The sequence below is a fragment of a genome, unplaced genomic scaffold (assembly GCF_019419815.1).
Source record: "Pyrus x bretschneideri cultivar Hongxiangsu unplaced genomic scaffold, Pyrus_bretschneideri_v1 Contig12, whole genome shotgun sequence".
Classification (NCBI taxonomy): Eukaryota; Viridiplantae; Streptophyta; class Magnoliopsida; order Rosales; family Rosaceae; genus Pyrus; species Pyrus x bretschneideri.
The window spans coordinates 5,634,263-5,771,870 of NW_025999413.1; the positions used below are offsets into that span (position 1 = coordinate 5,634,263).

At 35.3% G+C, this 137,608-nt stretch overlaps 11 protein-coding genes, 1 non-coding gene and 1 pseudogene across 18 annotated transcripts; 5 read left to right on the plus strand and 8 right to left on the minus strand.

The window, feature by feature from the left end:
• The first annotated feature begins 6,716 nt into the window (after positions 1-6,716).
• LOC103944520 (isocitrate lyase) lies at positions 6,717-9,854 on the plus strand. Its single transcript, XM_009354987.3, has 3 exons — positions 6,717-6,746; positions 7,466-9,068; positions 9,359-9,854. The coding sequence occupies exons 1-3, from the start codon at positions 6,717-6,719 to the stop codon at positions 9,451-9,453; spliced, it is 1,728 nt and encodes a 575-aa protein (XP_009353262.3). The 3' UTR covers positions 9,454-9,854.
• A 2,464-nt stretch (positions 9,855-12,318) lies between these two features.
• Positions 12,319-16,219, minus strand: LOC103944519 (syntaxin-132). Its single transcript, XM_009354985.3, has 13 exons — positions 15,917-16,219; positions 14,909-15,022; positions 14,583-14,639; positions 14,345-14,393; positions 13,963-14,051; positions 13,791-13,864; positions 13,650-13,692; positions 13,506-13,566; positions 13,358-13,383; positions 13,189-13,266; positions 13,007-13,087; positions 12,866-12,931; positions 12,319-12,754 (listed from the first exon to the last, which is right to left on the minus strand). The coding sequence occupies exons 1-13, from the start codon at positions 15,932-15,934 to the stop codon at positions 12,590-12,592; spliced, it is 921 nt and encodes a 306-aa protein (XP_009353260.2). The 5' UTR covers positions 15,935-16,219; the 3' UTR covers positions 12,319-12,589.
• Positions 16,220-26,147: 9,928 nt separating this feature from the next.
• LOC125474132 (vascular-related unknown protein 1) lies at positions 26,148-27,485 on the minus strand. Its single transcript, XM_048577578.1, is given in 4 exon segments — positions 26,148-26,432; positions 26,532-26,603; positions 26,729-27,021; positions 27,024-27,485. Coding segments are annotated over 4 exon segments (600 nt in total). The 5' UTR covers positions 27,121-27,485; the 3' UTR covers positions 26,148-26,294.
• Positions 27,486-48,070: 20,585 nt separating this feature from the next.
• On the plus strand, positions 48,071-54,081 carry LOC103944524 (homeobox-leucine zipper protein HDG2). 4 transcript variants are annotated; one of them, XM_048578132.1, is made up of 13 exons: positions 48,071-48,449; positions 48,887-49,021; positions 49,850-50,067; positions 50,181-50,298; positions 50,433-50,621; positions 50,786-51,229; positions 51,384-51,485; positions 51,599-51,802; positions 51,967-52,141; positions 52,403-52,674; positions 53,075-53,170; positions 53,301-53,679; positions 53,770-54,081. In XM_048578132.1, exons 2-12 carry the CDS (start codon positions 48,932-48,934, stop codon positions 53,652-53,654), a joined length of 2,262 nt encoding a protein of 753 aa, XP_048434089.1. In that variant the 5' UTR covers positions 48,071-48,449; positions 48,887-48,931; the 3' UTR covers positions 53,655-53,679; positions 53,770-54,081. The 4 variants fall into 4 exon arrangements, with proteins under 4 accessions (XP_048434089.1, XP_048434090.1, XP_048434093.1 ...); XM_048578133.1 differs by having other exon boundaries at positions 53,780-54,081; XM_048578136.1 differs by having other exon boundaries at positions 53,075-53,164.
• A 6,755-nt stretch (positions 54,082-60,836) lies between these two features.
• On the plus strand, positions 60,837-60,909 carry TRNAA-AGC. Its single transcript has one exon. It is a non-coding gene; the product is annotated as a tRNA-Ala (tRNA).
• Positions 60,910-63,861: 2,952 nt separating this feature from the next.
• Positions 63,862-65,358, minus strand: LOC103944619 (sigma intracellular receptor 2). Its single transcript, XM_009355093.3, has 2 exons — positions 64,978-65,358; positions 63,862-64,215 (listed from the first exon to the last, which is right to left on the minus strand). Exons 1-2 carry the CDS (start codon positions 65,299-65,301, stop codon positions 64,027-64,029), a joined length of 513 nt encoding a protein of 170 aa, XP_009353368.2. The 5' UTR covers positions 65,302-65,358; the 3' UTR covers positions 63,862-64,026.
• A 911-nt stretch (positions 65,359-66,269) lies between these two features.
• On the minus strand, positions 66,270-67,043 carry LOC103944525 (sigma intracellular receptor 2-like). Its single transcript, XM_009354990.3, has 2 exons — positions 66,720-67,043; positions 66,270-66,520 (listed from the first exon to the last, which is right to left on the minus strand). Exons 1-2 carry the CDS (start codon positions 67,041-67,043, stop codon positions 66,338-66,340), a joined length of 507 nt encoding a protein of 168 aa, XP_009353265.2. The 3' UTR covers positions 66,270-66,337.
• Positions 67,044-68,586: 1,543 nt separating this feature from the next.
• Positions 68,587-70,628, plus strand: LOC125467854. 2 transcript variants are annotated; one of them, XM_048578138.1, is made up of 3 exons: positions 68,587-68,835; positions 69,799-69,878; positions 70,344-70,628. In XM_048578138.1, the coding sequence occupies exons 1-3, from the start codon at positions 68,704-68,706 to the stop codon at positions 70,411-70,413; spliced, it is 282 nt and encodes a 93-aa protein (XP_048434095.1). In that variant the 5' UTR covers positions 68,587-68,703; the 3' UTR covers positions 70,414-70,628. The 2 variants fall into 2 exon arrangements, with proteins under 2 accessions (XP_048434095.1, XP_048434096.1); XM_048578139.1 differs by having other exon boundaries at positions 68,595-68,817.
• A 174-nt stretch (positions 70,629-70,802) lies between these two features.
• Positions 70,803-74,160, minus strand: LOC103944527 (septum-promoting GTP-binding protein 1). Of its 2 annotated transcripts, none has more exons than XM_009354993.3 (6): positions 73,409-74,144; positions 73,035-73,161; positions 72,838-72,934; positions 72,704-72,743; positions 72,532-72,615; positions 70,803-71,253 (listed from the first exon to the last, which is right to left on the minus strand). In XM_009354993.3, the coding sequence occupies exons 1-6, from the start codon at positions 73,736-73,738 to the stop codon at positions 71,089-71,091; spliced, it is 843 nt and encodes a 280-aa protein (XP_009353268.2). In that variant the 5' UTR covers positions 73,739-74,144; the 3' UTR covers positions 70,803-71,088. The 2 variants fall into 2 exon arrangements, with proteins under 2 accessions (XP_009353268.2, XP_048434094.1); XM_048578137.1 differs by lacking the exon at positions 70,803-71,253 and adding an exon at positions 71,288-72,165 and having other exon boundaries at positions 73,409-74,160.
• A 6,225-nt stretch (positions 74,161-80,385) lies between these two features.
• On the minus strand, positions 80,386-85,431 carry LOC103944528 (glutamate receptor 3.4-like). 2 transcript variants are annotated; one of them, XM_048578141.1, is made up of 8 exons: positions 85,274-85,431; positions 84,802-84,941; positions 84,324-84,724; positions 82,337-83,673; positions 81,945-82,222; positions 81,834-81,865; positions 81,333-81,742; positions 80,386-81,149 (listed from the first exon to the last, which is right to left on the minus strand). In XM_048578141.1, exons 3-8 carry the CDS (start codon positions 84,637-84,639, stop codon positions 80,664-80,666), a joined length of 2,859 nt encoding a protein of 952 aa, XP_048434098.1. In that variant the 5' UTR covers positions 84,640-84,724; positions 84,802-84,941; positions 85,274-85,431; the 3' UTR covers positions 80,386-80,663. The 2 variants fall into 2 exon arrangements, with proteins under 2 accessions (XP_048434098.1, XP_048434097.1); XM_048578140.1 differs by lacking the exon at positions 84,802-84,941.
• Positions 85,432-95,617: 10,186 nt separating this feature from the next.
• Positions 95,618-100,471, minus strand: LOC103944534 (glutamate receptor 3.7). The gene is given in 7 exon segments (XM_009355002.3): positions 95,618-96,149; positions 96,319-96,725; positions 96,982-97,013; positions 97,173-97,450; positions 97,673-98,484; positions 98,487-99,017; positions 99,754-100,471. Coding segments are annotated over 7 exon segments (2,730 nt in total). The 5' UTR covers positions 100,010-100,471; the 3' UTR covers positions 95,618-95,735.
• A 733-nt stretch (positions 100,472-101,204) lies between these two features.
• Positions 101,205-109,451, plus strand: LOC103944533 (annotated as a pseudogene).
• Positions 109,452-115,426: 5,975 nt separating this feature from the next.
• LOC103944531 (glutamate receptor 3.4) lies at positions 115,427-120,444 on the minus strand. The gene is made up of 7 exons (XM_018646790.2): positions 120,166-120,444; positions 119,181-119,581; positions 117,479-118,815; positions 117,114-117,391; positions 117,003-117,034; positions 116,502-116,911; positions 115,427-116,261 (listed from the first exon to the last, which is right to left on the minus strand). Exons 2-7 carry the CDS (start codon positions 119,494-119,496, stop codon positions 115,671-115,673), a joined length of 2,964 nt encoding a protein of 987 aa, XP_018502306.2. The 5' UTR covers positions 119,497-119,581; positions 120,166-120,444; the 3' UTR covers positions 115,427-115,670.
• Between the last annotated feature and the right edge of the window lie 17,164 nt (positions 120,445-137,608).

The window sequence follows — 137,608 nt, forward strand, 5'->3', positions numbered from 1 at the left end:
AAGACATAGAGCTATGTTTCCCATATATTTTTAGAACTTTCAAAAGGTGGAATGACCTCAAAATTGGAGTACAAGTCATATGACATGTTCTCCAGGCCAAGAAGGATTCTTTTCTAGTCCGTGTCATCAATTGTTTAGGAATTTGTTTTGCTTGTATTTGAATATATTGACTACGATTGAATCGTGTGCTTGCGAGTTGTTTAAATTAATCCATTATTTAGGTTAGTTTAAACACACATCCGTTAAGGCCTTTCTTCTTCGGCTCACTGTGTCTTGAGTTCAGACTTTCTTTTATTCTTTAGTGTAGATTGTGTAGAATATCACATGTAAATAAAATAAAATATTTTTACGTAGGTGTCCTCAATGAAAGTTGTATGGAAACCACATTAGTAGATAAGCACGTCAATTTTCAAGACGTTACATTATTAAAAGAAAGACATCTAATTTCTATCGAGTGTATGTAACATTAAATCATTGTCTCAAACAACTTTGTAGAAATATTTTAGTCATCTTAATTTTTTTTTAATAAGTGCATATTTTTGGACTTATTGACAACTAATTATTACCATGCAGAGACTAAAGAAAGTTGAAGCTCTACCATAAAATCAATTGGCAATATACGTTCATAACACATATTGGATGATGTGAAGCACGTGTACCGTTGGACTCACATGTGTATCAACCTACTCTGATACCGTGATAAAAGTTAAGATTCCACCATAAAATAAAAAATAATGCTAAGGAGACCATCTATTTAAACCATATTTTTAAAAGGGTAAATTACACTTTACCATCTCAGGTTTGGGGTTGATTTCAATTCCTTACAACATCTTTAAAACATTTCACTTTCATACCTCAAATACTATTTTATTTCAATATAATACATCTGTTACATTTTCTATCCATTGATCCGTTAAGTGCTGACGTGGCGGCCACATTTGTGTCACGTGGTGAATTTTTTTTTATCCATTTAAAATATTATAATAATTTACACTAAAATAAAAATAAAAAAAAACACACACGCACACACACTGAAACCCACCTCCCCGCAACCCCTTCACCCCCCGCAAACAAACCCAAAAACCTTTCCTTCCCCCCCCAACCTCTTCGGAGAAGACGCATCAGCAACAGCTGCAGTGGGTCCCTCTCTGCTCCCTCTTTGCCACGATCTCCTCTCTACCGAGCCTTCCCTCTTTGCCACGATATCCTCTCCACCGATCCTTCCAGCTCCCACCTCCTCCTCCTTGTCGGCGATTGCCAAGGCCGCATCACCCTCCTTGACCTCCGCCTGAAATCATGATCCTTTGGTTGCTAGGTTTTAAAGCTTGAAGCTTGCAGATGTGGGTTTTTTTTTATATCTGATTTGTGCTCAAATTTTGGGGTTCTGGTTGTTAAATTTGTTCTTTCGAGGGTTCTGTGAACCGGGTAGCAGACATTGGATTTTGCCTGGAAATTTTGAATTAGGGTTTTCTGACATTTGATTTGGGATTGTATTTTTGCAATGTAATGGTAGCGGGGGAGGTGGGGGTGGGGTGGGGGTGGGGGTGGGGGCTGCGGGAATGTGGGTTTCTGTTTGTTTGCTTTTTTTTTTTTTTTTTTAGGGTAAATTATTATAATATTTTAAATGAATAAATTTTTTTTCTTACCACGTGGCACAAATTTGGCAGCCACGTGGCACAAATATGGCCGCCACATCAACACTTATCGGATCAATGGATGGAAAATGTAACGGATGTATTATATTAAAATAAAATAGTACTTGAGGTATGAAAGTGAAATGTTTTAAAAATGTTGTAAGGAATTGAAATAGACCCCAAACCTAAGGTGGTAAAATGTAATTTACCCTTTTTAAAACCATATGACTTAGTTGTTCATGATTAGATTACTACTTAAGTGTTGATTAACATGTTGATTTCCTAATATTATTCACTTATAGACCCTTGTAAAGTTCCCTTGTAAGGTTTTTCTTTTCACTAATGTGAATACTCCTTAACCTTTACATCCTAGAAATAAATTTTTTATTCTAAAGAAATTATAATTTATTGTAATGTGAAATAAGGATCGAATTTGTATGACCACATAAAAATTATTCTTTTATGCAGTATCAGGATAAAACTATTTGCACCATTTTTTTCACTATTCAAGTTGTAATTCGATTGATCAATATCGAAACAAATATAACCTCTCAAAGAAAATATTATTGAATTGGTGCAACTATTGGAAAAGGAAGAGGGAACGAGGGATTCCAATGATATGTGAGATAAGAAGGTTCTTTGTTTCACCTCGAAGTGCTAAAAATCCAAAACATGGCGCCTGCAAGGATTAGCAGCAGCAGCTATCGAGGACCACCGGAAATAAGTTGATGAGTTGAGTCCCGTCTCGATCTCTATCTTACCTCATCGTGACAATTATAATTTTTTTTTCTTTGCCAAATCCCAATTCCCAAAGGAGCCTTTCTTCCTCACAATATATGTTTATCTCAGTTCAATATCCTGATCTGGTGCTTCGTCACTCGGACGGTGCAAATATATCCCCTCCATATCCATGACGTATATGCGTGCACACATGTTATCGTCCCAATCTTACTTTTCTATCGCACATCACCAAACTAACCATCATATAATTGCCAACTTGCCACCCCATGGACCACTAGTAATGTTATATATTAGGACCTTGATGATGTTTTTATATAAGACCAATATGTGTAATAATGCATGTGCAGGGCATGACGTTTGTAGAGTTAAAAAATGAGAACTTTAACGAAAAATTTATGGTACTATTTACTTTAACAAAAAATTATATTTTTATATTAAAAAGTCAATCCTGATACTATTCACTTTATCCTTTATTTTGTTTATATCGTTAAAACTCAAATTTTTCAAATTAATTTCATTAATTTTTTTTTTAAATCTACTCCTTTCACATTTTTTATGCTATATTTGTTATATCTCTAATAAAATAGGACCTACATATATTGATAGACTTACTTCTATTGTGGTATAAATATAGTATAAAAATTATGCCATGTGTAGCATTACTCAACAAAGTTTTCCAACTTGTTCATCAGTGATCCGGCCTTCCAATTTTGAGCAAATTATGCGGAGAAATGTTGTTTTACCAAATAGATAGTCAACATTGGATATTGACTTTCGTCGTTAATAAAATTTAGATAAAAAAGCTGACAATATAAGTCTGTCAAAAGAATATTGAGATATATAACTATGTGTTTTTAGACATGTAAACTCATATATTTTGGTGCCATTTTATAATTATTTCATTTTCAGTTTTTATTTTTTTGAATATTGCAAAATTTATTTGGTAACTACTTTCAGTTTCAAAAAAATGAACTCAAAATAAAAAATTGAAAGCCTAATTATAAAAATTCAAGAAATTAGTTTTCACATTCTGATTTTCGATTTTCAAAAAAATTAAATACAAAAGCTGAAAACTAAAAACGAAATAGTTATCAAATATATAGACCCTGAGGTCATTAGCTATACTCCTTGTATCTAGTTTTACATATGGCTTTATGTGAATTTCACTTTCATAACCTATTCGTGCAACATGGTAATAATGTAAAGGAAAATTTTATTTGAATCCACCATACTTTCTTTCTACCCTTAGCTTACTCTCTACACTTACTATGTTTAATAAACTATCAACCTCTCTTTAAACTCAAATTAACTACCTAAACTACCCACACAAGTACCCAATTCAACATTCGATTTTTTTTATACCCACCCAAAAAATAAAAAAGCATGTATATCATTGAACTTTTAAAGTCATTAGTTTGACAATATATAATTGTCAGCAAAGATTCATCTCCCCAATGGTTTAAAAGAACAAAATCAGAAACTATGAGAAATTTTATGTCAAGAGTGAACAATTTTATTAAAATTAAAAAAAAAATAAAAAAAGAAGAAGAGAGAGCTAATTATAGCCTTGGGTATAAATTCATAATGATTCAAGATTTGTAAGCTAAGCTCTCATTCTTTTCTTCCTTCAATTATGCAAAGTTAAAGATGGAAAAACATATTTTCCAAAAACATATGCACATAGGAAAGCATTTAACACAAGTTTACCATCTTTGTAGGAAATCTCCCATTTACAAGGCTCTTCTGAGTTTTTTAAAACATGCATCTGTAGAAACAAAAAGGAATAAAATAGAATTTTGGATTCCCAATTATTCGTCATATAATTGAATATTCATAACTCTTTGTTTACAAGGATATATTCTATAGTAAAATAGTTTGGGTTAAGCAGTTCTACTGCTACCCAATTGTTCGAAATTATCGATTTTATTTACCATGCATTGATAAACAAATTATCGTAAAACAAAAAATATCGTCTTTGCAACAAAAATCAAAACTTTTACTCAAGAAAACAAAAGACATCGTGGAAGATCGCATGGCTTCCTTACAAAAAAGCACGCATGCAGTTCATCTTCATGATAAATCGCATATAGCTGCAATCTTAGACTCCTAAACTCTAAAAAACTTGAAATCAAATGAAAGAAAAAAACGTGATTGGCATAAATCCCTTTCTCTTTTTTTGCTGCGCATAAATACAATGGGCTAACGAAGTCTTTTTGTGCAGGCAGTACACTCTTAAACCCTAAAAATTGAAATCAAACGGAGAACGAGTCATACCTTAGTTGGAGGATTTAAAACTTCAAAATCACCATGCATCACAAAAAAAAAAAAAAAAAAAAAAACTTATTTTTCTCTATCAAAGCGTATTAAGACTTTAGCTAGAATGAAGGCATGATATAGATTGCATTTTAGTTTTACAAAAATGCTACTCCTCGCACATTTTTGTACCATTATTTGTAATATTTCTCTAATAGAGATGGACCCATATGCATTTGGGGGCCCTACTATATTAAAGAGATGATACAAATAAGTGATAGTTGTATAGTTGTAGCATTAATCTGAGTTTTATTGTTATTGTATCGTGCATTTAACAAAAAATGTAACTCACACCATTTACTTGTACCACCATTTGTATCATATTTCTAATAGAGATTGGACCCACATATTGGCGGGCTCTATCTCTATTAGAGAAATGATACAAATAATGGCACAACCAAGTGGCAAATGTAACATTACTCTGCATTTAATTGTAATTATGCAATGGGTTGAAAAACACAATCTATATTTAAAGTTTAAATGAGTGTAGAGAAAGGTTATGAGTTCAAATATTTTTTTTTTCAAGTGTAAAACGAAAGGAGAAGGTAAATAATAATATGATCCATGGAAGAAACAAGTTTGAATCTAAAAGTATAGTCGTGGCGCGTCCAATATGAATAAGAATAACCAGGATAAGATTGCCAACTAGTTAAGGAGATAGGGTTATCCACTTTCACCTAGCTCCTTGGAAGTGGAAACCCTAAATCTTAAGTACCCTTCTTTTATAATCATCACCACCAATCTAACAAACACTTGCAACCCATTTTACCCAATCTTTTTAATCCCCAAGAACCCTTTTAAGCCAGTCAAAGAGGTAAGGTATTAAACATAATTATTGATTAATTCCAAAGAACTGAAGAATACAAGAGAAAGTTCAACCTAATATTACAGAAGACAAATAGTTTTCTCTTCTGACACATGTATGTAATGTTACAAGCGCCGTGTATATTTTTTCTACATCTGTCACCTCTTTGTGACTGTGTCACACGTTGGTTGACACTTGGAGAGAAAGAAGTGAAAAATGAATTACCAACAAAGAAGTGAAAAATGATTATCCAACTCTGTATTTCTTGAAAATTATGATACAATTTTAAACAATTAAACAAGTTTCCAAACCAATAAAGAATAGCATTTAAGTAAATAAATCATGTATCTTATCAATTTCATGTTGTATAAATTACTAACAAAGAAGTGAAGAATGATTATCCAACTCCGTATTCCTTAAAAATTATGATACCATTTTAAACAATTACTTATTAAGAACAAGTTTACAAGCTAATAATTTATAACACGATAAACGATAAACAACTGTCATAATCATTGTGTGGTTTTGTATATTTGAAAATTATGATTACCCCTAGTGCTAGCTTCTTAAGTTGTTTATCATAAATGGATAAATCCCATATTACCATATATAGTGGCTAGTGCCTGATGCCGTAGTCTACATTGAGCATATTACACAACCAGAAACACACAGGATATTAGACAAACAATGACTAGCTCGCTAACAATATAGTTCATCTGTAGAAACCAGAAAGCAAACTGAAGATTAATTAAGAGTGGCCTAGGCACGTCTGAGAGACTGTTGAATAACAAAACAATAATAATATAATAACAGAAAAACAGAATCAGTTATTTCTAATTTTAAGTAATGAAAAATAGTGACATCATTTCCTAATTAGAAGAACAAGACAATTAAGCATGGTGACACCGGATAGTTAGAGAAGTGCATGCCATCACCCTACGTGCCTGCAAATGCAGCTCCCGTGGGACAAGTTTCTCTTTTTTTCTGCAAGATAACAACGAAATATATTTATTACATTATAAAAATTAGAAATTAATTTTGAGAAAGCACAGTGGAAATTTCTTGATTTTTGTTTCTTTCTTATCCGCAAGGGTAGAGTTCTATCAATGTCACAAGAATTCTTACCTCCCCACTGGTGTTATAAATAGAGGGGACTTTGGAGGAGGTTCCTCAACTTCTCCTAGTTGTTTAACAAAGCTCATATACCAAAACAAGTTCTAGCCATGGCCGCATCTTACTCAGTGCCTTCAATGGTAGACCATCAACAACCTTTATCCCATTTCATTTCCTCCAATTTTCTAATAGTTGTCTTTGCTTGTGAGTCTCTACTAGGAATTTTCTAAGTTTGTGCTATTTCTATAGTACATTATAATGGTGTTAAGGCACTTATTCGTGTTCATGTCCTTGGTTTTGCCTAGTTTTTATTTGTTGGTTCATAGTTTTATACGTAGGTTATGTATCCCTCGTCACCTAAACAAACTTCTATGTTGACGAGCTCTCGCAGTAGCAGAGTCTAGGTGTTAGACCTATTATTGTTCGTAGGTCTCACTCCCTTTCCACTGCGCCGAGAGCTATACCATTTAATCAGGGTCAATGTTATGTTTAAAAAGGAGAGAAACTTAAATTGAAACACTCGAGTTCACAAGGCATAGTTGCCATTTGAGTGAAAGATACAGGGGTTAATTTGGTTAAAGAGGAACTTAGCACTCTTAAAAGTTGATGAATTTGCTTATAAGTAAAAAGTATAGCCTTCTTTTATGGAAGATTATGTACCTAAATTTACATTTCTCTATATGATGATTATGTATGCAGTTGATGTTGTTTTGAAGAACCGCTGGATAAAATTTTGGTCGGCACTTTAAGTCTAGATATTGGAACACAAATGAATGAATTTACAATTAGAATGAGCTAAAAAGTTCGGAATGCAAATTGGTTTCCACATGTTCGTAACTGGTGAGACTTGTGTATACAGATAATGGAAGAAGAAGGAAGGTTTGAGGCAGAAGTCGCAGAGGTGCAGGCATGGTGGGGCTCAGAGAGGTTCAAGCTCACAAAACGACCATACTCAGCTAGAGACGTTGTGGCACTAAGGGGCACCCTAAGACAAAGCTATGGCTCAAATGAAATGGCCAAAAAGCTGTGGAGAACTCTCAAAAATCACCAAGCCAATGGCACATCCTCAAGAACTTTCGGTGCCCTAGACCCCGTCCAGGTCACCATGATGGCCAAGCACTTGGACACAATTTACGTCTCCGGTTGGCAATGCTCGTCCACACACACCAGCACCAATGAGCCTGGTCCCGACCTTGCTGACTACCCTTATGACACCGTCCCAAACAAGGTGGAGCATTTGTTTTTCGCTCAACAATACCACGACCGCAAGCAAAAGGAGGCGAGGATGAGCATGAGCCGGGAGGAGAGGGCTAGAACCCCTTATGTTGATTACTTGAAGCCAATCATTGCTGATGGTGACACCGGTTTTGGTGGCACCACGGCAACTGTTAAGCTTTGCAAGCTTTTCGTGGAGCGAGGCGCGGCTGGTGTTCACATTGAGGACCAGTCATCTGTGACAAAAAAATGTGGTCACATGGCTGGGAAAGTGCTTGTTGCTGTTAGTGAACATATTAACAGACTTGTGGCTGCAAGGCTACAATTTGATGTTATGGGAACTGAGACTGTATTGGTGGCTAGAACCGATGCGGTTGCAGCTACATTGATCCAGACCAATGTGGACACTAGGGATCATCAGTTCATATTGGGGGCTTCTAACCCGAATCTTAGAGGGAAGAGCTTGGCAACCCTTTTGGCTGAAGCAATGGCTGCTGGCAAAACAGGAGCTGAGCTGCAGGCCATTGAGGACAACTGGACTTCAATGGCACAGCTGAAGACATTTTCTGAATGTGTCACTGATGCAATCAAGGCCATGAACCTTGGCGAACACGAAAATAGGAGGAGATTGAGTGAATGGATGAGCTATTCTAGTCCTGAAAAGTGTTTGTCAAATGAGCAAACGCGAGAAATTGCTGAGAAGTTGGGGCTTAAGAACCTTTTCTGGGACTGGGACTTGCCTCGAACAAGAGAAGGGTTCTACAGGTTCAAAGGGTCTCTGATGGCAGCGGTCGTGCGTGGCTGGGCTTTTGCTGATCACGCTGACATTATTTGGATGGAGACTTCGAGCCCTGATATGGTTGAGTGCACCCAATTTGCTGAGGGGGTGAAGAATAGGCAGCCTGAAGTCATGTTGGCTTATAATCTTTCACCATCTTTCAACTGGGATGCATCTGGGATGAATGATCAGCAAATGGTGGACTTTATTCCTAGGATCGCCAAGCTTGGCTACTGCTGGCAGTTTATCACGCTGGCAGGTTTCCACGCTGATGCGCTTGTGACCGACACTTTTGCGAGGGACTACGCGAGGAGGGGAATGCTGGCTTATGTTGAGAGGATCCAGAGGGAGGAGAGGAACAATGGAGTTGACACACTTGCTCATCAGAAATGGTCCGGTGCTAATTTCTATGATAGGTACCTCAAGACTGTCCAGGGAGGCATTTCTTCCACTGCTGCTATGGGCAAAGGCAAGTCATTATAATTTCTAGTTTTCTTTTTGACAAGTCGAATTTATATACTATCCTAAATCATGAGAAGAGGGATTCGAACTACAATGCATGGGATGTACACATGCCCTACCCGGAAATGCAAATTCAAATTCCACTGTGGTGAGACATATACATTTAATCTAGTCGGACATACTACCCTAACCAACTGACCTAACCTAAATCTGTCCTATAATCGGATTCTCTTAGTACATTGAAAATGTTATTGGTAACTTATACTTGACCAAAATTGTTTCATTTTACATTTTCAGGAGTGACTGAAGAGCAATTCAAAGAATCATGGACCAGGCCAGGAACAACTGATCTGAGTGAAGGCAATGTTGTGATTGCCAAGGCAAGACTGTAAGAGAGAGAGAGAGAGAGAGAGAGAGAGAGAGAGAGAGAGACTTGAATGGAGTGTCTTGAGTACTTTGGGACATTATCGAGCTATTGTGGGGACTGGTGTAGAATAATGTGCTGCAATAACATATAATGCAGGTGATTGGCATTTCTGGGTATATTTTTTGTTTTTGCTACGAGTGCATTCTAGTGTATTTCTTTTATTGGTCTCAAATGTGAGGACCGAACTTGTTCTTGTGTAATGTATTATGGGATATTCTTCCCTGTGTTTGAAATATATCATTCCATTCCTATTAATCCTATGTTTCTTCATTTTCTTTGTCCAAGTTTTTGCATAAACCATAAACCCTAATTCCCCAAAAGAATCAGCTATGATCAATAAACGGCTTCTGAGATATACTGGGTAAAAGAAAAATGATGAATCTTATGTTCTTATTTCTCATAATTTACTTATAATTGTCTGTCGTTCTTTATGTTGCATGGACACTTCAATTTTATAGGATATTAGGTGTTCAACACAGACATAGACACGATGCCTTTGGACACCGCCCAAAGTATGTTGGACACGTACATTTTAGAGAGTCCGTGAACTTTTTTCAACATTTGACAGCCTCATTGTATTTATTAACCATTTTCCATTTCTTTTCTTTGCTGACAGAGATAAAATTCATTACTTACCACAAGAGTAAGCAGCTCATTATTGAACCGTAATTGTGCATTTGATAATCCTGCCTGAATTTCCTGAAATCGATTACCATATTGCATTGTTTCTGAATATTGTGCTTTATAAATTAAATACAGGAATTCAATTCATCTTGCCCTCCCAAACAAAAAGTAAAAAGAATAAAAAATGGAAAATGTAATAACATGCACCTTGTAATTATTAAGAATTTAAGATTAATGATAGAGTGATATACATGTGATGGAAGATAAGATTGTCAACCTTTGCACTGCTGATTACTTCTTCCATGGCTTGAGAATAGAGAGTACGATGATCAATGCAATAATCAAGAGCAAGATTATGGAAATCATCATGCATTTTCTTGACTTCTTCTGCAAGCTCTTTGCAGTTTGTAGGGCAACATTCCCTGATTGTACATGGTCCACTGCATTTGTCACCTGTGTACCAAATAGAGATAATACCAACTGATCAATGTGTTTTCCATTTTCCGACCAAAAAACACAAAAAAAAAAGAAAAAGAAAAAATGTGTTTTTCAATAGTCTATGCCAAGGGAATTATTCGATTGTATTTCTAGATCTCATTGACTACATTTTTGTACTAACCAAAGCAGATGTGGTTTTTTCAGAGTACAAACACGTATTAAATATTAAATATGTATGTTTACAAATAAGCCATCATATAGTGTATTAAATCAATCAGATCTGTAATGTATAGGTCCTTAAAGTGGTGCTACACCACTCAATAGACCATGATGGTAATATTTCTAGGTATTCGTATTATACAACCAAGTAGGTATTTGTATTGAATACGTATTCGTACTATACAACCGAATCACAGTGATGATGAGTAAGTTGGACCTGTTTGATGAAAGGCAACTAATCCAAGGTCATAACAAGCCCTATTGGTGAATTATGAGCCCAAACCAACCCAACCCAAGTTACCAATACGTAACCAATTACTAAAATTCAACTGATGTCATAAATGAACAAATAATGAAATATACATATAATCTACCTAAGTTGTATTTGATGCTAAGAGAACTTTAGGGTTTTCTTGTTACACAATCAATATAACAAATAATTAGGAAGATGAGCGCATGATAAACATTATGACAACATAGTACATTAGATTGTCGAGTAACAGAACATTAATATAGTGGTATATGCACATGTGTGCAACCAAGATGTACAAAAATTCTTCACTTTGTCAGTTCAACTCAAACGATCATAAATAGAAATCAAATTATGACAAGTAATCATAGTTAGTTTAAAACCACCCTAAAAAACTTTAACCATCGTATATATGGACATAAACTATAGACTGGTTCTCTTTGAATGAGAGGAAAAACAAAAGGAGTACAATAATTGTTGTGCTAAGGTATAATAGACAACGTTTAGGCTAGAACTTAGAACAAAAGTGGTCGAATTCGTCGATTATATATAACTTCTCTCTCACAACTTGCCCGATTGAAAGTAAATCTCACTAATTCGCAATGCAACCTAAATGCACGCTACGAGAAAAACATTATATATAACCGGTTCATACAAAAACTCATTTGTTGAAAGATGTCACTTTGCATTAGGTTTAGGTTGCATGGATTTGATTGCAATTTTCGTAGTGGTGAAAACTAGGCTTGGACTCCATTGCCATTATCTTCATCCCACACCCCAAGAATAAGGAGGCCATTTTTGCAAAAGACTAGGAGACAAAAGGATTACCAACAACGTTTTTGAAGAATAATCATATGGAATCAATTTTTGGTTTTGATTCACGAAAGGGATGAAGTAGAAAGTGGCAGACTGGCATATAAGATAAATACGTGCACAATTTAATATAAAAAAATATATATAAAAACAAGTTTTGAAAATTGCCTGTAAGAATAACTTAGATGAAGATAGATTATTAATATAAAAAACTTAGTTAAAGATAGATTAGATTAAACTAATATTAACATTTTTAAATAATATAACTATAGAAAATAAATTCATTTTTTTATATGTTAAAGATAGATTAGATTAAACTAAAATTAACATTTTAAAATAATATAACTATAAAAAACAAATTCATTTTTTTATATGTTACGTGAGGACAAAAAATTAATTGATTATATGTTTTTATTAAGCATCCCACTATTTGTCACATTTGAAAATGTAAAAGAAACAAAGGGTGAATCTTTTTAAAGCGTCAAATTGTCAATAAAATCAAGAGAAATTATAATGCTTTGCCGCAGGACGAGTTTACAATCGTTTTCAATTCGCAGTCTGAAATGCAGACACACCACCATCAATAAACCAAAGCTTCACAAGAATACACACACAAAGATAAAACATTTATAGCCAAGGAAGATGAGGAAAGCACACCGAAAAATCGCAACCAAAGAAGTAAAGACACTCTCCTCGGTCCTCCCAACCAACCCGTCAATATTACACGGTGAAGAGACAAGGGCAAACTCAAGCACCCTTAGCCACTTTTCCATGGTTTGAGGACGGTAGCGACTATAATAGCTACTATTATTAAGAGAATAATGATTGCAATGCACATCCATTTTCGGGAGTTCTTCTGGAGTTTCTTTGCTTTTTGAAGCGCAGTGTTCCCAGATTGAACATGATCGACTGCATTCGTAACCTGGATAAGATTCCCATCAACACACAACACAAAGCAATACACAATTACACACGCAGCGAGCATATATGCATGACCGAACATATGTTCAAGGATGCAAAAGTAGAATTAAACCTGAGATTCGATATTGTCTAAAATCTCTCCTTGAGCATCGACCAAGACTGCCATATCGAGGTAGATCTAAAAATTTAAAACATATTAGAAGGTTTAGTTTCTCAAGTAGACAGACAAAACCTCATGTTACGGCACTCATACCTGATGCAAGTCAAGTAGCTTTTTCTCAATTTCCTTAACGGTGTCATGCCTCTCTTGAATTTCTTCCAACGTATTTAGTACCTGTAATCAGAGGTTCAGAGTACCTGATATAATTCTCACAAATTTATCCAAAGTGGAAGGAATCTCAAAATCAAATATAACAAAACTCAAGAGAAGTATACCTGTCCTCGTCCCTGTTCTTGAACTGCCTTTTGGAATATTTGCTCACTATTTCCAGTTTCTATCAGGTTGTCAATTGTCTAATACAGTCACCATATTAGCCGGATTAGGAACACATTCAAATTAATATAATTTTGAAGCTCAAATTCGCTAATTAGAAACCCTGCTCACCTCTTCATCTGGTCTGGTTCCCGTAACTGCAAGTGTAATGTGTAAAGATATGATCACTCAATAAGGAATACGAAGATAGAACTATAACACATTGTCTTAATATGTAGTTTGTAAGTTCTACTTGTTTGTGTTGAAAAGGCATGCTAACCTGTAATGACTCTTCTCTCCACAACCTCACGATATTCATCTTGGATTCGTTGTCTGAGGGTCTGAAACATAAAACATTGATGAGCGAAAAATGGGTCGGGATAAATGAGTCCAAGGGTAACAAGCAGAATTTATATACACATACCTGAAACTCGATCATTATCTCCCTAAACTTTTTTGTCAATGAACTGCCAAACAGAAAAGTAGCTTATAAGTCAACTTGCTCGACCATCAATCCAACATACAAAATCAAATGCTCTACACAAAATATAAGCACTCTACTAACTTTGTCATGTTCATTCGCGATCTGTCAACACCTGTTCCCTTCTCACATCCAGGTTTTTGTCGGTTGGCTAAGTTCTGGGGAAAGGATAAGGGAGTCATTAGCAAAACCAAAAAACACCTAACTTATATTAGATGAAGTTGGCATATCAAAGAAAGAATTATTAAAATATTACATCTTTGCTAACTGCTTCTAGTTTCGCTTTGACACCACGTGCAATCTTTCCTACTTCATCAATATCTTTTTCCATCCGCTTTTTGATTGCTGAAAAAAGGATAACGGTCTTAACGTATAGCAGACAGAGCAGAGAATAACAAATCAGAAATCATAATGCACCATGAAACAGTTAGCAAGGGATTTCTCCAAGTTCCAAGCAGTTGGCAAGTCTGCTTAAAACTTGTCACTTTTACAGTTTAACTTTTTGTAGCTAGCAAATTAATCCATGCTGACTACAAGCTTATTTACTGTCAACGTTTTGTAACACAAAAATACTCACGAAATTTCACTTTTAGGCGCAAGCTTTTGAAACTATGATTGAGTTGGAAAATAGCTTGTACCTTTCATGGCAGATGCTTTTGTAACAGACTTTGACTCCTCGTTTGCATCCTATAGGAAAATTTTCAGCAGTAAGTTTCTAGTTAACTGTTAGAGAAAATCCTAGACCAGAAACATTCACCCAGTGCCAATCAAATTCAGATAAATGATAAATAGACCCCAATTCCAGGAAAATTAAAATGTAGAAGCACGTCTATACAAACACAACATAGCTATGAATGACACGACACATATGCATACCTTAAGTTTTTTAAGAAGCCCGGAAAGCTTATCCACCTGTTTCTCAATCTCTTGTATCTAAATTCAAAAAAACAAAAGAGATCAGGACAAAGCAACTGATTAAGCATTGACGAAAATGAAAAGAAAAGGTAAACAAAAAAGCAAATGCCATATAATCCAATAGCTAACTGGTTAAGAAGAAACATAACGAATGTGTCAGATAAGGGATTTCTTTCTTCTATATCTAAACAAAATAATTTGCACAAATCCCAAATATATTATATGGGTTGCATTTCCAATTTGCAAAGCAGTCTGCAATCAAATGGAACTTTGTGGATAGGAAAGACCTGCTTATTGAAAGTATCCATCCCTGCATCGGAATAGCCATGTGGAACTGGCCTTCCCATTTCAATATCATCTGTTCCAGAAGTCTGAGCTCTTGCTTCACCAACAAATGAATCCTAAAGCATAGCATATTACACAATATAAGCACTGAACACAACTGGCTGAAATAAACATTAATTTTCTCCTAATCATTCGAAGGAAGAGGCAATGTAGTTACACATTAACCGACCACAAATTCAATTCAAAATACTTAGAAATTCAGGTGCAGATGGTTTTTATGTCAATGGTACTGTTTGACAAACGATCTGACATCAATGTTATTAGCATGGTTAACAAAAATGCAGTGAATATGCAGTCTTTGTGATAGAATTCAGCAAACTCTCTGTTCAGTTGCTAACTAAACTCGGAACAACATATTCAAACATCAAAGACTTCCGATTTTTTGGGACCACTGGATTCAACGCAAGACAATCAGATTGAGGCTGAAAACTCAGACTATTTTCGTTTTTATCACAGAATTTCCCCTTTCAGTCAGTCAAACTCAAATCTGATGTGATATCTGATTCATCCATTTGAAAATTCGTCTCAAATTACAAGTGGGTATTCTCCAAAAAATCAGACTATTTTCGTTTTTATCACAGAATTTCCCCCCTTGAGTCAGTCAAACTCAAATCTGATGTGATATCTGATTCATCCATTTGAAAATTCGTCTCAAATTACAAGTGGGTATTCTCCAAAAACTTAAAATTCACATAAAAATCTCAGATAAAGATTGTCAGGTAGTCATTAGTCAATCACCAGTAAAAGGGTACCAATCCAATCCAAAAAGCATCAACCTTGTTCTAGAGCAAATCACAAAAACCCCGAATTCACATACCAAATTCACAACATTTATCAAATCTACTAACTTGTGCAATTGAATTACAAATCCAAGAGACTGCAAACTAAACTGTCACTTCAAAAACAGCCACCAAACAATTTAATCAATAATTTACTGAAAACCCAATTACCGTAAGCAGGTCGTTCATCTTGTACAAAATCAGATGGCCAGACAGAGAGAGGGGGAGAGAGAGTAAAGTTGGGAGACGGTGGATGAGAGAGAAAGAGCTGTAGGAGGAGTGATGAAGTCGTTGGCTTTGTTGGGTGGCCGGCGAAATATGAAAAAAAAAATATAAGGAAAGAAAGGAAGATGCAAGACAAAAAGTGACAGACAGACAGGCAAATAACAGCCCACTCGATTACACGAAAGGGGCGTTACATACAAATTCCAAACAACAGTTCTAGCAAATATTTTACGTTGTTTATTATTTATAGTTTTGTTTAATATTACATTGTTTATGTTGGTGAGCTGCGTGATCTTTGAGGATAGGTCGTCTCTTCCGACAACAGATGGGTTCCAGAAAATTAAGAAAACCAAAATACAGTAAAAGAAAGAGAAAGAACCCTTTTTTTCTAGCTTAATTAGTGAAGATTATTGCTCGCACATGAAAGATAGTTACCATTAAATACCAATTTATTTGTACTTTAAATGTTCTTTTGACTAGGTTACCAAAAAAAATCTTTTATTTTTGAGAAATTGATTGAAAGGTTTTGATCCAAGAGAAATAGAAAACAGGTTCCGTCGTTAATCGCTACTGTTTATTTACTCAAACTTTATTAATTTTTATTTGTTATCAAGGTCTTTAATTTTTTTCACGTCAAACTTTTATAATAAATAATTTTACATGTCAACCATTTGTATTTGATATTTAGTATTTATTATTTTATAGTCTTGGCTGTAGGAGAATTGTTTATGGTAAGTTTTTTTTTTTAATTTTAAACGCCTTATTCCTAACTAATCAACAAGATTATCTTCTGTTTTTTTGAACAAGATTATTCATTGCTTATTTTATCGTTCATGGTACATATATCAAATTCGTACCATGAATCACTATCACATAACTTATGTACCCATCTATTACTAGTGCTATTGGTTTTTTTTTTTTTTTTAATAAACAATATTATTTACATTAGGGGAAGACGGTGAGCTTAGTTTTATAATGAAATAGCAATAATGTGGGTCAAATTAGCTTGAATATCTAAGACTTCTTACTTACAAATGAAAAGGACTACAACTAACCGTAGTACTAAGTGACACTTTTTTTTTTTTTTTTTGATGAGGGGGTTTCCTTAAGAGATGTTCTGTTTGTGTAAGAGCATGATTTGCAGATAAAGAAAGTAAATTACTCAATTTCGCAAGTAATACCCAACGATGCATTGGGGATCATGAGTTGCTATGATTGGAAGAACCCCTGATATGTTTCCTAATTATTATTAGAGGAGGATCATGTGATTATGTAACACACTAGTGCACGATACTATTTTTCTTCAATCGAACTAAAAACTCCAACACAATGCCACAATAAATATACAACCTACTCTTTATACGTATTTTTATTTTTCTAATGAATATCGTACTCTCTTTTAATTTTCATAGGAATTTAAATTACAAGTCGGATCAAACTCCCCAGAAAAATGGGAACCAAAACGGCCTAAATTAACATAAAGGCTACCTCAAAATGCTTATGATTTGCAGTTACTAAATTACACCAGCTCAACTCCAAATCCCACGGGAACAAGAAGTATTATGACTTATGAGTTATCAATATTTTGGGTTTGGGCCTTGTTGGTTTCAACCATACTTCTTATTACATAATGCCTGGCCCAAATCATCCCAAATGCTTTTAGTTTAGTTTATAGGCCTCCTATACTGTTACAGTCCGAGAGAACCAGATTTGGCATTCATCCTTCATTTCCTACAAGGAAACAAAATCCAGCATTTGTACAAGAACTTTAACACAACCCTTCCCTATGCTTACCTCCTACATATGATTTTAATCAATATTATGATCTCCATTGCCTCTAATCATCATTTCCCAATAGAAATCGAAATTAAGCCGGCAATCTAAGCTTACTAAGCCTCCACTAAGCTTACTAAGCCTCCATTTTCTCACAAAACCAAGCATGACAGCTAAAAAAAAAAAAAAAAACCAACTAGACTAACCTGGCAGATAAATCAAGAATACAGAAACAAAAAAACGTCGCAGAGGCCTCAAAATCTGCTGTGGTGTAACTGCAATCATAGTTTTTTTTGTCCTCACAACAATTTCACTCACCCTCTTGAAGCCAAAAGAACCCAAAATCGATGCCTTGGATTGGTTGGAATTTCTAAATAAATACTTTATAAGTGATAAAAAAGAATATGATTAGACCATAATAAATGAGATCATCTATAGATTGGTGTAGCAAAATTTGACCGTTTGGATAAAGGGGTACCTTAATTGTCACTTAAATGAGTGGTATATAAATTCATCAATGATGATATTCGACAATTTATTTACCATATGTTTTTTGAGGATTTAGCAATTACGTAATGTTGTTACAAACTCTTTACTATTTCACTTTGTGGATATAATGAAGTGATGTATTTGCTGAAGACGCGCAAGTTTGATGGCATTCATCAAAATTAAATAAACAAAGTTGCTAGTTAATTTTAACAAGAAAAATGTTTGACCGACAAGATAAATTGCACCAAGCAAAGCCTGAGATTCCGTAATCTATGTGAATGTATTTAAGGTAGATGATAAAACATGCATGAACTTCACCTTCTTCCTTGAGATATCCAACAAAACCATCCCAACTTCAACTTTTATCATCACTTTTAAAGCTTAAAATATACCTATAGAACATGTGAGAATGTGAAGGTAAAAAAGTTTCACATTGGTGAAAGGAAAAACTTATTAAGAACTTATAAGAGGTTAAACTACTCTTCATATTGCCTTGGTTTTTAGTGAAACCTCAACTTCTTCATAATCATTATTTTTTACGGCCAGAGTAAGACTGATCGGAATGGGCGTACCTAACAAATTCGGTCATAAACTCAATAGCTCTGATTGGATTAAGTTGCTTAAACGAACCAGCAATGCCACCACATTCTGATGCTAAATGAACCAGCGATGCCACCACATGCTGCTGTACTTTGGGGAGGATTGAAATACATGTACCTCAGAAGTCCTATCATGAACTCAACATCTTTGATTAGATTAAGTTGTTCAAACGGACCAACAATAATACCACATCCTACTGTACTCTAAAAAAATAAGCAATTTCTACTGATTTGCTGAGATTGATCATTATTGTTTGCTTTCTCGCAAGCAGCCGAACTTGCGTAACTCTTGTGTTCTCTATGGTATGCATATTTGGCTCCAACAATACCTTAAAAGTGTGGCACCTACGAATTGGATTTGTTGGAACTTCATATTCTATCGGATGATAAGTACCTTTCGAATCATAGATTTAGAAATTTCTAGCAAAACCACCAAAAGGTCTGAGGAGAGAAGTAACTACACGTGGACGCTAACGACAGACATCAAGAGATTCGTATCTTGTTAGAGTTTTCTTTTTTTGGGTGCTGGTTAACGACGAGGTTAAACGTCAACAAAGAAGAACTACAGTAAAGTCATCAGGACGCCGTTAGAAAGTGCCACCACCAAGAGTCTGAAGCTTAAACAAAATTTACTGGATCGACAGAACAACTTGACAAGTCAGAAGCTTAACAAAAATATATAATCTCACAAGCAGTGTCCAATTTTGTTCTAGGTCTGACGCAGGTTCTAATAACAAATACAACATTTTCTCTTGTCCTTTTTTAATTAACGCCGGCGTTCCGTAACATGAAGCTTTAAAATTCGTTGTACTACTAGATTTCTTGTTTTTAAATCAAGAAAATAACGGAAAACTTACATGTTATATAGCTTAGGTTGTTGACTAACGACATATACATTGAAATATATAATTGCTTATGAGGTGGAAGAACCACACCTGCGATCTACATTGCTCTCATTCACGAATCATCACGTCATAAGTACAATTAATATTTTTTAATTACGGCTTAATTATTGAGTGGAAAATGAATGAATGTAGACTACAGTTTACACTTATTTATACAGAAACGCAAATATTAGTATTAGTTATATATGGTTGCAAAGATACGAAATTAGGTAATCAGATTATATGCTTAAAAATATTCTAGTTTAATATTAGCTTACAATAGAATGGTTGTTTTAGGGCCGGCAAAGGGAAATTTTTCTAGCTATTCAATGTTTGGTTTGTGAGAAATGAAAAGTAGATCATTCGGACAATTTTTGAAATAAATATGATAATTTTATTGAAGAAAACTTAAGGAGCATACATATCATGGTTGAGAAGTGCCCTGATAGCATCAGGGGGTTCTTCAAACCAACTAACTGAAGCACCTCCTATCAAACTTAATTTAGCGAGGCAATGAGCCACACTATTACATTCACGAGGAATATACGAAATCATACACTCCAAAAAAATGAAGGTTGCATTTTTTTCATTCTCATGTTGAGAAAAAAAAAATGCTTCGTTGGTGTTTAGGATCGGATTAAAATAGATAAATCATAATATTCAAGGTGTATTGAAGGTAAAAATGAATTATTTATTTGGAAGAATTAGAAGGGAATTAGACATGGAGGAAATTTCACCCTTCTAATCGTCTCATTTGGAAGTAAACTAAATATGATAAGTTTCATTAATAAGTTAGGGCTTGCTTGAGAATTGCTTTTAAATGACTGAAAACGCTTTTAGAACAAATATTTTCAGGTTCCAAAAGCACTTGAAGTGCTTCCTTCAAGAAGCACTAGTTACGTGCTTCTTGCAGGAAACACTTCAAGTACTTTTTCAAGATTAACTTGCATTTTTACTAAGGATCAAATTTTTCTTTCTTTCTAAAAGTGTTTTCAGTTATTTAAAAACACTTCTCAATGAACTCTTATTCTACCTTCAACTTGGACTTATTTTTTTTCGTTTCTTTCTTCAATGTATCTTGATTTCTCTTTATATTTTGTCACGGGACCTAAATGGCCATCATTATTTTCTCATCACGGGTAATGTATTTACCATATTAGGTTTTGGAATCATATATATGTTTTCTCTAATGCAAAGACCAAATTACAAGTCACACTTTGGTGAAATGATCAATTGAATATATGGACGAAAATTTTGACAAGGCATGGTAGCACATGGCTAATTGCCTCTTTAATTCAATGAATGATAAACTTCAGCACGGGGTGGGTCCTGCTTGTTTTTTGAAATAGAATTGGTCTTCTTCTTTTAATAGTCTTTGACCATACATACATCAAAAGACAATAGACAATTAGACATGCCCTAAAATCACGCGGTACAGAAAAGGAATAACCATCTTATATGTTGGTCTTTGTCATACAACATCTCGTTCTTCCATAGAATAAACTGTTGCTTTTGTAAAGGGGTAATGTTTTTTTAAGGGAGGCCAAATTTAAAAAAAAAAAAAAAATTATAAATCAAATGATGTGGTTGTTGATGATTGAATTATTACTTAAGTGTTGATTAACATGCTTATTTCTTATTGATGACATATCATTTAGTTTATAATTTGGTTTAAAATTTTGATTTACCTAGCATTAATGTTGTAAAGTATTTTCATCGTTATTAAATAAGATTGTTCTTCTAATATTTGCATTCCTTCTTTAGTCACACAGTTACATTGCTCTGATATGGGATAATCTAATTAAATTGCTGACCCAAAAGAAAGAAGGGAAGAAAGGAAGAAAGAGTTAACCTACGCATGTCAATACATAACACTTCATTAAACATTTCGGCAATTTAACAAGTGGTGAATTATCCTAATAGTTATAATTTTTCTTTTTTTAACTCATCACATTCTTAGTTTAAACCCTTCCTCTCTCCTTAGTGTAGTTTAGACAAGAATATTGCTGGTATTTTGACATATCTACTTCAGTAAATCATACATATTTTTAATGTGAGATTTTAAATATGGAACCTTTTATCAAAATATAGTGGGAGCTGCACCAAGTCACTCTAACGCTAGGAAGATATATTGTAAATATCTATATTATTAGAAGATGTTCAAAAGTGGAATCTCCTCCTTCAAATACTAAACAAACAAAAAATCATGAAAAATATGACAGAAAGAAAAAGAATGAGCAGATTGAGGAAGTGTTTATATTCAGGGAATTGTTTTAGCACTTCAAAAATCTCATTCTACACTCCAAACTTTTTATATTAGAAAAGAAAAATACACTTGTGAGGAGTGTAAAATAAGATTTTTGAAGTGGCAATAATACTTCTTTATATTTATATATATTCGCTTTTTATGCTTTACCCTTCATCCATCGCTTCCCATTTTTCTTTTTCTAATCGTAGCATATATTACATGAAATTCGAATTTAACAAATAGAGAAAATTTCACATATATAATTGGAGAGCATGCATTTGAATCTTCTCCAATAATGTGCATCCAAAAGCACCTGCATGAATAAAAACGTCACAACTAACTAAAGCACCAGAAATAAATAAGGAACCCTTGACGCTCAAAGAACAAAAATAATAATATTAACCCAAAAGAGTCAAGGCAAAAAGCTTTAAGCACATGAATTCAAAAACATCAACAGCCATGAAGACGAGACTTTACGAGCATGACCCTATACTAGCTAAGGGATTTGCATATGCATGAGTTGAAAAAGAAACCTACTTGAACAACACTTTGCAATTAATGGATAACTACGTCTATGTGCAGGCAAACTCTGAAAACCATCCTTCTAGATAAAAGAGTGAAAATGGCAATCCAAAGTGGTGAAAGAATAAGTCTTTTAGAAGGCATATATGCATGCATGTCATCCTCTTAAGCCGACAGTGATTGATAAACTGAATTAGACCTTTAATCTACCACTCCACAAGTTGAAATCACATTATTAGTGGTCGTTAAGTACTATGTGATTGATTACCTAACTTTGATTTGCATGCTAATCAATTCAATTAAACCCAGAATGGTTCGCCAAAAAGTGTTGATGCACAAAATGAAGATAATTGTCTTTTGGATTGGACGCTAATTCTTAGCCCATTCCCTACTGTAAATCTGTGATGATTTGGCTGCAATTAAATGTAAACAAATGAAAATATTAGAGGGTTCCCAAAATCCATAATTATTTGTCTAATCCAATTATCCACCAATTTATAGCAAAGCACTATGCTTTAATCTTTCGTGTCTTTGAGAGATTGGAGAACAAGATCGTAAAGTAGCACCTAGGCACTCGGTAGCATATTCATAATTATGACTTGGTAAACTTTATACACACATAGCTAAATTAATCACATGTGATTGAAAACTGAGTGTTAGCCAAGTTTGCTCAAATAGTATGCACTCACTTATGCATTTAAATTTGAATCTATTTTTCTGTAATTTAGATGAACTTAGTTTAAATCATTTTATTTTATTTTTGTAACAAAAAATAACAAGTGTGAAGTCCGCAATTAATTATATGATGGATTTGTATGAGAATGTGAGGTAAAAGAGTCTCACATTGGTGAAATGAAAAACCTTGCAAAGGCTTAAGAGGTTGGGCTACTCTCTATATAGCCAATTAGTTTTTGGTGGAACCTTAATTTTCTTTAATTTGAATATATTAGAGGTGAATATGCCAAAGGCAGGGCCACACATGCGCACAAATTAAATTATAGGTAGTTGTATATAAATTACGTATATAATTTTATACATTGGTAGGCCATATGGTGTGAAGGAGAGCATTGCACATCATCCACTATATTCCTCCTATATGTGGCCTATAAACTTCTTCAACTATGGATGACGAATTAAAGTATATTTACCTGATTAGGGTCTTTTGTTGCCACTTCGTTTTGTAATATTTTTTTTTTCGCGTTTTAATATTCATGTAGTGTATATGGTGTAGCATTGCCATCATGCGTGGTAGAACTATCGAAAGAGCTAGAAGTTTTATTTTTTATTTTTTTTTTATTTTTTTATTATTGAAATTCTAATTAAGAAAAGAATACCTACCTTACCCAATTTTTTAAAATATAATTTTGCTAATCTCTAAAACCATCAAATTGTTTAATTGAATTATTATCATGTCTTACAATGCACCTAGCTAGTCATTCAAAATATTACATTATATCTGAAGTGAATTTAAATACATTGTATATCTAGTTTATTTATACATGCATGGTTCTTCTAATTCATGTAGCCTTACTAGTTATTTTGTGAAAAAGTTGAGGTTCCACCGTAAAACTAATTAGCAATATGGGGAGTAACTTAACTTAATAATAAGCCCATGTAAGGTTCCTCCTCCCATCAATGTTGGATTCATTCTCAACACGTCCCCTCACTTATGGTGAACACATGGACAACACAACCGGTAACGTGGAGCACGTGTGGCCGTTTCACTTCACATGTAGGACAACCTGCTTTGATACCATGAAGAAAGTTGAGGTTCCCCCATAAAACCAATTGGAAATATGGGAAGTAGCCCAACTCTTATAATAAGCCATTGCATGGTTTGGTCCCTCACTAATGTGGAACTTTATCCTCACATTCTCGCAAGTTTTCGTCCAATAAGTCTTACAATTATCTAAACATATATATATATATATATATTAACTTTATATGCATGAATTCTTTTTGTGTTATGACCAAGAAAAACTAGTTTAATTAAATAACAGCGATCCAGCTGTGTACATAGTCAGTAGAGAAAGTATTATGCATTATGATCAAGTTGACAAACGCATCAAGAACCTTATTATCCTATGCTAAAGCACTTATAACAAGTTGACGTATATGCTTCGCCAACAAAAAATGTTGACGTATATGCACCACGAACCTTTTCCTAGACTAGAGTGACAAGCATTCCTATAGTCTATATCTAAAAATGTCGCTTAATACCCACTTATGGCATTCTTGTTGATAAAGAAAGCTATCGATATTCAATAATGCGTCGTTTGGTTGATGAGAAAACAAAAAGAAATACTTTCCATCATATCCACCATATATTTTCTTATCTAATACAAATAGCATTACGTAATTCATTCGTGATGCCGAATTTTAAGCTGTAAGAGAATGAGATGATTATATGCATTAAGTTACATCCATACTAAACTTAGGATCTCTCGCAAAAAAAAAAAAACAAAAAAACCCCAACGCCATATTAGACAATCACTAATTTTTAGACATTCAAAGAATAAATCCACAATGCGTACGTATATCAATGAGGTTTCATTCAGATAACCCTTTGCGAAAAACACAAAGGAAGCAGATAGGTAGCTGTTGTGAATATTGTTTCTAAACAAACTACGCAAGCTAGATCTTATATACGAATGCCTTCTCACCTGCTTTTAGTGCTCGTGCACATGGAGGGGTCTTGTATTGCAGCCGTTTCTGAGTATTTTTTATACATGAATTGGCCTGAATGAGGTTGGAGATGAATTAATATATAACCCTATCAATCTACTTTTCCTCTTTTTATTTAATTATTTTTAGCTATTTTTAATGCTTTTTTCGAGCGTACTAGGAACTAACATCCTTTAGGGTTTAGTTGCGATATTCTTATGCTCTTTGCATGTATATATTCTCATGCCCCTTCTTCATATTTTATTTGCAAGTGGTGTAGTGTTTTTTTGGTTGATAGGGCACTTTTCTTTAATCTACTGGTCCCGAGTTTTAACCTTTCTATTTTTCTCAATATGACTTTTAGAATAGTAATGTCTTTTGTACCAATGAACAAAAAAAATATCATATTTTATTTTTGTAACTATATCTATATATGGGAGTGGATGAGTCGATGAGAAGCAATTTAGCAAAGGGGGCTCAAAAGGCCGGCCTTTTTGGATGACTGTGTTAATAAACCACAATCGCTTTCCTGTACTACTTTTATTACTTTGATAATTAAACGGCTGAATTTGGGGTTTACTTATGAGGGCAACTTCCAAAGGATAAATACGTTTTACGTCATATATATAAATTTGGTTGCTGGATATTAAGATGCATCAAGTGAAAACCTCCAGTCTGAGACATATTTTCAAGTTAATTAATAAAACTGTTTACCAGCCTTAGCTACTAGATTTATTCAAGCAACATAAGACTAGCCAAAAAGCATTCTACAGTTATTTACTATGGTAAGATTTATCTATGCATAAATTCTAGTGTAGTACTATATATTGTCAATGAGATAACCATATATAGTTCATGTGAGTGTATATACATCATGGAAGATTGATCTGGGAAACATTTGGACTACAGAAGAAAGTACACACACACACACACACAGATATATAAATATATATATATATATATATATAGAGAGAGAGAGAGAGAGAGAGAGAGAGAGAGAGAGAGAATGATCACATATCTTACAAGAACTATATACACACTACACACACACTAATGGACAGATATTTCCTTTATACAGGAAGTTACGGAAGAAGCATCAACTAGCAGAGAGGTAAAGGTGAGATTCTTCATTGCAAAACGTGAAATTAACCAATATAGTTCACCAACCAGGACATGGGAACCAAGCAGAACCCTTTGTTCTTTAAGTCCGTACAATCACTACTTTTTTCATCATGTGTCTGTTCTATCTCTGCAAAATGTTCTACAGTAGTCCCCTCATTACCCTACAAAACCATCAGAACCAAACCAAAATGATTATAATTAATCTCCTTTCAAGAGAGAATTAATAGAAGAAATATTAAGGGAAAGAAAAAGAATTGTACCAAAGAATTCATATTCATATGATGATCGTCTATCTTTCTGGGATTTATATCAACTGGTCTCAAATCACCAATCTAATATAAAAAAAACAATAAGAACACAAAAGAACAGTCAATTCCCAAGAACTAACAAAAATTGGAAAAAGAAAAGAAAAAGGGAACAATTAATTTGTATGTGTGGCTCTAAATAAAAAAGGGACCTTGGGACTATTAACAGGAGAACTAGCAGTGTCCTCCAAATCATCACCAGAAATCTTTTTGGTTCTTGTTTTCTTGAAGCTTAATTTCCTGGGAAAATTATTGGGTGGTACCCCAATAGAGCCTGCATTGCTTTGATTGTTGTGGGAAGCTAATTTCCATGCAGCACCAGAAGCAGCATCAGAAACCAAAGAAGAGGTGTATCCAAAACTTTGCGCTCCTCCTCCTTCTTGTTCTTCTTGTTCTTCTTGTTCTTGTTCTTCTTTTCTTTTATTATTGTTGTTCGAGAAGTCTCAAAGTAAGCAGTCCAACCACTCTCCTCCTCTGTGCATGAGTATGAGGTTTCTTTTGAAGGAACAGCTTTGATCAACGATGAATTGCAAGACTTCTCCATGACAGAGAGGGCAGCTGCTAGGTTTATGCTGCCTGATGAGGGCCTTTTGATTCTAAAAAGAGAGATTTATATATAACCGAAAGAGATGATTAAAAGAATGAGGAAAAAGTAGAAACTATAATACAGAATCTTAGTGTGGGGCGGGGTTGGGTTTTGGGGGGGTGGGGTGGGGTGGGTGTGGTGTGTGTGGGGAGAGAGAGTTGAGGAAGTTAAAAAAACCAGAAGTTGCAACATAAAACCAAGGGTGAGAAACGGGGATAGAAATAGGGAGAGATGAAGAGAGATATATAAGAGAGAACGTGCAGAGAGAAGTACAAACTATATGAGAGGGGGGAGGAGTTGACCTTTCTGGTTGTGATCAAATTGGATTTTCACATTTCTCACCAGTATATGGTAACCAACTTTTTCTTTGTATGACTTCTTGTGGCATCATGGGTTTCAACTAATCCCAATTAATGAATCACTGGCCAACTAACATCTCAAAACTTGGACTGCAGGCTACATTGGCTGAATCAACATTTTATAAGTATATGCTTTATTTTAGTTACGATACTTTCATGCTCCTTAATAATATGAAAGTCTTGCTTGCCCCATAATGTGATATTATTTTATCATACAAAAGTCATAACCTGAATTGTTTATTTTCTTTATCATCATCTGAATATAAGGTTCTAAAAGATGTTAAGCACTAGTCGGGCGACGGATTGGAGCCTCGCACCTAGGCGGGCACCTAGGCAAGCTAGGCGGATTTAAGTAAATCTATTGTATTTCGGGTAAATAAATGTCTGTTTATACTTAAAATATATATAATTTCATCATAAACTAGAAAATAGAATGACATATATATTATAAAGTATTGGAACATAATGAAAATATGGGGAGCAAACATATAATGTGAGTTTATTTAAGTGTTCAATAAGTCTCTTACAATTTATTGGAAACAATAAAATGCAAAAGGAAAGTTATCTACTTTCTATCTAAGTGAGTTGCAACCTAGGCAGGTGTCTAGGTGGGTGCTTAGGTCTAGGCGCCCTTTCTTAATTTTCAAACACCTAGGCAATAATCAGGACGGTGGCTAGCAGCCTAGCGCCTATGCAGTGATTTTTAGAATAGTGATAATCTCTAAGATAAACTATCTCTGTTCAATTATAACGCTTGTACGGTAAAATGATGCTACTTTAGGGGGTCAAGGAGAGGAAATTTCTCTTGGTGGGAACAGAAGCCTTAATTCAGGGTATGAGAGATTGAGCTTCAAACCCTATTTCAAATCCCAGGTTGGAATTTTGAGTCAAGCTTACAATCCAAATGAAGTTATCCTAGACAAACACCAGTGATTGGTCATTTGACTCATTTCACACAAACTCATCAAATTCTGAGCCAGTGTGTGATTGGAAAATACCAATTCTGTTCAACACCGGTGACCATACGATAACCAATTTGTATATACTTTTCAATTCACCAGCTGGTTATAGGTTAGGAAAGTTTTTTAACTTGGCCAGTGTTTTCCTGGTCAGCGATTATTGAATAAAAGACTTGAATTCCATCAAACATATATGACATACCTATAATGATATATGACTCTGTCAAAGTTGTGATCACCTTTAAACTTGATGATTTAAAACCCAACCCAAAAATAAAATAAAATAAAATAAAATAGTGAAATGCCATTTTGATTAGGACAAAAAATAATTTTGGTTCAACTGGTATATGTTCACATAAGAGGATCACTTTCAATTGCGTATGTGATATAATATGTTTCAATCTTCCTCCATCATGTATGGATAATACGGACAAATCAAATTCTTCATGACAAACATGTAACAATCTGGATCGAGTGCGGGCCTATTCCGTCGTTATGAATAATTGGACACAAACGTTCGGAGGCTCCTCCAAAAGCTACGAATCCAAATGTCTCTCTAAACCCAATTTAGCTAAAGCATCATTTACAACATTTTCCCACATCAAGTACGGTTATGCATGAATGTTTGATTATTTAGTGACAAACAAAAAAATGAAATGGGTTTTGTGTCATTAGAGACTTAAAGACTAACATCAATACTAGTCATCCGCACAACGACGACCATACATCATATTTAGGGTTGGCACATAAGTGTAGGCATTTATGTTCAATTCTAGTTTTGATTCTTGCTGCAGGGTTGGACCGACCTCAGATTACCAGGTGCACCCAATTATTTTGGCCCACCAAAATTTTATACCAACACCCATGGCCCAAGGCATAGGCCCAGGCCCAATCTCAAATTCAAAGGTTTTATTTCGGGTTATGGAAGCTGTTCAAGTAGGGTTAGGAATAATTAATATTTGCCCATCTTCAAAGGCAAAAAGATAATTACACCTTTTTTTTTTTTTTTTTTTCTCTTATACATTCATGTTTAATTATATTCATTGTTTTCGTTTAATTGATTCAATCCGGTAATCATAAATAAAAAGAGGTGCGTAGAAAACAAAAAATTAATAATGTTGGTTATCATTGTGCAAATATATTCTAGGCCTGCATTTGCTTTTACGAATTGTGTAAAGATCTATCTGATGTATAAAAGAATTGCACGAATACCTTTCTCGACTAAGGTTAAAGTGTCTTTTTCTTTTGGGTTGGAAAAGTTGAAAGTGTTGGGATTGAAACGTCCTTCTCTCGACCTACAACCTGAGGCCATAAAAGTGAGATGTCAATGTAATCTTATCCACCAAGAATGCCATATTTCAATGAAAAAAAACATTCAAACATTAAAGGTCAATATAATTTAATGTTAGTAAGACAATACTTCCCAAGCCCTAATGATTAACCTTCGCAACTTCAGCATATTCTATTTCTTTTTGAAGTACTGAGGTGCATGCCATGCACATGCATTGCTAGAGATATCAGGAACATCGAAACTGATCTTGGTTCAGTTTTTTAATATTCACGAAATTTAAAAATGTGTGTTACTAGAAGAATAAACAAAGTATATTAGTGAATATGTTTAAGTAGATATATAGGGTTTCACACATTCATATTGGTTTGTTGAGTGTTGACGCCCATATCTTGATCAATAATTTTTTTTTTCTCTCCAAGCTTTGATTACAACTGTACGAGTTAAACAACATTAAATCTCTGCAAGACTGCATGACATGCATGGAAACAAAGAAAATGCAATCATTTAGCTAGCTTCTCTTGTACGTTTTTCAAGAAGCTAATTTTGTTGTGGATTTTCTCGCCTTTATTACTCATCGGAAATTCATTCACCAATGTGATAAGACTATTTCAAATAATTTAGAAAACCCTAAACCTTAGTCCACGTCACCAATTCAAATTGAATCTTCCTGCTGCAATCTACAACAGAAGAGTTTGGCTTCATCTCAAACATCTTCTGTGATATCTAACAACACAGTACCCATCACCCTCACAACTCTCTTATCTGGTCAAAGAAATAGTTTCAAATAGTTCTGTGTATATTTTCAAATGTTTGTATTTATCTTTCAAGTGTAACAACCTTATCAATTGTAATTCTATATAAATGAATGAACACTCACTCATCATCGAGTTGAGTTTACATAATTCGAACAACTATTCTTCAGTTTTACATCTCTTTTACAATGTATATCATAGCATGATTTATGCCTTTATGGGTACATGTCACGCCTAAGGTGTATATATGAGAAAATGAGGTCAAAATGAATAGGTATGGGAAATCAATCTGAACACAAGAAAGCTCTATACATCTACGTATGTACGATCTTATTTTCTTGGCTTGCTAGCTCAATGTCCTTTATTATACTGATCGATCGAGAGGGGTGGTGGGATATATATCGCTCTATGGGCACATAAATGTAAAAGCCCCATGAAAAAATAACATAATATTTATAACATGGGATTCCCAGCATAGTTAATGCTAATCATACATATGCAAAGAAGAGCATCCAAATATTCGTCTTCATCAAATACTTAGTTATTTTCACTTGGTCCACCTTATAGTACGTAACACTAAATTAATGAAGCAAAATATATAATATGTAAACTCGAGTTTGTGAGAAACTCTTGCCGCCACTCTAGCTCTTTAATTCACAAGACCTTGAGATCAATGTCAATAACTGTAAGACTCTGCAATATTGCTAAAGGGACCCAATTACATAATACATCTAATCCTTTATTAGGTATGAACTTTGAACCAACAAGAAAAAATGGCTAAAAACTAAGTTTGGCTTTTCTTATTCATGGTGATCGATAGGTTCTGCAAATTATGAAAGTATATATATCTAGGTTTGACTTGATCAACTAATTAATTAGGCGGCTTATTTGATGCTATAGACTTGAAACTTTCAATTGCGCTAGTGGACTGCTATAGACTCTTAAGTATTAAAGGGGCCAAAGACCATGGCAGAAGGAAGGGAGTGTGCTGAAGCTTTCTTACTTTGACCTCATCAATTTAATAAGAAACTTGGAAAAAGAGCAACTTACATGGCATATTTACATAGTCTTTGAAATGTGTCAACGATACAACGTTATGTGAAGAGAATTTTCCACATATGTATTATTAACACATGACATTACGATGATAGTATACTCATACCATATAAGTCCTTCTCACTTGTCTTTGCCATGAAAGGCAGTGTTCTTGTTTGGTTTTTACTCCACTATAATGATCATCATCTTTTGGGGTCGAACGATCACTAAAGAGAGAAAAGCCAACTACTTGCCTTTGCCCCCAGGTGCATGACAGCTACAGAAGACGCCATCAAAGGGCCAAGACAGATATGAATGGGGTATGGCTCTGAGATCAGCATGGCCTACAAGTAATGGACGTGGTTTCTTTGCAGGACTTTGCCATGTGGTGACTGGGTTGAATATTGTGGTACATATATCATGATAGGCACAACACAAATTTATGAATCAAGCTTTCCTGTTTGCTTCATAGCATGCAACTTGTTTTCCTTTTTTGTTATGGATGAGGAATAATGTTGTTTTAGTGTCTATGAATCAAGCATTCCTATTTGCTTCATAGCATGCAACCTGTTTTCACTTTTTGTTATGGATGAGGAATAATGCTGTTTTAGTTATTTGTAAAAAAAAAAAACATGGTTTAATATTTTGATATAATGTATACGTTAAGGGGTTCAAGATTTAGTTTAAGTCACACAATATGATAACTATAGTAAATTAGTATGAAACTCGTCATTCACGAAAATCAAACCTAATACCTGTTATTTTTAAATAGAGAGAATACCATTCGACCATATATAATACATTTAATTTGAATCGAACAGAATAACATATATCACATTTATATAATCCAAATTCTGAAAAAATAAATATAACATATTTATTTTCTGGTTCCATTTCTCGTTTAGTGGCGTTCCAACATAAAGTGAACCAATATCGAAATGTAAAGTTACAATATAATTAATCGTCAAGGTTCACATCTAATGTTACATAATAATAGCATGACCAAGGACCATAGTTAATAACAAATAATGACTATGTTATTAGTGTACAAAAAGTTGATTCGTAAAATTATCAAACTGAATGAAAACAAATATATGTCACTAGAACTACAATCTTTGAGCATCCAAATATGTAGAGGAAGCCCGTGGATTTGGTCCTTGAATTAATACTCAAATGAAAATTAAGTTCTTAAACTTATTATGGACTATAAATATCATTCTTACTATTATATTCGATGCTATTTTATCCAATTTTTCATCAATATAAGTTAGGTGACACACATTAGAAGGTAACACCGCCATTTTCTTGCTTATATGTCCCTTAATAATGCATATAGGTTGTGAAACTACCATTTTACCTTCCAAAGTTAACTCAATACACAAGGTTGTGAAACTACCAATTTACTTTCCAAAATTAACTCTATACACTATTTGTTTTTGAAAAAAAATAAATCTTTAAACTCATTAATTAAAACTAATAATCTACCATTTAAAGTGTATCACATACAAGTCATGTGAGGTAATTTGACAAGAAATGAATATAAAAACTTCAAATCTTATAGCATCGGAAACTAATAAAAAAAAAAGTTTTAATAAGCTGACTTGTATTAAAAAAAAAATCTAAAAATTTAATTTTCAGTAAAGTAATATTCAGGACCTAAATCACACATTACTCAATTTTATATGAGCTTGTTTTTAGTGATATAAAGCACTTTCATCTAAACTCGATCAATACCTAAGCTGATTTCCTCTCTTTAATATTCTATTGCTGGTGTTTATGTGTCCATATTTGATCATTAATAAATCAGTTTATCTCTCGAGAAAAAAGAATTCCTCATTCCTATTTAGTTGTATTAACATTAACAAATATTTGATAAACAAATTTGATGATTCTAGTATTATTGATTATTAATTAATCTTATTATTAAGTTTATTTATCTTTTATCCAAAATGAAATTGTTATTGACACTTCAAAAATCTTATTTGCACTCCTAACTTTTTATAATTAGAAAGAAAATACACGGAGTTTAAAATAAAATCTTTGGAGTGAATCCAAAATTCATTTGATTAATTTATCACAAATCCATTAGACCAAGATACATAATTACGCACAATAGAATGTCTTTTTGCCTGGGAATAAATACATTGGAATTTGTTGTCATCTTAGATAAACAGATGTTTGAGACTTCAATTGGGCCACCAAATTAAGCATCACGAGATCATATAATCATATCTTGTCGATGGCCACGAAAAATAAACTAGTTTTAATGGATTCGAAAGACACTGCCTAATTAAATAAGAGAAGAACCACATGAAATTATTGATTACAAGATAGGCTGCAAAAGAGGAGAGTTAAAAGAAGTTCCAAAACATGAAAGTTCTTATAATATTTTCGCGTAGACAGTGACACCGTGGTTGCAAATGGCACCACGCAACATCTTGCATGGGCAGGACTTGGTATGACTGCATCACAGTTTTTAATTTGTTTCTTCTTATCGCCATAAAGGTATTGTAAATGGGCACAATCATGTGATATATAAATTAGTTAGTTATCTAAAATCCCATCTGTGTTCTGTATGGCAGTGGTCCTTGATTATGCAAAATTATTAAAATCAAACAATTTCAAAGAATTAAGTGGCCTTACAGATGTAGACTACTAAAATATGTCCAATTATTTTCGTCTCTATTTAGTTAGTTTCCGTTTGTGTTTTGTTTTTAAAGGCGCAATAGTATTGAACACAATCCGATGCCATAATATATGGTAGTTTGGGAGCTGTATCAGCTTCAAGAAAGTTGAAAATAACGTTTGTGGTAGATGAATACATATAATCTAATTATATAATTTATTTGTAGAAACGAAATTTCTTATATGAAGAAATTTTGAATGATTAAATAAGATCAAATTATTGAAACGACAATATGTGGATACTAATCTTTGTATACGCGTATGACAATGATGTACGATTTATTAACTTGGTATATAATATTACCTTTAATAATTAGAATGGCATGTACGAGTTATCTTTAGATCCTAAACACCATGTTGGATACTATATTGTCCACTATGTGTTTGGGTTGTTATACTGGAATTGGAGAATTTCAAATTTTAGATATAACCTGCTCCTGTTGAGCAACTTAATTTATATACGTAATTTAATAGTTTCTATGCAATCAAGTTATTCTTTCTTTGGAATTATTTTTAAATGTCATATAAACTTATACACATTTTTCAGTTTGTCATATACATTAAAATTTTAAGTGATTTGTCATCTCACCTTCATACATTTCACAATTTTTTTTTTTAAATTTGTACACAAGGATATAGTTACACTAGGAGGTGTAGGAATAAATTGGTTTTTGATATTTGACCTCCTTTTCACAAGTTACTTCTCTTTGGTACGACCTCAAAAATTTTGGCTAGTAAAAAAACATGTAGTGATCATTTCAAAAACTTATGTTGAACTACTAAAAAGTGTATTAGGCTCACTAACATGAAGTTTAACTAATTGCGAGCTTTGAGAATTCAACGCAGTCCACCTGTTCTTAAAAAAAGGAGTTGAAAATGACCGGAATCATCTTGAAAGGGTGTGGGGAGTTAAAAAGTCTGAAATAACCATGAAACCAAGTCCTATGTAAGGGACGTGGCTTATTTTGGATGGAAAACTTAATGGAGTTAGGATGATTTGACAAATTAATGATAAATTTAGAAACTTGATATGACAAATCCCTTAAAATTTTAATTTATATGACAAATTAAAAAAGGTGTATAAGATCATATGGCATTTAAAAAATTTGTTTTTATTTTTTTTCATATCACATTCTACAAAATTGTTGTTTCCATAATAAAAAGTCCCAAGGAGACCACATTTATGCCATCTCTCTAATAGAAATGGACCTACTTGTGTTATGGACTCTACCTCTATTAAGAAGTGATTTATATGTGGTTTACAAAATATGGTTTCCCTAACATGTATCCTCAACTCATGAGTTTCTTTGCATTCTTGGAATGTTGTTGTTGATTTCTAAGAGTTAAGAAAAGAAAAGGAGGGGTGAAAGAGATGCTTGAGCTATTATTTCCTCTATGGCTACGTTTACACTAAACCACCATATTGTTTATGAGGTTTAAAGGAAGCTTTAAAATGGAATTTCTCAAGAACCAAGGAAAAATTATGATTGATCTGAGGGGGGGGGGGGGGGCAGATGAAATAGACTTGGTAGCACCTAGATCATCCGATGAGAGAGAACAACAACGTGGACCAATTTCCTTGCGAAAAACAAGATGTCACCATTCCATGATAAGGTTGCCTTGATGTAGATTGGTTCGGTTGGTCAAAAACCAAAGTGAATGATAATGTAATTAGTTATATCCTTAATCTCTAGTCTAATACGGTAGTATAATACTGTCGCTGCGAAATAGAGTGATCGTGGCAGTAGTAATAGAAGAAGAAATGGTACGAAATTACAAATTTTAGTTTGTAAACTTTTACTTCCAAAATCAAAAAGAGGAAAAAAAGCCAACTTTTCAACTAGAAAATAACACGAAGGAAATGTTCATAATTGTAAGAGTCAAATGCACTTTATTCCACACAATTTGGGGCAAATCACTCTTTGGGATGTCTAATTTAATCCACTTGAATATTGCACTAAGGCCTCCGTATAGAAGTCTGGATTAGAAGAAATGAAAATTTTGTATGTAAGAGATGAATTGTTCAAAAAAAAAAAAAAGATTATCCAGTTCAATCCTCCCACAAACGGAGGATTATAAGCTAGAAATTATTCTTCATGTCTAATCCTCTCTCAATGAAAAATATGACTGATCATCTACCTACAATTACAAAATACCTTTTATTTGGTATTTTGTAGACTTATTTAATCCTCTCCCACAATTGTAGGATTAGATGAGTTATCATTTCCAATCCAATCCAATCCTCTATACCAAACGAACCAAAAGAGATTGATTAATTGGTGAATTTGTAGAAGTAGTTTGATTCGATTTTTTTTACCACATCGTATTAGTTCAACTTGGTTGTAGTTTTGACCCTCCATAAATTGTCTACCAACTTGAAATTGGATAAAACTTAGGTACTCACTAGTGAGTACTCACTATACTCGCTTTAATTTTCTTTTGAGGTAATAACGATTTTTAGGATGTTATATAGAAATTATAAAATGATGTTGTTTGTCAAGCTATAGAATTCGGATAACTAACAAGAAAAATTGCAAAATAAAAAGGTATTGGGATTAATTAGGCCCCAATCAGCTAAACCAAACCGCCCAACAATAGTTTGGTTTGATTTTAATTTTTTTTTTTTTTGACAAAAACATACATATTAACTGACTTAATAAACATATTCATTTTCTTTAAATATAAAAACTGGAGATCTCGGGTTTGAAATCCACTATTGGTGTGGAAACCAGATTTGTCACCAAGGGGAGGCTGAAATGCCTCTGTGAGTCTTCCGACCCCTAGAAGAGATAGATAACCGTGACTTGCCATCAGTTGTCCCCATTTTAAAAAAAATTTATTATATGTAAAAAAAACGAAATAGTTATATTCTATGTAGTAACTGGTTTGGTATCATTTTGAGTGTGAAACCGATTCAAATCGGCTCGTGATTACCCCAATTAATCATGGACGGCTTAAATATTAATCATATGCAAGGAACCGTGATTGCATTCTTAAATCGAAATTTATTTCTACAAGCTATAAATATATGACAAATCATTTTCAAGTAGCAGGATAGTCATTTGTCACATTAATTTTTTTCCCTATAAAACTAATATTTTACAACCACCATTTAGCAAATTTCATACCACAAGAAAAATAAAGTGTATTTTAAATCAATTCATGTATACCAAAAATTAAAGAGGAAAAGGAAAACAATGCTAGGTCTGGTTCAGTCCACATGAGAGATGATCTATATTAAGAGAAAGAGTCTATTTTTTCGAATTCCAATCACTGGCATTTGACTTGCAGTTCTGTGAAATATGAACACACTCAACCGCGGGACCTGCTAACCTCCCCACCAGCCCCAGTATGGTGGTTGTTGCGACTGGCTGATGACACTCTGTTTCTAATTTTGTATTGAATGGAACGCAGCGTTTGACTTTGGTTCAAACTTCGAGGGCCACTGTTTCGAGGCCACCGAAACACACAGGTAAACCCTAATGATGTTGGATGGGAAACGTTGCCATCAATGTTTTACAGATCTACACAACTATGGAGAAGTTGAAAATTTGGATAAATTACCGGTACTTCATTCATAACAATAGCAAGTTGAGTGTTATTGTTAATTAATTATGAATTCATTTTCCAAATAATAGAAATTTTTTTAATGAGGATGATGAAAGATTTGGCGAGTTCAACTACTCATAAGGCTTAGTCATCGAACTAAAAAAATAGCCTAGCTCTCTAACACATACAAAGTATTTAGAAAGTCATCAGCTATAAAAGTAGGCTACTTCTTTCGTACTCAAAGCGATTAGAAATGACTAACTTTCCGATAAAATGACCCTCCTATCCTCCATATCTCTGAAATTTTATTTAAATAAAAAACAAAGAGATACGAGCGGGGACAAGGATTGTCTGCCCTCCCACTTCCGGTACCCTCCTGTGCCCTCCTGTTTTGTGTGATCATGGTTAAGCCACGTCAACATTTTATATTATTTTTTTATAGAGATAATAAGACAAAAATAAATAGTAATATAAAATGTTGACATGGCTTAACCGTAACTGCACAAACAGGAGGGCACGGGAGGACAGACAATCCTTGTCCTACGAGCGGGGTCTTGGTTTGCAACTAGAACCAAATATAAATTTTTTTAATTATAATGAAAAACAAGACGAAAATAAATGTCACGGCTTGAGGGGTAGAAGCAAAATATGAAACTGTAGGCCACCAATAATAGGCATTGCGAGCAGCACCAAAAAGAAGCTTTTTATTTACGGGTGTATATTGACTTAATTTTTTGTTACATGTATACATGTGGTAAATTGTTATGATAATTTGCTATGGTAAATGGTTAAAAAATGCTAATTTTATTTTAAAGGGATTGGGATTGGGATTGGGATGGGATACAACATATGGATAAGGTGGAGAGATAAATGGTTGGTAAATTATGTGAAATCGAAGGGGATATGCAAGATAGGCATGAACGTAGTAAATGCTAATTGTCATGCAGGCCCTGCGTGGTTCAGTTCTAATTTAATGCGAAAGACGATTTTGCAGAGGCAGAGAGAAAGTGTTTGTGTTTGTGTTTGTTTGAGGGAGGGGGTACTCTGTATAAATTCGATGGAAATCACCAGCTAGCTAGTAAAACTCCTTCTGCTCTACCACATATGTAAGAGTTTTACACTGCCATGCGCCAACCTTCACTTTAAGGATGTTCTCACAGGTCACATATATATGCAATGCAGTCAAACTCTAGCTAGTTAATTCATGAGATTACATCAAGTTGATGATAACATGCTGCTACATTTCCTTGTTTTCTAATTAGTGAGTAACTCGAATTTAGGATCTATTTCATTATTGAGATCAAATATACTTTTAAATTGAGAACTTAACGGCACCAATTTAAAATACAAAATTAAACATAGTACTACTTTGTACATATTAAGAATGATTTGTTTTTTTTGTTTTGCCAGAAGTACTTGATAACATAGGACGTAGTGTTGAAAATTCATATATAGAATATGTGGGCATATGATCAGTTGGCTCTAGTTTGTACTTAGTTCCTATATACAGGGACAACTGTTGTTGAATGAAAGAAATATATGAACTACAAAAGAATGTGATAAGTGCGCTCATTATTATACATTGGTTTATGAGCAAGACTGTATCATGTTAAGCCGGTTTATATGTTCGAGTCATTTTTTAGGTTTAATTACATCTATACACCCTCAAATTCAACTCAGGTCTGTTAAGAAAGCAATATGAGATGCAGAAAGTAGGAAAGCAACAGAGGAATTCTAGAGAGAATAAGAAACTGATTTCATTCAAAAGAGAGAAGGAGTGATTACAATCGAATGTCTTAGTAACAGATATGCCAAAACGAATATCAACCAACACTAGTACTATCATCTCATAATTAGCTACTTACAAACGAATCCTCTAATCTAATTAATGCTGTTTGGCACATTTACAATCATTGGATACTCTTAACAGGGTCTCACTTAAACTCTGATCGAATTGATTTTCAGAGAGTTGAATGAATTATTGGAATTTGAAAGGATTAAGTGAGACCGTGTTTGAATTCAGAAAGCAAGCCGTTCATGAGCATTTTTTAATGTTTTTCTAATGAATTTGTAAAACTGAAAGGGTCGATTAATATGACATGGTCAAACCAGAAATTACCAATTTGTCTGATGAAGTTTGTCAAACGAACCAAATTTCATCGGGCAAAGTAACTTTACTCTACGAAAAAAATGGTTGGGTAAAATCGGTCAACGTTTAGGTTTTTTTTCAAAGGCTTTAGGCGATGAAACAATTTCGAAGGGCAAAGTTTTGGTCCCAAGGAAAAATTGGCGTGTATTATGCCCTCTCTTGCCCAACAAAAATTCCATTCGTTGGTTTATGTGACCTTCCAGACGTACCATTTCGTCGGTAAAACTATAAGGATCGTCGGGCAAAGTGTAACTATGTGCTAAAACATTGTAAAAGTTAGACGTAGGTGACATGGCGATCGAATATATTGTGTACATTCTATGCCGACTAGAGCAAATATATCTACCGACATTTTTCACGAGCATGGTTCACCTACTGATACAAATGTTGAATGAGACAAAGCTTGCTGGATCGGTGCATAGAATTGTTAGATATATCCAATTGAGATGTATCTTGTCAAAGGCTTGACAACATTTTTCGCCGTCTTCCGACCATTTCTAGACTCCGACATAATTATAAGTCTTACTTCACTCTCCATGATCTACATGTTGGTGTATTTTGGGTCAATTTGGTGCTGGCCAGAATCCAGCGAAGTTTATGTCACGTGCGGTGGTGCTATGGTCAGCGACTTGATCTTGTGTTCCTAGGCCAAATTTGATGCCCTTACTTCGTCTTTGTTGTCCGTTTGATGAGATATTCTTAGTGACTTGTGGATCATAAATCTAATTTACGGATCTTTCAAATTAGAATAATTAGGGTGGTTGACTTTAGTGGGAACAACTTTGATCGAGGGTTAACTTTTGGTCAACTGTGTTCCGAATCATTCTTAAATGCTAAAGTTAGCATTACTAGAGATCCAATAGAGCCTAGTGGACCTATGTTGGTTAGTGCTCCATCATAGGTATGTGCACCTTGGTTTCTGTGTAAGTGGCACCTTACCGGAATATACGTGTTTATTGGGCTTCTAGATGAGAGTAGATGATAATGTGTGATTGCTAGTATGAGGAGCTAAGCCGAAGACCATATTATAATTATGATATATGATGTGTTATAATGAGACTGTATCATGTAGCATAATGGTACATGGATGATCCTGTTTAGTTATAATTTGTATTGGGGGACCATCATATCATATGTATGCATATGGTGCTGCCTGGTTAATCCGCATTTGGAAGACACACTATTATCAATAAGCCTATGGTTATGCATGGTTAATCGCATTGGGGTGATCATGGTAAATTCACAATGAGTGATCACTGCCTACCAATTGTTGTATGGTATGGTTTTGCTTGGTTAATCTGTACTGGGGGACCACACTATATTATGTATGCATAAGCTTTTGCTTGGTTAATCTGCATTAGGGGACCATACACATTGCAGGGATTTTGTTGAGTTGGTCCGGAAATCTATATTCGATGGATTCCATTGAGTTGGTTTGGAATCCTAGTTCTTTTATGTTCTGTTGAGTTGGTCTAGAACCATATATTTGGTGGATTCCAGTGAGTTGGTCTAGAATTCTATGGAGTTTGTGTCTAGTTCCGTTGAGTTGGTCCAAAACCCTTATTCTTTGGATTCCGTTGAGTTGGTTTGGATCTCATTTTATGAATGGTTTCCTTGAGTTGGTTTGAAACCCTATATACTTGGGATTGCATTAATTTGGTCTAGAATGCTGATTGTTAAATGGTTTTGTTGAGTAGTGTGGAGTCTAATGAATCATGCTCGTCGAGTTCCATCGAATGTTTCTGGAACTCTATATTTTCCTGCTAGTTAATGCCATGAGAAATTATGGAAGTCATTACAAATACAAGATTTTTTTTTTAATGCTTAACAAAATGGTGAACTACAATTGGTTTGATCTCTTCACATGGTACATAGTCATTCTAACCCTAAGATTAGGTGCGGTCATAAAATAAATAAAATAAAATGGTACTACGATGTTGAACTAATGGTTTGTTTTTAATCATGTCCTGGAATCGGGCGTGACAGAAAGTGTTGCCACCGGCGGAGATTGGTGGCTGACGGGATTAGGTGTGTGAGGTAACTTAGTTTGGCTGGGGTTTTCCGTTTGCTTTTTAAGTTTTATTTTTATTTTTCATTTTTTTTATAAAGTTAAGATAGTTAAATTGGTGGACATGAAATACGTGTCAACATCTCAATATGGACAGAGGGTAAGAAGAGGAATTTTGGAAGAGCAAATTTGAACTCATATATCATGATATGATCATCGTAGTTACTAAAAACTTGTAATTTGCATGTACAAGTTGGTTAATCTTGACAAAGATCATTATTTTGCCATTGCTTCACATCACAGTCGTTGTGTTAACTTTGTAGCTTTTACTTTCTCCAAATTAAATATGCATTCTATATTGGATCACTTATGCTAATGGGTTATCCTTTGTTATTATATGGTGTCTATTTTGGTAGCAACCTACATTAATTAACCATGATATTATCACCAAACTTTCATATCAGATTCAATATTAAAGATGAATATTGTTTGGTTCATTTAATGCAGGAAATATTCCTTAGTTGTACGTTATCTTCTTTTGGAAGGCTAAGCTTACTACATCATATTAAGTTGTTGATTAAATAAAAGGAAAAAAAACTCTAAGTATTTGATAAAATAAAAGTAAATATTCATCCTGTCAACTCTGCTCATGTGTTTTTTCTTCTGAAAAATGATTCATCTCAATGTCATTGTAGATTTCAATTCTATGATTCGTAGCCATTTGACAGCTTTTTTTTTTTTTTAGCAAAGTTGTTTTCGACAACAATTATTTGATCTCTACTCTAACCTATCACCATGGTCTATTAGTATTTAATTTCTAATTTTTTGTTCATCATATCTAGTTCAATGAATCCCTCGAATAAAAGGAATATATATATATATATATATATATTTTACTTATTCGTTTCAGACTTGTGGTGTTGGACTAATCAAATTAGGAGGAGAAAGTATGGATTAGTTATTAACCAAAAAAAAAAAGGGCAATGCTAGGACATTAACTTTTTAGTTTAAATTTTGTAAATCATATGATGTTATTATTGATGATTGAATTATTAACGTGCTTATTTTTTGTTTGTGACATATCATATAATTTACAAATTTAAATAATAATAATAATAATTATTATTATTATTATTATTATTATTTTAACCTAAGGGGATGGAAACATGCAATGCAAGTGATACTCTTGGCGGGACATAATTTTTGGTACTACAATAGATTTTTTATTTTATTAATTTGTACTATATTTCTCTTTTTTTTATTTGTTAAATTAATGAACCTCCTTACACGCTATTAATGTGCTTATAGGAAATTATTTCAGAGAAGATATTATTCTTAGTAGAAACAAAAAATCATTTTATCTTATTTTTTATAGAAAAAACGATATTTCATTAGAATAACTTTAAGCAATATTGCCGTTTGGTATGTTTAAAGATTGATGCAAATTTACTACTATGCCTTTGAGCTTTAAACTAAATATCAAAGTTCTTTATTTTTTAACAAATGATATTATGTACACGCGATATTATCTACACTAAGGGGTGGAGGAGTAGGTTAAATCTTACAATGAACTAGCATAATGTGGTTCAAATTCGTCTTTGGCGAGAATTGAACCTAAGACCTCTCAGTTACAAGTGAAGAAGAATTCTACTAAACCGCAATACTAAGTGGCAAAAAGATCCTTATTAAATAAAGGAAAACTTGAGGTTTTATCATCTTTAGTTCCGTTAATATATACTAAAGATATAAAATTTAGACTAAATTGCAACAAATTAAAAGAGTACAAAGTTTAAAACATAGAATTTTAGACCATCTTCAAAGAATTCAAAGAAGATGTCAAATTTAAAACATAAAATTTATCTTTAAGGGAAATGCAAAATTTTAAACATAAAGTTTAAATTTGAAGGCTTGACACTTTGATCTTTTTTAAAATTTTGTTCTCCACCTGATATGTCAAATTTAGATTATTATTTATTCCATTATTTATTATTTATAATTGTAATAAGTATTTGTTTTTTTTTTTTTAACAGACGATATTATCTACAGTAAAGGGGAAATTGTGGGCTTAGCCTCTCAATGGGCTAACAATAATGTGGTTGTTCAAATTCACCTTTGGTGAGAATTGAACCTAAGACCTCTCACTTACATGAGAAGAAGAATATCACTAGACTATAGTATTTTTAGAGCAAAAATAACAATAAAAATGGTAAAAATCACTAAAAATAGATTTGAAGTTGCTGTCAAAACTAATTTGACAGCAACCACCTTTGAGGACAATCCACGTTATGCCACATAGGAATTGGCATTTTGGTTAGAAATCTCTGATGCTGTCTTTTTTTACTGTTATGGCAGATATTTTGACTCCTCATTTGGAGATGCTCTTAATTTACTCTCAGTGAAAACCAAGATTTCCCTACTAATCGACCCTTTGGTATGACTTAAGGTTAGTAGCAACCCTTCTCTCCTTTCTCCTAATTCCTCTTTTCCCTTCCCTTGCATCACTCACTCTTCTTCCTTTCACTTTCTACCCCTTTGCTTCTCCCCACATCTTACCTCCCCCCTCTCCCCTCTCCGCTTTCCTCATTTTTTTTTCTTGTTGTCACCTTTCTTTGCTGCAACCTTGCTATCTTCTTCACGACATTGATGAAGTCTCCTTCCTAAAGCCAAGCTATGCCTTATTCTTAAGGTTTTGTACCTTGATTTTGGATAGATTTTTAGGGTTGGATTTGTGGTTGTTGGTGGGTCAGATCCATTGCATACAACTTAGTTTCCATGGTTGAGCTTACTTACATGGCGACTCCGCCTTGCTTATCTCGCAATCACTTTAGATCTTTCTAGAAGTGGTGAAGTTGTTGGTGGTCTTGCCAATGTGTCCTAATCTTGACTATGGAGATGAGGGAACTGGTGAATTTTCGTCTTGGACTAGTTTAAGTTATTTGTTAAATTATATGTTGTTGTCCCACTTTGCAAATGATATGGCCTCACTTTTTAACAATTTGGCTTGTCTATGAGGTATGTTGTGGTTACATTCTTTTAGGTTATTTCTCCATACCAAAATGCCTCATACTTCACAACTTTCTTTGTATTCCGCATGTTAAGGATGGTCCTTTAAACACATGGGTAAACCTCTTAATGATAATTTTGATATAGTAAATTTTGTTTCATTACTTCATCAATCCAATCTAAGTATAATAACTCAATGGATTTTGTCAATATAGGTCGATCACCCACGTGTACATTGTAAGGAGTAACCAATCTAAAGGTTACTCTCTTGACAAGTGTCATAAGATCAGACAATTAGTTAAGAATTTGTTAAACAGTTGCTTATCCTGTAAACTACCTTGGTTACATAGAAATACTACAATGTTAATGTACTCAGTTAGTTAGTGAAAATATATAACTTATTCTCTAAGATCTCTCTAGTTCTGTATTCTCTACTATGTTCATCTTCTCTGCTGCATAAGATCAATCTTGGTTAACATGGTATCAATCGCCATTTAAGCTTCATCAACTTCCTCACTGGTACACGCGTAAAGGCTTGATGGCTCGTCGGTCTTGGTTTCTTTGCTTCCGCTACTACAATATTCTTGAGTTGAATTATTGTTCTTCGATCACAGGTTCTTTCTTTTTGATTTAGGGTTCTTCATCTCTAATTATGGGACTTTTGTTTTTCTTCGATTCTGGTTGTGCACACCACGTGTTTGTATTTTGGTCTTTGTACATCATTTTCTTGAAGTTCAACAATGGTGACCGCCACTCAGTTATAGATATTGCAGTCTCCTATTACTTCCCTAATTTCATCGGTTTTGACCTTTGTAACCATGATATTGGATGACACCAATTACTTGACTTGGCATTTCCAAATGCAGCTATTGGAAGGCCATGGAATTATGAGGTTTATCGATGGATCTACACCATGTCCATCTAGGTTTCTTGCTCCCAATTCTTGGGATTAAGAGATTTATTCTATGTAACCATCTGATCAGTCTCTTGCTTGCAAGGAATCAAATGAATACTTGGTTTGGATGATGCATGATAGAGCATTGATGCAGCTTATCACAACTTCTTTATATCCAACAGCAATTTCTTATGCAATTGGAAGTACAAGTGCTCATGACCTGTGGATTCGACTCAAAGAATAGTTTTCTACTGTTACTCGAACAAGTATATTTCAAATGAAATATGAGTTGCAAACTATCAAGAAAGGTACTGATTCTATTAATGTGTATTTTCAAAGAATTAAAGAAGCTAGGGATTATTTGTCTGCTGCTAGTGTTTACTTTGAGGATGATGATATTGTGATCCTTACACTTAATGAACTACCATCTGAGTATAATACAATCAGGTTTGTGATAAGGGGGCGTGAATCTGTTATTTCTCTGAAAGATCTTCAGTCACAATTACTTGTTGAAGAAGTAATGATTGAGACTCTCAATAATGCTCCAATATGTACTGCATTAATGGCCTAATCTCCTGGTTTTCCTAAAAAAAAAACCCTTAAATTTTCAACCTCAAACTCAATCTAGTAGGGCATACAATTCATATAACTCCAACTCTGGCTACAAATCTTTCAACAATAAGAATAAGGGCAGATTCAATTCGAATAACATGTTCAATAACTCAAAACCATTCTTCAACATTGTAGTATTTATATGTAACTAAGGTAGCTTACATGATAAGCAACAGTTTAACAAATTCTTAACTAATTGTCTAATCTTATGACACCTGTCAAGAGAGTAACCCTTATATTTTACTTTCTTAACAGGTGTCATAAGATTAGACAATTGGTTACAATTTCTGCAAGTTTCCATTTCTAGTACACCTACCCTATATTGTGATAACCTCTCTGCCATTGCTCTTACATGTAATCATGTCTAACATCAGCTCACAAAACATATTAAAATCGATGTTCATTTTGTGAGGGAATGGGTGGCTAAACAAGTGTTGTTGGTTCAATTTGTTTCTTCACTCGAGCAATTTGCTGACATATTAACTAAAGGGTTGTCTAAACCTTTGTTCATGACTCATTGTGACAGTCTCAAACTCAGTTTTACTGTTCCTGAGCTTGAGGGAGGATGTAAGGAGTAACCAATCTAAGGGTTACTCTCTTAACAGGTGTCACAAGATTAGACAATTAGTTAAGAATTTGTTAAACAGTTGCTTATCCTGCAAGCTACCTTGGATACATATAAATACTACAATGTTGATGTACTTAGTCAAAATATCAATACAAACAAGATAACTTCTTCTCTAAGATTTCTCTCTCTCTCTCTCTCTATTTCTTTCTCTCTCTAAGCTTTCTCTCTCTGATTCTGTATTCTCTGCTGTGTTCATCTTCTTTGTTGCATAAGATCAATCTTGGTTAACAGACATGTGTGACTGGAATTTACGTTATTGTCAATTGCCTTGCATATCCGAACTTCCGAACGCCCATGACTAATGCTAACAATCTCATATCTAATCAGTACTTTTTCACATCAAACATGCTCATACCTCTTTTAAGTACATGAAAAATCATTGAGTGGCTTGCTATAGTCTTAATCATCGAGGTGTATCTTTTTGGGACGATGTCGGTCCTCCATGGTTAATGTGTTATCTCCGATGATTGTTTTGTTTCTAGCATGGATAGCTCTTTTTCCATGTGGTTTACCAGGACGAGGATATTTTAGAGCCTTTCACATTCTTTTCCAAGCTCTCTTTGTATTAATCCATTTGGTCTATTATGAATGAAATCCTTTAATACCTTAAAAAAAGTACATGAGAAATCAAGAACTATAGAATTATTCCCAGCATGGAAAAACCATTACACCAATAACCAAGATCACCAACCACTTGCAATTCGTTAACCTAGTTAAAAATTGTATTCTCTTGTTCATCAGGGATTTTGATTTTATTCATAGGAAAAGTAAGCACGGTTGGAGAAGATTCGAATATAAATTTATACAAGATTTAACGGGAGGTAAAAATTCAAATGCTAGGCACTAGCAAATAGATTTGGGAGAAAAAATAAAAAAAGAGTTTGGTAGCCGTCATCTATTGCACCATACACTTCCTAGCGGAAAATTAAACACCCAAAGAACTGCTCTCTCTATATATCTTTATCTCTCTCATAGCAATTACACCTTTCTCTCCCACCATTAAATGCAATTGCATCCTCTCAATACGCTCTGCAATTACTCCTCGCTGCCATACTTTTCTCCCTCTGCCCCCTTTTCTCCTTGCTTGCCTTTCTCTCTTTCCTAAAACCACTTCCCTTTCTTCTTCCTCATCTTCTTCTCCTTTTTCTTCACCTTCTCTAACTTCCAAAACTATTTACTACTCCAAAGTCCATACCATATATATATAAACTCTTATACACCAAAATCCGTACGCCGGAAAACCACTCTTGGGTCACCAAACAGTGGCTTCCCGGCACCAGGTTAAAGCCCAAAGCTAGATCTACAACGCTTCGCTCTCTAGGGCTTTTGATCAGGTGCACACAGACAACATCATACGTCCTGGTAACATATTATTCCACCCTAGATTTTTGCATGCTCTAAACTTTTCATTTTTTGTCCGACAAGCTTCTGTATTCTCAGTACTAGTAACGCTTCTGACAATTTTTGTTTTTTGAGTTTTTTTTTTTTTTAAACATTTTTTTTGGCATTTTGCGTTGGTGCAGCTAGGGTAAGACCAGAAAACATAAGGAGAAACTTGGGTGTTACAGTGGGTTTATGTATTTGGTTTAGACCGATTTTTTCTGTCAAAACTCAAAAGCCGTACTAAAATTGTCAACCCCTTAATATTATAATCTCTTCATATACTCACACTCTCCATTTCATCAAGTACAAAACGAAAGTATGTTTGTCAGCTCTATGTCCCTTTGTTTCCCCCGCTTCAAATAACCTCATCCTCTACATTTACGTGGGAAATTAATCCATACAAATTGCAAGTTCAGGTTAATTTGGGCGGTTTTAAGTCTTGAAATATCCCGGCCGGGCTTATGATTCCGGCAAGAAACATGCCTTCGATGATCGGAAGCAATGGGAACATTAACGGGTTTGCATCATCTTCAGGACTCACACTTGGTCAGGTCAGTGTGCTTAATTCAAGTTTTGTTTTCTAATTGGTATACTAATTTACACATCTACGCCTTCGCTTTGCAAGGCTAATTAGATCTAATTCTTTTTCCCTGGAGCTAAGTTATCTAAAGCTTTCTGAACCAAGAAAAAAATTATGAGAACTTTAACGAAAAGTTCCGGTACTGTTTATTTTACCGAAAAATCATATTTTTATACTAAAAAGTCAATTCTAGTACCATTCACTTTACCCTTTATTTTGTTCTTATCGTTAAAACTCAAAGTTTTCAAATCATTTTCATTAATTTTCTAAAATTTATATATAGGCTTTGTCAATCGGTACGTCTGGATCCATTTTTCTAATATATTTTCTTTTATCTAATTTTCTTTTCTTCTCCCACTTCATCTCGGTATTTTAATATTTTAATTAATTAATTTTTTACCGTAAGACGGGTTTGACTACTCAGGTAGTCCAAAATTTCAATTTTGTGGCAAAATCCTTCTCGGTTTTAGAAAAAAGTTGGAATGGTTTTCACCACAAAGACAAGCACAGAGATTTAAGTTCAATGCATTTTCTTGTTCATTTTTTTTTCAAATAGTATTTTAGTATTTTGACCCGATATTTATGTGCTAGCTCCATATATTTTCTTATAATATACATATGTAGACGTTTGTCAAAAGCTAAATATAACGCAGTAAGAGTGTGCAGGTGTAATGTAATTTTTTCTTTCCTTTTGAGTGGGTACATTTTTCCATTCTGTTGTTTTGATTGAAAAACCATAAAGCCTTCTAATCCCTTGGGACTAAAATCAAAATCTTAAAGATCTCTGGATATGTTCCAGCCAAACATGATGGAAGCCGGTCATCTGCACCCGTTAGACATGGCTACAAACACCTCTGAAAGCGACATTGCTCGGTTCCGAGATGATGACTTCGACAGTGCTACCAAATCCGGCAGCGACAACCCTGAAGGCGGTTCTGGTGACGACCAAGAAAACCCTCGACCCAAAAAGAAGCGTTATCACCGCCACACACAGCATCAGATCCAAGAAATGGAAGCGTAAGTAATATTTATTAATTAGTCTCAAACCTCCTGAACAAGCTCTTGTTAATGAGTTGTTCAAAAGTTTATAGTTCACCTTTGAATTAAATTTTTTTGGATGTTTTATTTAGTTTTTTCAAGGAATGTCCCCACCCAGATGACAAGCAAAGGAAGGAACTGAGCCGGGAATTAGGTTTGGAACCATTACAAGTCAAATTTTGGTTTCAAAACAAGCGCACCCAAATGAAGGTATATATTTGTTCATTACATGTCTTCAATAAGGGTTTTAGAATACTCAAACTTATGTCATTTTTTTTAAAGTTTTGCTTTTGTTAAAGCTACTAATTGGCTGCTTTTGATTTGTTGTTAAAAATCTATTACAGACTCAGCATGAGCGGCATGAGAACACACAACTTCGGAACGAAAACGAAAAGCTCCGTGCTGATAACATGAGGTACAGAGAAGCGCTAGGTAATGCCTCATGCCCTAATTGTGGCGGCCCAACAGCTCTAGGAGAGATGTCATTCGACGAACACCATCTGAGACTTGAGAATGCTCGATTACGAGAAGAGGTAGAGAAAACTAAAGATCAAGATAATATCAAACACATTTATTATTTGGTGGATATTTTACCTGTTTTGGTACAACAAATTAGGATGAATGTTACATATATGTTCCAGATTCATAGTACGTGATATGTCCCCCAGATTGATGACTTATTTCCTTTATTGTTCAGATCGATCGTATATCTGCGATAGCTGCGAAGTACGTTGGCAAACCGTTAGGAAACTACCCTCTCATGTCTTCTCCTGTTCCTTCCCGTGGTCCACTTGATCTTGGGGTTGGGAGCTTTGGTGGTCAGCCAGGCATGGGCGGTGAGATTTATGGTGCTGGAGACCTTCTCAGGTCAATCAGTGCACCAAGTGAGGCAGACAAGCCAATGATAATTGAGCTTGCTGTTGCAGCTATGGAGGAACTCGTCAGAATGGCCCAAATGGGTGAACCCTTGTGGATGACCAGCCTTGATGGCAGCGCGACCGTACTTAATGAAGATGAGTACATAAGAACATTCCCTCGTGGAGTCGGGCCAAAACAAAATGGCTTCAAAACTGAAGCTTCGCGTGAGAGTGCAGTTGTTATCATGAACCACATTAACCTTGTTGAGATTCTCATGGATGTGGTAAGCTTAATTAACAACTTTATTACACATTTACATATGTCTTTATAAGTGTATATCATTGTACATATTAAAAAACAATAATATTAATAACGCCTTTGAATTAAGGAATCTCATGAACCCTAATTATTATTTGTTCGGATTTTGTAACGTGTAGAATCAGTGGTCGACTGTATTTTCTGGCATTGTGTCAAGAGCTTTGACCCTTGAAGTCCTATCAACTGGCGTGGCTGGAAATTACAATGGAGCCTTGCAAGTGGTATGTATATTTTCGCCTCAAAGTTCAACTTCAGCTCTCCTTATTAGTCATCCATTGTCTAGATATTGTGATACACATATTCTTGTATTAAAATCTTGTTTGTGATTTGGTAGATGACGGCAGAATTCCAGGTTCCTTCACCACTTGTTCCAACTCGTGAGAGTTATTATGTGAGGTACTGCAAACAGCATGCTGATGGCACCTGGGCTGTAGTCGATGTTTCCTTGGACAACTTGCGCCCTAATCCTGCACCCAGATCTTGTCAAAGAATGCCCTCAGGATGCCTAATTCAAGAAATGCCAAATGGGTATTCAAAGGTATATATATATATTTTTTTTGAACAAAAAAGGTATATAATTAAACACGCTAGCTATATATACATATACGTACATATCATGTATGTTTCACTTTCATATGATATTTTGAGGCCCAATTTTTACGGCACATAGATTTCATCTAATGATAAGTTTTGCTGCATTAGGTTACATGGGTTGAGCATGCTGAAGTGGATGAAAGAGGTGTTCACAACCTCTACAAGCAGCTGGTTAGCTCCGGCCACGCATTTGGCGCTAAACGATGGGTTGCCACCTTGGACAGGCAATGCGAACGTCTGGCTAGTGCAATGGCATCAAACATCCCTACTGGTGATGTTGGAGGTAATAAAAATCTAGTTTGCTATTTTATAATTCTTTTTGTAATATTTGTATGGAATTATATTTGGCGCGAATTCTTCATATGGGGCTATCGTGCTACATTGTAGTATTCACTATAACATGATAGTACGTTAAATATGTTAAAAGATTGCGTGTGTCTAAAGTGACATATCCCGTTAATATGCATGTCATTAAGCCTAATTCTTTTTTAAATAAATTTATTAACCATAATTGTTTATATTTGTTAAATTCATGGTTAATTAGTGATTACAAATCAAGAAGGGAGAAGAAGCATGCTAAAATTGGCTGAAAGAATGGTGATTAGCTTCTGTGCTGGAGTGAGTGCATCAACCACTCACACATGGACCACACTGTCTGGAACCGGGGCTGATGATGTCCGGGTGATGACCCGAAAGAGTGTCGATGATCCCGGAAGGCCTCCAGGTATTGTGCTCAGTGCCGCCACATCTTTCTGGCTGCCAGTTCCTCCCAAAAGAGTCTTTGAGTTTCTCCGCGATGAGAACTCTCGCAGCGAGGTACATACACTTAACTACTCTTCAAATTTAATTATTTGTCCTCCGACTCTCAGAATACATTTACCAAATCTAATACTGGAACCAAATTAATGCACATACATTTTGCAAAAGCCTGAGAAACAAGTACATGAACTATTACTAAAACATACCATAAACGGAAAAGCATACATAGAGACCATTTGCACACGAAGGAATTTCTATGGAAAACGAAAACTATATATTTTCTGATCCCACCTAATATTGAAACATTTTGTATCAACCTCAGGAGAAAAAAGGAAAAGGAAAAGAAAACACAGATGGCAGTTTGGCTTTTACAAAGAATTAGCTAAACTGAAAGCATATATTTATTCGCCTTAAATTGTTCTAATTGATTAATTGTGATGATCACTTATGCGTGCAGTGGGATATTCTTTCCAATGGGGGAATTGTTCAAGAGATGGCACACATCGCTAATGGTCGTGACACTGGAAATTGCGTGTCTCTACTAAGAGTAAATGTAGCTTTATCTTTTATAACAATAGTAATTATTATAACAAAATAATAGTTGTTGACAAAGAACTTAAATTAAGTTGTAAAACTGGTTTTTTCACATAACAATTGACAATGTAACTTAAATTAATTTGTAGAGTGCTAATTCAAGCCAGAGCAACATGCTGATACTGCAAGAGAGCTTCTCTGACCCAACAGCTTCCTTTGTGATTTATGCACCAGTTGACATTGTTTCCATGAATGTGGTGCTGAATGGGAGTGACCCTGACTATGTTGCCCTTCTTCCTTCTGGGTTTGCTATACTCCCGGATGGAGCCGGCATTGGAGACTCTGGCTCTGGTGGTGGTTCCCTTCTCACTGTTGCTTTTCAGATCTTGGTTGATTCAGTCCCCACTGCTAAGCTGTCTCTCGGATCAGTTGCAACAGTTAACAATCTTATTGCTTGCACTGTTGAGAGGATCAAAGCTGCATTGTCATGCGACAATGTGTGAACTTCATGACTCAGTTAATTTCTAGGTAAACTAATTATACATGTCACGTATTACAAATTAATTACATGTCACATATTTGATGTGTAATATTCGTCAAATAATCGTTTGCCTTTAGTTTGTTGCAGTATTAGGACGAGGAAGAAAGATGAACGGACAGAGACACCGATGGTGGCAAGGAATTTCGGCAGCTTATACCCAGGAGGGGAGAAGTCAAGATCGCACCCTACATGATCTTTTTGTATAATCTATAAAGAGATTAGGGGTTCGGGTATTGACTTCCTCGAACAATGTGAAAGGCAGATTAAGCGCTTCAGAAATTATTAATTTTTAAGTTTTGTGTTTATTGAACTTTCTCCTTTTCCACCTTCTTTAACCTTGTACACAGGATTAGGGTTTTGGAATGGATATTGTTTTTCTTTATGGTCAATCGTTCAGGGTTTCTTTTTTTTAAAGTATGGTTTTATTTTAAGATTTTTTTTAAGTAATTTGTGTTGATTGATTGTGGATTGTTTGCCTGTGTTGGTATTACGCGGCTTTTGATTTAAGCTGTTTATTACGACGAAATTACACAATGTATCAATGTATGAGATACAACGTTGCATTGGACAACTTCAATTTGGCTGCTCAAACACTAGTGCATTCGCTAATGTAGAAAAACCAGTATTACAAATCCAAAGGTATTCGACCAAATGCATTGTATGATACCTGAAATACAAGCTGTTAATTAAAATCCAGCCCTTGATTAATTAGTTCATGTGGAGGACGGTAGGGGAGTTGGAATTAGGATAGGTCAAGATGACTTAGATGAGCGAGGAAGCTTAATCTTAGTTGGGAGGAAATTATCTCAAATTGGACAATTTTTTTTTTTTTTTTGAACAAAAAAAAAAAAAAAAGGGTTAAACTGTAATATTATATGAATAAATTAGGTTATCGAATGATTCCATGTACCACCGATTCTTCAAGTTGCGAAGATGTATACTCTATATGTAACTTTTGATTTATTAGGGATGAGATTCTCTCCCCTTCCTTTTTCCCTTCTCTCCCTTTCCTCCTTTTATAGTTTTTTTTTTTTTTTTTTTTTTGGTTCCCTCTCTTTATTTTATTTTTTTTTACAAAGAAGAAATCTTCAGCGTTCAAATATGAGAGGTTGGAAGGAGAGAAATAAAAAAAAAAAAAAAAAGAAAGAAGAGGAGAGAATCCTTGTCCATTTATTATCAAACAATCAATTAAGAATTATTAATCAAATGAGCACAGATCATGTTTAAATGTATGATTCTAGTTGACTGATAAATGTCTAACAACATTTGGATCACTTAACCAGAATTCTTTGTGATTTTTCCAGTCGATTTTAATTTAGGCATTGCATCAACAGATTAGATTATTCCATTATTTAGTTACACATTTTGAGCATGTAGCAACGTAATCTTTAAAGAGCATTGCTATCTTATTCTATTGTCTTATTTCTCCACTCACTTTGATATGAAAATTTATTGACAGATTTAACCTCAAACAAGATGACGTTTAAGACCTAAACAAAACAAAGTTTTAAAAATAAAAAAGTGATAAAAGAGAATTCTTAATGTCACTAGCTACTAGCTAGCCACCACCCACCAACCATATTTGTTGGCAAAGAGGCCAAAGAACACTCAATGACACCAGGAACACTCAGTGACACCAAGAAATATCCAATCGTCCAAGTAAAATTGCAATCGTGCACCAGATTCCTCTTGCCCATTATTTCAAACTTGGACATTTTGTGCCAATCTCCTTGATTTCAACGATACAGTCATCAGAGAGCAGCCGGAGGAAGGAGACCTCGTGAGGACAACGAGGCTTTGTCTCTGTGCGATTGTTCTTGATAAGAACCGGTATGGATGCAAAAGAGAAGAGGAAAACAAATAGAGAGGGAGCAAAGAAATATTTGAGTCCATCCTTGCCGGACGTTCATGGTCTGGTGCGAAACTTGGGAGAGAAAGGGGTGTTTGTCGTCCCACGTCGAGTAGGTGGATATGGATGCTAAGTTCTTTGAGTTTCTCTTCAGTTTTTTGTTTTATTTTACTTGTTTCATATTAAAGAAATAGTACATCAAAGTTATTTTAGGAATCAAGGTGGGTGAGAAAAGAGCATTTTCATTTTACAATTTTTATTGATGGTTGGAAACATAAGGTAGGGTGAGGAAATAAGACTGGTGGGTGACATTAGCAGCACTCTTTTTAAATTGTGGACATACTTTTTGTGCAGCAAGAAAACTCACATCTAATTGATGTCGTAGAATAAGATCACACAACAGTCACATGACAAAATAATATCCAATTTATATATGAAAGTTTCCATCCCTCATATCACTGAGATCTATTGTGATAAAACTAAATACCTACTAATAGGTGGTTAGGTTGGTACAATATCAGTGATGTTGGTGGTAGACTTGCTCATCTACATGGGCCTATAAAGTTTATTATGATATCAGAGCAGTCTATTCTTTTGACACCTCATGGGTCCTATTTACTGAGTTTGCCTCTTTAAGTTAAGTTTTTGGAAAAGTTGTGCTAACTTCAATTTAAGAATATTGAATGACTAGGCCCTCAAAAAGTTGTGTTGTCTCCGATATAATAACTCGACCAATTCCCGATGAGGAATCGGTTTCCCTTGTGACTCCATGTGGAGTCAGTTGTGAGGAGGTGTGTTAGAGAATAGGATCCCACATCGGTTATAAACAATATAATATACAATTAATATATGGGAGTTTCCACTTTGATATCATTGAGACTTTTTGTAATAAAACTCAACACCTAATAATAGATGGTTAAGTTAAGACAATATCAATGATGTTGGTTATGAACCTGCATGTACAAGCCTATAAAGTTTATCAATTGACACTTAGCAACTGGATATATGAACCTCTCTTAAACTCTCAATGACTCTTAGTCCTCCTTGGTGCAAGAGAAATTGCAGTTGAAGTAGTACTAAATTACTAATTGGAATAAATGCGTTAGGTGCTTTATAATTAGACAGGAAGGCTCGTTGCTGGGTTCTTGTTCAACATGCATTGTGTAATATTGTCAGCAGTACGCTTGGCTTTTCTTCACTTCAGGGTGTGAATTCTTGGAAGTAATGTTACAATTAATGTACCCACAAACTCTGTTTCGTCTCATCAAATGAAGACCCCTCCGCACTACATCTACCAAGTAAATGTAAAACCAATAAGTCAAGTTGAAAAGTTTTCACATATGTTTGCCATGAACCATTTGAGTCAGCGCGCGTCCCCGTACACACACACATACAAGGATAAATTATACAAATCAACCTCAATTATGGATTGAACTATAATCTCATACCTTATATTTTAAAAATTACAATGTTATACCTTATCTTATGAATTTGTTGCAATGTCAGACATCGGTCAATTTTTCTATCAATTACTTTATTAAATGCTGACTTGACTTGAAACATGGCATACTTCCTAACACAACTGGATTAAAAAATTAATTAAATATTAAATAATAAAAATTAAATCTTTTTAAATATTTTATTAAAAAAAGAATAGGAGTCATTTAAGGGATGATGACCAATCCACCCTTCTTCCCCAGTACGCTTGCGTCCCGCTGCCACCCTCCTCCTCAAACCCCCACAACAGCAGCAACCACCACCACTACTACCCAAGGACATCGTCATACTCCTCCTTCGCTTCCTTCAAGGGCTGCTGCTGCCGCCCCTTTTTACTCTTCTCCTTCTAAGCACTCCTCGTCCTTGTTGTCAAGCCAAAGAAGCTGCCGTTCAATGTCCAGCAAGTCGGCGACCCAATCCCACCCCAACCACCAACCCCAACCAAAACCCCACCTCTGCCTCCCTCTCCCTCAGCATTCACATGCTCTTACGGTGAGTCCAAGTTCACTGTCATGTACCACGGGATTTCATTGGGTATGGTGAGCAACGAAGGCAGGGGGAATTGAAGGAGTGGCGGAGGAGGTTGAGGTGGAGCAGGTGGTGAGGTTGGGGTGCCCGGAGATCGGTATCGTCGGGTGGACTTATTGAAGTATCTATTATTATTGGTGGTAGGGTTTGTCTAGTTGTCATTGTTTAGTTGGTGATGGATAACAACTCATTGTCATCTTACTTTCGGCTAGGGTTAGCTGCTTGTTTGTTTACTTTAGGCTTATTTAAGAGAATTTGACATAGTACAGTCCATTGAGGAAGAATCCTTTACCAATCGTTTCCTTCGAAACTTGGTCCTGGCATGTCATTTTGTGACACTGAGTTTGATTGTTCGAGGAAGCCAGCAAACTTGCCGAGCATGGCTGAAGGAGTTTCATGATTTGTTGCTTCTTGTTTCTGTTGCAAGAAGTTAGCGAATTCATTTATGAAAGCAATGGGACTAGAGGAAGAGTTTATCACATTATTGGAGACATTGTCGCAAACAAGATTTCCTCTAGGAGTGTAGGCAGGCTTCATTTGGTTTCTTGGTGCTCTTCCATCGTCATTGAACTTAGGTTTAAGTTCTAGATAAAGAATCCAGCACTTCTCTTTTATGTGTCCAATACCTGTACGACCTATCTTCATACAGTGAGAACACTTTAAGTCTGGTCGTTTTCCCTTGTATGGTCCCCATGCTGCATAATCCGGTGCAGTTGTTTCGGGGATGATGTCATCCTTTTGAATGAATGGGAGCTTTCCACGTCCTTCAAGAGCGAGAGAAATAGCTCGTGACCAGGGCAGGTAGTTGAATTCGTTTAGAAGCACAGAGCTCAAACGTTGAATTGGATTGGTATCCATGGTTTCGTTTTTTGAAGTTTTTTCTGCTGGTATGGCCATAATGGCTCAACTGGTTTGGATTTGGTGGGTTTTTCGGAAGAACACAGAAGCAGGTCCAAGAGGAATCACTGCTCTGATACCATATGGACAATTTTATGTATATATCATGTATAAAATAGTTTACAAGATCAACCATAAATAAGAGAGGAATACAAGAAAGAAAGTGGATGAATGGTGCGGACAGGGATGGCAGCTCAGCAAGCATGAGCGAAGACCTGACCTTCACTATCTCTAACTTAAACTAATACCTAGCTTTTCATGATGAGGGAATATTGCTCTTAAATAAGCCTAAAGTAAACAAACAAGCAGCTAACCCTAGCCGAAAGTAAGATGACAATGAGTTGTTATCCATCACCAACTAAACAATGACAACTAGACAAACCCTACCACCAATAATAATAGATACTTCAATAGGACTGGGGAAGAAGGATGGGTTTGTAGAGTTGGGTGACTTGGGTCCCACAATTTTTAACTAATATTTAAATGATTTAATTTTTAAACTTTGATATTTAATTATTTTTTAATCTAGTTGGGCTGGGGAGTAGATCCTGTCTCAAGTCACATCAGTATTTAATAGAGTAATTGACAGAAAAACTAACAGATGCCTGATATTACAATAAATTCGTAAGATAAAGTATGATATTGTAATTTAAAAAAATAAAGTACGAGATTATGTTTCGAAATACAAACAAATATCTATACATACAACTTGTGATAAACTTTTCAATAGAAAAAAGTGGATGTCTCTATTAGACTAGGCCTTGATGAACGTAGGAATTGCAGAAAGAAAACACAACGGAAAAATCATAAAACGAATGGAGGAAACCCTAATAGGTTGAGTGTGACTAACGTTGATGTTGGATTGAATTATGTATGTTAAGTGCTTCAAATTTTGATATGTTACTACGAATCTAAATGCTAATTAAAAGCAACCTAAATGTCCACCATAAAAATATTTCAGAGACAATTTCCTTCGTACTTTTTGATGAATCCAAATGGCAACACCTTTCAATCATTCATAACAAGAGTTTGATTAATAAATAGAGGACATAAATCCTTAAACGAAAATTTTAAATTTTAATAGGATAAACTGCTAATTTAGTCTCTGAATTATCATTTGAGTGAAAATTAAGTCCTAAATTATTTTTTCAAAAAAATCAATCTTTGAATTATAAAAATCTTTCAATTACATCCCTAATATTAGATTTGAAGCTACTATATTCAATTTTCCTTCAATTTAAGTCACATTATTTGCATATGATATACATTAGAAAGTAGATTAATAATTTTTCATAAAGAAATAGTGAATGAAGTTAACTTTAGAGGGTAAATTAGACATTAAATTCACAACCTATATGAAATGTTAAGGGCATATAGGTGAGAAAATGACGGTCTTACATTCTAAAGTGTTAAGTGACTTGAGTTGACGAAAAATTGGATAAAATAACTTTAAATATAATAGTAGGGATGAAATTTACAATTTTTAATGAATTTAGAGACTTATTTTAATGAAAAAAATAATTTAAGAACTTAATTTTTACTAGGGTGATAATTCATGGATTAAATCAGCACTTCACTCTTATCAAAATAATATAAATTGTAAAATCTGCGTTTGACAGTTCAGTTGTATGTTAAGCCTTATTTTTCTGGAGAAGGATTCTCTACCCTCATATTCTCATCCTCTTCCACCCCTCTCCTCTCACACATTGTTTTTTGTCTTATTATCTCTATAAAAAAATCAATATAAGATGTTGACGTGGCTTAACTGTGACAGTTCAAATAGGAGGGCATGGAAGGGTAGAGAGATTAGGAGGGTAGAGAATCCTCCTCCTATTTTTCCTGCCAAATGTATGTTTGTTGCCAATCCTCGAAGTTATTGTACTGGATGGCGGCAACAGGCCCGCACTAGGAGATGTATTGTATGCCCTTCCCATCCCATAACCTTCACATCTCCTCCTATTTCTGTGATTACGGTTAAGTCACGTCAACATTTTATATTCCTATTATTTTTTGTCTTATTATTTCTATAAAAAAATTAATATAAAATGTTGACGTGGCTTAACCGTGACTACAAAAATAGGAGGGGATGGAAAGGGTATGAGATGGGGGAGGGCAGACAATCCATCTCCCCGCACTATGGCCAAAACCTAAGCCTAGAAAAGGGAAGTACATATATAGCAGCTTATCTCGGAAGCCTTGCCAGGCATGTATGTCGGCGTGTCTACTAACGGCGCTGCCACTGCGATCACGACGAAGAAGACGAAGAGTGTGGCGTCCACAAGCTTCACCAAAGCTCCCATTTTTTTATTTATTACAATTACACATGCTCAGTGGTCTCTAAATTGTATTGTATTGTGGGGAATATCAGACCGAGGGGATGTAGCTCAGATGGTAGAGCGCTCGCTTAGCATGCGAGAGGTATGGGGATCGATACCCCACTTCTCCAAATTTTCGGTACTTTATTTTACTCAAAATAAACTAACATACATGTAATGATTCATAACCCTTCTTAATTGTAAACTCTATTCTTTTCTTTTTTACACAAGTGGTAATGGTAAAAAGAGATACGTATTCAAGCACATGAATAAATACTCCAATCACTTGAGTTATACAAATTTTTTCCTTTTAATTTTTTTAGTACATACATGTCAAATATGGTAAATTTTTTTAAAGGTACCACGAGAGAGATGTTAATGGCTCGTATTTTGGATTTATCTGATTCATCATATTTGGTATGTGTTTTCTTTATTGGAACTTAGGTACACTCTTCGTATACATATATTTTTGAACTTACGTATTTTTATTGGAGAATGTTGGATCATAAATTGAGAATTAACTACAATACCTTTTTATTTTTAGTCGAGCGATAACATTAGTAAGTTAAATGTTAGATTAGTCACCATCGGAGTTTAAACCCACGCCGTCATGCAATGACACAACACATTTTCACCACTGTGGTAAAGAGTCACTTGCAACTACAATACTTACACGTATTTAATGCAATCATCATCTAACGATAAGATATAGTTATGTGAAAATATGTATTTAATACAATCATCATCTAACCATTGAGATGATGATTGTTTTAAATACATGTAAGTATCCAAATCTGAATTTTTTTACATCCAAATTTTTTAGAATGTTCGGAATCGGAATTTCTAATCCAAGTGGATCAACAGTGTTTTTTATTTCTTGGCTGACACTATGATATCCTAAGAAGCCTTCACTGGCATCAATTTCGTGACTTCGTTTGTATCATCTCCCCTTAGGGGTATGAATTTTTCTTTTGGCCACCAAAAAAATTCCCAAATGAACACCAACACCATGATTTGTGTTGCCGTTGGTTCATAACAATTCTTTCTCATCGATACATAAGAATTCAAGGTACATAGAGGTCTCCATGATGGTAACGGACTCACTCAGGTAAAAGAACTGAAAAACTAAAATGATATAAATTTTGATACAAAGATTTGAGTTGTAAGTTATTTTCCTGTACTTTGGTGGGTCGGTGCCTTTGCTTGTTCTTTAGCTGCTGGTTGTAGTAGTGGCGGTAGACGGAGGGAGCAGTCTGCGCAGTATGGCCAAACTGCAAAGCACACAGCAGGGTAGTACAACATCAACATTGGATTAGATGCCCTGCCGGACCATAACAGCTCTGGCATATAGCACCCCTGCAATTTTCACCAAGCTAGAAAATATGTAACAAGTTGAATAAACTAAGGATCTTTTATGATCATACCGTACATGTGAAAATGAATTAATTGTCAGAATTGCCTTAATCTAATTCTAGAAGAAGTCCAAAAACACTATCTTTATGATCGTCAATACCTAACATTTGGGTGTGACAGTTACACCGAAAAATCACTTTATACTTAACATCTCAATCAAAACTTATGTAACTAAATCTGAACTAACTAGAAATTGAACGGTGAAGAGACAGGCAATCAAAACAGATTAACCATGGTGATAAATCCATATAAATTGTTCAGGCTGCAGGGGTATGTATGAGTTTGTTACAAAACCATTAAGTAGCAAAATAAGCAACCAATTGAAGAATCAATCTGTTCATATAAATATAAAAGTACGAAAAATGTAGAAAATCAGATTGTCATTTTTAATATGATTATATGAATCTGGATACATAATATATAACATACTAAAGTAGCTAACTAAATTATCAAAGTTAAATCTAATTTAACATTGGAGCTTGGTAAAAATGATAGAGTAGCTAGGATTTCACCATGGTGGTGAAGGAGGAGGCGTCATAGAGCAAGCAGGCGTTTTGTACCAAGGCTTAGCTGCCAAAATCCCATACAATTTGGTAACGAGAAGAGGCCACTGCAGTATGAGTTCAACCCAAATGAGGCCAACGAAGAAATGAGGCTTCTGTTCACCAAGATAATCGGCAAACCCACTGACGTACCAGTTCTTGAGCTCCACCAGCGAGCTTGGGAAGAGGCTCTGAGTCAGACACAGCTACACGTCTATCAGCACCACATTCACCGCCGTTAAGGCGAAAATTACGAAGAGTATGGCGTCGATTATCTTCACAAAAGCACCTATTTATTAGGCTTTGTTTTGCTCTTCTTAGCTTGTGAAGTTGCAAAATTATATATCAGATATACTTATAAGGCACACTATGTTGGAAGGCTAGCATGGGTTATGAAAGTCTGCTCTCATTAAACTATATAAATTCTAAACGTTGGCATTTGTTTAATAAATCCATCACTAAAATCCATGTTAAATAATTTTTTGTTAAACAATTTGATACATGAGTCAAATTTGCTGAGCAGGAAGGTTGATTGATAAGGCAACTAATTTTTAAAGGTACAATCTTGATTTTTTTTATGGGAAGTGTTATTGGCACTCCAAAAATCTCATTCTACACTCTTAATAAGTGTATTTTTTTTCCTAATATAGAAAATTTGGAGTATAGAATGAGTTTTTTTGAGTGCTAATAACAATTCCCTTTTTTATATATTAATTATTATTAAAGGGAGGGGTTGGGTTCGAAACTATTACAATAATTTATGTGAAGATGAGTTTCAAACATGGGACGTATGGTGGAAACCAAACAACTTATCCACTAGAATATTGAATCATATGCATGGACAATCTTGATTAATATATAATCAGATAATGGGTAAATTTTTAAGCAAAACGGTCATACCTTATTTTGGTATTATATTGTTGTTATGTAATGAATGATTTAGAGTATTTTGTTAGCGCTTGATGACGTGTTATAATATAAATAGATTAGTAGTAACATATGGTGTAGCAGCTATGATTTAGAGTAAATATTGTTCCTTATTTTCATCAATCCATTTTCACCAATAAGAGCCAAGAGGAAAATTCATCAATAGAATTTGAGAACAAAAAAAAAAAAAAGAGTTCCACATTAAAATAACTCATACCTCCATCTATTGAATCTCATAGCTTGTCCTGGCAATCACAATGATTAACTCTTACGAAGTTTTTTTTGGTTCTTCGTTGAAAGACAGAACCAAAGCTCAACAAAGCGTATAATTAACCAGAAAACAAAAATGATAAAAATATTTGAGGTCTACATCATTTTCTTTTGTGGGGCGGTCCTTTTGGTTGTTCCCTTGCCGCTGGTTGGAGTAGCGGCAGCGGACGGTGGGAGCAGACCGCGCAGTATGGACAGAACAGCCAACCCCATAGCAGCGTAGTGCACATTCAACATTTTCTTAGATGCCTTGCCGGACCTTAACATCTCTGTTAATACAGCGCCCTGCAATTTTCAAGCCACAAAATATGTTACAAGTTTAAGAAATAAAGGACCCAATATTTTATAATCGTCAGCCATACATGTCAGTAGAATTAGTTTCAGTTCTTATTCTAGGAGGAGTTCAAGGAAACGCCAGATTGTCCCATTTCCTCTTCTTGATCTATCTACTGTTAAATAAAACTATAATGCTATTTATTCCAGATTACAAGTCACTTTGTTGAAACCTTTTAATAGGGAATGAGATCCACTCCGGATCTATGCGTCCATAGCCAGCGAACTGAGAGATCTAGATTGTTCAAGAGAGAGAGATATGTCACTCAGTATTACGGTCTGGTAATATTCATTTTCGTTTAGAAGTGAGATGTTTTAAGTTTGAATCTCGTGAATAGCGAATTCGATACCAAATTAGGTTGTCCATTGTGTGGTTTAGTCGAACTTCCCCTCCTCCTTCCCTATAGTGTAAAAATATTGATGTACTCAAAAAAAGAGAGAGAGAGAGATCTCAGTAGTTCAAATTTTTGAGTTTTTATGAAGTGAGCCAGTTGAATTTGCTAATAGGACTGTAAGATTAAAATTGAGTATTGATACATATCTCTCAGTCTATGGACTCCAAATACAAAAATCTAGAGTGGACCTCAATCCTTCTAACATAGGCGGGTCATATCCATGTATTTGAGACTCAAGTGCTAATATTTACACCACATTTACTCACTAGAAGTACCAATGATGCAATAAATGTGGTACAAAAGGATAGAAGAAGTTTACCATGGTAGTGAAGAAAGAGATGCCATAGACCAAGCAGGTGGTGTTGAACCAAGGCTTAGCAGTCAAAATTGCATACAAGTTGGCAACGAGAAGAGGCCACTGCAATGTAAGCTCAACCCAAATGAGGCCAACCAAGAAATGAGGCTTCTGTTCAACGAGATAATCATCGAACTCGCGAGCATACCAGTTCTTGATCGCCACCACCGAGCTTGGGAAGAGGCTTGGAGGCAGACACAACTGTGTATCTATCAACACCGCGCACACCGCTGCCATGGCAAAATTCACAAAGAGAAACCCGTCGATTATCTTCACAAAAACACCCATATTTTGATGCTGTGTTTTTCTCTTTCTCACAGTTTGTAATGCAATAGTGGATCTTGGAGATATTTGTATGGGCCTATTGGCACACCATCTTTGAAAAGCTAGTTAGGTAAACAAAGTCTGCTCTTATTAATATTATATAATTCCAGAGATCCATCACTAACATGCATGTTAAATTGTTAATTAGTTCAGCAATTTCTTATTGTTAGACAATTTTATACATATCCTAGAGTGTGATCCAGAAAATTGATTATATTCAAGGCAAAAAATATTTAAGGTAATATCTTGATTAATAAATGTCTTTAATGTGGTCATAGAACTACAGATAGCACTATTTAAAATGAAAATACCCTTTTCATTATATAGTGTTTTATCTGGCACTTGTTTCATACTTTTTCTCTCATACTGAAAACAAAAATGTCAACACCTAGTTAATCCCTCATACTCGCACTCTTAATGATCAAAACCAATCAAATTAATCTCAAGTCTCAACAAAGAAAGTAGACATGCGCATAACTAAGTTGGCGAGAATAATATGTTTTTACTTTGAACCCAGTTTCAACTAGATCTTAAAACAAAAAATGTCAACACCTAGTTAACCCTTCATAACTTACGTTGCAAACTAGATGTTAAAAAAAAAATACTTGTATAGGCACACCATCTCATGTGGTCTTTGTTTATTCACTAACTAACGTCCATGTTTCAGAAATGCATTTTTATTAGATAATTTGATACGGAAAGGTACAGTCATGATTTATATGGAGAGTCACACAATAATATACCAAAATGTTTGATAAAGGAACACTACTCGATAGAGTTGTAAAAGAATACTTGGGGAAAATACCATTCTACAAAAATACATTACATTTTGCTTTTAAGATATATTAATTTCCTCCGTACAATATAAAGTCTTAACTAGGCACGACTCAAATGGCAATCACAGTGATGAATTAATACAAACTACTCTCGCAATGAGATCGATTCACGATTACAAAATTCGGGTTGAAATTGGAGCGAGAGTCGGGTTTCTTTTTCTTGATTAAACTCTCTTCTTCCTGCCTGAAGCAGGTCTCTTGCCAATGGTTGCAGTATGCGTGGTTGATGAGTTGGGTAGCAGCCCACGAAGTATGGCTAAAACACCCAAACTCAAGAAACAATAGTACACCGTCAGTAGCTTATCAGGTGCCCTTCCTGACCATGTCAATTCAGCAAATATTGGCACCTGCATGAAAAATTAAGGGAGTAAATAAGTTGTATCATCTCAGTTGATTATTTTATGTGGATTTCTCCAACGCAAATGGGTGACATGGGTCTCGTGATTTCCATCAAAAAAATTATATATTAGGAAAAATTGTCAATTGAGATGATAGAAATAATTTTATTTGAAAAGATTACGAAACATGATAAAAATAAATAATTACCATGGAAGTGAAAAGAAATATTCCATAGCTGAAGCACGTAATGTTGAACCAAGGCTTGCCAGCCAAGATACCATAAAGGTTAACTAACACGAGAGGCCACTGGAAAATAAGCTCAACCCACATGATCCCGACGTAGAAATCAGGCATTTCGGTCATGAGATAGTCGCCGGACTCGCGAGTGTACCAATTCCTGAGGTCCACGAGAATGTCCGGGTAGAGATTGCGAGGGAGGCATGCTTGCGCTTCAATCAATGGCGTTGTGAAAGCGATCGCCAGGAGCAAGAGGAAGAGTAACGCATCAATGAGCTTGACAAGAACACCCATTTTTTGCTTTTTGTTTCTTAGTTTTGGAGGTTTAGCCTAGCTATGTTTGCGAGGAATGGAAAATAGCTAGCCAGGGAGAAATGAGAATGGTAGCAAAAAGAGGATCTTGGAACGTGAAAACTCAACATGGGGTGCATTTTATATGGGGTGTGTTGACTCGCTCACACAGGCCCCTCAAATGTTTGGGACATTCAAAATTGCTTGTTATCAAATGCACTTGGCAAATGAACATTCTCATTTTCCATCTTATATAAAATTAAAAATAAAACAACATTCTCATTTTCAAAAGCAACGAAATGAAATGGTGAAAAGATGAAGGCTTGAGGGGGTAAATTGAATGCCACCTTGAAAGTGTTCAGGTTTTTGGCTTGAAATGGACCTAAATCTTTATAAAGATCTTTGAAATTGGAAATCGATTATTGTCGTTTCTGAAATTGGTTGCTACAACTCAATTGGTACTTCTGTTATAATTTTGTCAATTGAAGCCCAAATTACCATCAAGCCTTTGTAGATTTTGCTACAACAGATTCTTGTGCTTATATGAGGAAAAAAAATAGCGATATAGGCAAGTTTGGATTCATATGACTAACATTTCCCTTTTCTACACAACTTGTTTTGAGTGTTTTTATTTATTTATAAGGAGATATCTACTTTAAACTAATATAAAATTAAGAGAAAAAATTAAACTAAACTGCATAGAAGTGTACATCTACTCTAGTTAATATCACTACAACAACATTTGCAAAACTTTGTTGCAAGTCGAATTGTCGATATTTTCTAATTACAAATAATGAAAAGTGATCAAAAGTCACATTGTCCATGTGAAACTCAAAAGTCACCACTTTACTCCATTTTGAGAGAGATATTTCAGTGTGACCTGGTACACAAAATGGTACACCACGTGTCATTATACAAATGGTGGGATATATGTACTAAAAAGTTAATAACTTAAAAAATAAAATTTCTCACCACTTCTATTAAAACACGTCATGTACTACTTGTGTTCCCGTCACAATTAAAAATTTCTCCCATTTTGATCTCACTTTACCCTCTATAACTCAAAAGTCACCAATTTATTCTCTGAACTCAAATTCATTCCACTTTGAATTGTGGACTCTCTCCTCTCCTTGAAATTTATAGGTCGCCTCTTAAAACATATGTGAGACTCAATACTCAATAAGACTTTGCCACATATACAATAAAGTTGATTACAAATTTTCATTAACATCCAACAGTCAAAGAATATTAAGTTTAAAAGAAATTAAAGAGATAAAAAAATTGATCAGCCACGCACCCAATTAAACTCACATTGAATTTAATAGATTTAAGGCAATGTGAAGCGAATTTTGAGTTTTATGTAGACGACTTTCAACTTTCAAGGGTAAAATAGGATCAAAATCGTTTGCAGATAGCAAAGTAAAGCAAACTTTGAGTTTCAAAGAATAAAATGACGGCTTTCAAATTATAGAAAGTAAAATAAGGTCAAAATCAAGTTATAGAATCGTAGATAAAAAATAAGCCATAATAAAATGAAATCACATAATGAAAAGCACTCACCAGTGAAGAGAACGACGCCGTACGGCCAGTTGTCTTACTATAGAATCTGGACCGAAAGCGCAGACGACTGAAGATTGGCTTGCAGACATTTTACCTTTTAACGATGAGCGAGACTCGACCGGTGCCAAGGAGAGAGAGCCCATGGGGGAGGCCGGAGGGAGATCATCGCGAACCGAAGGCCCACCGCTGCAATGACCGGGCGGAGGACGTGATCCAGGTAACCGAAAACCCTCTGGTAATTTTTCTCAAAATTCGAAATTAACATCTCTTATGCTTATGCAAGAATTGAGATATTCAGCTACATTTATGCACAAATTTCAGTTAACTTAATTAAATTTTTGAACTTTATGATAGGAATTAGATTCAACATTGGGTTGGGATTAAATTGTTGTTCTTATTGCTCTGTGTTTGTGGGTGAGCTTGGTTGAAATATTTTGATGGGTTTTTGGGAATGAAGAATTGAAGGCAAGTGATTTCCAGCTGAAGAATACTTTTGCCTGATCGCGAGTGATTGATTTAATTGTATGGTTTTGAGTTTAATTGTGTGTTTATGCTTTGTATAAGTTGAATTTTCAATTGAAATTATGGGAATTTCGCTTTTGAAAGAATTTGGTCATCCATCAAGGTTGAATTTAGGCCCTATAGTTTAAGTTCCTGCTAGTTATGGTAACCAGTGAAACAGACCAAAAGGTTTTGCCTTTTTCCCCCAATGGATCACAATGTTTGTACTTCAGGATTAGTGAATGTGAAGCAGGAACAAATAATAATTACATGACTTAAAAATGAAAAAACAACACTAGCATAGTACATCGGTGGTGAGGGAAGAGGGGGTTGCAAATGGTTTGTGGAAGTGAGGAAAGAAGAAACTCACAATTAAGAAGATTATTGTAATGCTGAACGTGTCTTCATCAAGTCTTTTTATTTAAGCTTGATTTTGGTGATATTCAGTGATAATCGTGTTGACACAGGACTTGGAGAGTATGTGATGATCTCTTTCTAGTAGTAACTTTCAAAGTTTTCAACTTCCCTTGCTTTGTGTAGTTGCTGCCAGAAAAATAATTTTAAAACGGCCTGAATACTTTTTAACTTTTGTTCTCTGCTACCGAGGATCCTAAGCAGTTCGAAAAATTTCTAGATTATCAATGTTAGTAGTGTTTCGTTCCTATTTGTTAGTTCATTTTGCCTGTTTCTTGTGTAGGCTTGTTTTGAGGGAAACCCATTTAAGACTGTTCCGGGGCCATTTAAGCTCTTCTGGCAGTGCATGCGATCAAAACCCGGGTATGATTGACCTTTAAAATGCTGCCCCAGTGTCTACAACAATGACACCTTGATTTGAGGGATCTTTTGTTTATTCATAATAATGTCACGTAATGCTGCATCTGTTACTAAATTCAATACACGCTCGTTTGGTAGAAAGGATTTGATTGGAAGGGATAGCCCTCAAAATTCAAAGCATTACTAAGGTAGATGAGTGATTTTCATCTTGAGGGGATTAGAAGAGGATTAGACATGAAGAAAACTTCTCCCTTCTAATCCTACCATTTTGGGGAGGATTGGAATGAATAACATTTCTTCTCGAGTAATCCTTCTCCTACCTCTAACTTGGTCACAGTTTTTCATTTCTTCATTCAATATACCTTGAGAATAGTGTCTTATCCGTTACAATCCAATCATATATTCCAAACGAGGCCTACATGTTATTCTCCCTTCTGTGATTCCCAGAGCATTTGTGTTGTTCTGCAGGGAGGAATCAACAGAGCCATTTACATATTTGCAGCTGGATCCCCCAACAAGAGAGGTGAAACTTGAGTGAAGCCGCCTTTGTTATCGGAATCAATCTCATTGTCTCCAAAATTCCAATTTTTGTCATCTTTTCTCTTTATAACATAATATCGGAGCGCAACTAAGATTACGGCTTCCAATGCAGTTGAGTTCAGCAGCTTGTTTGAGTTTTATTTGAACCATCAACCATCAACTTAATGTCATCTTTTCTTATAATATAAGCATTTGTGGTGGTTCTTTTCTGCACTGGAAGTGTAACTGTCGTTCAAACGATTCAATAGTGTTGTCTGCCGCACTTTATAAAGTGCCGGCTATTCTTTATCTTAAAGGCTATAGAAATCTAGATGCACTAATGCTGTTCTTGATATGAAATATGCGGATTTTTACTGTGATTTGGATGATCAAATATATAGACTGCAATTGTATCAAAAATTCAGTGATTTTATTTTCTTCTTCGAACTGTCTATAACTGTTGAACAAAACTTTATTCATATGTGGAGATGTGGGCTGTCCGCCTCTCCCTTTCTCCAAGTCATGAAATGTAAGGCAAAAGAAAAAAGGGTCATGAAATGGGGAAAAAACCCGAATCGTTATCGGACTGACGATTACGGCAACTCCAGCCTCCGGGGACCGACCAGTTGACTCCTTGTATCTCTGGGGAGCAGAGAAATCAGAGAGATCCAGCTATCTCTACAAGAATACAATACTAGAAATCGATGATGGGCTCTCCGATGGTCAGATTGCGCTCCACTGTCCATGGTAAGTCGAAGAGCTTGGCCGTTATGAATTTGAAGATCTTGTTCACGTTTATGTTGTATGTTGCACTCGAAAAGAATAGCGTCGCGTTGAAGGCCTTTGCATATGCTCTTGCCTGCATTCACATTTTGACATGAGAATCAAACGACAACTTCCAAAATATTCATTTTGCTCTTCAAATGAACATCTTAAAACAGGAGCACAAATTTCTTTCAAGGGTGCTATGCATTACTTATGTTTGCAGTAACCAAAAGCATTTCTGGTTACGATAACATTCTAGGTGTATACAATTAGGAACTGCTTTAAAAAAAAAATTGAGGAACTTGAGAGAATTGGAGAAATTTTGTAGTACATTTTATGACTCAGTTTGAAAGTACTTTTAAAATGACTGAAAGCGTTTTTAGTGAAAATGTTTTGCACTTTCAAAAACACTTGAAGTGCTTTCTCCAAGAAGCACCAATTACGTGCTTCTTACAAATGTACTTTAAGTACTTTTTTCAAAATTTACTTGCATTTTTATTAAGGATTGGTACTAAAAATATTGTCACAAAAAACGCTTTCAACCATTTTTAAATGCACTTTAAACGAGTCTTTAAACATTCACAAATCTCACATCTCCCCAATTAGAATTTGAGGAAATTCACTCAAAACTTGACATGGAATCTCTAAAAATTAATTAAACTCTAAATTCATGAATTTATAAGTTCATTCAAATCTCTCATAACCCCGATCCAATACACTTATTATTAGTAAAAGTTTATTCTAGTTTTGAACTTTTGACAGAAGTGCTTATACTTTTGAAAGCACACCAAACAAACCGTATTGGAACCAAATGAACACTTTAAAAGGCCATGACAGGTGGTTGAACACATTACTATTTCATGTTGGTGGTTGGTTTTTGTCCCCAAATTGAACTTGCGTGCAAGTCTTTAGGCTTTAGCTTGCTTTTCCTGTTGAGCTTTTTGACCTGGATGTCTCCAACTTTTCCTTATCTTTATCCGTGTTTTTTTTCTTTCTAGAAAGGTTGCTTCACCAGCCAAAAATAAATAAATAAAATTAAGTTCTAGAAGGATTACATCTAGCTCATCCTAGATGATTAGGCCCCCTAATCATTGATGTTCTTTGACTAAACACATTTTTTAAATAATTTAGGGTGTTAAGTGTACCTTGTGTTAACCATGAATTAAATTCTTTGCAAAGAATTGACACTGATGTCTCAAACTTGGAAGGATTGTTTATTTAGCAATTAGTATGCGGATTAGTAGGCTAGTCGGTTAGGACAGTTTGCTCGTCAGCTAACTTCTTATTTCAGATCTCTTTCCCATTAGTTTAGAATACCGCCTTACGAAATTAAAACAATATATGCTAATTGTTTATTAAGAAACTTCCTTACCTGACTTGCAATTGTCCATTGCAAATCTATAGGGAGCTGGATGAAATCATCGAACTTTGTTCCAATTAATATTGGGATTGCCGTCTGCAAATCGTGAAAAAATAAAATTACAATTGAGAAAAAAATTTGATTAATTTTGGAAATTAAGATAATGGAATGGATTTGTAGTTACCTGATTCCATTTCCTTGCTTGGTGATACCATGTTATGACACTGCAGACAATTAAATTCCATGGTTAAGAATGCTAAATAAAAATTAAAACAGGATTAAGAAATCAAAAGCTGGAGATTGTGCTCAGAAATTCACCTATTTAACGTACACCGACTTGTTAAATCAAACATGAACAAAATAGCTACGGAGTCCTTGCATGCAACGGGAATATTATCCTGGGATTTTACATCACCTGCACCAAAATTAAAATATAATTATTACAAACTGAATGAAATATTAGATTTTAAAACGAAGATTAATTCATTAATTAGATTATAATTATTGGTACATACCTCCAACTTCCCAAATACTATAGGAAATCCTTGCACCACGGACCAACAATGTCTTATCCATGGAATTTAATCCTGCGGTGTCTGTCTCTCCTCCCTCTTCCTTCTCATCATCTCCTACGTACTTTACCTAAGCAACCAAATAAATTCAGTAAAAAAATATGATAAAAAATGAAAATAAAATGAAGAATGAGAATGTGACATGATATGATCGAAACACAATTCATGGTACCAATCATATGACATACAAACACATACAAAATCTGTATCATAAATGATTATTTTTTTTTCGGTTGAAAAAATGTTAAAACCAAAAATACCAGAGGTTGATGCACAAGATTGTATGAAATCTCTATCTATACGAATGGAGAGATTACCACAAAGCTAGTTTTTCCGATTTGGCTGTCTCCCAAGAGGCTGATCTTTAAGGGCACCAAATCCGAGTTGTTATCACGGTGGCTACTCTTGTTACGATGAAGTTGATGACACGTGAGGTCCCTTGATTTCGAGGACGGCGACGAAGGCGCAAAAGTGGAAGAAGGGGTGTCGTTCGATGAGGACATGGCGGCCGAAATGGGCAGCATCCTGTACCGGACTGGCTTTCCTAAACAACACATGAGCAGCCGGTCCATGACGCGGCGGACGCAGCGGCGGAGGACGAAGACGCGGCGTCTAACTCTTCTCCTGAGGCTGAAGTGGTGTACCATTTCTTCAACAAAAAGCAACTATAGTCAATCAATCTTCAAACTTGGAAGAAACAACGGACGGTTGTGATTGTGGCGATCAAAGGTGGTGATGGTGGTTGTGCGGATGGCCTCAACAGCAAGTGAGCGGCTCTTGTTCTGTTTAGGCCATGGAAAATGAAAAGCTAGCTTCTATTGCTCTCATACTTTCATGACTCGTGGTATTTTTAGAATATTTGCTTTGTATTGAGGTAACATTTTCTAATTTCATTTTTTTATTTTTTTATTTTGTCCAATTTTCCATTGCTTTTTTGCTTTTTTTTCAGTTACAACCACCTTTTGCTATCAATGTGACAACTTTAACGGGACAGTTGACCAGTAATAGCATGGACATAATCCCAGAGAAAAATACTAGATAAATCATGTTTTTAGACAAGAGTAATGCTTGGGAGACTTAATTTAGAGGTTAAATTTTAAAAATTAAAGAATATAGAAGTTAATTATTGGTTTATTAGTTAAGCGTTGATGGACATGCTCATTTCTATTGATGACACATCATTTAGTTTGTAATTTTAGTCTTCAAATTTAGTCTCTCTAGCATTACTCTTTAGACTATATTTTGTAGAATATATATAATATGACAGTTGATAGTTGAATTCATTTTTAATGAATTTTTAAATAATGAATTCAACCATCAACTGCCACATCATGTGGTTTACAAAATATGGTTTAAGTCAATAGTCTCTCTAGCATAGTTCAAGTAAATGTGGTATACAAAATAAGTCCTAATTGCCTTCTTCCAATGCTACACGTATGTTGGTTATGTCTACGTGTGTGACGATGACACAACTATACATATCAATTAATGTATTATTAGGAGAGTTTTTTAAAGTATCAGGTATTCAAGGCTACTTCACATGTCATAATACAAGCGGAAGAAATATATAATATTTTTCGTATCCCTTCACTTATTTTATGACATGTGATGTATCCATTTCAATGCTAAACACTTTATAAAATTTCTTGTATCATATTATTATTACTGTTACATCGAAAAATTTCTTGTAAATTTGCAGAGTGACGGTTACAAACTCTTGTATTGTACTATTATTACCGTTACACTGAAAAGTTTCTTGTAAGTTTGCATAGCGACGGTTACAAACTCACAATTTTTTGTAATGGGTTTTATGAGATTATGAGTTGTATGTATTCCATGTTTATCTTAAGACTTTATTATATCCGACTTAGTAATGAGTTGTAGAAAAAAGAATTAGGTTACTTTAAAAACATAAAAGTCTAAGTTTTTGCTTTTTTGAAGTAGCTCGAGTGACAGAAAAATGGTAAGATAGGCTTATAGTAGATCTGGTGTTCGATTTCTTCAAATCCAATCGAAAAGAAGAGTTAGAATAGGAGGTATGCATAACTAAAACCATCAATTTCTTCATTCTTCATGTTTCTGTTTGGTTTCTGTCGAGTGATGTTTGATTGACACCAAACATGTCACATCCTAGCTGGGGGGGGGACCACTTCCTGGGCTCGCTCCACCACCGTAGCACGATATTGTCCGCTTTGGCCCCAACCACGCCCTCAAGGTTTTGTTTTTGGGAATGCACATGAGAACTTCCCGATGGGTCACCCATCCTGGGAATGCTCTCGCGCGCTACTCGCTTAACTTCGGAGTTCTAACGGAACCCAAAGCTAGTGAGCTCCCAAAAAGCCTCGTGCTAGGTAGGGATAGGAATATACACATAAGGATCACTCCCTTGGGCGATGTGGGATGTTACAATCCACCCCCTTTAGGGGCCCAACGTCCTCGTCGACACACATGCGGCCAGGGTTAGGCTTTGATACCAAACTGTCACATCTCGGCCCGAGGGGTGGACCACTTCCCAGGCCTGCTCCATCACCGTAGCACGATATTGTCCGCTTTGGACCCCAACCACACCCTCACAGTTTTGTTTTTGGAAACTCACATGAGAACTTCCCGATGGGTCACCCATCCTGGGAATGCTCTCACGCGCTACTTGCCTAACTTCAGAGTTCCAACGGAACCCGATGCCAGTGAGCTCCAAAAGACCTCGTGCTAGGTAGGGATGTGAATATACATATAAGGATCACTCCCCTGAGCGATGTGGGATGTTACAAAACAGTTGCTACCAAAGGATTTGTGTTACTTCAATGTATAGTCATTGATTTATGTTTGGTTTCTTGTAAATTAAAGAGCACAAGAAAATGGATGTACACCTAATCGACTTTTGATAACTATGTACTCAAGTAGTAACAAGTAACCAATATTTTTCAGATCTAGGGCAATACAACCACCTTTTTTTAATGGTGAAATGTTGTGGCGAAGCTATCAACTGGTTCTTTTCTTTTTTTTCTTTTTATTTTAAAAAAAAAAAAAACAACAACAATCCTTGTTCGAAACAGAATCCCAAAAGACCAACGACATTTTTGTGATGAACGCGAGAGAGCAACTCAATTTCAGTCTTGAACTCGAGGCCTCCCTGCATTGATCCTTGCTGAGCTCTTTTGATTGCTATCACTTGTCCATCAGAAAGCATGCCCCTTTAAGCGTAAGTATAATTATATAAAATGGCCAATTTGAATTCAAGTTCAAGTAAGGTCTTTTATTTCGTAACTTACCAACTACCAAAAGTGCATTGTTCAGAAAACGTACCGAATCATAGTTGATAAATTATACCAGCAACGGTTAGGATATAATGATCAATAATTAAGTGGTTGGTACAATTTTCAACCAGTGGCTACTTACTCGGATGGGAAATCATGAATTGTAGTCAATTTATTATTGGCTTTTTAAGTAGGGAAAATTGGAATCTCTTGCAGTTTTTCTATATCATTTAGATTAAACATCTGTACCTTAATTTCATAAGTGCTTTGACCAATAGTTACTTCTATTTTTTAAAATTAAAATACTTTTTGAATTTATCCTCTTATCTGCATGATGCATTTTTCCTTATTTGGTGTAGATATTAGTAATTAACCTATATTTTCTCTTCTTCCAAATATGTTTTTTCGATCACAACTTTTTTTTTGGTTATGCAAACATTTAATATTATTTCTTTTTCCAAATGTTTTTTTTTCTTTTTCAAATAGTTGGTGATCAACATAAAAACTCTGTGTAATTTTTTCAATTTTTTTGTGAAATTATATTTTTTTTTGTTGTTTTTTTAAGTATAGTTGTTGACAAATTATTATTAGGTACAATAATACATTACGTATATATTATCTGCATGTACATTTGAATTTACAAAAACCATTAATTGATACGTTTATTTGCAATTTTGGTACATTTGATTTGATACTTATTGTTAATATTGGTACATTATTTTTAAGGAAAATTAATGAAAATGGCTTGAAAACTTTGAGTTTTAACGACAATGACAAAATAAAGAGTAAAGTGAATAGTACTAGGATTGACTTTTTAGTGTAAAAATGTGGTTTTTCGTTAAAGTGAACTGTACCGAGAGCTTTTCGTTAAAGTTCTCTTATTTTTATTTTTTACACATTGTGTATTGGTATGCTTATATTATTCTCAATTCCATTTTCTCTTAATGTACAAAAAAAAAAAAAACTTATTTCTATACATTTGATTTTGGGGGATTTAAAACTATTTTAAACTATTTTGGAAAGAAAATATCTTAAATTGTAGATAATTATTGCTAAATTGTAGCATTATTGTGAAAATAAATTGAATCTAACCAACTTTTTTTTTTTTTTTTACAATTATCTCTAACGGAGGAAAGTGTAATCAAAATGCTAGATTATAGGAAATTTGTTACAATATAATGTGCACATAGCACCAAATTTATGACAAAAAAAAGTTTAATCAAATCACTGAAAGACATGGATGATTGATTTAGAAAATTCAAAACTAAGACACCTATATTAAATATCACTTTTAAGTATTTGGTTCCGGAATATAATGTATGAGGTCTCAATCTACTCACACATATACCACGTGTTAATCTACAAGTTCGTATAATTAAAACACGCAATTATACTAACCTGAATTCTGATATTCATCGATATCTTCTTGATTCTCTTAGGTTCTACACGCACGCTCAATAGTAAAACTCTTTTAATATTTTATTCATTTGTACTCAATGAGTATTACGTAGCGCAAAACACTTAATGAGACAGCTCATCATAATCATTATTAACCTATACCTTTCTTAATGAAGCTTAAATATATCGAGCAATCCCTAACTTCGATCTCCTGTTTTCACTAACCTTACAAGTGCCGTAGATGTTTAGTTAAAATTCTTACTAATTAAATTTCGAAGCATTCTCAAAGTCACCACGAAATCAAGAGCTCGTTTTAAAGTGTTTTTAAAATGACTTAAAACGTACTTTAAATATTTTTTCAAAATTCACTTGTTTTTTTATTAATAATTGATTCCAAAAACTCTTTTAATCATTAAAAAAAAAGGAGTTTTAACGAAAAGTTCGTGGTACTGTTTACTTTAACGAAAAACCACATTTTTATACTAAAAAGTCAATTCTGATACTATTCACTCTACCATTTATTTTATCTTATCGTTAAAACTTAAAATTTTTAAATCTTTTTCATTAGTTTTCCTTAAAAAAAACACACTTCTAGACGAATCTAAAGCGGCAGGCAACTGCACTTGTATTCAAATCCAAATTTAATTAGTATGGTCCATGCACACGTGGCTAATTAAGCAATAAAATGGGTTCCCAATTTCTAGTCACTCTCATCCCAAGTGTTGACGTGGGGGCGACGACACGTACACGTTGACCTTCTTATACAGATATGCAGATTGCAGAATCCCACGTCCGTCCATCGAGCTGTATATAATATTTCAGGGGACGTTGATGTATGCCTTGATTATTCTTCATCACGTTGACGTCTTCCAGCGGCTTACATTTGGATTACACAATATTTGGCATGCCTAACGTATCTAATATTAAAATAATTTTGTTAAAGAACCTAACTCAATTGATTAAGTACTTTAAACTTAACCTAGCAATCATAATGTCGGTTTGTATTGATGACTTAATATGATTTAACTTTTTTTTTTTAATATCTTTATATAATGATTAAGAAAATTAATCATTCTCCTTATGATATGTGTGAGTAGCGAAATTTTTTTTTCTTAAAGGAAATCAGCTAGTGGCTTCATCACGGCTATCCATTCTTTCGGGGTTCTGGAAGATCCACAAAAGTATTCTAGCCTTCTCTGACCACCATCGTGCGATTCATCAACGACAAAAATTGAATTCAGGACGTGCCGTGTAGAATACAGGTCTGAAATTCGCCCCCAACCATTGGGCCACTCTGTGATGATTTGAATGGTGAAAATTTGTTAATTGCAACTAAGAAAGCATCGAGCTGTACTATTTTGAGTGAACGCAAGTATTTTGGATATAATTAAAGCTTTTCAACCGAAATAGTTCCTGTAATTAACAAAACTTCTTGTTTTGATCCTTGAAATTTGAAATTGATAGAAGTGGTCCATGTGTTTGCCCACGATCAATCATCTTGGTCTCCTATGAAAAATCTTTATTAAATAAAGATAAAATGACAAAAATCTAATTGGAGCCATTGTTTATTAATTGAGGATATTTTTGTCACATTGATCCTTATTTAACAAAATTTTCATGGAATGACCAAAATGATTGATGGTAGACAAACTTAGAGACCACTTCTATCGATTTCAAATCTCAAGGACCAAGTGAAAAGTAATGTCAATCTCAAAAATCATTTAACAAAAATTTTTAAAATAATAAAAAAAAAAAAAGCCTATAATTAAACACCGCCTAACGATTAGTAAGGGAATTGATTGATGGTACCAAAAGAAAATTTGAAAAAAAAAATATGTTAATGGTTGGTTTTCCTTTAAATTTTGAAATATCACAACAGTATTTCAGATTTGTAGGTTGAAAAATACTTTTCACTATAGTATTTGGAATTATGCACATCAAATAATCATGGAGAAATGATAAACACACACTTTGTCTTACACTCATGTTTAATCATATTCTTGTTTTAGTCATATTTATACAATTTATGGCCAAAAATAAAGAAGAATATCTGAGAGGCTAAAAAAGGTTTGTGAAAATCATCTTCCTAATTACTAACATAATTACTTATCTGTAAAGAAGGAAATCATAAATCAGGACTAATTAATCTGGTTTCTGGGTTTTCAGATTTTGAAATACAGGTAGGCCACCAGCAGTCTAGCATTTCAGAGATTATTATTATTGTATACATCTTAAATTAGTACACTCCAAAATAAAATAACCTTGTAGCACCATCAACCTCAGATGATTGAGGCAGACTTCCAACTCGTTTTCTTGATGGAATTAATAGTATGATAAACTGCATGTTAGGATGTTCCAATTTCAATTCATGTGTCGTTGTCATGACTAACGTGAGAAAATAAAATAAAAATACAACTTACGAAAAAAAATAGTAAACTTGGATGGTATGGAACCAAGTGCTGCCAAGATTGATGAAAATAATACACTTGTTCCTTCATTAGTTCGAGGGGAAAGCGAAATGTGGGTTAGGCCAATTAGCTAATGCAGCGTGCCATTTGGCATTTAAGTTTGAATCTTCCTCTCCGAACACTAGAATTTACAGTAAACCGTAGAAAGGTTTCAAGCCAAACATTCTATTCACATATTCAAGGGAAATTTCATTTCACTAGGAAAAATGGAAAAAGATTAATCCACAATTCCTGGAACTCTCTCCTTCGGTTGAAATAAGGAGTAAGAGCATTATTGTTTAAGATACAAAATGGTCTAAAACTAGCAAATTTTTCTTCTCATTCTATAAACCATGCAATGTTATTCTAAATACCTAGCTTATGGCACAAGGAGTGAAAATAATTAGTATAAAGATAAAATTTGATTAACAGAGTTGGTTTTACCGCCTGAATGCCGAGGGAGCACTGCAGAATCAACCAGCCGAAAGCAAATCTTCCTCACGAAGGGAATGCAGCCGCCCATCAGCGCTCGGGCTAGCTTCGTGCTTACTATCACTACTCTTTCGCTTAAGCATGTGCTTGATCTCCGCTTCTTTCTTATCTACAAAGACCATAAGACCCTTGAAACTGGTTGACCCAAGTGACCGTCTAGATCTCGTGTTGGTAGGTCCAATCTCCTCAGTGTCTGCTTCCACGGGCTCTGGGGTAAATCTGCGGTATTGACAAAGGATTCTACAGAAGAACACCGCAAGAGCAAGGAAGCATGCAATACCGCAGATAAGAAACAGGCCCCAAAAGCTTGTTAGAGATAGCTGGTCTGCATCAATTTCAGTGAGTTGAGTAGAGCACTCACTGTGCGTAAGCCACTTATTATGGATCTTTTGTAGATCACCGTTCTCTGAGAGTTGAAGAATCGCAGTCGACAAGTCAACTGCAAGAGGAGAATCCCTTTGGAATGCCTGAGACAAGGAAACTAAATATGAGAATAAAACAATATTGTGGCTGTTGTGAATTCCTAACTGACAAATGCATCATTCAATAAATTTAAAACCGAAACACAGAATTTTTAACGATAATGTTAAAGATCAGCATTTCATTGTCAGAGTATTCATTTTCTCAAATCTAAATGTATAAATACTTACGAATCCCCATCCGCTTTTGGTAAACTCCTGCCCTACGGTCCTGAATGCGCATTTGGTGTTGGACATGAACAACTCAATGTAAGGAAGCTCATCAACGATGGCAGCTACCCCACCACGTCTTGGTCCATCTGTGAGGGCTTTAAAATAGGCTTCCATGTCTTTCAACTTAACGAGTCTAGATTCTGCTATGTTCATCTCATCAACCAAATACCTCCAAGCGAATGAACCGTCTTGAACTCCGATTCGATCATTACTTGATATCAAGCTGTCAATCCCTTCAATCCGTGACGTCAGCTGTTGCACCGTGAGAATTGAAGTCAAACTAGCCGTGTAGCTGGAATTGATAATTAACACTACAAATAACCATATAATCAGCACCAGCCGTCCCAGGGTGCTCACAGTGTTCTCTCCTGCACCAAGTCCAAGTCGCAAAGGATATTAGTAGATAATATTACGAGTTGCATTCACGAGATAGAGGAGGATTAAGCATGAAGTACATACTGTGTGAGAAAAACATTGTGGAGAAACTAAACCTGCAAATCAAAAGCAGTATCAGTAAAAGTACTCCTATAGGCACTTATCAACGGCGATAATGATGTAAAACATACTAACCAAAAAATGGTCATGAGCTGTTGGCTCGGTGGACCACGGAACTCATGATTGATCCGGTGCTCAAGAATCCAAACAACAGCTCCCACTAAAAGGAAGAAGGCACCTGTGACCAACCACATCTGATAAGTAAATGGCTTGAGGAAAGCCCAAGGGTTTGATTTTGCCTCTTTGACAGGAACAACTACAACAAGTCCCGATTCCATGTAAGGCTGCGTAAAATCAACTATTCTTGTCCTATTAGTAGTAATTGTAACATCTCCAACAGCTGCATCAAAGTTCTGAAAAAGAAAAAGGAAATGAGCAAATCAAAGTTCTGGTTAGACAAAACTGTATATAAAGGTGATTCTGTTCACCTCTAATCCAAAATGCTAAAATTTAACCTAGATACTCACATTTTGCGCAACCTGGGCTACAAGACTGCTGTACTCAGGATTCCTTTTACCATCTCCATACAACATATACGTCCGTGGCACAGCATACGGCAACAAGTTTACAGCAGCTTCAAAGACATCAATACAGTATCCTCTGACCCCTGGAGGGCTCTTGTCTTTAGCCACAAATTCTTTGTAACTTACTCGATAAGGCACTCCAATTCGCAGTGGCCTACCATTGTTGGGAAATACCCATCCCCGAGGTGTAGCAGTGACTTCACCAGGCCATATAACGCTATAAAGTTGAGCAGTGGTATTCCTATTGGACGGCTTCTTATATAATCTCTCTGGAGCAATGACTGAGAGACCAGTAGAATTTGACCAATAGCCAACTCTACGGGAACCAGTTCCTCCAATATTCAGAATGTCATAAGCTGGACGAAGTAGATATTTATCTTGATCAAACTCAATCTGACCACTTATACCTGTGAAGTTCATCTTAAGAATCGTCTGTAGGTATTTTTGGCCTCCATCAAAAATACGGAGTGATGTTAAATGCAGTGTGCTTCGATTTGTGTCTTTCAACCTTGGGTCATTAGAGAAAGATACATTCCCACCTTCGTTGAAGAAAACATCAAGAGCACGGGCTGCTAGCCAAATAGAGTCGTATGCATAGAGCGCATAAGAATTGAAGCTTGGAGTCCCTTCATGTTTCAATTTGCTCCATCTAGACATAAAGCGCTTTTTGAGATCAGTATCTGGGGTATGATGACGAAGAGCAACAACCCCTTGTAAGAGATTCATTGTGTCGGGGCCAGGGGGATTTAGTGAATCTAAATGAGAAGGAAGCCAATCCGTTGCAATCCAGACATAGCCACTGGTCATCATTCCAAGTGACTTGGCAATGGAAAAAATAGTTAAACCGGAGTCGGGATTAACATGTACAATATAAACCCGAGATTCCATGAGGTTCACTCCCACCAACAATTCATTGATATCGCTTTTGAGGGCTCCAGGAGAGAAGGCAGCCTTGTATGAGATCTTAGAACGCTTCGTCGCCAAGGCATCGCCTAGTATGGAAATCCCATTTCTGCCATAATCATCATCTACAAAGATTGCTATTACTTCTCTCCATCCAAAATACTCAACTAAATCAGCAACTGCATGCATTTGAAATAAGTCACTCTGTGTGGTTCGGACAAAATATGGGTATTGCAGAGCAGCAAGGGAGGGGTCTGTTGCTCCAAATGATAGAAGTGGTACATGGAGCTCATTAACAACATGGGATATGACATGAGCTATTCCGGAGGATTGTGGGCCGATTGCAGCAACCACATCATTTTCAACCAGCTCCAGAGCTGCAATGAGAAAGACATCACTTTAATTTTTAGTTTTAAGACAGAGAGTGAGGCATGGATAACAATAATATCTATAAATTTATCCGTTCCGACACAAGGACATGGTAATGCCAACAAAATTCGAACTACAGTGCTCAAGCAGGAAGAATCATACAAAACAATCCATTTACACATCATAATGCAAATACATAGAACCAAGGACTAGTATTTTGAGAATCTGATCATCTAGCATTCTTAACAATAATGATACGCGCTTAGAGCTTTTAGCAGGAAAAAAATTCAAAACACGAGTACGAAACAAAATATGCAAACAAAATATGCAAACAAGAACTACGAGACTCAAGATATCCTATCAACATTACAAGCTACAGCAGCTAGGATTGAATTTTTTGGGTAGGCCTTTCGTTTTTTAAAACACGCAATGCCAGAAATCTTAACTTTTCTGGCAACAAAACAGAAAAAATCATCATTATGATGGCAACTAATTTGATGAATGAAATCAGTAGCAGCTTGCTCTAAAATCTGGTTTCTTATTTAGTTGGAGCTTGTTTTTCCACTCCCCAAAACTGAAGGAAGCTGCAACTTAGTAGACTATAAAAGAAGCAGGTTGTAGTTCCATACATGCTTTAGAATCAAGTTGCAGGAAATACCTTCAACAGTTCCAAGAAATCCACTGCAATTCGTGTCATGGAGAATAATCTTCAATTTTGTCCCGCGAAGAACACTTTGATCAGAATTGACATCATCAATTGCAGCTAAAATTGCTGGTTTGGCTGCCCTCCCAATAACCGAATTGAAAGTAAACAGAGCTCCAATATTCAGAGACCTCGGCCTTGCAGACGAATGCGTAGCATTTTCTGTCCCAGCCATCACTTGCATGGACACCCACATGCACAAGATCAATGTAAGCAGTGTTCTTGTCTTGCATACATGGCCAGTAGGCCTGTTCATCAGCAAGACCTCCATGCCTACAGAAATCTCTGCAACTGCTGGTCGAAAACTTGTCAAGTCTTCAGCTTGGACTAGGCAGTGAATCAAACATAACAAAGAACTGTAAAGAATGGCAGATTGAAGATTAACATCATGGGTTCCAAAACTCTCGGAAGATAATCCAAATATATAATTTACCTTGAACACCAAGATTTTGCAGCAAAAACCCAATTAAAATTCCACTTTAATATTGTCTTAGAACACCTTGGATTCTTGAAATTGATACCCAAATGGGAACCAGAAGAATAAGCTTGAACATGGGTTTTACTCAAAACCTCCTATTAAAAAATAATAATAAAACCCATTAAAATCCTCTTGAATAATGGCTTAGACCACCTGAATTCTAAAAATTAATACCCAAATGGGAAATGGGAACCAGAAGAACAATTTTAACATGGGCTTTACTCAAAAACTACCATCATTACCAAAACAAGCCAGGAATCTCAATTCCCAAACAGTATAACATACCAAATATTTATGTGAACAAGTTGGTGAAGCAAATCACATGTAGCACATAAAAGTACACAAAATTAAAATAAAACAAAATCAGCCTTAAACAAAAAGATTTTCCAGTAGAAGTTGAGTGGAAGAAGATAGCATTTTTAGATACCTGAAGAGCCAAAGTTGGGTAAACGTAAAGCTTTAGCTTTCAACAGTTTAAAGACCGAAAATATGCAGCTGCATATGCAGTTTCTCTCAAAGTCTCAAACCTCTGTCGTCCCACAACAGTCTTCCAAGCACAAGTAAAGAATCTACTTATGGCTTTTCAATTTTGGTATATTTATTATTTATTTTATGTATGCAGTATGCATCATATTATTGGCCATCCGCAAGTTGACATTTTAGTGGCTCTGATCAATACACGTCAAACCAAAATGGTAATAAGGTTTTTCAGACATAACTCTTCTCTTTAGTTTTTGAGATTCAAAATCAATAAAAGTAGTCCTGACTTTGTCTACGGTCAATTATTCTAGTCATTTCGTGAAAAATTTCTATTAAATTAAGCATATTTTTGTTTAATCAATCCTTCCACTTGCATTTCTATTTAAAAGGGATTTTTCACAGAATGATTAAAATAATTGACAGTGGACAAACTCAGGATCATTCTATTGATTTTCAATATCATAGACTAAAGTAAGGAGTTATGTTAATATCAAAAACCATTTTAGCTGAAAAATCTTTTATTTAACTATAATTCTGTCATTCATCAAAATAGTACGCAACTTAACTTGTCTTTTCAATATTCATAATTATTTTGTATTCATAATTCTTTGAATTCGGGACACAATCAATCGAAAAGAATGTACTAACTACTAGGGCAATCCACAACTTAAAAAAAAAAAAAAAAACCATGTTAAATTGTATAAAATTTGCCATATGTGACGTATGTGTGCATTATGGTCATGTAAACATGAGAATTAAGCATAAAGAAACATTTGACCAAGACCCGCTATAATTTTTCCAACAAGAAATCAAAACCCACTATATTATAGTTTATTTCAGTTTCAAATTTGGGAGAGAATCCTAGAGGGGATTAGACCCTACCATGGAGTACGACATTTCATAAGGCAAATTATTTTGCCACAAATTGTTCCTTATTAATGAGATTTGGCATTGAATTCCAATTCAACTTATATGAACACAAACTAGGATTATAAGGAAAGAAGAATAGATGCTATCCCAAATTGAAAGACATTTCAAGACCATTTCTACTCTTTTTCTGTGTACCAAAGTTATTGTGATCAAGTTCTTGCTGTTAACTACAAGAATTTTCTTTTTCTCGAGTTTTTTTTTCAAATGACAAGAAAAGAAAAGTGAGAGTCGAACTTTAGTTACCAAGTGACTGTCTTATAAACCTACAAACTTGTATGTTTTACGAACCATTTTATCTAAAGTAAGTAATGTGTCAAAAATCCAAGATGTTGTGAATTTTTATTTTAACTTTCTTAGTTATGATTAATACCATAAATATCTATGTCATGGGTGGGGGGACATTAATAATTTAGTACTGCCAATTTATTGTGTTGTGTAGCAAGCTTAGCAACCCAGCAAAATAACAGATTCTGTGATGGAAAATGATTTGAGAGAGGAAATGTGGTCCAAAATGAAGCTGTCAAAATCTGTTACCACCATTCACACGTACACATTCATACTTAATCTTCATGATTATTAAGTACCTATATCAAACTTGGCACGGATTTGTGAGCTTTTTCTTTGCTACGTACATGCGTTTAGCGTTGACACATTTGATTGTTAGATTTAATTCAATTACTTAAATAGAGTGATCAAATATCGTTAAATCACACTTAACGATTAAGTATGTATCATCACTTAGCGTCTAGAGATTCTCAAAAAAAATTAAACCATGTACTCTATATAGTCCACGTGATCACAACCACAGGCATGTCAAAAATATAGGTTGCATTTTTCACTTGTTTGTTTCTCCAATGAATTCAAGCCCCCCAAAACTTGGACAATTGTATTCATCCACAATTTCTAACATGTGGTTTAGCTTAGCTCTGCCTTGATGAATACTCAAATTGTTGGTTATTGGGAAAGAGGAAAATAGAAATGGCAATTTAAGGCATGCTATTTTGTGCATTCAATTCTTGGGGAACCACTGTCCTTACCAATTTTGGGGTATTGGCTTTTTCTTACCGTCTTGTGCAGGTTTAAAGAGTAAGGCTACTATTGTAGTTCGATGACCAAACCTTATGTGTAGTTTGACTCGTTTAATCTAATTATTCTTTTATTAAAATAAAATAAAAAGAATCTTCTCCTTCATTGACGTGGGAAGTAGGACCTTTAATTTGGTACCAAGGTGGAACAGAAGAAAATGGGCACAAGATAGAGGGTATTAAATTTGTGAACAACCATGCAAAGGGTGGGCACATTAGACGGTGTAAGTGATGAATACACTACTTTATTTAATTAACGTGAGTAAGGGGATTTTGACCTTGGTGCAATAGGATGGACACGCCATTATATCTTAATGACCTAATCACAAGTATAACTAATAGGGAGATTCAAACTTATTCCAAGAAAACAAATATATTGCTCTAACAAACTAACAAAACCCAATTTTGTGCGAGCCAATATAATTTTGTACTTTGATTTTAGTTATGGCAAATATAAGAAGAGTTCTTGCATCTACCAAAGTTTTGGAAAACGACTACAAAGACTTGTCTCACTAAGTAGTTGATTAGATTAGACTATATGATGACAACAAATAAAATATTGAATGGGAATAAAAAAAATATCTTAGTTTTAAAAAGCCAAAATAGGGTAGTGCTTTTGACACATTCATTTTTACTTTTCACATATTATTCTCATTTTTCAATCGTCGGCTTAAATAAATTAAATATGATCAATGAAAAAAAAATTAACAAAAGTATATATGAGATAAAAATAAATGCGTAAATAACATTATCCTCAAAATATTTATCACGCATACACTCTTCTCTAAAGTTTAAAACATAACGAAAACCAATCCTTGATAAGCTTATTTGAAGATTCTCCCAACAGAACGAAAGGGAGTGACAAAAACCTGGTCAAAAATGAATTTATGGCAAACCTTTAAGCGCCTGGTCAAAAATGAATTTATGGCAACCTTCAAGCAAAAGCATGATTAATTAAGGTGAATAATCAGTGTTTTCCAGACAATCTTCCATAAAAAAGAAGCCAACGTGTAGCATGTGTTCCTTTCACAATACTTGTGTTCTTTTTTTGAGTTTTTGCTATTGAACATGGATACTCTCCGGATTTATTGGTCATAATCCATCAAGTCACATTATTTGAGTCATTGAAATTTAATTCAATGGTTAAAATTATTATAACTTTTAAAGTAAATTCCTATTTGTAACAGTTAGATTAAATTTTAATGATCTAAATAATGTGACTTAGTGAATTAGGACTAATGGATCCGGAGAGGATCCATGTCCTTTGCTATCACGTTGTTCACACGACACTAGGTCATATTTTCAATTTGAAAGGTCGTTGGCTGAATAGTTGTCACCCAAGGAGCAACAGTTCCCCTTCTTTTCTCCACAACGGACATAAAAAGTTCTTTTTTTTTTTCTCCACAAGAAACAAAAACATCAAAATAACATGACCTGAAATCACCCACCTCTTTCAACATTGGTTTAATAAATCACATGCGTGACTACTTTCTGTTACTGTCACAAGAGAAACTTAGGTGATGTTTGGCGCTTCCACTGCAGATAAATTTTTTATTTTTAAGAGATCGAGTTACCAACAAGTCTACGAGGTCATTTTGACATTCCAAACTAATAATATGATGTCATGTATTTAAAGTGTTTCATATGACTTCACATGATTGATTTGAGGCATTGCTATTTTAAAATCCTTATTTGGCTTGTTAAGAGAATAACTTACATAAAAAAAGTTAGATAAAATTTTACAATAAAAATGTCTCAAACTAATTATGTGAAACCACGAACTTAAAACACATGATATGATATCATGTTATTAGTTCGGATTAGTATAATTACTTTCCAGATGTGTAGGTAAGTTGTTCTCTGTTAAAACCATCTCCAATCCTTAGGGATGAAGCTTAAAAATTTAAGCCAAAAAGTTTTAAACCATAACCCAGAAACTGTTTTTCTTCTCCAACCCTTATAGCTTAAAATTTTAGTCCGAGATTATTAAATAATGATTTTAGCCTATTTTTTTCGGGTAACTTTTTTGAAAATAAAATTTATATAGATTATCTTAATTTACTTTTATAAACATTTTAATCTAAAAAATATTTAAATTTCTATAAGTAATTAAAAATCATACAAATACATAAGTATTTATAAAGTTTGATTTACATAATTTTATTAAATTATTCTAGACAACAGATTTAATTTTGGGTTGTCAAATCTTTTTTTACCATTAGATTTGATCTCATTTGATCATATCCGTTAGATTATAAGTAAAAATAAAAAAAAATGTTTGAAATATGACAATTTTGTGAGTTCAGAATAATTTAAGTCAGACTTAAATCATGAGGAAAATCTAACTCAGAAATATATTTTTTCCAAAGCTTATTTTAGGCTAGTAGTTAGAGATAATTTAAGGGGTTTTAAAACTTATATTTTGAGTTTTGTTACATGGGTTGAAATGGTCTAAGAGATATTTTCCAGATCAGTGGACGACAAGAATCAAAATATGTAGTTGAAGGTGATTGGTAACTTTCAGCTGTGTGTATGCAAAAGCATGTAGCCATATCTGCACCAACCAGCTATTCTAAAACTGATCTGTTATTATAGGATACAAAAGTGTCAATTTCAGACACGACATGTTTTACGATGTGTATTTAACTAACACATTTAAAAGTGAATAATGCTGTTCAACTAATATATATTATTAAGATGATAACTTTTCATATTTATCATAAATAGTATGTATATCTTATCATGTGTATTAATCAACTTGTGGGCTGACAAACATACTCGCACGTATATCTTATCATGTCCAAGATATATATATATATATAAGTAAATCTGAATAAGACTTATTGCCCCTTATTACAAGTATGGTAGTGAATACTTAATACAATCACCTATTGACGGATATACTCGTTTTTTAGATGTCACTACAACATATATGGCTGTTATTGGTGAATATACAAAGTACATGAATGTAGGCAAGTCCCTTGAAAGGGAAGTTTTATACTTTTACTTTTTGTTGGGTGGGAAAATCTGGCCATGTGCAAAGCAAAATGACTGCCGATAACAGCAGCCAAAAAGGCATAACACCACAGCATCAACAACAATGGAGATATCAGAATTCAGGATACTGCATGTTAAATTATTCCTTCTTGAACAATTAATCGTGTTAGAATGGAAACCCATCTGTCTCAACAATGTTTCTGACAAAACCATTTGGCAAAATTCAAAGTTGCTAGTAAAATTCCATAATCCAAGAAAATTTTAGACCTAATTACAAAATACGCCCTTGAGGCTTGTGGTTGTGAACAAAAATGACGAGTTACTAACGTGTGAGTACTTCATGTAGTAAAGTGAAAAAAATAAAAGCGTCATGTCTTTTTGTGAAAATGGCATTAAGCCTCAGAGTGTATTTTGTAATCAACTCAAATGTTCAGAAAACTATTTCTCAATGAAAGATTAGAGGAAAAGTGATATATACATGCTATTTTAATGTGTTTGTAATATGGTAAATGATCAGAATTCTCAAGTTGAACTAACATAAGCAAAGCTTGTTCTTTCAGGTACCGTTTGGTACGTGGGACGAGATGGAATTGAGTGGGACGAGGCGTTCCGTCTCACGTTTGGTGCGCCTAAAACAGGTGGAAGGCGCTGTTCCACTGGACGAGTTTTGGATGAATTTTCGTTCCGGCTCACCCCCTTGGAACGACTTGTTCCACATTCGTGGAACACAAAATTATAACATTTTAAGACAAAAATGCCCCTCTCCCATTGTCTCTTTCCTTATATCTCAACCTCTCCGTCTCCTTCTTCTTCCTCCTCGCTTCCATCCGAGCCCTAGTTTTCCACGACATCTTTCAATATTCAGAACATGGGGAAGCCATCCAAAGGCAAGAAATCTAAGAATTTGGGGAAGGGAATGGTAACCCCCATCCAAATTGCCTTCATCATCGACTGATACCTCTGCGACAACAACTACTTGGTAACCCGCTCTCTTTTCAAAATCGAAGCTTCGTCCCTCATTGCCAAATCGCCAATTCGAGAGGTACCCACTTGATTTTTTCCCAACGATTTGTTCGAAATCGGTTTGAAAGATTTCTTATTTGTCTGATTTGGGATTTGCGTTTTTCTGTTTATTGCAAGCGCCGAAGAGTTTGCTGAGCGTGATGAACAACCGGCTGTGGCAGAAGCCCTACAGTCTCTGTACCTTCGGCTGTGGCTCTGCAGTCATTCAATCTTTTGGTTCCATTTCGTCCAATGCGTACCAAACGCAGAGCTGAACAACCATCATGTTCCATCCTGCGTGTACCAAACATACACTAAACCTCTATTCTGTCCCGTCTAGTCCATCCTATTCCGTTCCGTCCCGTCCTGTCTGTGTATCAAACAGTACCTCATGATCTAAGTATTTATCAGCTAACATGACCTTAAGTACTGTCACCCTGACCTGAGGTCAATAAAGCTGCCCATGACCTGAGACCATCGGGAACTCCACGAGCTTGATGACAAAGATGAAGAGAGATTGTTTGCGCGCTGCTCCTTGTAGCGTACAAATGGTGTATCATTCTTAGCAGAAAGATTACAAGCGTAGCGAGAGTGAAGGCGCCACATTTAATTGTTAAATTTAATTCAATTATTTAAATTGAGTGATCAAAGATTGTTAAATCACACTTAATGATCAAATTTGTATCATCACTTATCGTCTATAGATACTTAAGAAAAATTAAACCGTGTACTCTATATAGGCCATGTGATCACAACCTCGGGCATGTCCAAAATATAGGTTGCATTTTTCACTTGTTTGTTTCTCCAATGAATTCAAGCCCCCAAAACTTGGACAATTGTATTTATCCACAATTTCTAACATGTGGTTAGCTTAGCTCTGCCTTGATGAATACTCAAATTGTTGGTTATTGGGAAAGAGGAAAATAGAAAAGGCAATTTAAGGCAAGCTGTTTTGTGCATTCAATTCTTGGGGAGCCGCTGTCCATACCAATTTCGGGGTCTTAGTTTTTTTTACTGTCTTGTGTAGGTTTAAAGAGTAAGGTTACTATTGTAGTTCGACGATCAAATTTTATGTGTAGTTGGACTAGTTTAATCTATTATTAGTCTTTTATTAAAATAATATAAAAAGAATCCTTTCCTTCATTGACACGGGAAGTAGGACCTTTAATCTGGTACCAAGGTAGAACAGAAGAAAATGGCCACTAGATAGAGGGTATTAAATTTGTGAACAACCATGCAAGGGGTGGGGCACACTAGACGGTGTAAGCGACAAATACACTACTTTATTTAATTAATGTGAGTAAGGAGATTTTGGCCTTGGTGCAATAGGACGGACACATCACTATATCTTAATGACCTAGTCACAAGTATAACTAATAGGGAGATTCAAACTTGTTGCAAGAAAACAAATATATTGCTCTAACAAACTAACAAAACCCAATTTTGTGCGGGACAATATAATTTTGTACTTTGATTTTAGTTATGGCAAATATAAAAAGAGTTCTTGCATCTACCAAAGTTTTGGAAAACAACTACAAAGACTAGGCTCTAATGCCACCTCCTCCACTAAGTCGTTGATTAGATTAGACTGTATGATGACAACAAATAAAATATTGAATGGGAATTAAAAAAAAATCTTAGTTTAAAAAAATCAAAATAGGGTAGTGCTTTAGACACATTTATTTTTACTTCTTACACATATTTTTTAATTTTCAATCGTCGGCTTAAATAAATTAAAGATGATCGTAGAAAAAAGAAATTAACAAGAGTATATATGAAATAAAAATGAATGCGTAAATAACATTATCCTCAAAACATCTATCATGCACACACTCTTCTCTAAAGTTTAAAACATAACAAAAACCAATCCTTGATAAGCTTATTTGAAGAATCTCCCAACAGAACGGAAGGGAGTGACAAAAACCCTAGGCAAAAATGAATTTATGGCAAACCTTTAAGCAAAGCATGATTAATTAAGGTGAATAATCAGTATTTTCCAGACAATCTTCCATAAAAAAGAAGCCAACGTGTAGCATGTGTTCCACTCACACTACTTGTGTTATTTTTTGGGTTTTTGCTATTATTTTGTTCACACGACACTTGGTCATATTTTCTACGAATTTGAAAGGTCGTTGGCTGCACAGTTGCCACCTCAAAGTGCAACAAAATTACAAAATATCTGAGACTAAGCCAAGTAATTCCCCTTCTTTTCTCCACAACGGACACAAACGTTCTTTTCTCCACAAGAAACAAAAACATCAACATAACTCGACCTGAAATCACCCACCTCTTTCAACATTGGTTTAATAAGTCACAGGCGTGACTACTTTGTGTCACTGTCACAAGAGAAACTTGTATGATGCTTGGCGCTTCCACTGCAGATATATTTTTTATTGTTAAGAGATCTAGCCTTGCAAGGTCATTGTGACATTCTAAGCTAATAATATAATGTTACATATTTAAAGTGTTTCATATGATTTCACATCATTGATTTGAGACATCGCTATTTTAAAATTCTTATTTAGCTTGTTAAGAGAATAACTTACGTAAAAAAGTCAGATAAAATTTTTAAATAAAAATATCTCAAACTAATCACGTGAAACCACGAACTTAAAACACATGATATCATGTTATTGGTTCAGATTAGTATAATAACTTTCCAGATGTGTAGGTAAGTTGTTCTCTGTTGAGACCATCTCCAACTTTTAGGAATAGAACTTAAAAATTTAAGCTAGAAAATTTTAAGCCATAACCTATAAACTGTTTTTCTTCTTCAACCTTTATAGCTTAAAATTTTAGTCCAAAATTATTAAATAATAATTTTAGCTTTTTTTTTTTTTGGGGTAACTTTTTTTAAAATAAAATTTATGTAGATTCCCTTAATTTATTTTTATGAACATTTTAATCTAAAAAATATTTAAATTTCGATAAGTAATTAAAAATCATACAAATATATAGGTATTTATAAAGTTTGATTTACATAATTTTTTTAAAATATTTTAGACAACTGATTTAATTTTGGGCCGTCAAATCTGTTTTTTAACCATTAGTTTTGATCTCATTTGATCGTAACCGTTAGATTATAAGTAAAAAACAAAAAACAAAAAAGGTTTGAAATATGATAGTTTTATAGATCCAAAATAATTTAAGCCAAACTTAAATTCTAAGGGAAGTTTAGCTCAGAAATATATTTTCTCTTTAGTTTTATTTTAGGCCAATAGTTAAAAGATGATACAGAAGGCTTTTAAAAACCATATTTTAAACTTTATCCTATAAATTGGATATGGTCTACCAGATATTTTCCAGATCTGTGGACAACAAGAATCAAAATATGTAGTTGGACAAGTCAAACACGACAACAGTATCCAACTTCAGTAAATGTAAAGGTGATTGGTAACTTTTCAGCTGTGTGTATGCCAAAAAGCATATTGCCACGTCTGCACCAACCAAAGCCATTCTTAAACTGATATGTAGTTATAGAATACAAAAGTGTCAATCACGACATGTTTCACGATGTGTATTTAACTAACTCATTGAAAAGCGATTAACGCTTTTCAACTAATACACATTACTAAGATGTTAACTTTTCATATTTATCGTAAATAATACGTATATCTTATTATGTGTATTAATCAATTTGTAGGCTAACAGAAACACAATAAATATATATATATATATATATATATATATATTGGTGAATATTTAATACAATCACCCATTGATGGACATACTTGTTTTTAGATGTCATTACAACATATATAACCGTTATTGACGAATACACAAAGTACATGAATGTATATAGCCTAGTCCCGTGAAAGGGAAGTTTTATGCTTTTACTTTTTGTTGGCCGGGAAAATCTAGCCATGTGCAAAGCAGAAATGACTGCCGATAACGGCAGCAATAAAGGCATAACACCACAGCATCAACAACAGTGGCGACATCAGAATCCAGGATACTGCATGTTAAATTATTCCTTCTTGAACGATGAACCTTATTAGAACGGAAACCCATCTCTCTTAACAATGTTTCTGACAAAACCAATTGGCAAAATTCAAAGTTGCCAGTAAAATTCCATAAGCCAAGAAAATTTTAGACCTAATTACAAAATACGCCCCTGAGGTTTAGTTGTGAAAAAAAATGACTTGAGTTATTAACGTGTGAGTACTTCTTGTAGTAAAGTGAAAAAAATAAAAACATCCTGTCCTTTTTGAAAACGACACCAAGTCTCAGGGTGTATTTTATAATTAACTCAAATGTTCAGAAAACTTTCTCAAAGATTAGGGGAAAAGTGATATATACATGCCATTTTAATATGTGTTGTAATATAGTAAATGATCAGAATTCTAAAGTTGAACTAACATAAGCAAGCTTGTTCTTTCATGATCTAAGTATTTATCAGCTAACATGACCTTGGGTACTGTCACCCTGAGTGTACATTTTTTTTATTGCTTCTTCCTTCTCGTCGATGAAGCCAACAAAGTTCATGACTTGAGACCATCGAGAACTCCAGGAGCTTGATGACAAAGGTGAAGAGAGATGGTTTGCGCGCTGCTTCTTGTAGCGGACAAATTGGTGTATAACTCTTAGCAGAAAGATTACAAGCGCAGCGAGAGTGAAGGCGCCACATAATAGGTATAGACCCCAGAAGCTCATCAAGTGGAGTTGATCAGACTCGTCGGACTTCTTGTCACTGAGACAACCCATCTTGCAGAACCATTTCTCATGAATCTTCTGAAGTGTTCCACTCTCCGAAAGTTTCAAGATTGCAGAGGAAATGTCAATAGCAAGGGGAGAATCTCTTGGAAAGGCCTAATTCATATAGTGAATAAAAATAAGAAAAGGCCATAACACAATACTCAGTAAACAAAACTTATAGAGAATAATCATAAACAATAATCATTTTAGAATTCAGATGTTCGTTTAAGTGAGCAACTACACCAGAAACGTAATATCTAATGTGAAAGACACAGGTACTTACAAATCCCCATCCGCTCCTCGTAAATGTGTCACCAATAATTCCGAAATCAGTTTGACTTGAAAGAAATAATTCAACATAAGTAAGCTCATCTATAATAGCTGCCACCCCTCCATCGTCCGGCCCTTTTCGCAGTGCAGTTTCATACTCCTCTGGGGAGCCTAGTGGAACAAGTCTCGACTTATGAATGTAGAGGCTATCAGTCAGATAGCTATAAGCAAATGACCCTACTTGGTAGCCTATACGCCAATTGCTTGCAATCAAACTATCAATTCCAGTGATGGGTATCGAAAGCTGCTGAACTGTAAGGATTGAAGTCAAGCTTGCAGTATAGCTTGATATGATCACCATCAATAGGAAAAGCCATATCACCATCACCATTCGCCCAAGCGGGCTCACAGTTTCTTCTTCTGTGATTGATAAGAAAGTAAATAGTTTACTAAAATGTGATTTGAAGGGGATGGTCGAACAGGATCAGTGCAGGCTAATTTTCTTCATTCTTTCAATAAGAATATGAACTAACAAGGAAACGGTTACATACTGCTAATCTATTTAAAATATGCAACTGGAAAACTAGTAATCTAACAGACGTGAACTTCACAAGCTAACTTGTAGGATTCATGTTAATAAGAACTATTAGACAGCAGAGCCCAAATATTTGCTTACGAGTTTTCTTAAATAGGGTTGAAAAGCTGAACCTGCAATATGAAAGGATCGAATGATGTCAGAACCACATGATCGGTTTAGTTAAAAGAAGTACATAATAATATCTATTTGCAGTAATGATATCGTACTCAAGATATTAATCTTCGAGAAGAATTGCAATGAACTCCATTTACAAAATACAGAAAACTTACGTAAAGATTGTAGCGAGCTGCCTCTTAGGGGGACCCCGAAAATCTCTGTTGACTCGATGCTCAAGAACCCACATTACCACAGCAATTAGCACAAAGAAAGATGCAGTCACGCACCACATCTCCAATGAAAATGGTTTGAGAAACACCCAAGCATTTGACTTTGAATTGTCAATAGGTGCCACTATCACTAGCCCGGTGATAACATAGGGCTGAGAAAAATCCACAATCATTGTCCGGTTTTTCACAATTGCAATGTCCCCAACAGCTGCATCAAACACCTGGTGCAAAATGTCAATTAGAAGATAAGATAGATACCATGGGCACACCACTTCTATTTAAAGTTTCAGAACTTGACATTGTATTCTTCAGAGTTATTTGCATGTGTTGACTCCTATTCACATCATGTTTCCATGTTTGGCAAGTAATATCACCCCAAAAACCAGTCACATTTTAAGTTTTCTTTGGATTGACCAAATCTAAACTGTGTAAAGTTTACTTACGTTTTCTGCAACCATCTTCACAAGCTCACCATAATCGGGATTGGACCGGCCATCACCAAAAGGTTCAAATCTGTAAGGAACAGCATACGGGACTAACTTCAGTGCTTCATTGAACACATCAATGCAGTATCCTTCGATTTTATGGCTGTTGTTCCGTTCTGTAACAAAATCAACAAAGCTTGCTCTTTTTGGAACTCCAATTCTCAATGGTTTTTCATTATCTGCAATCTCCCAACCGCGTGGCCTTTCTGTATTTCCACCAGGCCATGTGACATTGTCAAGCTTCTGATCCAGTGGAGAATAGCTACTTCTTCCCCTATTTAGAGTTTCCGGGGGAGAAACTGAAAAACCTGAATAATAAGTCCAAAAACCAACCGTACGAATTTTCATCTGATCAAAATTAATGATATCATAAATGCCACTCGCACGGCTTCTGTCTTTATCAAATTCAACGTGACCAGTTAAACCACTCATATGTGTCTCCAATAACTTCTCACGAAGAAGAGATCCACCATCAAAGACTTTAAGCTTGCCCAGCTGAATTTGAGATGGTCTTATGTCAAGTAATTTATCAAGGACAGAGAATGAGATATTTCTGTTTTCATTGATAAAATTTTCAATCGAATGTGCAACAACCCAAACTGTGTCATAAGCATAAAGTCCATAGACATTTAACTCAGAACTTGCTAAACCGTCTTGCTGCATTTTTTTCCACCTAGACATAAATGCACGCTTTCTACTGGACTCTGGGATATGCTTACGTAAAGTAACTACACCTTGAAGGGCAGTGAGTGAAGTTCTGTTCATTGAGAGAATGAATCTACTGTAGTAGAAAGCCAATCTGTTGCAAACCACACATAATTGCTTGTCATCATATTAAGTTCTTTGGCGACAGTAAAGATTCTCAACCTAGGATCGGGATCAACATGAACAATATAGACACGAGGGCCAAGAAATCTGGATTTATTGAGCAAATCAGCAATGTCATTTAAATTATAATGGACAGGCAAAGCCAAGTTATGAGAAATCCTTGACATTGTTTTGTCAAGTTCATCATGTAAAGCAGATATTCCATTCCTCCCATAATCGTCATCCACAAAGACAGCAATAACCTCTTTCCACCCATAAAAATCAATCAAACCAGCCATAGCAGCCATTTGGTGAGCATCGCTTTGTGTAGTTCGGAGAAAGAATGGGAATTGGAGAGCAGAAAGAGTAGGATCAGTGGCAGCATATGAGACAAGAGGTACTTTGAGACCATTAGCAATTTCAGAGATCATATAAGCCATTGAAGAGGTCTGTGGTCCAATTATGGCTACTATACTTTTGTCAAGCACCTGAAAAGCTGCTCCCAAAAAGTGAGCCATTAAGAAATGTGGGTTACATTGATTGCAATTCAGAGTGAAGTTCAATATCAAACATCCCAAGAGAGGATACGAAGTGCAACATATGGAAATATTAAAAGGAAATTAACTTTAAAACTAGACGCGGTGCCATTGAAAATGTATATGAAAGACAAGAAAAGAGCTCATGAAGGGCTAATAGTGGTGAAAGAAATCTTAAACTAATCAGAGCAGGGGTGAGAAAATTAGCGATTGATTCCACGTGTTTTGGAACTTCAAATCTACAACAAATACAAGAGGTTTCCACATAATATGGAGTCATAGCAACCTGAGAATATCCTAAATATCGTCTTACAACTCACAAGCGCTTTTGAAGTACCAAGGAACTCTAGACTCAATTATTAAGATGTACTACAAGAACACTAGCGATGAACTACTCAATCATTGCAAAACTACCACTAAAACACTATAAAGCACTAAACAAATGACTTTCCAATGACACCTTTCAAGGAATCACTTGAAAGTTCCCTCAAATGGATTGCATAAAGTCATTTTCAAAACCCTCCATCCAAATTTTGTTCTACATTCCTAACAAATTTGAATGTCCCTCGTCCGAATGCACCATAACAGTTGCTAAAATCAAAATTTCACCCTAGAAAAGAACAACCACTACAGCTATAAACTGGAACAAGTAATGATATTCACACGCAGAAGCAACAATACCGATCAATTAAGTACCTTCAACGGATCCCAAGAACACATTAGAATTTGTATTCTCCTTAAGCAACCTCAGCTCCGTCCCACTGAGTATACTTGGATCTGCATTAACATCAGAGAGTGCAGCTTCCATGGCTGTCTTTGCAACTCTACCAATAACCGAGTTAAAACTAAAAATTGCTCCAATATTCACCACAGAAGGCTTCTGGCAGTAAAAACAGCTAGTGAGGAAAACCCATATCAGAAATTGCAGTGGCAAAACTACAGCACCCCTCATTTTTTTTTTCCCTCTGCAGCAATTCCTCACAGTAAAGTCTCAAACTTTTCTAACACCCATGTTTCAAAAGCTTCATATAATCAGTAAATATGGCATGAAAACACAGGATATTCAGCAAACTTTGGATAAAGATTGAGGAGGAAAGCTTTATTGCTTGATCAGCGAACTACCCAGTTGAGAGCACTCATTGGTGAACTGAAAAACCATAGAAAGTTGGTAAATTTCACCTACAAATTATTGATTTCCAGAGAAATTTTCAGTTCAACTTCACAGAACTGAATTTTTTTTTAAGTCCAACTGTTGAACAGTTGAAGGAAGGAATTTGTGGTGGTTGAATGATTGAATTTGGCAGTGCAAGCGAGGATGATGTTGGACAACATGAAAAAAAAGAATCACACTTGGATGGAAGAAGCACCAGGTCCACTTCCAATGTAATATTCTCAAAGCTCATTATTTTTCTCAGGTTTTGGGTCTTTTATGGCCATGGAATTTTGAGAGCCTCACATCACCTAGTGGAGTACGTGAAGGATAACAAGATCCCACCTGGCAAGAAAATAGGATAGTTGACAGTGATATCCTATATAGGCCAACATGATTCTCTCGTATTCTTTTGGTGAAGACATCGTGTTCGTTCATCATAAATTATGTGATTAGTTTTTATCAGGTACTATTTGTGTTTGATTTTAAATAAAAATATTTAAAATGATTTTTGACTGCACAATGTACGATGAACGGATACGATTCATAGATCTCTGAAATCCTTACCAAAAGAATCCGACGAGAATTCAAATCCCTATATAGGAGGTTTCTTATCAACATTTAGTGTTTTTTTATGACTTTCACACATCCTTTATTCTTTTACATTTTTCTTCTTTTCTAAGAGTGCGAGGAGAGAAAATAGAATCAGTGTAGGTTTTTTTTCAATTTTCGATCCTCGAAATAAATAAATTGAAAAAAATCAATTAACAAAAATCAATATAAACGTAGCTGCATAAGCACATTGACCAATTGTCCACTCACCTTATTTCACTTTAAAATGTTTTACCAACAAGAAAAATGAAAATTTTATTAGAAAATGCTTTTGTCTTTTGGGCTCCTACATGGATCTTATAAGTTGTGCTTGGCTTGGGAAATCCCAAGTTTGGAGGGTAGTTTGGTAATTTTAGCAAGTGGGTGGGAACTGGATAACAAAAGCTTCATCCTTTCTTTTCAATCTTGATTGTCCAGAGAAGCAGAATACAAAAAGCTCAGCAGCTGATGCTCTCATGCTCTTGAAAACAATGGCCTCTTCACTCACCTCATCTTTCCAAACCAGGTCAGCTCGCAATTTACTTTTACTTTTTCTATGCCGCTCTCTAATTCAAGCATTTGTTTTCTGTTCCTTCTCTTTTGGGTGAAAATTACTTGTAATAATTTGTAAAGTTTGAATCTTTCTGACAATTTGAAGCATTTTTCAAGAAGATTAAAATAATGGGTTGTGGGAATCGCAGGATTTTATTATATTTTCAGGTGATTATTTTATTAAGTAGAAAACTGTTTTTGTGACATCCCACATCGTCCAGGGGAGTGATCCTTGAATGTATATTCCTATCCCTACCTAGCACGAGGCCTTTTGGGAGCTCATCGGCTTTGGGTTTCGTAGGAACTCCGAAGTTAAGTGAGTAGCGCGCGAGAACATTCCCAAGATGGGTGACTCATCGAGAAGTTCTCGTGTGAGTTCCCAGAAACAAAACCGTGAGGGCGTGGTCGGGGCCCAAAGCGGACAATATCGTGCTACGGTGGTGGAGCGGGTCCGGAAAGTGGTCCCGCCTGGGCCGGGATATGACAGTTTTAAGCATAAAAAAAATGCACATCCGTAGAATTAATCTAGAGGTAGAAGACGATGGCCTGTATTGTAACCCTACCTTAGTTTCACATTCAAACGGTGCCGTTTCAATTTCATGGCCAACCACTGGCCCCATTACACCCCACATATGGAAAGGTATCAAATTTATAAAGAAAATTAATGAAAAAAGTTTGAAAATTTTGAATTTTAACGATAAGAACAAAATAAACGGTAAAATGAATAGTACTAGTATCAACTTTTTAGTGTAAAAATGTGTTTTTCGTTAAATTAAACAGTATCGTAAGTTTTTTCGTTCAAACTCCCAATTTATAATGTAGGCAACAAAGGCAAAGCTGACGTAGGACAACGGCCTAATGATATTTAAATGAGATGTCTCAGATTTGATTTTCTCTAAAAATGAAATTAAACTACATTATTACTAGCTAATTTTGAGCTTAACCCATTCTTCATCCTTTTTAATGTAAATAATATCATATTTTAGTGCATTTGCCTCAGCTGAGGGCAGTGTTGGTTTCTTAGGTCTCAAATTTGGGGAAAGGTCCAAACTTGAACCGGATTCATGAGTTTTTCAGACACCCAATGGAACATAAGAAACTAATGTTTGCACTGTGTTATGTTTTTGAAGTTTTGTTACTTTGTTCTTGGGTTTCAAATTTTGGAAAAGGTCCAAACTGGAAATGGATTCATGAGTTTTTCTGAAACCCAGGGGATCATAACGAATTAGTGGTTGGATTGTGTTGCTATGTTTTGAAGTTTCCGTTACTGTTCTCCAGTGTTTGGAGAAGGCCGAAACTTTCACGAATTTCAGAAAACCCAATGGAACATAAGAACTTAGTTTTTAAATTGTTTTGTTATGTTTTTGAAGTTAACATTAGAGTGGATTATTTCTGGTTTAGTGAAGATCCTTTTTGCTATCATGTTTCAGCAATTTGCGGTCTGCTTTTTTGGGCGAGAGAAACGGATTCTTTGTTTGTAGCGTATCTGTATCTCATGTCAGGTTTTTGAAGAAGACAATAGAGTGTAAGGAATCGCGAATTGGAAAGCAGCCAATTGAAGTACCATCCAATGTGACAATCACTTTGGAAGGACAGGCTTTGGTAGTAAAGGGACCATTGGGGCAGCTTTCACTAACTTATCCGCGAAGTGCTGGTTCAGAAGGAGGATTCTGGGGCTCTAAGGGTCAGAAAGACAGTAGAGACTAGTGTAAGAACAACCCAAGTTCATATGAGCATGCTTTGCTAGGTCACGATCAAACGTAATGAGAAAAGCTTACCTGGTGCAGCCATGGTGGTTGTTAATCGTACACAAGAGCTCTGAAGAAGACATGGTTAGTTACACAAGGAATCCTTCTACTCACTCAAGACCTTTCTATTCTTATAGTGATAGAACCCTGTGTCGAAGAATGTCTTCTTGGTGAGCAGGGAACTCCTACATGTATAGAAACAACTGCCAACTCCCATCTATCATGGGTGAGTTGGTTATTGTCCCGTTGTATCAAGTTCAGTGGAAAAAGGGTTAGGGGAAGGCAGTTGCATCCCAAACATTTCGAATGTGTTTCCTGAATTATAGGACGTTAGGTTTCCATGTATCAAACTCTTATTGAAGTTGTATTATCCACATGTAATTCCACCTTTATCACAAGTAGTTAAGTTCATATAAGATTCTTACATTCTCCCATATGGACGCTAACTAATTGTGGTTTTGAAATTTCATGTACTACATAACTTCATTCCTTAGTGATCACTTGAGTTCTACGTAGCTAGCATCTATACACATTGACCAGTAATCATTTGGAGTTTGAATCTCAGGAAATAATGCATACAATAATGTTGCATTCACTCTGAAACCACAATCCACAAATTCATACCGTATAATGCTAATGATGACATACATTTATACACATTCTAAACACGTTTCTTGATGCATACCCATTTCATTCCCATTTATCCAGTTTACCTTTATTGATTGAAAGTGGTTTGCCATCTTCAATCACTAGATTCCTTTTCCATTTTCCTGCATAATAAAACTCAATCAAATGTTCTTTGGAACAAAGATCAGACATTTTATTGCAAGTCATAAATTAAAACCTCATACATTTAGCAATGACAAACTTAAAGCAAGTAAACTGAGCAAAAGTAAAACATACGTTAGATTGTTACTCCCACACTTCAATGGAACCCAAGTTGTCATGCACTCTAGAACCACAAGTATTTAAACCCAAACTGTTTGATGTTTCCTTATACCATAAATGGATTTATCGTGCCTTTATTTAATCATACAAAACCCAGGTTTCTTCATGTATCGTCTTTGGATAGACACACCTCAAACAACATATTTCAATCTGCTATCTTTACGAATCAAAGATATAATAATGATGAAGTATCGCAACATTATCAAGCACTGAAATTGATTAATGTGTACAATACATTCATTGCATTTAGTTGACAGAATAAGAAACATGATTCAACAAGAGCAACATGAACACAAATACTTATGCATGTCAAAATGTCAATCTCACTCCCATATTTCCACTATTTGATATGTAACCTTATTGTATAAAGATTAAGAAAACAACCAAGATTTCAAGCCTTTGGACAAGAAAACAGTCAACTTAATTTTCTTACAAAAGTTATACCCTGAAAACATCTCAAACCATTTATACATTCCTCTCACATGAAACAACATCAAAATATGATATAAACATATTCGATCCTTTATCAAACTCCAATGAGTTTGCCTAATGCTTCCAATTAAGCCTCAATTCTGCCTTATGCAGATAATCTAGTTATTTAGTGAATAACCATGACATGCAATTTTATGTAACACCTTTGGGCAAGTGACATAAAATATCAGTTATGCAATCTTAATCACACATCCTTACTTGTATAGCTATTTCACAAAAATTTCAAGTTACAACTCAAATCATGTCTTTGGACAAGGGAACAAAGTCGGCTTAAAACTTTTATAAAATACTATACACTGTATCACAGTTCAAGCCATTCACTATTTCTCTCTTTTGAAAGATTGGTCTCATGTAATGAACTGTCATCACAAAATTCAATTAAGGATCCCTTGAACAAAATTTCTTAATAATTCCCACTTTGGTGAAGATTTATTTAAACATTTGTTCAAGTATAGAGATTATTAGTGTTGATATCTTGTATAAAACTTTAGCATTTCAATTTGATTGTAGAAATCATTCAAATGTCGAATGAAAAATCAATTTTCTACATAAGTAAAATCTAATTATAGATTATTTTCACATATATCAGGTTCAACCTTGCAACCTACCAGCCATATTCAAGTTCAACATAAATCCCAATCTCCACTCCCCTTTGCTTTAACATACATACACAACATCGAGTTCAAACTAAAATGAAAAGGTTTTGATGTGTTTACGCGCTTGCTTACCAATTAAATCATGCTCACATTTCATATGCACAATAAAATATATTGCTTTACCACATCAATGCTAGAGTGAGATTTAGAATATATGTGTACAATCATTTTTAGACATATTAGAATAAGACAACAAAAACTTACTAAGCTACCAATGACTATTGCCAATACATATTTAGATATCAATATGTATTATAATGCAGTCAAGAAGACATTACCTGTATGCAAAGAGTGCAACATCAAACAACACAAATTTATGTTACACCTTTGGGCAAAAAGCATAAACTGTCAAATATGCATTATGCATGATACAAATACCGAAACAAATTTAAAGTTTTGTTTACAAGCTCCCATTGATCAGAGTGCTCCACCATTGTCAAGCTTTTGTTTAGCTTGAATGGAATGCTTATAATACCAAGCTCATTCGGTCTGAATCTTTCATCAGTCCACAATATTTCAATATATCGCATGTATATATTTGTACATATACACAATAACTGAAATAAAACTTCAACCATTAACATGGTAAAATTCACGAGCACAGAAGTCCATGCTTTATTTAAAGCATAAGGCAAAATAAAATGAAAGACCAACCCTTACTTTCATATAGTAGCTACGTCAAATGATTCAACCACACCCATGTTTGCAGCATGATTCTTGAATACCCCTACTGCCAGACTCGTCAACCAAGCTCATCAACTTTTGGCTTCATCAACTCAATACACTTTTTACTCCCACACAACAGCACCAATTCCAAGACACAATTCATGGAAACAGCCCACGGGTACAAGGCAGCTGAAGAATTCACATGTTGGTAATCGCAAGCCAGCTTTGATCACTCAAAGCTGCATCCATCTATCTTGTAGCTGTATATGATTGCATACGCAAATGGAGGTGTGAAATAGTCGAGAAATACCTGGCCAGTTCAAGACAGCAACGCCCTTCAACCAATGGCCTGTGTTCAACTAACCACTTTACAAATGCAAATATCCCAGAAAAATAGAGAACTTACAAACATTAATCGAAGAATTATAGTGCCCAGGATCAAAATATAATCAACGACAATAGTAATTAAAAGAATCAAATTTGTTTAACATTCCACCAAATACAATGTTCAAATTCACAAATCAAACCACTCAAAATATTCCCTCCTAAGCTTAATAATAAATGGACTCCAAAATCCAGAGTGATCAGATCAACTTTGGAGCTTTTATCGAAAGCAGTTAAAGTCCGATGATTTCTCTCAATAACGATTCTAATCAATGATATACTTTATGTGTGTTCTCCTAGTAAAGACCATAATCAAAATCTCAAATAAACATTGATATAAGATCACCCCCTGAAGGAACCTTCCAGTTCAAAATTTAATGAAGATTCAAAGACAATGATTCCATATTAACGTCACACGACAAATGTACCGTGGTAGTGACTTTAACTCAAAAAACATGAAATTCACTTTCGACTCGAAAAAGGTTTATCAATTATGAGAACCACAACTCCAAGATCGAAATAAAATCAACACTTGGCACCATAAACCCAGAAAACATCAAAAACCCTCAAAAGGGTTTATAGAAAAGAATGAGGTGTATGTTCTCAGCCATATATTACGTAAATTAGCAGTGATAAATCTCAAGGTTGAGGATACGTTTGATATCACGGTCTGTTGTTTGAAGAAGAGTTCTTTTCAGAGAAAAATTGAGGTTCTGTTACAAGTTTATGCATATTGGTTGCAACATGAATATCAAATAGATATCGAGAAACTAATTTCAATCGAATACCGGATTTCAAACAGATACCAATCATTGTTTGTGAAATTGAAGCAACCATGACTACCAATTGTAGAATGACAACAGCACAATGCTTACAGTGGTCTAATCTCCAAACCATATATTCCTTTTCTTGCAATGAATACAACTTTGGCAGCAGCATATGGCATTAGAACAATTAATCATGCTATAGAAAAACTACAGCAATCATCATACGAATATTATATGTGCATAAAGCATTAGGATTTCTTATTAATTCATCGGACCTAGGGCTTACTAACATGGCTCTGATATCAAATGTAAGAACAACCCAAGTTCATATTAGCATGCTTTGCTAGGTCACAATCAAATGTAATGAGAGAAGCTTACCTGGTGCAGCCATGGTGGCTGTTAATCGTACACAATAGCTCTAAAGAAGACATGGTTAGTTACACAAGGAATTCTTCTACTTAGGGGTGGGTTCGGTTCCGTTCGGTTTTTTGCAAAAACCGGAAACCGAACCGAAATTACTGTTCGGTTCGGTTCGGTTCGGTTTTCTATCGGTTTGTGTTCGGTTCGGTTTGTATTCAGTTCGGTTTTCTCGGTTCGGTTTCGGCCCGGTTCGGTTTTTTTTTTTTTTTTTTTTTTTTTTGCTTTTTTCCCCAAGTAGCTTAAAAAAAGTATATGAAAACAACTTGCATCCATTTTGTAATAAGTCCTATTTCAACATAATCGTCAAGACTCAAAATAAGCATTCCAAATTTCTAATATAATCATAGTCTCAACTCAAAGACAATGAAAATAAATATTCAATTCAAAGTTTAATTATAATCAAGTGTTCCAAAGTCCAAAGTTAAATAAACATCAAAGTTTAAATCTTCCAAAAGTCCAAACTTAAAATAAACATCAAAGTTTAAATCTTCCAAAAGTCCAAACTTAAAATAAACATCAAAGTTCAAGTATTCCACATCTAAAAGACTAAAATAAACATTCCAAATTTCAACTTTCAAGTGCCCCACAATGAGAGTGATCCACGTACTTTTTCAACGACAATTTGATTGCTAACGCTTGGGTGGCCTAGGGGGCAACATATCACCTTTTTTTGAACTTCCACTTGCCATTTCTACATAGAAATAATAAAAGAAAAGATACTAATTAAAATGTTATTTAAAATAATCTAACAAAATCAAATGCAATAAAGGTTTAAGGGTTTTGTTAAAAAGATTAAAAAATTAAAAATAACCACACAAATCCTGGAGGCATGAGGGTTCGAACCCATACCTCCAGCTTGTAAAGTTTCATTGAAACCAACTTGGCAACAGGTTTTGTTTTGTTATGATTGTATGACTAAACTATTTATAAATATTCAAAAAAATTATATATATATCGGTTCGGTTCGGTTTCCGAGCCTCAAAAACCGAAACCGAACTGGTCAGATTCGGTTTGGTTCGGTTTGACAATTTCGGTTCGGTTTTTTTCGGCCTCGGTCCGGTTCGGTTGTCGGTTTTTTTCAGTTTTCGGTTTTTTGAACCCACCCCTACTTCTACTCACTCAAGACCTTTGTATTCTTATGGTGATAGAACCCTGTGTTGAAGAATGTCTTCTTGGTGAGCAGGGAACTCCTACATGTATAGAAACAACGGCTGCCAACTCTCATCTATCATGGGTGAGTTGGTTATTGTCCCGTTGTATCAAGTTCAGTGGAAAAAAGGTTAGTGGATGGCAGTTGCATCCCAAACCTTCCAAATGTGTTTCTTGAATTATAGGACGTTAGTTTTCCACGTATCAAACTCTTATTGAAGTTGTATTATCCACATGTAATTCCACCTTTATCACAAGTATTTAAGTCCACAAAGGATTCTTACAACTAGAAGGACCAATCAAATGCATGGCCTTTTCGGGTACATTTCTTCCATCTTCAGCCATGTACTTTAAACAATAATCCAGCCTTATTCTTTATGGTTTGTTCCTTATGTGCCTGTTTGAATAATTTGCTTAGGACGCTTACGGACAACATGGTGGTGGGGGTGTCAAAAGGATTTGATAAGAGGTTGCAACTGGTAGGCGTCGGATACCGAGCTACTTTAGAAGGAAAGATCTTGGTACTAAGTCTTGGATTCTCCCATCCGGTTAGGATGGATATCCCTGATGTCATACAAGTCAAGGTCGAAGAAAACACCAGAACCGTTGTTAGCGGATATGACCAGAGTGCTATCGGTCCGTTTGCTGCGTCGATCAGGAAATGGAGACGTCCCCGGAACCGTACAAAGGTAAGGGTGTGAAATATGCTGATGAAATCATAAGAAGGAAGGAGGGAAAAGCAGGGAAGAAGAAGTAATAGCCTTGGATTGTTTCATTTTTGTATTCACATTCCTGCTTGTCAAATGTGTCAGAATTATCGATTGTACTTGCATTACCACGAGCAATTCCAGTATCTGTATTTTCACATTAAGGTAGATGCTGAAAAGTTGACCTGGCAAACGGATCGAATTTAAACAAATCCATTCGAATCCAAGCCGTTAAGGAAAAGTATAGTCAATAGCTTAAAAAATGAAAGAAAATATATTTATTTTGTTTCTTCTCACAAACACGACCCTTTTTAATTGCTCTGACCGTTAATGCTCAATCCAAACATTAAACTTTCGTGTGTGTTCATGTCGTAGCATCAGGTCGTGCATAATTTTGTCATATCGTAACAGAAGTTATCATAAAGCAGCAGTGAGTGGTAGAATCCTAGAAGATAATAATGATTAAATTGTTTTACAGTACATATTGTTTTGTATATTAAATCAAATCATAATCACACCCAAAAATGAATGTTCCTTCTTTCACAACTGTTTTCTCACTACTTGAGTGGCTTCTTCACATCCCATTTATTCAGCCTTTTCTTTGCCTCTTCCACCTGCAATTCAATTCAAATGTATGTTTTCATATTAATAACGATTATATTAAAAAAAAAAATTTAAATCACTTATAATGTTAATAAATCATGCAAGATAAATCCCAAAAATAATTATAATAAAAAATTTTGAAGTCAAAGAAAAGTGGCACTCAAATCTGATACCTCTTTGTTCCAGTCAGTCCGAATGGTCACCCACAGTAGGATGAGTGTTTGCACCAATGTGCCCCCCACCATTCCTAACCATATTCCCTACAAAATCATCGTACATAATTGTTATAGTCATCATCATTTGTATGATACTTTTTTCAATTACATTAGTGCATCATATGATATGAAACTTAAATATTAGTAAAAACTCGCATCATGCGATTAGATTAGTTTAGTAACGAGAACCACGAAATTATTTTTTATTTTTATTTTTTGTACCTTGGCGCTGAGCTTGAAGTAAAACCCTAAAAGCGCACCAAATGGTACTCCAACCACGTAATAACATCCAACATTCACATACGCAACAAAAGCTTGCCATCCACACCCAACAGCAACACTTGGATTCGTGCATTTACATTAGTTAGCATATGTTTCATTTAACGTAGGCACGTTCATGAACGAATGCTCCAATTTATATATACCGGACAAAACTGGCTGCACTCCGTTAAGGAGGAGGGTGAGGGCGAGAAGCGGGAGATCAGATACTGCAGCAGCCACGGCTTCACCTTCGGTAAAGGCGTAGCTCAACTTATGACGCAGTAAAAGAACAACTACGGCTGCGAAGATTGACATAATGAAAGAGACTACAGTCACCACCACAACTGAAAATGCTGTAGACTTTGGATGTCCAGCTCCAAGCTCATTACTCACTCTCACACTTCTTGAGGTAAATCTTGAAAAGTAAAAGTAAGTTTAAATAATTCCATATTCTCTACATAAAAAAGTTTTGTGACCTATCAATATTTATGTATAGGACCCTTCGTAAGAGGAATTCGAATCCACTATAGCTGGAGCGGGAGATATCGACAATCATATTCTAACTGTGTCGGGTTATCAACATATCGTTCATATTATTGATACTTCCGATAATTGATTGTACAGCTTTTGATATCATTTCAAAATGTTTATCGATATGGATTCAGCTCCGGCTATAGTGAAGCGGGATCCCCTTCATCAGGTGCATGTATGTAATATATATGAATATGGCACTGACCTTGCAGCTGCATTTAGCCCAACTGAATGCAAACCTCATATGTCAAACTTAATTAAGGACACAAAATTAGGCTTCTATGTAGAGATGGTGGTTGGTTTTGATAAACTAGCACGGAGAGAGCATGACATGACGGTTGCAATTGTAAAGAATTATTGTATTGTTGTCCCACGCTTGGTGCTCTAAATAGAAGAGGGATTGGAACATTAAATAAAATGTCCCACACATTAGACAAAATAAATCCCCTCTCCAAGGTAGATGGCTCTAGTCTCTATGCAACTAGATTTAACTTATTCATAGTCGTGTCATGATTCGCCCACTAAATGGGACCAAACAATATTGGTTTCAATCTAGTCTAAATCATGTAATGGATGATCACGAAAAGAGGCCATTGTGTATTAGGATATGACTCTAGGCAACTGCATTTAACCTAATATCAATTATGTCGCAACCATGCCTGTTACTCTCAAGTTTTCTAATTTCTTACTATTCTCATTATCGTTCCGTAAACATATCATACTGAATTCAACCTAGTCTCAATCATGTCATAATTCGCTCACTAAATGAGGCCGTTACACAGCCTTCATGCGATGGTGAGGTCCATGCTGAGAAAACTAGTAATTTAGTTTCTCTCTCGCTCGCTCACTCCCCTCTACCTCTCATTTGGTTTGCTCATATAGTGATTTGGTCTTCTGTTTCTTCAGTGCAATCGGGCTTTGTACCTTTGCTGATGTCTGTGCCGGTTGGCCGGGCGGGCTTCCTTCAATGGGGTACGCTTCTGTTATTTTGTTATATGTTCTTTTGCCGTTCATTCACTCAAAATTCCAAAAACAAATATACAAGTAAAATAGTAGGTCAAATTCATTAATGTTATCTTAACTTATGTTTAATAGATTTATATTGTTGCATGTTTCTTTTTCTTTTTAATTTTGGCATGTTTGATTATTTGAATTTTTACTGTTTGTTTTGTTAATTGTAGATTTACAGTGTTTGATTGATTTCGGTGAGGGTGAGTTGTTATGTCTTCCTTTATTTATTCATGTTGTTTTATGAATGATTTCATGTTCAATATCTAATTTCACTAACTCTTTGGGTGTATTTTTCACAGTGGTTGTTCAGCTATTTTTTCTGTTATCGGTGCTTATCACCTGTTTGAGAAAAGGTATTAAATTGGCCTTTTTTTTAAGATTATTTATATGTTTTAAATGTTTTTTGGTTTGTCATGTGTGTAAGAATGTGAAATAAACTATCTAAGGTCTTCAATTTCAATATAGCAGTAGCAGCTGCAGGAACTACAACAGTAGCAGCTGTAGGGATTCTAGATGGATGAAGATGAGTGAGGTTATATTGAAGTCAGACCCGTAAGCAATTTACTCATATATACTGTATATATTGTATGGAATAAGAGATGTTAATTTTCATAGAATTTTTGTTCATTTTTTGTTTTGGTATTGTATTTACACAGAAGCGCATATGTTTCGCTATTCAAGCCATATGGCCAACCACTCTCTAGCATCAAAGTGGACCAGTGAGTATTACCAAACTATATCAAATCAAATAATATGAACAACTCATCTTCTTTTCAACATATTTTTCCGACATATTTTTTTTCATGTATCAATTATTATTTTCCCAAAATTTGAACCCAAGAAACTAAATGTATTACAAAAACAGATCTTTTATGTATTGTGAGTTCAGCAAAAACTTCAAACTCAGTTTTCTCTTCTGGGGTTTTATTAATTTGTATGAATTTAAATTTCTTTTGATCTTTTATTTGCAGTCGCTTTCAAACTTTCAGCTCTAAAAGCCATTAAATAAGGAAAGCTAAAACTATGACTTAAAAGGTAATTAGAATTATACTACCCAATTTTTAATCAATAACTAATTTGTCTAATGAAAAATACCATCATGCATATTTTGGTTATAGAGGCTCTTTTCTATTTGTTTTTTATTTCGTGGATTGTAAACATTAGAAGGCTAAGCCTCTGACAACAGCTTCCCTAAGACACGTTTTTGAGAAGGTAAAAGAGAGGGATACTTTATGTTCTGTTTCTTTTGTGTGTTCTTTTAAAATTTAAGGTTGTGTGAATTGCAAATGCCAATAATCATGCGGAATCAAGAAGCATTGCTCATCTAATTGTGGAATTAGAATCTAATCTTGAGGTTGTAATTATGACAGTTAAAGTGAAACAAATGTGGTCCAACATTGATCCAAAACATGACTTGCTGCTTTACCACTTTTGTAATTTCGATAATCTTGCAAAGAATTTCTCTGAGATTTTTATAGTGCTTTTTTTTTTTTTTTTGGTGGGTAAGAGAATGGAAGAGTATTTTCCGTGTTGCCAACAGTTCAACATAGTAACTAATACTCATGCATATATCCGTCAATGAAAATACTTTCCATTTTTAACTTATCCTTGGTGTAACATCCCACATCGCCCAGGGGAGTGATCCTTAAATGTATATTCTCATCCTTACTTAGCACGAGGCCTTTTGGGAGCTCATTGGCTTCGAGTTCTATGGGAACTCCGAAGTTAAGCTAGTAGCGCGCGAGAGCATTTCCAGGATGGGTGACCCATCGGGAAGTTCTCGTGTGAGTTCCCAGAAACAAAACCGTGAGGGTGTGGTCGAGGCCCAAAGCGGACAATATCGTGCTACGGTGGTAGAGCGGGCCCGGGAAATGGTCCGCCCTGAGCCGGGATGTGACACTTGGGTAGCAAATTTTGATGAATTTATGTTTTTTTCCTCCACTTCTCAGTGTTTTCAGGCGATTGAAGCTAAATATGGAGAAGGTTTTGAGAGTTTTGGACATGTTGGACCTCTCAAGGTTGATGTGGTGTAATTTATGGAATTATATGTATAGTGGTCATTGTTTTTTTTGCTTTGTTGAAATTAATACTGATTATGCTATGACTTACTACTGTTAATTTTTACTAAGAGTAGGATTTTTTGGAAGACAAACTGCAATAAGATTTTCTTAAACGAATACTATATATCGTCAAATTGGATGAAACTTATGGTCTTATATTCTCTTTTGACAATGTTGTGGTAAGTTTCTATAACACTCATTAGTTATGTGTTTCAAGTTCTGATGGCTAGAAATGAAAATGTAATGAACTGTGGAACATTGTATTTATGACATCTTACTGATCAAGAAAAAGATTTAAATGTGCAATTATTAAAAGAGTTCTGGTTGCGTAACAGTTACTTTTTCCGGCAAGTTTCGATTTTTCTGACAACTCTATTCTCATTTTTTTTTTTGAGTTGCATGTAATAATTTATGGTCAATGTGATCCCATATCTATTTAAGTAGTTATATTCTTAAATCATGTGGGAAGACTAGCAAGTGGCAATGATGCTGCTTTCTAAATAGTTACTCTTCTTATCGCAGACCAAACCATTGAGATAATAACAATGCATGTAACATTCTTTCGAAGCAATCCATATGTCAATATTGGTAAGTATCGTTTTTCTATTTGTCCTTTATGATATATTTGTTCACATTGTGGTATTTTGACCAACATTTTGTTATTATAAAGGAATTAGCTCATTTTTCACAACTTAATATTTCTAATTTGGTGGATGTACTTTATTAAGACATTTGAACAAAGTTGACCATCTATGCACAGTTTTCAAATTATAGTTTCTGTTTTGGGATTTCTTTATCAAACCCCTTGGGACTTCGTGTATAAAATTTAGTGTTCCTCCCTTTTGGCTGATAGAATTAGGCTCAAGCTTTATTGCCTTCAGATTATATTTAGTCATGTTAGAAGTTAAATTGCAAAGACAGATGATAAACTGTACTTAATATTTTGTTTGTTTTCTTTGGTTTAGGTGGTTTGAACTAAAAGAAGCTAAGAAATGAATGATGCACAGTCGCAGTGATATAGAATGCTTACATTGCAACTTCGGCTATACAACTTTTGCCACCCCAATTGATCGATGGGTATACAACTTTCTGTTTACACCCTACCAAACAAACAGTGTGTTCTTCTATTTTTCATCCAGCTTTTATCTAATATACATTTATCATTTTCAATCTTTGTTATACATTTAAGGTAGTGAGACAAAACTAATCAAAGAGGCAAATGCACAAAAGTTGATGAGGTGCTATAAAATCGTTGAAAAGGTAACCATACTATATTCTTATTTTCTTTACAGTATAATTCCATTGTCATATAAATTAATTTCATGTGTTACAATATTTTCTTTCGTTGCCTAGGGTGATTTCTTAACAATCAATAGTCCTGGAGAAAAAAATTGAGCGTTGCAGTGAACAATATTTGTCGTATTTTATCATTCTAGATAAAGTAATAAAACTTCTACAAGTTTTGATGTCTGTTGCATAGATTAAATCTTTCATATGTAAATAGTATAAATCTTTCATGGCATAGACTTTACATCTTTGAAACATAATCTTTCTTATAATTTTTAATCCTGCAGCAACGTGCGGGTAGAACTTTCTAGTGTTATTCTATATACGTAGCTTATGCCACAGGGATTGGATAAAATTTGATTAACCGAGTTCTGAGTGGGCACTGCAAAATCAACCCGCGGAAAGCAAATCTTCCTCACGTACGAAGGGAATGCAGCCGCCCATCAGCTCTCAAATCTTCCTCACGAAGGGAATGCAGCTGCCCATCAGCGCTCAAATCTTCCTCACGAAGGGAATGCAGCCGCCCATCAGCGCTCAAATCTTCCTCACGAAGGGAATGCAGCCGCCCATCAGCGCTCGGGCTAGCTTCGTGCTTACTATCACTAGTCTTTCGCTTAAGCATGTGCTTTATCTCTGCTTCTTTCTTATCTACAAAGACCATAAGATCCTTAAAAATAGTTGACCAGAGTAAGCGTCGAGATCTCGTGTTGGTAGGTCCAATCTCCTCAACGTCCGCTTCCACAGGTTCGGGGGTAAACCTGCGGTATTGACAAAGGATCCTACAGAAGAACACCGCAAGAGCAAGGAAGCATGCAATACCGCAGATAAGAAACAGGCCCCAAAAGCTTGTTAGAGATAGCTGGCCTCCATCAACTTTATTGAGTTGAGTAGGGCACTCGTTACGCGTAAGCCACTTATTACGGATCTTTTGCAGATCACCGTTCTCTGAGAGTTGAAGAATTGCAGTCGACAAGTCAACAGCAAGAGGAGAATCCTTTTGGAAGGCCTGAGACAAGGAAACTAAATATGAGAGTACAAAACAATGTTGTGGCTGTCTTGTGAATTCCTAACTGACAAATGCATCATTCAATAAAATTAAAAACCGAAACACTGAATTTTTAACGATAATGTTATTTGTCCCTGTATAAGGCATCCATAAGAAAAATAATAAAGGCAGTGTGGTTGAAGATCAGCATTTCATGGTCAGAGTATTCATTTTTCCAAATCTAAATGTATAAATACTTACAAATCCCCATCCGCTTTTGCTAAACTCCGGCCCTACTGTCCTGAATGCGCATTTGGTGCTGGACATAAACAACTCAATGTAAGGAAGCTCATCAACGATGGCAGCTACCCCACCACGTGTCGGTCCATCTGTAAGGGCTTTAATATAGGCTTCCATGTCTTCCAACTTAACCAGTCTAGATTCCGCTATGTTCATCTCATCAACCAAATACCTCCAAACGAATGACCCGTCTTGAACTCCGATTCGATCATTACTTGATTTCAAGTTGTCAATCCCTTCAATCCGTGACGTCAGCCGTTGCACCGTGAGAATTGAAGTCAAACTAGCCGTGTAGCTGGAATTGATAATTAACACTACAAATAACCATATAATCAGCACCAGCCGTCCCAGGGTGCTCACGGTGTTCTCTCCTGCACCAAGTCCAAGTCGCAAAGGATGTTAGAAGTTAATATTACGAGTTGCATTCACGAGATAAAGGAAGATTAAGCATGAAGTACATACTGTGTGAGAAAAACATTGTGGAGAAACTAAACCTGCAAATCAAAAGCGGTATCAGTAAAAGTACTCGTGTAGGCACTGATCAACAGCCATAATGATGTAAGACATACTAACCAAAAAATGGTTATGAGCTGTTGGCTCGGTGGACCACGGAACTCATGATTCATCCGGTGCTCAAGAATCCAAACAACAGCTCCCACGAAAAGGAAGAAGGCACCGGTGACCAACCACATCTGGTAAGTAAATGGCTTGAGGAAAGCCCAAGCGTTGGATTTTTCCTCTTTGACAGGAACAACTACAACAAGTCCCGATTCCATGTAAGGCTGTGTAAAATCAACTATTCTTGTCCTATTAGTAGTAATTGCAATATCTCCAACAGCTGCATCAAATTTCTGAAAAGGAAAAAGGAAGTGAGCAAATCAAAGTTTTGATTAGACAAAACTGTATATAAAGGTGATTCTGTTAACCTAAATACTCACATTTTGCACAACCTGGGCTACAAGACTGCTGTACTCAGGATTCCTCTTACCATCTCCATACAATATATATGTCCGTGGCACAGCATACGGCAATAAGTTTACAGCAGCTTCAAAGACATCAATACAGTATCCTCTGACCCCTGGAGGGCTCTTGTCTTTAACCACAAAATCTTCATAGCTTACTCGATAAGGCACTCCAATTCGCAGTGGCCTGCCATTGTTGGGAAATACCCATCCCCGAGGTATAGCTGTAACTTCACCAGGCCATATAACGCTATAAAGTTGAGCAGTCGTATTCCTATTGAATGGCTTCTTATATAATATCTCTGGAGCAATGACTGAGAGACCAGTAGAATTTGACCAATAGCCAACTCTACGGGAACCAGTTCCTCCAATATTCAGAATGTCATATGCTGGACGAACTAGATATTTATCTTGATCAAACTCAATCTGACCACTTATACCTGTGAAGTTCATCTTAAGAATCGTCTGTAGATATTTTTGGCCTCCATCAAAAATACGGAGTGATGTTAAATGCAGTGTGCTTCGATTTGTGGCCTTCAACCTTCGGTCATTGGAGAAAGATACATTCCCACCTTCGTTGAAGAAAACATCAAGCGCACGGGCTGCTAGCCAAATAGAGTCGTATGCATAGAGCGCATAAGAATTGAAGCTTGGACTCCCGTCATGTTGCAATTTGCTCCATCTAGACATAAAGCGCTTTTTGAGATCAGTATCTGGGGTATGATGACGAAGAGCAACAACCCCTTGTAAGAGATTCATTATGTCCGGGCCAGGCGAATTTAGTGAATCTAAATGAGAAGGAAGCCAATCCGTTGCAATCCAGACATAGCCACTGGTCATCATTCCAAGTGACTTGGCAATGGAAAAAATAGTTAAACCGGAGTCGGGATTAACATGTACAATATAAACCCGAGATTCCATGAGGTTCACTCCCACCAACAATTCATTGATATCGCTTTTGGGGGCTCCAGGAGAGAAGGCAGCCTTGTATGAGATCTTAGAACGCTTCACCGCCAAGGCATCGCCTAGTATAGAAATCCCGTTTCTGCCATAATCATCATCTACAAAGATTGCTATTACTTCTCTCCATCCAAAATACTCAACTAAATCAGCAACCGCATACATTTGGAAATAGTCACTCTGTGTGGTTCGGACAAAATATGGGTATTGGAGAGCAGCAAGGGAGGGGTCTGTTGCTCCAAATGATAGAAGTGGTACATGGAGCTCATTAACAACATGGGATATGACATGAGCTATTCCAGAGGATTGTGGGCCGACTGCAGCAACCACGTCGTTTTCAATCAGCTCCATAGCTGCAACGAGAAAGACATCACTTTATTTTTTTAGTTTTAAGACAGAGCGAGGCAGGGATAACAATAATATTTATAAATTTATCCATTCTGAGACAAGGACATGGTGATGCCAACAAAATTCGAAATACAGTGCTCAAGCAGGAAGAATCATACAAAACAACCAATTTACAGATCATAATGCAAATACATAGAACCAAGGACTAGTATTTTGAGACTCTGATCTAGCAATAAAATTCAGCATTATGATGGCAACTAATTTGATAAATGAAATCAGTAGCTGCTTGATCTAAAAGCTGGTTTCTTATTTAGTAGGATCCTGTTTTTCCACTCCAGTAGACTATAAAAGAAGCAGGTTGTAGGAATACCTTCAACAGTTCCAAGAAATCCACTGCAATTCGTGTCATGGAGAGTAATGTTCAATTTTGTCCCGCGAAGAATGCTTTGATCAGAATTGACATCATCAATTGCAGCTAAAATTGCCGGCTTGGCTGCCCTCCCAATAACGGAATTGAAAGTAAACAGAGCTCCAATATTCAGAGAACTTGGCCTTGCAGACAAATGCGTGGCATTTTCTGTTCCAGCCATCACTTGCATGGACACCCACATGCACAAGATCAATGCAAGCAGTGTTCTTGTCTTGCATACATGGTCAGTAGGCCTATTCATCAGCAATACCTCCATGCCTACAGAAATCTCTGCAACTGCCGGTCGAAAACTTGTTAAGTCTTCAACTTGGACTAAGCAGTGAATCAAACTTAACAAAGACCTGTAAAGAATGGCAGATTGAAGATTAACATCATGGGTTCCAAAATTCTCAGAAGATAATCCAGATTATATATTTTACCTTGAACACCAAGATTTTGCAGCAAAAACCCAATTAAAATTCCACTTTAATATTGTCTTAAAACACCTTGGATTCTTGAAATTGATACCCAAATGGAACCAAAAGAACAAGCTTGAACATGAGGTTTTACTCAAAAACTCCTATTAACAAATATAAATAAATAAAACCAATTAAAATCCTCTTGAATAATGGTTTAGACCACGTGGTTTCTAAAAATTAAAATTAATACCCAAATGGGAACCAGAAGAACAATTTTGACATGGGTTTTACTCAAAACTCCAATTTTGAATGGCTAATCAGTGTACTAAACTACCATCATTACCAAATCAAGCCAGGAACCCCTATTCCTAAACAGTATAAAATACCAAGTATTTATATGAACAAGTTGGTGAAGCAAACCACATGCAGAACATAAAAGTACACAAAAAGTTGAAATAAAATAACAGCCTTAAACAATAAGATTTTCCAAAAGAAGTTGAGTGGAAGAAGATAGCATTTTTAGATACCTGAATAGCCAAAGTTGGGTGAAGCTTTAGCTTTGAACAGTTTATACTGTACATATGCATCTGCATATGCTGTTTCTCTTATAGTCTCAGCTAGACTTCTGTCTTCCCAGAACTACGGGTGGGCATAAAAACCGTCAAATCAAAAAATCGAATCAAATTGTGACAAAAAAAAGGGTAAAAAATCGCGTTGACCAAAAAATTCAAAATTGGAACAAAAACCAAACCGAACCATTTCAAACAGTTCCAGTTCCGGTTTGAAAATATTAAGAACAGAAGGAATCGGACCTTACCGTTTTTAATATAAATTATGGTTTTATTATTATTTTTATATAAATAAGACAATTTTCCAAGAAGACCATGTGCATAAGCCCAATATTTTTCTTCACTTCTCTCCTCCTTTATTGTTTTATCAATTTTCTCCCCCTACTTTATTTTTCTCCATTATTTTCTAGTATATTATGCATTATGTACACTTTAGTTTTAGTTCAAGATATACACTTTGGTCTTGATATGAACTTTTCTATATTTTGATTTATTTTATATGCATACTTTCTATCTTCCGGTCACAAATTTTGTAGATCTAGTAGTGGAACTCAAATTTACTTGAATTTGTGGTTGAAATATGTGTTTGGTATTAGAAGTAGAAAATTAAAAAAAAAATATATATATATATATAATGTTGGTTAGAACCGTAAACTAGCATGAACCAAACCGAAACCATCATGAATCTAACCGTACGGTTTTAGTAATAAATTTAAACAGAATTGCATTGAACCGAACTGTTAAAATTTTTTGATTCCAATTCCGTTTGTGGGTGGAAACTGATTGAACCGGACCGTGCCCACCGGCCTACCCACAACAGTCTTCCAAGCACAAGTAAAGAATCAACTTCTGGCTTTTCATTTTTTAGGATATTTTTTATATTTATTATTTATTTTATATGCATATTATATAATATGCATCATTCAATTGGCTGTCCGCAGGTTAACATAAATGATGATTTAGGTTGAACAGTTGAACTTCAACCGATTCTTGAGCAATTTTGTTATTATTTTATTTAATGCTTTTTAGTAAAATGGTATTGAGATTAATATAACTTTTCGATTTTGGTCATTGAGATAGTTATTGAGATTGAAAATTAATAGAAGTGGTCACTAATTTTGTCTACCATCAATCATTTTGATATTTTTATGAAAAATCTTAAAAATATTTTTGTCCAATAACCCCTCGTTTTTCCATTTAACAAAGATTTTTCACAGAATGACCAAAATAGTTGACGGCTGACAAACTCATGAACCATTATTATCGATTTTCAATGTCAGGGACTAAAGCGAGGAGTTATGTCAATGTCAGAAATCATTTTGGCTAAATTCATTTAACTATAATTTTATCATTCACTAAAATGATACACAATGTAACTTATCTTATCAGTGTTCATAGTTTCTCTGTATTTATAGTAAAAATTAGAAAAAAGGAATAAAATAAAACATGTTTTGTTTGAATTGGGGACGCCATCAATTAAAAATAATATACTAACTACTAGGGCAATTCACAACTTAAAAAAATAGTAATCGTATAAAATGTGCCATATGTGACACATGTGTGCATTATACTTGTGTAAACATGAGAATTAAGTATAAAGAAATATTTGACCAAGACCCACTATAATTTTTCCAACAATAAATCAAAACCCGCTATAATATTTATTGTGATCAACTTCTTGATGTTAACGACAAGTTCTTGATGTTAACTACAAGAATTTTCTTTTTCTCGAGTTTTTTTTTTAAATGACGAGAAAAGAAAGTCTTCCTATTTTAACTTTCTTAGTAATAATTAATACCATAGATTAACATCTATATCATGGGTGGGGGAACATTCATAATTTAATACAGCCAATTTAATGTATTAAAGAGAATTTGTGGTCCAAAATGAAGCTGTCAAAATCCGTGACCAATATTCACACATCCACATTCGTACTTAGTCTTCATGATGGTTTAGTACCTGTATCAAACCTAGGGCGGATTTTGTGAGCATTTTTTTAGGTACCTACAAACATTTAGTATCGACGTATTTGATTGTTAAATTTGATCAAATTACTTAAATCGAGTGTTTGAAGACCTTTAAATCACATAGAATGATCAAATATGTATCATCATTGAGCATCTATAGATACTAAAAAAATTAAATCATACACATTCATACTTAATCTTCATGATGGTTAAGTACATCTATCAAACTTGGGGTGGATTTTGTGAGCTTTTTCTGGAGTACTTATTGCCGTTTAGTGTCGACACATTTGATTGTTAGATTTGATCAAATTACTTAAATTGAGTGATTGAAGATTGCTAAATCACACCGAATGATCAAATATGTATCATCATTGAGCATTTGTAGATACTATAAAAATTTAAACCGTACACATTCATACTTAATCTTCATGATGGTTAAGTACCTCTATCAAACTTGGGGTGGATTTTGTGAGCTTTTTCTTAAGTACCTACATGTATTTAGTGTCGACACATTTGATTGTTAGATTTGATCCAATTACTTAAATCGAGTGATCGAAGATCCTTAAATCACACCGAACAATCAAATATGTATCATCATTGAGCGTCTATAAATACTAAAGAAAAATCTAACCGTGTACTCTACATAAGCCATGGGATCACAACTTTAGCCATGTCCAAAACGTAGGTTGCATTGTTTTACTTCTTTGTTTCTCTGAATACAGAAAGATTCACATTAAAGAGTCGATGTGTTTCTCCAAATTCAAGCCCTCCAAAACTTGGACGCTATGCCTCTTGCACAATTGTATTTCATCCACCATTTACATGTGGTTAGCTTAGCTCTGCCTTGATGAATACTCAAATTGTTGGTTATTGGGAAAGAGGAAAATAGTAATGGCAATTTAAGGCATGCCATTTTGTGCTTTCAATTCTTGGGGGAGCCACTATTCATACCAATTCCTAGGGTCTTGGTTCTTTCTTACCGTCTTGTGTGGTTTAGAGAGTAGAATTACTATTATAGTCTGATTACCAAACTTTATATAATTTGACTCAACTAATCCATTATCATCCTTTCATTAAAAAAAAAAAGAATATTGTCCTTTATTGACATGGGAAGTAGGACCTTTAATTTGGTAGGTAGAACAGAAAAAAATGGCCACTAGATAGAGGGTATTAAAATTGTGAACAACCATGCAAGGGTGGTCACATTATACAGTGTGAGTGATGAACGCACTATTATATTTAATAGCGTAAGTAAGGAGATTTTGGACTTTGTGCAATAGAACGAACACACTACTATATCTCAATGATCTAGTCACAAATATAACTAATAGGAAGATTTAAACTTGTTGCAAGAAAATAAATACATTGCTCGAAACAACTAACAAAACCCTTTTGTGTTTTGTGTGAGACAATATAATTTTGTACTTTGATTTTAGATATGGAAAATATAAAAAGAGTTATTGCATCTGCCAAAGTTTTGGAAAACGACTACAAAGACTTGGCTCCGATGCCACCTCCTCCACTAAGTATTTGATTAGATTATAGGATGACAACAAATAAAATATTGAATAGGAACCAAAAATATCTTAGTTACATTTTTAAATAATCAAAATAGGGTAGAGCGACAAATTCATTTTTATTTCTTACATATTCTTTTTTATTTTCAATCATCAAATTAAATGAATTAAAGAATATCAATAATAAAAAATTAATAAAATTATGTAAGAGATAAAAATTAAAAAAAAGCGTAAATAACACAATCTTTAAAATATTTATCACGCACATACTCTTCTCTGAAGTTTAAAACACAATAAAAACACAATTCTCTATAAGCTTATTTGAAGAATCCCTCAACAACAACAGAAGGGAAGGGACTGACAAAAACCTGGTCAAAAATGATTTCATGGCAAACCTTTAAGCAAAGCATGATTAATTAGGGTGAATAATCATTGTCTTCCAGACAATCTTCCATCAAAAGAAGCCAACGTGAAGCTGCATGTGTTCCTTTCACAGTACACTTGCGTTAATTTTTGCGTTTTTTTGCTATCATTGTTTTCTGTGAATTTGAAAGGTCGTTGGCTGCACAGTTGTCACCTCAAAGTGGAACAAAATTACAAAATATCTGAGACAAAGCCAAACAATTCCTTGTTTTTTTTCTCCACAACGGACGTAAACGTTCTTTTCTCCACAAGAAACAAGAACATCAAATTAACATCACCTCAAATTAGCCACCTCTTTCAACATTGGTTTAATAAATCACAGACATGATTGTTTTTTTTCATTATCACGATAGAAATTTAAGTTATGCTTGGCGCTTTCATTGTAGATAAAATTTTTACTGTTAAGAGATCAATTTACTGACAAGTCTAGAAGGCTATTTTGACATTCTAAATTAATAATATGACGCCACGTGTTTAAAGAATTTCATATGACTTCATATGATTAATTTGAGACGCTGCTATTTTAAAATCTTTATTTGGTTTATTAAAAGAATAACTTAAGGGCCATATGGAATTTTAAAATAATAGTGTCTCAAATTATTCGTGTGAAATCACAAATTTAAAACACATGACATCATGTTATTAATTCGGAATAACATAATGACTTTCCAAATTGGTAGGCAAGTCGTTCTGTGTTAAGAGATATTTTCCATATCTGTGGACGATAAGAATCGGACCAGGATCCTCTCCTAATCTAAGGATGAGGATCCTCATGACCAAGGGATGTGGACCGTTGGATTTTTATCCAACGGTTACAAACAGGCGGGTCCCTTTAAAGTTATAATAATTATAAATCCAACGGTCCACATCTCTTGGTCATGAGGATCATCATCCTTAGATTAGGAGAGGATCCTGGTCCATAAGAATCAAATTATGTAGTAGAAGAACATGCCAAACACTACAAAAGCATCCAACTTCAATAAATGTAAAGGTCATCGGTAACTGTTTAACGGTGTGTATTCAAAGCATATCGCTATATCTACATCAACCAAGACTATTCTTAAGTTGATCTTTAATTTTAGGATACAAAATTGCCAATTTCAAACATAACATGTTTTATGACTAGAATTCGTACAAACATATGATCTGATGTGTGTTTAACTAACACATTTAAAACGCAATTAATGCTGTTCAACTAATATAATTATTAAGATGATAACTTTTCTCATTTTTCATAAATAGTATGTGTATTGTATCATGTGTATTAATCAACTTGAGGGCTAACAGAAACATGGTATTGTCGTGGTCTATTTTATCTGACAAGGTTATGGTGGCCAGTGGCAAGGAGAAGAGAGAGTGAGAGAGATGTGTTTGTAGAATTATAGGGGAATGTGTGTTGTTATCCCTCCTACATTGTGCCTTTATTTATAGTAGTAAAAGGAGAGAAGATATTCATTCATCCCCAAGGAATACAAGATACAATATGAAAGGATAACTAGAATCAAATCTAATCTAGGATTTACACAATCATACTTAAACTAGGAATGTTTACAACAGAGATATATATATATATATATATATATATATATATATCTCCAACAATAAGGAAACCAATCGTCCAAGTCTCTTTTCCAAGTCTTTAAAAGGAACACTCTCGAGAAAGAACAGGAGGAGGAATCTCCACAATCTTTCCAATTAATTCAAAATTTTCTTTGAGTTCACACTGCAACCAAAGAAAAATTGTAAACATTGTTATAAATAGGTCAAACTGATGCATTAACTGCATATTGAAACTTACGACATTTCATTTGACAATACAATTTCTATGTATTTACATATTCAACTTTTACTTTGCATGGGCATTTGAAACTTCTGCCCATGCTGAAGAATTTTGCTAATGAACTGTGGGCATTCATTACCCATTTAGACTTTTCAACACTCCCCCTTAGATGCCCATATATCAACATGAGTTACCTCGTTAAAACCTTGCTTGGAAAAACCCAGTGGGAAAAAAACCATAACGAAGGAAAAAGAGTACAACTTTCCTGGATCGTTGATATAGTGTCAAGTATGCTTATGTTGCCTCGTTAAAACCTTGATAGGAAAAACCCAGTGGGAAAAATCCTAATCGAAGGAAAAAGAGTACAACAAGCATGTATCATGGATGCTCCCCCTGATATGTATCTCCCTCTGATTCCGCATTCTCCAAATTTAGTTGTTTGGTAAGTCGACGTAATCCGATGCCTTGCACTAACTTCTGAAATATGCACTTTGGTAGAGATTTGGTGAACAAGTCTGCCAGATTTTCATTTGAACGAATTTGTCTGACTTCAATAACTTTAGCCTTCTGAAGCTCATGTGCACTTAAAAACTTTGGAGATATGTGTTTAGTCTTATCGCCCTTAATGAATCCTTCCTTCATTTGGGCAACACAGGCTGCATTATCTTCATGGATGACAGTTGGGTTGTCTGTCTTCGAAGCTAGACCACATGAATTCCGAATATGATGGATCATTGATCTTAACCAAGAACATTCACGACTTGCTTCATGTAAAGCAAGTATTTCTAAATGATTTGAAGATGTAGCAACGAATGTTTGCTTGGTTGAGCGCCATGAGATTGCTGTATCTCCATTCTTAAACACATATCCAGTTTGTCACCGGGCTTTATGCTGATCAGAGAGGAAACCAACATCTACATATCCAACAAGGACCTGGTCATTTGTGGAGTTCTTTGAGTAGAAGAGACCCATGTCTGTTGTCCCCCGAAGGTATCGCAATACATCTTTGATACCCTTCCAATGGCGAATTGTTGGAGCAGAGCTATACCTTGCTAACAAGTTAACTGAAAAAGCTATATCTAGTCTAGTACATTGTGCTAAATACAATAAAGCACCTACTGCACTCAGATATGGTACTTCTGGACCAAGGACCAATTCATCATCTTCTTTTGGACGGGATCCTTCTTAATGTCCAAAGAACGAACGACCATTGGCGTGCTTAGTGGATAAGCCTTGTCCATACCAAATCGCTTCAGAATTTTTTCAATGTAAGTTGATTGGTGGACCAAAATTCCACTAACACAATGCTCGATCTGCAGGGCAAGACAATATTTTGTTTTCCCAAGATCTTTCATTTCAAATTCGCTTTTCAGATATTTCGCAGTTTTATTGAGCTCTTCAGGAATTCCAACTAGATTCATATCATCAACATATACTGCCACTATAGCGAATCCAGAATTGGATTTCTTAATGAACACACAAGGGCAAATAACATTGTTGAAATACCCTTCTTTGATCAAATACTCACTGAGACGATTATACCACATTCGTCCAGATTGTTTCAGACCATACAATGATCGCCTTAATTTGATCGATAACATACCTCGTGGTTTATTACTTGTTTCAGGCAACTTAAGTCCTTCTGGGACTTTCATATAGATGTCAGTATCTAATTCTCTATATAGATACGCAGTGATGACATCCATAAGTCGCATGTCAAGTCTTTCTGAAAGCACTAAACTTATTAAGTAACAGAACGTAATTGCGTCCATTACAGGAGAGTATGTCTCCTCATAATCAATTCCAGGTCTTTGAGAAAAGCCTTGTGCAACGAGTTGTGCTTTGTATCTTGTGATCTCGTTTTTCTCATTGCGTTTCCTTGTGAATACCCATTTGTAACCCACGGGGTTTACACTAGGCGGGGTTTGGACTACTGGTCCAAAAACATTCCGCCTTTTCAAGGAATTTAATTCTGCCTGGATTGCATCATTCCACTTAGGCCAATCATGTCTCTGTTTGCATTCATCAACAGAGTGGGGCTTAATATCATCACTTAAGATGATTTCAGTGGCTACTGCGAATGCAAACATATCATCGATGATTATTTCATTCCGATCCCACAATTCATTTGTACATGCATAATTTATAGAGATTTCTTTGCTTTCATGTACTTCTGTCTCTTCAGGGACATATGTCTCATCAAGGACATTTTCTTTTTCTGGAAGTCCAGAATCATGAATTGTGGATTTATCATTCATTTTTTCTTCCTGAATGATTTCATTTGGATTCAATTGTGCCCTCGACTTTCTCTTTCGAGGGGCTGAATCTTTTGAACCTTGGGGTCTACCACGCTTCAGGCGTGCACCAGATGAATCATTCGCTACCACTTTATTTTGTCCAACAGGGATATCAATTCTTGCAGGTGCATTTGCAGCTGGTATATGTGATTTTGTCACTTTCATAGCATCATTAAATGCATCTGGCATTTGATTGGCAATGCTTTGAAGATGAACAATCCTTCTCACTTCATTTTCACATTGAATGCTGCGAGGATCAAAATGAGACAAGGTGGGAACAACCCATGTCAGCTCTTTCCGTTCTTCTGGAACGATCTTTTCTCCCCCTAACGACGGGAAAATTGTCTCATCAAAGTGACAATCAGCAAAACGAGCTGTAAACATATCACCTGTCAAGGGTTCCAAATATCTAATGATAGATGGTGAATCAAAACCCACATAAATTCTCAGTCTACGTTGAGGTCCCATTTTAGTGCGTTGCGACGGTGCAATAGGCACATAAACAGCACAACCAAAAACTCGTAAATGTGAAATGTTTGGCTGATGTCCAAACACGAGTTGTACTGAAGAATATTGATGGTTGGCTATAGGTCTCAATCGAACCAATGATGCAGCATGTAAGATGGCATGTCCCCATGCAGAGATTGGTAGTTTGGTTTTCATAAGCAGAGTGCTAGCTATTAACTGAAGTCGCTTGATCAATGCTTCTGCTAAACCATTTTGAGTATGGACATGAGGAACCAGGTGTTCAACATCAATGCCCAATGTTATGCAATAATCATCAAAGGTTTAAGACGTAAATTCACCAGCATTATCAAGTCGGATTGACTTAATGGGATAATCTGGGAACTGTGCTCGTAACTTAATTATCTGAGCAAGAAGTCTCGCAAAGGCTACATTCCGAGTAGACAATCGACAAACATGTGACCATCGGGTAGATGTATCAACCAAAACCATAAAATATCGAAATGGTCCACATGATGGTTGAATAGGCCCATAAATATCCCCTTGAATTCTTTGCAGAAATGATGGGGATTCAGCATCAACCTTTAGTTGAGATGGTCTAATTACCAACTTCCTTTGAGAACAAGCTTTGCAAGAGTTATCATTTGAGGCAGCAATGTGTCTGCTCATTAATGGATGTCCATTAGAGTTGGTAATGATTCTACGCATCATGGTAGATCCTGGATGACCCAGACGGTCATGCCAAAGCATGTAAACTTTTGAATCAATGAACTTCTGGTTCATGACAGTATGTGATTCAATTGTCCTTATGTATGTATAATATAATCCACTCGACATACCACGCAACTTCTCCAATATACGCTTCTGGGTATCATTGGAGGTAATGCATAGATACTCCACATTTTCTGCACTTTTTGTTTCAATGTGGTATCCATTTAAACGTATGTCTTTGAAACTCAACAAATTTCGAGTAGATCGAGTAGCATACAATGCATTCTGTATGGACAATATTGTTCCATTTGGTAACATAATCTAAGCTTTCCCTGAACCTTCAATTACATCTGAAGGTCATGATATTGTTGTTACCCCTACTCTTGTAAGTATTAAGCTCGAGAAATACTTTCGATCACGAAGTATTGTATGTGTGGTTGCACTGTCTGCAAGACAAATATCTCCGCCATTTCTCATGTTCTGAGAATAACCACAGTTTTTATCCATGCTCTCTGAGTAAGAGAATCAGAGTTAAAAGCAAGTTATAACAAGAAAATTTACATACCACTTTTATTTAATCTGAAATACTACAAGTTCAGCATAATAAAAGTACATCAATGTTTTAATCGGACCGGTATACTTCATTTCCTCTTTCCACAATAAAGTCTGGAACATCTAGATGAGTTGTGTTCAACTGCCCTCATAAGTTAAACACTGGATCAGGTATATCCATTGGTCTAGCCTGGTCGAGAAAATTGGTCTCGACACCCTTCTCCTTGAGGGAGGCTTGATACAGATCCACTAGATGTTTTGGGGTACGACAAGTACGCGCCCAATGCTCATTGCCACCACACCTATGGCAGGCTCCTTCAGAGTTCCTTGGAGCATTGTTCATATGAGCTTTGCCTTTGTGGCGATTCGCATTTTTAAAGTTCGGGCCTGAATTATGCCTCGGAACCTGGTTGTGAAACTGAACTCCATGGTTCTTTCCTTTCCTATTCCATCGACCTCGCTTGTGGCCACGTCCTCGTTTATGATTATCACCACCAGAGGATGTGGCGTTCACTTCGAGGGAAGCAGCATTCACTTCTGGGAATGGTGCAAATCCAGTAGGTCGGGAATGATGATTTTTCATCAGGAGCTCATTATTCTGTTCAGCTACTAAGAGCATAAATATCAGTTGGTTGTACTCAGTGTAGCCTCGCGCTCTATACTACTGCTGCAGGAGCATGTTGGAGGCATGAAATGTGCTGAGAGTCTTTTCCAGCATATGTTCCTCAGTAATAATATCCCCACAGAGCTTCATCTGAGAAGTAATTCTGAACAACGCAAAATTGTACACTGCCACTGACTTGAAGTCTTGGATCCTCAGATGAGTCCACTCATAGCGGTGAAGGAAAAATTTTGTCCTAGCTAAGAACATGTAAGAACATTTGAATACATATGCAAACTAATAACACTTTAAAGTAGGCATGCATTCAAAAACAATTCATAAAACCCATGACTTTCAAAGTCTAGTATATGGTGAACCATAAGACTCTTTAACAAAATTAAAGAGAATAAGAATTTAGAGATTCTTTACCCTTGAAGCTCATCCTTGATTGCACAAGGGATTCACCCAAGTGGAGGGCCTTCAAGTCACCTCCTTGCTCCTTGAATCTTCCTTGTGATTTCCTCCCTTTTAGTGCTCCTTTTCTTCTTTGAGGATTTGAGGATTTGTTCTCCAAAACACCAAAAGTTTGGTGTCTCTAAGTCTCCACACCAAAGATGTTGTGTGAAGATGAAATGGATGACTTAGGGAAGAAAGATTGCTAGATGTTTCTCACCTAAGGTAATTTGTTCTCAAAGAAAATGAGAGAGTTTGTTTTCACCCAAATTCAATTAGAAACCCTAAGGATGAAATGACTATAAAGATGTCTTTATACCACCTCACAATGGAGTGGCAAACTTGCAATTAAGCCAAGTTCACTACCCTCCACCCTTATGGTTGGCCATTAGTTGTTATTGGGCTTAATTGCCCATTTTGTTTTAGTTGTCATACAACTTAAACATAATGGGCCTTGTGGACCAAAACGTTTTTGTGCCCCAAAGCCCAAAACTAACTTAAACGCCCAATACGAACGTTTCGTATAATTAATTAACTATTTAATTAATCTTGACCATTCTTCAATTAAACCATTTAATTGCTTATCCATTTCATATAATTTCTTCACTTATATCTTTAATCGGTGTACGATCCATTAGGTTCCAATTAGCGAGGTAGTGGGCGATGTTACTCTTAACGATCGATTGTGAATTGAAACCACATTTCAATTCTCCCTTAAATTAGTGTTTGCTAATCTTTAGGGCTTCCACAAACCATGGGTGACGCCTAGCAACATGTCATGGTTACCCAAGCTAAGTAGAAGTGGTTGGAGAACCTATCCAGTTACAACTACAATGCAATACGGTCCTTCTCTAATACAATACTCTTAATCACATTGTTTAAGTGATAGTTTGTTTCATGTCTACTATCCAATGTGATACTTCTCTATATGATTCAATTGAATAAGATTTGGAACATCTTCCTTAGTCATATTCATATGCTTTGGCCAAAGACTCTCGAATCATATCTTAGAGTATTCTCCTTCCATCATGGAAGGTTAGAGATCCCTTGTTGTGCATTCATATGCCTACATGACTAGATAGCTTGACCCCAACAATGTCGTGGACACTCCAATGGAATGCCGTTGACATAATCAAAGATCAAGGACCTAACCATTAGACATCAATGATGCCTCAGGTCAAAGGACTACTTTGCATATTGCAACTATTGAGTTCTCACATGACATGTATGTTCGAACTCTCGTTTGATCGTTGTTCAGTGTACTCGATTACTCTTTCAAGCACTTATATGTTTGCCTTAGTGTCCAACACCAAATGACTTGAGACTAGTTCATACTCACGCTTGAGTCGACATAACACATACTAACCTTAGCGGATTGTCAATGCCCAATTGGCAATCCTATGGCTAGGAACGTTTTAGGAATGAACATAAGAGAAAGGTCTCGTTAATTTAACTAACTTAAATCACTTGTCTCTTAGATCAAATACATTCCTTGGATTCCCTTATTGCTTAAACACAAGATACTATAAATAGTGATTAACAATAAGCTTTGCCCTTCTATTAAACATATAAAAGTTTAACACAATAAGTATTCCAAAAAGCTATTACATCAAATGAGTGGCTTTGTGGGCATACTTCCAACAAGCGGGCCCTTGGAAGAATCACCGTTGTCTGGTGATTGTATCTATTTCTCAAGGCATTCCAGAGAGCTAACGGATCTTCAATCGTTAAGTACTCGCTCTTTAGTGCCTCATCAAGATAGCGGCGAATAAAAATCATGACCTTTGCCCGATCTTGAGAGGATGAGCTGCTCTCTTCCCTGATGGTATCTCCAAGATTCCCTGCTTCCAGATGGATCTTGGTATCTAGTACCCAAGTCAGGTAATTCTTCCCGGTAATATCCAGGGCAACAAATTCAAGCTTCGACAAGTTCGCCATTTTTTTTTCTGAAAATAAATTAGATGTGTAAGAACTTGCAATAATATGTATTCCTGTAGGAATATGATGTTAGAACTTCTGGTTCTTACAAATTTTTCATTTTGATCTTCAGGCCAAAATGATAAGCACTCGAAACTTCTGGCTCGAGATTTTCAGGGTGAATGAGGAGGGCGATTGTACCGCACCATTCTCATTGAAATAATGTAATATAGAATGGGCGATTATTCCGCACCACTCAAGTAACAGGAAAATTAAATATGCAGAGCAGTGTGGGCGATTATACCGCACCACTTAAAATTGCAATGAAGTTAAACAGCAGGTAAATTTATATATGCAGGGTAGGGTGGGCGATTATACCGCTCCACCTAAAATTTGCAGTAAAATTAAATCTGCAGTCCAAAATAGGCGATGATACCGCACCGTCTTAGATCGCAGTATAAATTTGCAGTTCAAGATGGGCGATTGTACCGCACCATCTTGGATTGCAGTAAAATTAACATAAATAAATATTGGGTTAGTAATCAATCTATACACCAAACAAGTAATCAAAGATGTATGTAACCGTTAGATTGAGAACTAAGAGCAGGCATGGAGCAAACAGTTCGTCGCGAGGGTATACCGCGCAGTTGAGGCAGAGGAAGAAGATGAACAGTAAAAACCTTAGGGGAAACATTTTTTCTTTCTTTCTTTCGTTCGGCGAAGAGAGATGAGAGAATAATTATATTTAGAGACTCGTGCTGATAACGTGTTATAAATAGGTCAAAGTTTGAGACATAACCTTTTTAATGGTAGGTGCGAGGTAGATGTAAAATGTCACACTAAAATATAGTACAAGAGGATAACAAATAAAGACAGATGAATAGATGATGTTACTGATATTTTTCTCTCGTTCTCTTCTTCTTATCTTTTCTGTCACTTGAAAACATACGGAGTGCTCTATTTATAGAGCAACTCCAAACTGATGCATTAACTGCATATTGAAACTTACGACATTTCCTTTAACAATACAATTTTTATGTATTTACATATTCAACTGTTACTTTGCATGGGCATTGAAAACTTCTGCCCATGCTGAAGAATTCTGCTAATGAACTGTGGGCATTCATTACCCACTTAGACTTTTCAACAAACATGTTAATTTTCAATTGTCAAGGATGCCTACGAGCACCATCCTCCACAACTTCTAGTAAATTTATCAGTGAATTGTAAGTTTTCAAAAGTCAATAATAAATTCTATTTTCAACAATTATATTGATGTTGTAAAATCGACGATGTGTGTACAGTGGAATAAATAAAACAAGACACAAAATTTGCGAGGTTCCTCTACAGTTAGTGTGACTGGAGTACGTCATCGGGTAGCAGTGATGCTTTCATTATAATTTGGAATAATAGGAGTACAAAGATAACTCTATGTATTCTCTCCTCTCATCTTTCTCTCTTTCTTTCTCTGCTCTATATTCAAAGCATACGGAGTGCTCTATTTATAGAGCAACTCCAAGCACACATCTTTGACAATATAATCTTTCTTCATCTCCCAAGTCAAGATTGATTTTATGGGCATTGAAAATCTACCCAATGTCTTTAGTTTCCATGTGGGCATTCATTACCCACTAGACTTTTCAACACTCCCCCTTGGATGCCCACATATCAACATGAGTTGCCTCGTTAAGATCTTGATCTATTTTTGGATGCTCCCCCTTGATGAGTATCTCCCCCTAATTTCAAATTATTTAGGCTGATCATTGATCCTGCTGCTTTAGTCTTTTAGCGGTGATAGTTGCCGAATGAGGTATTTCACTTGTTGTTAACTTTCCATAGACTTGCTCTTGAACTGGATTGGAGGGCCTTCTGCTAGACTTCCTCCAAAAGTCTAAATTTACCTACTTTATCTGGAGCTGAATTTGATTCAAGGGTGGTGTGGTGGACACTTGATCTTGAATCGGACTTGTGATTTCTTCAAAGGCCGTCTAGGCTTGATCTTAAATGAAATTGGACCATGAGGAGCTTCATGTGACAAGTGATCTTAGACTTTGTCGGGGATGAACTGACATGTGTTTGTTATGCTTGTCTCCACATGCTTCAATGCATCATTTTCACTTGCCTTACTTGCTCTCCTTGTAGAAGTGGTATTTTCCTTATGCAGGTTTAGCATCTTCTTTTGTAGTATTTGTCCTCTGATACAGGAGTAGAATGCAAACCTTGCATTTGAATGGACCATCACTTCTTGGTGGCAGCGAAAATTTGAGTGGAGGTTCCGACATATTGCTTTCTCTGTCCTTCTCTTGGCAGGTAAGAACAAGGACAAAGGAAAGGACAGAGAGATTACATGATATGAGATACTCTTACTCTCGTCCTTGATGATATGAGATACTCTTGCTCTGGTGTGACTTGTTTGTAGAGGTATTCTCGGAGAGGAAGAAAACTGAGTATTTCGAGATACTTTGTGAAAGTTGCATTCTCGGAGATGAGGAAGAGTTAGATATTTTTCAGTTCTGCCTTGCCGTGGAGGACAGAGGTTGACATATATATGGATTTCCCAATAGCAGGTAGTAGTGCTGTGCCTTTACTCTTGTCAGCAACTGTGGTGTAATTAGAACAGTAAGATTCACGCGTTTTCAACTTTATCAGAGATCTTTGACAAAGTTGCACGTGATATCCAAAAGCTGAGATTGCGTCTAAGAAATGTTGACAGACGTCATGCAGGGAAATCCAGCTTTTGAAATTTGAAAATCGGTGTCTCTTCGATTTTTGAATAAGTGGTCTTGTTGCCCCTCCTTTTATAGAGATCTCAATTTTGTTCAGAAACACTCAGAAATTGTTGCCTGCAGAAATTTTCCTTTCTTGTACTTCTGAGATTTTATCTGACTTCCTTCATCATTTCTGAAAATGGCTTGCCCATCTAACATTTGCTTAGATTTGAGTCTCAGGATTGATACAGACGAGCAGCGTCAGGATAACATATGGCGTCCGTCCTTCTCATCTTCTAATAGTCTTCTTACGGTTGGGGACTCTGTGACGAAGAATAACATAACTGTTACAGTGGTAGCCAGGAATCTTCTCATTCCAAAGGACAACAGAATCCTTTCAAATCGGTCTGATGAGGCGGCCGTTCAAGACTCATTGGCTCTCAGTGTTCAATGTGCGGGCTCTGTATCCAATATGGGCCAACGCCTGCTTGCTCGAACTCACCAAGTTGAATCATTAATTGCTAAGGTTGCAAGTTTTAAACAAGAGATTAGAGGGCTCAAGCATGAGAATAGAGTGTTACACATGCTTGCAAATAATTACTCTACGAGCATGAAAAGAAAGCTCGACCAGCTACTAGAATTCGAAGGTCGGACTCAAAATGACAATCGGGGGTTCGAGTCTTTATTCCAAAGACATCCATTATCTTAGAGCAACTCCAGCCCGACACCAATGGACCGGCACTAAGTGAAGAAAATGGCCCGGCACCAAGTGAATCAGCTCCAGCCCGCAAAACAGGCTGGCACCCAGCCCGTGCCAGTCAGGAGCCCAGCCCAAAATGGACAGACCCAGAGGCCGGTCCATTTCCCAGGCGCGTGCACAACACGCGCTCCTGGCGCGAGTAGCCGACAGCAACTGCAGGCGGTGGGGCCCGCGTGCAGGGCAAGTTGCGTCCGTCTGTCAAAGGGCTACGTGGCCCTCCTCAGAGCCGTTGGATTTCCAACGGCTAGTTTTTGTAGGCCGTTGGATTTCCAACGGTAAAAAAAATTTAAATTTCACTTTTAAATTGGACTGTCCGATCACAGATCAACGGTCCACGTTTTTTTCACCAAAAATTAAAAAAAAAAAAAAAGGCCCAACGGTCAGAAATTTGACCGTTGGCCACGTGGCAGCGTGTTGGCTGTTGGATTTGATTATTTTTCAAATCCAACGGTCCAGATTAATTACAACATTAAAATTTATTAAAAATTTATTAACAATTGTCAAAATTTTTTTAAAAAAATACAGAAAAATTTTAAAAAATTAATTTTTTTTTCTATAAATACCTAACCCTCATCTTCCACCTTACACCACATTTCAATAATTTCTACACTTTCTACACTTTCTACATTTGAATATTTTGTACACTTTCTGGACAATGCCACGTGGCACTACGTGATTGGTTGAAAATCTTAGCGGAAATCTATTCAAAAAATAGTACGTTCGGATAATGACACGTGGCGTGACGAGATTGGTTAAAAATCTTATCGAAATCTTGCCTAAATTATTGTAAATAGGAAGTGACACGTGGGTTATCGGGATTGGTTGAAAATCTTAGCGGAAATCTATTCAAAACATAGTACGTTCGGATAATGACACGTGGCGTGACGAGATTGGTTAAAAATCCTATCCGAAATTAAAACTATTTTTTTTTTATTATTTTATAAAAAAATTATTTAATATTTTAAAGGGTTCTTTAGATTTAAACCCTTGCAACTCTTAAACTCTAGACAAAAACCAATATATATTATAACTTCTAAATAAAACCCAAATTTTAAAGATGATGTCATGTTAGATAAAAGATGTCCATAAATTTCTGTTTATTTACAAAATCATGCCACCAAATCTCTTATACATTTCTTTTTGCTAGACATTTAATTTGTTTAGTATATTTTTTATATTGTGTGAACTCCTCCAATCCAAAATCTAATTAGATCAAATATATACGGACATATATTCTACATTTATGTATA

Coding starts and splice junctions, on each gene's coding strand:
- LOC103944527 (XM_009354993.3), bottom strand. CDS start 73,738: ATGGTACACCACTTCAGCCTCAGGAGAAGAGTTAGACGCCGCGTCTTC. Junction 72,935..73,034: donor TAGTATTTGGGAAGTTGGAG/GTATGTACCAAT, acceptor ATTTTGGTGCAG/GTGATGTAAAATCCCAGGAT. Junction 72,616..72,703: donor AAGCAAGGAAATGGAATCAG/GTAACTACAAAT, acceptor CACGATTTGCAG/ACGGCAATCCCAATATTAAT.
- LOC103944519 (XM_009354985.3), bottom strand. Junction 13,865..13,962: donor TAGAAGCAGTTAGCAAAGAT/GTAATATTTTAA, acceptor TCCTTTCCCCAG/AACTTAGCCAACCGACAAAA. Junction 13,384..13,505: donor GGAGAGAAGAGTCATTACAG/GTTAGCATGCCT, acceptor TTACACTTGCAG/TTACGGGAACCAGACCAGAT.
- LOC103944531 (XM_018646790.2), bottom strand. CDS start 119,496: ATGGAGGTATTGCTGATGAATAGGCCTACTGACCATGTATGCAAGACA. Junction 118,816..119,180: donor ATTTCTTGGAACTGTTGAAG/GTATTCCTACAA, acceptor TTCTCGTTGCAG/CTATGGAGCTGATTGAAAAC. Junction 116,262..116,501: donor GCAAAAGCGGATGGGGATTT/GTAAGTATTTAT, acceptor TCCTTGTCTCAG/GCCTTCCAAAAGGATTCTCC.
- LOC103944528 (XM_048578140.1), bottom strand. CDS start 84,639: ATGGAGGTCTTGCTGATGAACAGGCCTACTGGCCATGTATGCAAGACA. Junction 83,674..84,323: donor ATTTCTTGGAACTGTTGAAG/GTATTTCCTGCA, acceptor TTCTCATTGCAG/CTCTGGAGCTGGTTGAAAAT. Junction 82,223..82,336: donor TAGCCCAGGTTGCGCAAAAT/GTGAGTATCTAG, acceptor TTTCTTTTTCAG/AACTTTGATGCAGCTGTTGG.
- LOC103944520 (XM_009354987.3), top strand. CDS start 6,717: ATGGCCGCATCTTACTCAGTGCCTTCAATG. Junction 6,747..7,465: donor CTTACTCAGTGCCTTCAATG/GTAGACCATCAA, acceptor TTGTGTATACAG/ATAATGGAAGAAGAAGGAAG. Junction 9,069..9,358: donor CACTGCTGCTATGGGCAAAG/GCAAGTCATTAT, acceptor TTACATTTTCAG/GAGTGACTGAAGAGCAATTC.
- LOC103944619 (XM_009355093.3), bottom strand. CDS start 65,301: ATGGGTGTTTTTGTGAAGATAATCGACGGGTTTCTCTTTGTGAATTTT. Junction 64,216..64,977: donor TCTCTTTCTTCACTACCATG/GTAAACTTCTTC, acceptor TGAAAATTGCAG/GGCGCTGTATTAACAGAGAT.
- LOC125467854 (XM_048578138.1), top strand. CDS start 68,704: ATGAGCGAGACTCGACCGGTGCCAAGGAGAGAGAGCCCATGGGGGAGG. Junction 68,836..69,798: donor AGGTAACCGAAAACCCTCTG/GTAATTTTTCTC, acceptor TTTCTTGTGTAG/GCTTGTTTTGAGGGAAACCC. Junction 69,879..70,343: donor TGCATGCGATCAAAACCCGG/GTATGATTGACC, acceptor GTTGTTCTGCAG/GGAGGAATCAACAGAGCCAT.
- LOC103944525 (XM_009354990.3), bottom strand. CDS start 67,043: ATGGGTGTTCTTGTCAAGCTCATTGATGCGTTACTCTTCCTCTTGCTC. Junction 66,521..66,719: donor TATTTCTTTTCACTTCCATG/GTAATTATTTAT, acceptor TTTTTCATGCAG/GTGCCAATATTTGCTGAATT.
- LOC103944524 (XM_048578132.1), top strand. CDS start 48,932: ATGATTCCGGCAAGAAACATGCCTTCGATGATCGGAAGCAATGGGAAC. Junction 50,622..50,785: donor ATGCTCGATTACGAGAAGAG/GTAGAGAAAACT, acceptor TTTATTGTTCAG/ATCGATCGTATATCTGCGAT. Junction 52,142..52,402: donor CCCTACTGGTGATGTTGGAG/GTAATAAAAATC, acceptor ATGGTTAATTAG/TGATTACAAATCAAGAAGGG.